At 39.7% G+C, this 144,179-nt stretch overlaps 2 protein-coding genes and 1 long non-coding RNA gene across 8 annotated transcripts; 2 read left to right on the top strand and 1 right to left on the bottom strand.

Moving 5' to 3' along the window:
* Window positions 1-36,745: 36,745 nt before the first annotated feature.
* LOC308609973 (uncharacterized protein) lies at window positions 36,746-70,249 on the top strand (the record flags this gene model as incomplete). The annotated part of the gene is made up of 3 exons (XM_081259242.1): window positions 36,746-36,796; window positions 36,851-37,382; window positions 70,164-70,249. 2 exons carry the CDS (start codon window positions 36,746-36,748, stop codon window positions 37,202-37,204), a joined length of 405 nt encoding a protein of 134 aa, XP_081115368.1. The 3' UTR covers window positions 37,205-37,382; window positions 70,164-70,249.
* A 16,448-nt stretch (window positions 70,250-86,697) lies between these two features.
* LOC308609975 (spermatogenesis-associated protein 31A6-like) lies at window positions 86,698-109,877 on the top strand. 6 transcript variants are annotated; one of them, XM_081259245.1, is made up of 8 exons: window positions 86,698-86,848; window positions 88,361-88,449; window positions 92,057-92,329; window positions 97,981-98,176; window positions 105,822-106,110; window positions 107,053-107,110; window positions 107,453-107,513; window positions 107,742-109,877. In XM_081259245.1, the coding sequence occupies exons 5-8, from the start codon at window positions 105,928-105,930 to the stop codon at window positions 109,759-109,761; spliced, it is 2,322 nt and encodes a 773-aa protein (XP_081115371.1). In that variant the 5' UTR covers window positions 86,698-86,848; window positions 88,361-88,449; window positions 92,057-92,329; window positions 97,981-98,176; window positions 105,822-105,927; the 3' UTR covers window positions 109,762-109,877. The 6 variants fall into 6 exon arrangements, with proteins under 6 accessions (XP_081115371.1, XP_081115372.1, XP_081115376.1 ...); XM_081259246.1 differs by lacking the exon at window positions 97,981-98,176; XM_081259250.1 differs by lacking the exons at window positions 97,981-98,176; window positions 105,822-106,110 and having other exon boundaries at window positions 107,377-107,513.
* Window positions 99,762-130,946, bottom strand: LOC308609976. Its single transcript, XR_014014382.1, has 3 exons — window positions 130,848-130,946; window positions 117,489-117,572; window positions 99,762-102,105 (listed from the first exon to the last, which is right to left on the bottom strand). It is a non-coding gene; the product is annotated as an uncharacterized lncRNA (long non-coding RNA).
* Window positions 130,947-144,179: the final 13,233 nt, after the last annotated feature.

The following is a 144,179-nucleotide window of genomic DNA, read 5'->3' as shown; positions in this document are numbered from 1 at the left end:
AAGATGAACCCAGTGGCTTAAATTCTTACAATATTTCTGAAGGTACAAACAAATTATGTTATTTCAAGTTAAAGCAGTAGAGTCATTTCCAAGTTCTCCCTCATAATGAGTTTATTTCAGAGAGAGAGCACAAAGAAATAAGAAAACAGAAGCATTTTTCAGGAATTACAGATGCAGGCTTTACCAACAACTTCAGTTCAGGTATCAAATTGGGGCTCCTGTCCTGGTGACACCCCCATCTTACCAACCCAGCTCTCTCCTCCGTCTGTCTCTCTCCCCTCCTCCTAGGCTCAGTACCGATTCTACTGCCTTGCTTCTGGGCTTTCTCTCTGGGTATTATATTTGAAACTCCCAATCAGAGAGGATGTGGTTAAACTGTTTTGTCACTATCAAATTGAGATCATCCCTATCGGGTAAGTGTGTGTTTGGGCTCGACATTATCACACTAATATATATATATATATATATATATATATATATATATATATATATAATAGATAACTAATAAGGAGCTACTGTATAGCACAGAACTCAGTTCTCATCATTTCTGTCTCCTCGATGCCTAGTATGTGCTTCACATATAGTTGACACAATAAATGTTTGTCAGAGAAGTTAGTTTCAATATAATTATTATGAGGTTCAAAGTAGACTAGAAATCTGTATAAACAAATACAGACATAACTGAATACAACAATTGTGTTAGACCAGAGAATGGGCAGAAAGAAGACTTTAATAAAACATTTTAAAATCGAGATATAATTGACATATAACATTATAGATTTGTGTCAAGTGTACAACATAATGGTTAGATCTTTGTATATATTGTAAAATGGTCACCACAATGAGTCTAGTTGACGTCCATCTTCATACATAGTTACAATTTCTTTCCTTATGATGAGAACATTTAGAATCTACTCTCTTAGCAGCTTTCAAATATTCAGTAGCGTATTATTAACTATAGTCACCATGTTGTATGTTGCATCCCCTCGACTTATTCATTTTATAACTGGAAGTTTGTGCCTCTTGACCCCCTTCACCCATTTCACCCCCTGTCAACCTGCCTCTGGCGACCACCAATCTGTTCTCTGCATCTATGAGCTCAGTTTTTTTTTGTGTGTGGGGGAGTATTTTATTTTATTTTTATAGACTTCACATATAAGTGAGATTATGGAGTATTTGTCTTTTTCTGTCTGACTTACTTCACTTGACCTAATGCCCTCAAAGTCCATCCATGCTGTTGCAAATGGCAAGATATCCTTTTCTTATGGCTGAATTATAGTCCATTGTATGTATGTATATATATATATATATATATATATATATATATATATATATATATGCCAACACAGTTTTCTAGTGAAGGAAAACATTTTCATTAACAGAAGAAGTTCATTGCAGTCAATAATTATTATAACATCAGTAAGAAAATGTTGATTTGACAAGTAACATACATTTTTGTATTTGTAAAAATTTTAACAAATTAATTTTTACTTTTATGTAAGTGCAAATTGATAATGCCTATGGTACAGTGGGTCTCTTTCTAAACCAGACCCTTATACAGTAGATGCCATTTTGACAGGCTGGTGTACTGTGACTTAACCGTCCCTGGACTTACGTGCCTTTGAAATCTGAAGGAGTCCTTGAGCATTTTTTATAAGACCAAGATCTTCCCTGGTTCCCTTCTAAGATGGTGGGGTGGCAGTGCAGTTTTCCCAGTTCTTATGGGGCCTTTCCAATATTGCACAGAAACAGATCTCACTAAGAGAATGTTAAGGAAACCCATGCTTTAAAATGTCTCGGCACAATACAATAATTTTTAATCAAATAATATGTCAGGGCTTCCCTGGTGGCGCAGTGGTTGAGAGTCCACCTGCCGATGCAGGGGACACGGGTTCGTGCCGCGGTCCGGGAAGATCCCACGTGCCGCAGAGCGGCTGGGCCCGTGAGCCATGGCCGCTGAGCCTGTGCGTCCGGAGCCTGTGCTCCGCAACGTGAGAGGCCACAACAGTGAGAGGCCCGCGTACCACAAAAAAAAAAAAAAAAGAAAATAATAAAATAATAAAATAAAATGCCTTAAAATATGATAAAATAATGTATCCTAATATACTAATCAATATAAATTTCCTTATAGTATATATCCTATTACTAACAATGAATTTAAGTCTTAATGATTATGTATTTCTTCCAGCAATTTGTTCTAAATTGTATTCTGAATAAAAATCCAGCTTCAAAGAACAGTGGTTAGTTAACTAACTTCTGAAATTCTTAAAGATCTCAATTAGCATTTTCCCTTATTCCAAAGTAAATACATAGAGATAGGCATTTAAAACCTAATGTAGAAAAAAATAATTTTTTGACATATATAAAATCAGTGAATGAATCCAAAGCAGTCCATTTCATTCTGCTACAAATTGATGAAAAGCAAACTGGCATAAACGGTAATTACATTTCAGGCAATGTTCTGCAAGGCATGTTCAGCTTCTGAAGAATAGAGCAGCTGCTTGTAAAATGTGACAATCTCTTCCACTTAAGAGAGGAGCAGAAAAGTCTCATAAAAGCAGAAAGTCACATGAATGGAATAAGTGTTTATTCTTTTAAATCTATGGATGGATAATAAACTTTAACTTGAATAAGCAGGAAAAAATGTAATACTGGTTTCTACATGAATATTATAGAATGTTAGTATTTTCATTATTTCTTCTTATAAATTTTCAGATATAGCACAAATCATTCAGATATTTTAGAAACTGTAAACTCTATGTTTTATGCTATCTGTCACAAAATGTAATCTCAGAGTAGACGGTATTCAACATAAAATCTGAAACCATTCCTGATACAGCTCCATAGGTAATGCTCACAAGTCGTTAAACTGATTTTCAGATTAAATCTGCTACAACAGTTTCAAAATTAAGTACCATATCTGAAATCTTAGCACATCTTTTATTTGAACTCAAACTACTTCAAACTGAGTCAATTTTCTCTGATTAAAGCCTTGGCAACCACCAATGAGAGCTTGCTTTTAACATGTCAGTTCACAGACTTCAAGAATTCTACTTTTTCTAAAGTTCACTCAGGAGTTAGCAAATAATTTTCAGATTTCAATTCAGGGGAGAAATGGTACCCAGAGGACCTATTTAAGGATGACAACTTTTCCCCCTATTCACTACTCCCTGTTGAAAAACTTGTAAATATAAAAATTACAAACAAGTATGATTCAGAGGAGTTTATCAAACTGGATTTGACTAACCCATCTAGTCTTCTGATGCCAAGATAAGGTAAGGATGCCACCACCAAAATAAAGTAGCCTAGCATAAGTTTCTCATAATTTCTGGTATTTCCCCTTTTTGCAGAAAAAAACAGTAATTTCCTACACCATTTTTAAGTGCAACTAACAGAGTGAGGAAACTTGCTTAAAATTCAGCATCGGAATCTAAACACTTGACTCTAAGGAGGATTCCCCATGATGGTTATTCAGAATTTATTTACTTTTTTACTTATAAAACATGAATAACAGCTTTCTTGTAAGGCAGAAAACACAAAAAACAAATTTAAATAGGATGTTTTGTAAAAATCAGAGATAACTACAAGGATGGAAATGGGCAAGTACAGTTTTTCAGTATAACACCATCAGGTCAAAATGATAGCCTCAATTATCAAAAGGGTGCCGCTTCTACATTTTATTTAAGAAAGCAAGGAGGCACACACTAAATGATTTAGAAATATTTCAAAAATTGCTAATTTTTAGACTGTTATCAGTGGGAAATGGGCAGAAGTATTTACAACAGCAACAAACAAGAACGTTACTTCATCCTTACGGTTGCTTTTTAAATGAGCAGTGATTCCCTGTGGGAGATACCTTATTGGAAAAGTTTGTGTTCTTAAGTAACCTATGGGATATTTAGGTCGTAAAGAGCATTGCTTTAGTGCATTTGAACCAGACTAATAATAAGAAATAATATCAATAACATATTACTCCCTTAGATCATTAATTTAGTCACTAGTCAACTGTAAATTGGGTTGATTTCTCCCACTTTGTAGAAGTACTTGAACCAAGAGATGAATAATTTCCTGGAATGGATTAAGTTAATTAAAATATCTCTTTTTGGTAATTTGGCACTTAAACTATAAAGCAGTGAAATTCAAACAAGTAGAGCTCAAATTGTGAGTAAGATACCCAATATATTTTCCAGTTTAAATCGATTTAGTCATAGTAGAAAGAGAAAAAAATGTCCTTTTTCCTACTTCCTTTCTCTACCTGCCATTACAACTGCTGGTCTCCAGTTTGGCTCCAAAAGAAGCTTCCAGTTCACAGTGGCAAGTTAATCAAGGCAATTTGATGAATATATAAACACAGAGCACAAGTGTACCTTTGTACCACTAGCCAGGGCTTTAACTTTTAAGCACATTGTGGGTAAATTTAAGAACGCCTGATTTTCAAAACTTAGAACCCAGGAAGGCAGAATCAGTGACTCAACACTTTAGCAACATTCATCACCCCATATAGTTACAAAAATTTTTTTCTTGTGATGAGAACTTATTTATTTATAAAATTATGATCTCCTGATATCTCAAAACAGAGGAGTCATAATATCAAGATTAATAACTGTCTCAGGGTATATTCTCTGTTCATCAAAAGAAGAATATTTGTAGCTACATGTTCTTCTTTTGGAAGCAAATGTTCCAAGTAAGATTCTTTTTTTAAATTAATTTTTACTGGCGTATAGTTGATTTACAATGTTGTGTTAGTTTCTACTGTGCAGCAAAGTGAATCCGTTATACATATACATATATCCACTCTTTTAGTCTATTCCCATATAGGTCATTACAGAGTATTGAATAGAGTGGGATTCATGCTTTGTACATATTGAAGAAAAGAAGATTCTGCATTGCTTTAAAAATTCAGTGAAACCTAAGTAACAATAACTTTAAGAATTACACATTTTAAAGTGAAAATAGTTTTTGACCTTCTACAACGTTGTCAGATTTTCTGTATCAGGAAGAGATCATTCTTCTCATCAGGGTACCAAATAATTTTTTAGAAAACAATTTTGTCAAATTATGTGCTTAGCCCTCAAATTAGCCCTTTGAGATGGAAAAAACTTTGGCTTATGAGTTAACCCTTCGTTCACTTGGATTCTAAATCAAAAGTGAATGTGGAAAAGAGTGAGAATAATAGAACTTCATAAAATTCTGAGAAGCCAAATGAATTTCTTCAGTGTGGAAAGTATCTTGAAAAGAACAAAGCACGACAAAATAGCTTCACTTTGTGACGATGATCACTAATAATGATTAAAAAAAAGTGTTTTCTTCATGATTTTTACTATTGCAAGACATGGCCAATTTTCAGAACTTTAACAGTTACAAGACTATCTGAAAATATCAAGATGTTTAAAAGGAACAATTCACTTCACTACAGCCAACACGTAATGATCAGGCTCCCAAGAATCGGCATCGTGAGTTAAATCATATTTAACACAAAATAAAGGTAGCAAGAGATACATCAAGTAAGATAAAACAACTTTCAAGTTTTTTTTCATATTGCAGTAACATAAGCAATTAAAAATTTTAGGAACTATATATAAATTTACATATGCAATAACAAAATGATTCATTGCAATGTTGTATTTAAACTCTGATGGTATTAAGAACATAATATCCCAATTTACCTAGACTTCTAGAGGCCTTTAAGAAAACATGTTTGCCTTCATCCATGATGTCACAGAATTCATGCTCTCTTTGACCTAGTAGACATTCTTATATTTTATTAAGTGTATATTATTTGAGCAGTCATCAGTTTTCTTTGGAATGTGTTTAATTTAATGTACATATTTATGTGGCAGGCAGCCTCTAAGTTGATCCCTGATGATCCCAGGCACCTGGTATGGTATGGGTTCGTTGTACTGACCAGAACAGAAAAGAGTAGAATATGGTGCAAGTGATGGGGTGTCACTTCTGAGATTATGTTACAAAAAGACTGTAGCTTCTGCCTTGGGTGTTCTCTCTTACTCTCTTGCTTGCTCTGAAGGAAGTCAGCTGCCGTGCTGTGAGTTGCCCTGCTGAGTAGCGGCCCCGGCTGAGTACAAGGGTTGGAGTGCTGATCAAGGAAAAGACAGTCAAACACTTGACTAGTATGCTCCCAAAGGTACTTCATCAAGGTCATGGAGAGCAAGAAAAGACTTAAAAATCATCATCGAGGAGCCTGAGAAGACATGGTGACTAAATGCCATGTGATATCCTGGATTTGATACTAGAATAGAAAAAGGGCTTTAGCGGAAAAACTGCTGAAATCCAAAGAAAGTGTACAGTGTAGTTTAGAGTAATAGGCCAATGTTCCCACTTGAGTTTTGACAAAGGTACCATGGTTATGGAAAAAAATAGCATTTGGGGAAATTTGATAAAGTGTAAATAGGAACACTGTACATATTGTCTTTGCTACTTCCCTGTAAATCTGAGTATACATTATGTGTTATACCTATAATACATACTGCATATAACATAAAATTAGAAAGAGAGAACACTTGGACAATTAAGGTTTATTAAATGTCAGCTACTTATCAATTTTAAGAGAATGCTATAACTGTCCTTAATAAAATGTACTTTATGTCTCTTAAAGATCAATTCGTGAAATATTCTTCCATGGGGATTTCTCCATTTTAATTTGAACTATGATAACTGATTTTAGTCCTGGGATAAATCTGCTTCAACTCTATGTGCTTTTAAATAGTTTTTATATGTAGAAGCTCATTTTATCTTAAAAGTACCTTGTTATATCAGCAGCAGATGTTTTAGTAAGTCCATTTTAAATATAATAAAACTGAGGCCAAGAGATTTATAGGAAATAAAGACCTTTATGTGCATCCTCCTATTTCAGTATTCTCTCCTCTATGGCAGTGACTTAGGAGTTCTCTTCTTTAAAGCCTAGGGCTATACATGGGGTACAGAGACACTGATAAGCATGTTTTGTGTCTCTGATTACCCCTGATTATAATGTAGATGTATCATGAAACTTTGCTTTTAGATGATTGATGCATTTCAAGATGACTAGGATTAAAAGAGTTTGTTTAGTATTTTACTGAAATTTAAAATAAATACATGCTTAATTAGCTTCTGTCAGCTACAGGATTGGAACTGTAAGTATATTTTGTGTAAGTATTCATAAAGATTTTTGACAGAGAACCATCCCTTTGAGTCCTACCTAACTTTCAGCACAGACTTAAATGATGATATTGTTTATTCATGTTCCATTCATTCTTTATACTTCACTGCCTTTAAATATGCAGGGAATCACGGAGTTGAATTGTCTTGATAGACTTATACTAATTGCCCTATTGCAGATTTGTTGAGTATGGATACATATACAAATAGGATGCTGTTGGGGAGTTTAACTATAATTAACAGTGGGTTATTATACTATATGGCATATAAATAGAGAAAATATGCTAAATATTATATTATAATATATTAAATAATCCTTATATGCGTATATATATATATATCTGAAATGCAAATATATCCATATAGATTATATATAGTATATATGAAATTGATAATTGATACTGATAAATATCAATTGTATAGCTTGCTATAGATTTGTATAGTAAAATACAAATTTCCATAAAATGTGTGCTCTTATACTCATTACTTTGGAATAAATTTCACATTTTCTTTTATGCTCAGAAGTAAAGGAAAAATATTGATACAAAAATCTAAAGTTACTCATTTCATTTTGTTTGAAATCATATTATCTTATTCAAGAAAATGTCATAGATAAAGGATATGCAATTTTTCATGGTCCTTAGTATTCTAACAAAAAGAAAGGTAAGTGAGGCTCCTTGATACTCAATAGTGAATAGGTTCAGAAGAATGAAAATACTGAACAGGTCATGAGGCGTGACTTGGGATCTAACCTATACATAGTACTGACTCCTAACTACAGTATCCATGAAACACTTTGTACATGTCATGATCAAGTTCAGACAGAGACCCCTTTGTCACTCATAATTCAAGGATTATTTAGAATTGTGTTGGGAGATCCCTGGGACAGAAGATTTTTGATATGCATGGTGGTTAAAGTAGTTTTGAAAAAAGTGTGTGGGAAAGGAGATAACAAAAAGTTAAAGAATATTTTTTATAAAATATTTTAAGCATACCATTTCATTTCAGATTTCAGAATTAGAGAATATTATTAGAATAAAACTGAAATCCCAAACAACTAAAAGCAGTATAAAAAGGTCAAAAAAAGAATGTTTTGATCAATAAATCAAAAGTTTTTAGTGTATATTAGAGAATAACTTTGAAGCATAATTGGTCAAATTGCAATAGGCAAGTTTTTTGGTCTGTTTTCAAGCTCAGATACAAAGTTCTGAGTAATTCCAAATGAATTAACCAGTTAGTTAGGAACTATGAGGATCAGCATGAATGCTTCACATGTTTCCTGTACAAATACAGTTCAGAAGCTTGGATAAGAGAGATTCAGAGAGAAATAAAATAATTACCTTTCTTTATGATACTACTGACAAGGATATAAAGCTTTATATACTTATAAATAATTTGCCCAAAGCTCAAAACATAATAATTGCTAAAGTCACTTCAAGAAAAATAAGGAACTCTAAATCATTTAACTTTCAAAAAATATAGGTCATCTAAGTAAGCGTAAAAGACAGTGTGATGGAATAAAACAAATGTGAGAGAGTCGGGGGTGGGGGTGGGGAGGTGTGTGAATTTCAGACTGAAATTTGATTTTTAGAGTTTGATTTTTAGTTTCTCTACTTATTTATGTGGCACTAGGAAAAGTATTTACTTTCTTTGGGACACAGGTTTTTCCTCTCTAAAATAGTATTGAGAATACTACTTTGTAATATTGTTGTAGGCATTCATGTTAGATGTAAAGTCCCTTGCTCAGTGCTTTCTCACATAGAAAGACTTGATAAATGCTATCAATTATTTTGAACATAGAAAATTACTGGAAAAAAAACTAAATAGTAAACTTAGGAGATTTTCAATTCTTAAACACTCAATTATGTAATCATTTGCATTTAGGAAAATCTTGCTTATGATTGATTTATCTCCTCAATGACCAGGGAGATAATTTAGAAAGCCATAAATAATATTCTTTTGTCAAATATTTTCTGAATGTTTCATACCCATAGGAAATATAAATACTAAGGCAAGATAAAGTACAAGACGTGTCACATGGCAAAACTGCATATGGTTACTATCTACACTTAGGTACTCATAAGTTCCATAGTAATTTAGAATTTTTAAAGATGGTTTCACTATATGTGTAGAATGATCACATAGTACAGTTCTGATATGCTTCTATTCTTCCTTTTGCTTCCCTCACCCACATATACGCTATTCCAGTCTTATAAATAATATTTCACTCTGAACACCCCAAGTTATTTCACAACTTGTGCCTTTAATTATGCTCTTCCCTTGGCCAGGGATTCCTATCTTTACTATAGACTGTAAGCTACAAATGCGCCAGAATTGTCCTCTCCTTTGTAGGGCTCTACGTTCGCTATATGTCTAATAGTTGTATCATAAAATGAATGTCCCTCCAGAGAATCCCTCCTTATTTCTCAAGACTCGTCTCAAGACAAGGTTAAACGTCTTCACTGCCAAATCCTTCTCTCCTACATTTTTACAGCTCACTGTAGAATTATATACCTTATCCTTTGAGCTTTGAAAACATCCCATGTTTGCAACTAGTATAAAACTTAAGATCAACAGAATCCATTCAGAAGTGAGGATAGAAAGGGAGAAACATCATTAACCTCTTAGAACTCTCTCTAAAATAATTTTTAGTGATACACACAGCAGTTCTCAGATTCATAATTCTGTAGCCCTGAAGATGTAGTACTGTGTTGTTGACCTGTCTTTAATAAATCATGATCCTCCTTGAATTAAAGTCCATGTAAGGTAAATTATAAAAATATACCAGAATGTTTCTGCATAGCTTTTGATGAAACCACACTTTTATAATAAATTGTAATAATTTAAATAGACCAGTTACTGTAGAATCCAAACAATAAAAACAGAATTATTACCCATGGAGTTTGAGCACTGCCATCTCCAAGTATCACAGATTTTCATGATTTTTTTTTTTTTTTTTTTTTTTTTGCGGTAGGCGGGCCTCTCACTGTTGTGGCCTCTCCCCTTGCGGAGCACAGGCTCCGGACGCACAGGCTCAGCGGCCATGGCTCACGGGCCTAGCCGCTCCGCGGCATGTGGGATCTTCCCAGACCGGGGCACGAACCCGTGTCCCCTGCATCGGCAGGCGGACTCTCAACCACTGCGCCACCAGGGAAGCCCCATGATTTTTTTAAAAAAGAAAATACCACCTAGTGTCCATCAACAGATGAATGGATAAAGATGTGGCACATATATACAATGGAATATTACTCAGCTGTAAGAAGAAATGAAATTGAGTTATTTGCAATGAGGTGGATGGACCTAGAGTCTGTCATACAGAGTGAAGTAAGTCAGAAAGAGAAAAACAAATATCGTATGCTAACACATATATATAGAATCTAAAAAACAAACAAACAAAAAAACTGGTCATGAAGAACCTAGGGGCAAGACGGGAATAAAGACACAGACCTACTAGAGAATGGACTTGAGGACACGGGGAGGGGGAAGGGTAAGCTGGGACAACATGAGAGAGCGGCATGGACATATATACACTACCAAATGTAAAATAGATAGCTAGTAGGAAGCAGCTGCATAGCACAGGGAGATCAGCTTGGTGCTTTGTGACCACCTAGAGGGGTGGGATAGGGAGGGTGGGAGGGAGGGAGACGCCAGAGGGAAGGGATATGGGGATATGAGTATATGTATAACTGATTCACTTTGTTATAAAGCAGAAACTAACTCACCATTGTAAAGCAATTATACTCCAATAAAGATGGTAAAAATAAAAAAGAAAAAGAAAAAAGAAAATACATAGCCAGTTAATGATTGCAAGTTGAGTTATTAGTAGGAAAAAGAAAATCCAGAGATTATAGAAATTCATCTAGTGAAAGGAAAATAGCAAAATAACGAAATTAACTAACTTACAATGTAATAGCAAACTGCTTAAAGTTTATTTTAAGCAGAATTTAAAACAGAACAACAAATCTCGATGTTTTCTGTTTTTCTAGAAGTGTCATTAAAAAAAACATAACTTAATGCTTTTCTAGGTATTGAAAATGGGTCAAAAGTAGTTCTTTTGAAATTTATGGGCATCACACATTTTGCAAATAGACCTGCTATTCCCCACTTGAGAGTAGAAAATGGAAGTAAAAATTCCTGGCTCTTGAAATCCTCTCATTCATTCTCTTTGGTTTTGTTCTTGACTGCATTAGCAACACGTCCCAGTTTATTATCGTCAGCTTCTATTTTTAAGATCATGTTGGTCAGAGTTTGTCACCGTTGGTCTCGGGGTTTTCTAAAGTGATTTACATCATATTTTCTTCCCTCCTCTGACTTTTATGGTTGTCTCACTCTCTCACTGTGACTTTTCCAGCCTGTGTAGGAAACAGCCTCAAAATAGTTTGAGAAGTTGTACTTCTAGAGGATTAGTGGGTCATCATAGCCATGTTTTCCTTCTTTGCCTGAAATTATATTTTTGACTGTAAACCTGTGGACATGGTGATAGGGATGACAGGAGAGAAGAGCCAATATTTATCAAAAACTGTCTGTGATACACACGACTTTTCCTTGGAGCCTCTCTTGATTTTCCATGTGAAAACAGCTTTTCTTTTATGGAAGTGAATATTATAGTTTGAAAACTGTAGCAAATCCCAGATCTGTTCAATTCAATAAGGTCCTAAGCTTGGCTGTTCCTGAATAATTTTTTATTTAGTCCACTAGTGCACAAACTTTACACCATTACAGCAATTTCCCTTACTGTTTAAAACACTAAACTTTAACTATCAGCTAGTGTCCTATACCTTATATATTTTCTATAATTGATGCTATATGCTGTAAGTATTAAAATATAGAGTCAGCTAATTGGATAACAGTGTTACATTAGTTTAGTATTTCTTTTTTTACTTCAGTTTTGATTTTTTTTTGTTTTTGCTTTTTCTTTCCATCTCAAATTTTCTATTTGTTTTTGTTTTGTTTTGTTTTGTTTGTGATGGGTATTATGGCTTTGATGCTAATAGATAAAACTGGAATGGACTTGATATTGATAACTACAAATGATTTTATGCTTGCCATGAGCTGAATTTAGCCAAGCTGATTGATCATGGATATCAACTAGTTACGAGAAGACAATAATTGGTAAACGCAAATAACTTTTAAATCAAGTCCTAAATTATTATACCACTGTAATCGTTAGCAAAAGACTATGTTCCCCAAGTCAATCATTCATTCATTTATTCATTCATTTTTTCATTGAATAAACATGCTTTGAGCGATTTGACCAGTCACTGTGTCTTTGAGTAATGGCCTGAAAAGAATTTTATTTCACTCATTTATCTCTACCCTAAATATAGTATTTTAATATGTGCAAACTTTAGAATAGCAATTTCTTATTTTTATATGAAATGCCTAAATATTTAGGGTTGCATTAAGTAAGGGTTTACTACAATACACGATAGGCACTCCTAGTTTACATCACTTTTTTTTTTTTTTTACAAAAGATGTTGGGCGTAGGAGTTTATTAATTAATTAATTTATTTTCGCTGTGTTGGGTCTCCGTTTCTGTGTGAGGGCTTTCTCTAGTTGTGGCAAACGGGGGCCACTCTTCATCGCGGTGCATGGGCCTCTCTCTATCTCAGCCTCTCTTGTTGCGGAGCACAGGTTCCAGATGCGCAGGCTCAGTAGTTGTGGCTCACGGGCCTAGTTGCTCCGCGGCATGTGGGATCCTCCCAGACCAGGGCTCGAACCCGTGTCCCCTGCATTAGCAGGCAGATTCTCAACCACTGCGCCACCAGGGAAGCCCGTTTGCATCACTTTTGTGTTGCCATAGTATTAACCTAATAATCTAGACGTTTTTAAACTCATTAGACTTAAATTAAGTCCCCCAAACTAATCAGCTATTTCTTATTTGTACTCATAGCTTATATTCAGGCAGTCTTACTCACGTTATATCCATTAATCTAAATTTTCTTTAATGATACTTTTATTCTTGATTTTTAACTCTGAAATTTTCTTATAAATATAGAAGTTTTGACAGGAAACCAGGAGAAAATTTAAATATCTGCAATCTCATGTACTAGACGTAAAACACATCTGTATAGATGCCCAGCATATGTTAGTATTTTGCTTACTCATAAAAATTTATTCTGCCAGGCAAAACAGTGAACATTTAGATGCATCCCTTTATGAGAATTTCACTACCCATAAATAAGCATATATATATAAAATTAAAAATTGGCATCCTCTTACATGTAGATAATCTGATGTCTACGTCTTAGTATTAACATTATAATAATATAATTAATATATAATGTTATTATAATATATAGTATATATGATATAATAATATAATGATTGTGAGCACTTTCCAATTCACTAAACATTCTTTGAAAAGATTTCATTATCACCATAATACTAGTGTCCTGTACTCTAAGTGCATCTGTCCAAATTTTATTACAATTTTTATATAAAAACCTTTGCACCTATCTTTGTCCACAGTTCTGATTATTTCCTAGTTTTGTCTACGATAATATATTGGGTTAAAAGTGTAACTTTAAAAGCTTTGGTAGGTATTGTAAGAATAATTTCAAGTTATTCCTATTGTTTGTGCCACACTGAACACTGTTTCCTTTCTCACATTTCATGATACAACAGTAAAATGCTTATAAGTTTCCCATATATCTTGCTATGTTTTTTCTTTGGATTTTTCCCTCCTTAAGTTTTATTCAATAATCAAAATTTAATTCAAGAGTTACTCCAGAAAACTTTACTTAACATCCCCAGGCTGGGCGAGATGGTCTTTATTGACTCTCATAATAGTCTGTGCATATCCCAAAGTAAGACTTGTGTATCTGTGCGTATTTGTGTCTCACTTAAGAATGATGATCATATCTCTCTTTGTAGCGCCTGGGACCAGCACAATGCCTGGCCCATGGTTGACATCAAATAATTTTTTTAATTAAATAATCATCTGACTGATATACTATTCAATCAATAAATTTGATTCTCACAACAAACTTTTCATGTGGGCAAGTACTATTTTCCACTTCATATTGAGCAAAGAAATATAAAATGGATTACTTTCCTGGAGTCAGACAACTAGAAAATGTATGCAGTGTGTTTCTGGAGCCAGAAACAGACTTTATGAATCCTATTATACTATTATATTAATTTTCTCAAATGTGACACAGGAAATCTATGATGGAAATAGCCAAAAGAACTGGAAAATCAGCTTGACAGTTAGGAAGTGTTAGGTTACAATAAATATCATTATTTTTGCCCATATGATATTAATAGTGGATTTATATTACCTTTTCCATCGTTTTTTATTTCCACATTTTAAATGTCTTTGTAATAAAAAAATAACATGAACTGACTGTCATTAAATAATGTATGACATGACAAATCATTCTTAGTAATTTTTCCTATAGGAATCTATTTAAAGACAGAGGATATGAGACTTACAGTGTGATTTATAAACGTGCATCATTAAAATATTTGAAATATGTTTTTTCAAAAACATCTGGTAAGCATTTTATGTAAAATTGTCCTTTTTCTTTTAACTTGGCCTCAGCTAGAGGAGTATATCTAGGAAGTCCATTTTTTCCCACCACAATAACCTACATTGCTTTAAAACAGCATTCTTTATCGGTAAAGTGGCAGAGTAGAAATAGCATGAGCTTTGGAATCAAACATACCATATGTTTGAGCCCCAGGTCACCCCACTTCAGGATGTATGATGTTAGGAAACTTATTTCACTTTCTGATCCTCATTGTAAAATGGAAATAGAAATAAATGTCCTGATAATAAACATCAGAGCCATATATTGTGAATATTCAGTATATGTAAGTTTCACTTTGTTTCCATCTCTCTAGGAGGAAAGATGGTGTTGCTGGACAAAAGGCTGGGGAAATAAATGTTGGGTCTTTTATACCCCATATAATGAGTTTTCCTTCAGATGGTTATCAGATTTACAATAGAAGATTCTAGGGCCTTAATTTTGCTATGAATATGTAAGGTTGGTTTGACCTTTGAATAAGTGTGATTGATTGGTTGTGGTATAAAGCAGTGAATTAGCTTGGCCTGTTTAGAGGCAGCTGATAAAATCCACAGCTTTACCGAGTTTGCCTCACAAAGTTGCTTGTCTTCCAAACTGACTACTGGCCGAAAAGTTCTCTCCCTTCTGACTAGGGAAAGAGTAGTTCTTGGCAACTGAAGTGAGCTGCAGGCTGCTAAAATGAGTTCCAATTATTCTATAGTTTGTTGAGATTTCATGGGGCCAAAAAATAATATCATATAGGCTTACCGAAGCCCAAACACACTGAGATAAACACAGTAGTAAACTAAATATCAGTGTTATTACTCAAAAACAGGATTGGAGGATGTGGTGAAGATAAGGAGTCCCAACGGGCTTCCGCATCATTCTCTCAGAATTAGACTTGCTCACGGAGTCACTGGCAGTCCTGGGAAATCACCGACCACTTCTCACAACGGCAAACAGCCGACTTCAAGGCCATGAGCAGACCAGAATGTTCCCAGTCTGCAGGCTGGCAGAGCCACAGGACTGAGAGCAGAGAACGGCTTTAGAAAGGTCAATTCCTTCTACCAGTTTCTGCAACCAGGTAAGTTATTTTTCTTTCCTTAGGAAGGAGTTTCCGAGAGGTGTGAACTGAGGCAAAGAGTATTATAGTAAAGCAATAGTTCTCGAAATGTGGTCCCCAGATAAGCAGCATCAACATCACTGGGAACTTAATGGAAAGGGAATTTCTCAGGTCCTGCCTCAAACCTATGGAATTAGAGACTCAGGATACAGAACCCAGCAATCTGTTTTTTGTTGGTTTGTTTGTTTGTTTTTTTGCGGTACGCGGGTCTCACACTGCTGTGGCCTCTCCTGTTGCGGAGCACAGGCTCCGGACGCGCAGGCTCAGCAGCCATGGCTCACAGGCCCAGCCGCTCAGCGGCATGTGGGATCCTCCCAGACCGGGGCACGAACCCGTCTCCCCTGCATCGGCAGACGTACTCTCAACCACTGCGCCACCAGGGAAGCCCCAGCAATCTGTATTTTAACAAGTTAGACAGGTGATTCTGAGATGTTAAAGTTTGAGAACCATTGAATAGAGGAAGTCTCCTGTGCTAATTTCCTATTTATTTCTCTATAACAAATTACCACCAATTTAACAGCTTATAACAACACCTATTCAATATCTGATGCTCCACAGGTCAGAAGTCTAGGTGGACTTAACTGTTTTCTTTTCTATGGGATTCAAAAGGCCACAATGAAGGTGTGAACCAGGCCAGCATCTTATGTGGAGGATCTGTGGGTTGGGGGCAGGTATCTGATTCCAAATTCAGTTGGGTTTTTAACAAAATCCAATTCCTTGCTGTTCGTTTCCTACAGCCTGAGGTCCTCATTCTGCTGCAGGCTGTTGGCTGAGGGTTCCTCTCTGCTCATAGGACCAGCGCTCAGGTCCTTCCCATCTTACCTCTTGCATCTGAAAAGCTGACAATGGAATATCCTCTCATGCCAAAATTTTCTCACACTTCCAATCTCTTTGATTTCTCCTTCTGTTACCAGCCAAAGGAAACTCCTTGCTTTTAAAGAGCCCATGTGATTAGATTACATCAACCTGAATATCTGGTAGCTTTTATTTCTGCATTTTAAAATAATTTTCTGCATTTCTCAAACTTTCTATAATCAACATATTTATCTTCTAATAAAAAAAAAAACACAAATTCTTGTTTTGGAACAGAGTTTGGTCTTACTTTGTATAATTTTTAATTGGGCATTTAAATGAACAAAACCTTATTATTCCTGTGTAGCAAGAGAAAACTGATAATTTTGTAGACGCCCATCACAGGAACTACTACTTAGATGCATGAAAATGTCCCACTATCCAGGGCTTGTTGAGAGACAAATATTTCAGATACTTAATTTCTTAGCACCCACCTGGAGGTAGACAGTTGCACCGAACTTAGGCTCACGTTATCAGATGCCCTGCCCTAGATATTATATCCAAATATCTAACATTTTTAAAGCTAATTATGGAGAGAGAGAATAGATATTTCACTCTGGCAACACAGTATTAACAGCAACATCTAGTCTCCAAATAATCAGATGTAACAGCAACTCCCCAATTTTCTCCCCAAAGTGTGACAGTTTTAGAAAAGTAATATCAAAGAATTTCTGTAGAACCAGTTCAATGAACAGGGATTTTACTACCATTATGACTATGTGAAAATCATTTCTCCAAATATAACACCTAAAAACTCTTCACAAGATTTTTATAAATTGCCTGAAAATACTTTTCAGTAACCATAGCCATTCTGGTGAAGAGTGGAAATTCTGGAAAACAGAAAGGACAAGATGGTGAAACCCAAAATATATCAAACTCTGATGATACTAACATCCATATTAGCAAATCAGTCCCTATAGAGTAATTTCAGATGCTTATCAAAGAATGGAGTTATTTAATATCACAAATTTTATTTAAAATAGGATATTAAATATTAGAATTGTTCAAATGAGCCTGTAATTATTGAATTAAAGTCTAACTTCAAAAGTCACAAGCAATCAGAGTATTTCTATAGCTAGTTCTCACATTTTTTTCTTTTTTCCCTGTTAATGGTAACTTTTACATTTTATTTTTCACTGAACTCTCTGTCTCCCCTGTTGGAAGCCACTGACTCTGTCCTATCTCTTCTCCTGCAAGTACAATTTGGTCTAAAAATGCCTCGAGTATTTGTTGATGTAAAGTCAACCTTACTGAAATTTCTTCTTAATATGAAGTAAATGAAATTTGGAAAAAAATACCCTGGATTTAGGTTTTCTTTGTCTTCACACTGAGCTGTGTAATATTAATTGGGATGCCTTACCTGTCAAATTTTACTCCGTCATAAAATGGGAATTAAAACAGCCATTCCACAAGCTCACTGTAATATTAAATATATATGTCAAATGTTTTTGTACGATAAAACAATTTTTGCCTACAACAGACTCCTATTTGCCATTGTGTTATTTGATTTTAAATGACTTTGACTAACCGAGTGGACAGTAATTGCTTATTTAAACCTGAGTAATAATCCTAAGCCTTAAATATTGTGCTTTCCTATTTAGGAGTGTATGATGAAGAACCACACTAGTTTATCAGGATTCAATTCACAGGGTTCATTTACCTTACAGTTTTAAAATTGCAGTCTTTTCGCCATACTGAACACCAAATAGGAAATGTTCTTAAATAAATTATTTAGATGTCTAAAGAAGTTTCATGTCAATTCTTAGAATATTTGTAAAAGAAAAGAACCGACTATCTGAACTGAATTGTTCACCTCCTGATATGTCTTTATGAATAGGTTAAATCTTCATTTTTAACCTTCTTAGAGATATCTTTACCTCCGTTTAATATTAAATAGATGTAAGATGTATTATTCCTACAATTTTAGCATGGTTACAGTTTTTAAAACAAAACTATAATTCTCTGGTCTGGAAACATGAATAAATTGTGAAAACACTTCTTTACCATAACCATAGTTACATTCAAGAAGTTAGCTTTATATATATATTTTTTAAATTTTTGCTTCATTCATCATAATTGTTTTAATAAGTAATATTATTGACAAATATATATTTCCTATAAGGTGACTACAGGTTGCAGTATTAGCTGACCTAATAGCATTTTGAACTCAGAGAGTTATCCCATATTATTCTAGATCAAGTGAAATCATATTTCTAAGTATCCACACACCACTCCTAGATGAAAAGCACATTATCACAGTTCTATCTACGAGTGAACAGGATTCTGTTCCTACTGTTTGGAATAGGCCTCCTGCAGTTAATGATTCTACACAGGCATTAATCACATCCTCTATCAAGTAGCCTAATGATGCTGAGGAGGTGGAATCATTCTGATGCTAAATTATATTTTGCCTGACAGGGAATGAAAATTCTCTTTTAGTAATTATTAAAGAGATTGGTAATAAGAACAAGAAAATGACATGTCAGAAGTATTATTTTAATTTTTCTTTAGAGAAAAAGAAATTATTTACAAAAAGCGAGCTGTCCTTTTCATCACTTTTCCCTTATTTCTTGTCAAGTTATTACATTGTCTATGTTACCAAAGTTACCTGTCCTGTTTGGAATATGTTGGAGTATTATACTTTTCTTACACTAAGCATCACTTGTAAAACTTAACTGGGTCATATCCTCGTAACAAAGGAATATTTTACTGTTTTATATATGTGAAAGGCTTTCAGAGCTACAAAGCCCTGTATAACTCGTCTGGAACTCACTGCCAATTTTAAATTTTACCTCACAAGTAACTGAAGCCTGGTTATAAAAAAAATAACAACCAAGAGAAATAAATTAACTAAAATAGTCTTCAGAAGAATGTTATTCAGAAGAGGATGAATACTGCAGATTAAGAGTTCTGGGAGATAATTATAAGTGGGAATTAGCAATAGGTTGTCTTTGCTTTAAAGTGAAAGAATGGTAAAGCTTCTATTTTAAAATCCAATTAATTATGGGAGGATGGTAGAGTTTTATGTCTTCCTTTTTTTCCCCTACATCCAATATACAATCATTTACCAACCCTTGTTAATCTTACTGCTTTTCATCCTTCAAACCATCCACATAGTCCTCTCCACCAAAACAAGAACAACCCAGTTTATCTCTATCATCTCTGATCTTTATTCATTCATCCTCCTCCTAGTGACATGTCCACCTTCATCCGTGCTCTCTTTCCGATGTCCTTCCATTCTCCAAAGATATCTTCTGAAACACAGGACTCATCTTGCCACTCTCCTGATTAGAAATTCAACATGACAGTTAATTGTATATGTCAGCCTTCTAGGATATAGTGCTCAACTGTTTAGTCAAACAATAATCTAGATCTTGCTGTGAATGTCTACTTAAAGATGTGTTTAACATCTAAATCAGGAGACTTTGAGTAAAGCAGTTTATCCTCCATAGCCTGGGTGGGATTCATCCCATCAGTTGAAGGCAAAGACAGATTTCCTGAAGAAAAGCAATTCTCAAGACTTTAATATAGAAAACTTGCCTGCAATCATAGGATTAAAAAGAACAACTTCTCTTTGAAAAAGAACTTTTCCAATTTCTTAAATCTATGTTTTAAATGGCAAAAGAACCACATGTTCATTGTAATAAGTCTGAAAATATAGACTATATATATATATATATATATATGTAAAATACAAATAGCATCCCCATCTCTTACAACAAAGTTATACACGTTAGTAATGTGTTCTGCAGGGTTCCATACCTTTCCTCTAGTATATTTTCAATGTTGCACTCTGTAATTAGATTTGTGATTGTCCAGATTGTGACTGGTAGATCATTTCCAGATCATTTGCTACATTTTTACAGCAATCAATACTCGCAGAATTAGTACTTGTACAGTAGTATTCATGATAGTCGAAATATTTCTAAGGTGATAATTTTCTAAGAGGATGGTGTTGATAAGTAGTAGCAATAATCACAGGTCCATAGGTCCTAGTGAGCAGAAATTTCCTGATGCCAACAGCAATCATCCAAGACTGTGGCTAAGTATGTCATGTGGTGCCTTTTTGCAACTAGAAACTGAACCGGCAGGTGATCCAGAAGAATACTTGGAATCTTTTCTATATAATAAATGATAATTTCTTGAAAAGCCCTGTCATTCTCTTCTGAAGTGGAGTAATACAATTTTTGAAAATTATTAACTCAAGAAAATACTTTGGACACTCAATAAATTATCCATTTAGCCAAGTGATTTTTGAAACTCTATCACAAATGAGAAGGTTTGGACTACTAGAGAAATCAAAGATGAGATTTAGAATAAAATATATATTAGATGCTCAATAAATGAATTTTGATGTCATGAATAAATGTATATGGACCAGAATAATGAGTAAAGATTTTAGCTATCATGTCATCAAAATCATAACTTTTATTTTGAAGGTATAAGCAAGAAACAAATACTTGCTAGCTTAAAAAAAATCAGAGATGGAGGCAAAATGGGAAACGCATTAGTTAGGGTTTAGTTTCGTGATATATATCAAAATAAAAATGACTGTTGGGTTGAATTTTTACCAAGTATATTAATTTCTAAGGTGGCTGTAAAAAAATGCCACAAATGACAGAAATTGTATTCCCTCATGGTCTGGAGCCTAGAAGTCCGAAATCAAGGTGTCAGCAGAGCCATGCTTCTTCCGAAGGCTCTAGGGACAATCTGTTCTACGCCTCTCTCCCAGCTTCTGGTTGTTGCTGACAATTCTTGGCATTTCTATCTGTATCACTCCAGTCACTGCCTCTGACATCACACGGCCTATTTACCTCTGTTTGTGTCTGTATCTCTGTGTTCAAATTTCCCTCTTCTTATAAAGACACCAGCCATTAGACTTAGGGCCCATGCTAATTCAGTATGACCTCATCTTAACTAATCACATCTGCAAAGACCCTTGCAAACAAGGTCACATTCACAGATCCTGCACGGACATGAAGTTTGGGGGCACACTGTTCAGTGCAGCACCCCAAGTCTACCTTGTAAATAGACAGTGGTTTTCAACTGGACTCTATTACCAAAGTTCCTTTTAGGAGCATTTTGTTGTCAATAGCGTTTCTTTACAACATAAACTAGGTATATTTTAAAACTGTTGAAACTCTTTTTCTGTTTCTTATGTTTAAATGCTTTCCTCTGTTAATTCAAGTGAGGTTTATTCATCACAAGTAAATCGAAGACATATTATTTGTTAATTTTAAGTTACTAGTTATATAAGGATTATGTGTGTGTGTGTGTGTGTGTGTGTGTATTTCTTTTCTTTTTAGTGTCTTTATGGTAACTCTTAGACAATAACTCATGTCCTCCTTTCTTTGTAAGTAGATAATTTTGTTCAAATTGCAGCCTCATTTTCCCCCAAAGCTTTTTAATACTACATCATCTTCAGATGATTTGAGTATTTTTCTTCTTTTATATTGATCCATCTTTAAAATAATGTGCTTTTCAGAGTGCTGGAAACCATGACTTCTACCGCAGCCCTACATTTTCTATGACTGATAATGGATGTGCAGTTGGGAATAACTTTTTAAAAAGATTTGAAGCTACTGTCTCTTATTATTATTGCTTTTTTTCTCATTCTATTTCTAGAGAGAGGAAGCTGGAATGTGTTAACGCAAACTTATTTTTACTGATTTTAGTAAGATGATAGAAGTAATACTTAGAGAGTCTCATAGTCTTGTCTGTGGCATTTTTAACAAAATGTTCAATAGGAATACATTAATTTCTTTTGGAAAATGTAAAGGCTTTTAAATGTATAACTGATCTTAAACTAAAATTCTTACTTCATTATTACTGTATGAAAATAAAAGACCCTTTTTCATTTTAGGTATTTTTCTGTATACCCAGTAGTTATTTTAATTTTTTTAAATGTCTTAAAATGCATGTCTTTTTATGGCTTGATAGCTTATTTCCCTTTAGTGCTGAACAATATTCCATTGTTTAGATATACCACAGTTTATTTATCTAGTCACCTACTGAAGGACATCTTGGCTGCTTTCAAATTTTAGCTATTATGAATAAAGTTACTATAAACATCTGTGTGCAGGTTTTTGTGTGGACATACATTTTCATCTCTTTTGGATAAATACCAAGCAGTGCAATTGCAGGATTTAATGGTAAGAATATGTTTAGTGTTGTCAGAAACAACAATTTTGCAAAAAATTTAATTTTAATGAAGTCCATGGATTGTGCCTTTGGTGCTGTATCTAAAAAGCCATCGCCATAACCAAGGTCATCTTGGTTTTCTCCTATTCGTATTCTAGAAGTTTAATGGTTTTGCATTTCATATTTAGGTCTATGATCTACTTTGGGTTGTTTCGTTAAGGGTGTAAGTTTTGTGTCTATATTCATTTTCTTGCATGAGAATGTCCAGTTGCTGCAATATCATTAGTTGAATAGATACACTACTGTTTTAAGTGGAGAGAAATTATTTTAGTTATAAATATAATTGTAAGCATTCACTGTTTATTTGTGATTTGGTAAAAATATTTCTCTTAACTAGTTGGGAAACACAGAGTCTAACTATGCCACTCATGGTGAAACCTTTCTACTTACCCTATTTTCCAGCTTCCGTGTTTATAATGAATTACATAATCTCCAATCTCCTAAGAATTTTTGTCTCTAAAATTCTTTGAACATGAAGTATCAGATTTGAATTGATTCATACAAGTACTTGGGAAGACTCAATTATTGGAAACTTAAAATATCTTTTAGCATAGTGTAGACACAACCTTAGAATCAGTGGGACATATTTTAGGGAAAAGTGAAGAAGCCCTCAGTGAAAAGGTGGTTCATTTAGTTCTACTTCTGCCTTTTTCTTGCATTTTCCTATTGTATTTCGGTTTATTCCCCTCTGTCAATATTCTAATTTGAAAATTATCTTAGCAATGGTGAAATACAAATCACCACTGTTTTTATTACTTACAAGGACTATTTGAGACATCTATGTAAAATATTCAGGTAATTAACATAGAATTTTGAGGCTCATAAAAAATCACTACACTCAACAGAACTTCCTGACATCACATAATAGATTGATTTTTAATGTAGTGTAATGTTTAGTCTCAGTGAGTGAGATTTCTGACTATAATTAGCTTTGATGGCTCAGAAAAAAATATTATCTATGGTGATTGATGATACTCTAGCTATGTATGTGAGAGTCAATAATTAAATTACATTCAGAACATAGAGGTATTTATGTCATTTTATTCGTGCTTCATGAATTTACTGTCCTTATCTCAGAATTCTTCAGTAATGTTTTGGCCACTCCAATTTTATTTCCATGGATTTATATAAAATTTTTTTTTTTTTTTTTTTTTTGCTGTATGCGGGCCTCTCACTGTTGTGGCCTCTCCCGTTGCGGAGCACAGGCTCCGGACGCGCAGGCCCAACGGCCATGGCTCACGGGCCCAACCGCTCCGCGGCATGTGGGATCTTCCCAGACCGGGGCACGAACCCGTGTCCCCTGCATCGGCAGGCGGACTCTCAACCACTGCGCCACCAGGGAAGCCCTAAAATTTTTACTTGCTATTAATTATTTGGAAAATTTCAAGTCTGAGGTGCAGTGCTGCTTTACATATACGTTTTTGCTAGAATATTTCCAAATGACTATTCTGATTAAGGGCTATTTTACAAAACGTTTTCTATTGCAAACAATCTTGTTATATTTTTTCCTCTGAGACTGTGATAATGTCAGTGCTAATTTAATAAACTAGTAACTTGATCCTTCTAATTTCCTTGATTCATGCTGTAGAAGCCTCTGCCTAATAGAGAAATCATACAATTTGTTATCTTGGTTGACTCTACATTCCAGATGCTGAAATAATGAGCTCAGGATATTTCAAATTTATCTGAAAACAGTTTATATAATCTCCCTTAGTTAAAGAAGCTACGAGCAGGATAGAATGATTAAATTATGATATTCCAAAATATAGATATGCTCCTGTCTTCTCCTTCCCAGATTTCTTTTCCTATGTCTCCTTTTCAATTCTAAGAAAAGGACACCACACAAATTTTGCATGACACGTAGAGTCCTCACTGAGCTGACCTCACAGGTGTTTCCATCGAATCCTAGAATATGTGTCAAGCTCATCTCACACTAGATCAACAACCTCCAACAGTCTATGTACTTTCACATTCTAATGCCCTTACTTATGCTTTGCTTTGTAGTCATAACAGGGTAATATGTGTTCTAGTTCCCCTTCTTCTCCAAGAAAATGGTAACACTGTACTTTTCTGCTCCATTTGAAGAGTGATGTGGAAATATGATATAGCTTGACCAGTTAAACATGAGCAGAAGTCAATTGCAGGAAGGAGATGTAAGACCTAGTGAATTAATATTTATACCCTCTCCCTGTGCCATAAGGATCTTAGATGCATGTGTGTGAAGATGAGTCTCCACCAGCGTAAATCCTAAGTGTCTACAACGGGCAGAGCTTCTGCATCAGTCAGGCTTCTGGCAGGAAAGAAAATTCAACTCACTTGGTTCAAAGAAGATAATGTAATGAAGGTACGACTTGGAGAAGCGGGGCCAGGGTTAAGGGGAATCACCATAAATGTCAAGGCCCCCAGAGGTAAGGGGGGGGGGAAAGAACATTCCAAGTAGAGGAGGTAGCAGGTACAAATGAAAGGGAGAGGGGGCACTGAGCATGGGTTTTCAGCACTAAAGCAAATTAAAAAACTACAGAGATTGAGTGTGAGATAATCATGAAATGAGAAAGAAAAGTAATACTAATACTATGGTAAATTCATGTCTAATTGAGTGAAAGCCACTGCTCAAAGTACTTGATCTGTGTTAGCTTATTCGAGTTTTTAAATGATTATATGAAGTAGGTACAAGTAATAACTTCTCTGAGAACTGAGGCTCAGAGAGGGAAACATCTTGTATAGTTCAGCCGGTTAAAGTGTGAAGGTGTTTAGGTTTGAACCCAGGCAGTGTAGCTCCACAACTCTTGTCTATAACAACTACACTACACCCGCTCACACAGCTGGGTGAAAGATCGTGCAAGACTTGTGTGGCAAATGAAGGATTTCTTTTTCCCTTCCTCCTAAGAGAAATAGGAATCCACTGTAGGGTTTTAAAGGATAACCTGAACATATGTGATTTCTAAAATGGCTATTCTTTTTGTAGTGTGGAGAACTGGGTGGAGAGCAAAAGGTACACGTTAGTGAAACTATTTAGATAGAATCAGTATTAGTCTAAGCAAGAAATGGTGGTTTTTGGCTTAGAGTGAAAGTGGTACTGATGTTGAAAAATATGAATGCCTTTGAGACAGATTTAGAGAGTAAACTTGAAAGATCCCAATGTGAATTATATACAGAAGAGAGGATTAAGGACAAGCATTAAGGACAATGCCTATGTTACTGTCTTATTCAACTGGATTTACTATGGGGTTGTTCATTAAAATGAAAATAGTGAAGAAAAAAAACAGCAAAAGAGAGAGATGAGTTTGGTTTAGGACTGGCTGACTTCGAGTTGGCTTTTATTTATCCATATGTAGATACTGATTAAGCAACTTTTGGTGATGTCTGGTTCTCACTAGAGCTACTAATTTGGAGCCTATTTTTCTAGAGATGACATTTACAGCAGTAAACGTGGATTAGATTACCAGGACAGAGAATGCAGAGTGAAAAAAAAATGGGGTCTCAGACCAGGTCTTAATTGCTCCGACATGTAACAGCTCAGGAGAAGAGGTAGGATTTTAGCGAAGAAGAGGTAGATCCCCAGCAAAGAAGAATATGAGAAAACACTATAAATAGTGCTGAGAAGAGTACAAAGATGAACATAACCAGATACTTAGGATAGAAAGCAGGATGAAGAGCTGTCAGTGAAACCAAGAAGAGATTGTTTGAAAAGAAAGGCCACAGTGTTGAAAGTTGCTAACAGTTCAAGCAGTTAGAAAAATAAACGAATGGCTCTTGGTGTCAGATATGACCTTAAAAACCAGTTATTCCAAATTTATTGTTGTTAGTGAGATCCAAAGAAATTGAGGAATATGAAATATGTATTTTATACCATGTTATACATAGTGGCCATCATTATTTTCTCATTTAATTATCTAAAACAGTTAAAGTGCTTACATAATCACATCAGGAGGCATATATTGTCCTTTATTAGGAAAAATTATCCACAATTTGCAAATAAGACAAAGGGAATGTGGTATGTCCTTTCAATGTCATGCAGGGGCATTGCTTAAAAGAATCACCCAAAGATTATGTAATTCTCCAGGAAAATGTACTTGAGTTAGATTTAGCTCTTTACTATTTGATTAGTGCCCAGACACCACTGTAAAGCCACGTCTTAGTTTACAGGTTTCTCACCAGCAAAAAAGAAAAGAAAAAAAAACAACATAAACCCAAATTTATGATTTTATTGCCCCAGAGAATTTTAATTAGTGTCATGTCTTTCATGGTATTATTTTTATTATTTCTTATTCCACTATTTATAAATGCCTTAAAATGTTCTTTGAACCAGCTCTACTATCTCTCTGCCCCCCCCAACAATGAAATAATTTTTAGTTACATTTATATTTGTATAAGTAAGATAATTTTTAAGTTATACTTTTGCATAATCAATTGGTTTACTAGATTAAATCACTGTTTTACTGTAGCAAATAGCCCAGTGGTAGCCTGAAAATTATTGGTTCACTACAGATTATGTGATGAAATATCAAAAAAAGCTTACCTGAGGGCTTCCCTGGTGGCGCAGTGGTTGGGAGTCCACCTGCCGATGCAGGGGACACGGGTTCGTGCCCCAGTCCGGGAAGATCCCACATGCCGCAGAGCGGCTGGTCCCGTGAGCCATGGCCGCTGAGCCTGCGCGTCTGGAGCCTGTGCTCCGCAACGGGAGAGGCCACAGCAGTGAGAGGCCCACGTACCGCAAAAAAATAAAAAAATAAAAAATAAAAAAACTTACCTGAAAATATTTTTCTAGAAGTTACATTTTATTATGCATAGTAGGATAACAAAATCGAACTATTTCCTTCTCAGACTGAGACTGTAGCACAATAAATGCCAGTTGTTCCCACATCCCAAGTTGAATTGTGATTCGACTATTTGAAATGGAGTAAAGAGCAAACTTTTTTTTTTTTTAAAATCTAAAGCTTCTCAACTACATAGAGACAACAAGTGTCAGGATTTAGAGATTAAGAGAAGATTTTAAGGGAGAGTTCTTGAAGTGCTGTGAGTCCCAATCGCAGTCCTCAAGGAAACAAAGTGGAAGGTACTTCCCTCTTCATATAATGTGAAAAAATAACAAGTTTAAGAAGACCACTCAGATAGCTTACCATGGCCCCCCCTTGAGCTTGAGGCGCACAGTGTATTCTTGTCTGACTCATATCCTCCTAAGGAACAAAAGACTGGATAGCTAGGTGGTATTAGGTCAGATCAAGGACAGAGGTGTCTGAGTTGAAATCAGCCTTCTGACAGTTTCTTCACGCTGCCACTCTGGAGGCTAGAGGCTTCCAATGATTAGAGCAACATGAGCGCTGTACTTATCCTCTCTCAAAATCGCACAACCAGGTGAGATGTTACAGTGAAAGCAAGGCTTAGACCAAATTCTATCACTCATAGAAAAATGAATTGGCAAATAGACCCCAGACAGTCCTGAGCTGTACTGTTGCAGCCATATTCAGTCCTATATCCCATAAGTTCATCGGTATTCAGTTCTACATTTAGTACCTTTTCCTCTAGTACGATGACAGATTCCTTCATATCATGGTGGCACCGAAGGAATAAACACCTGGGCTAAAACCCCCACTTGGGAAAATGTTACACCTTGAGTTCTCTAGAACTTGTCCAAAGGCCAAGTATCTGTACAAATTTGCTAGTCAATAAACATATCTCAACCACTACCCGTTTAGCAAATACGTACATATTTGTAAATTCCCTTAGGCTGTTTAACAAGTCCTCTGTTGCAGATTGAGGCAATGATAGTTCAATCGTTTTTAGTTGAAATCTACCTCTTTATGATTTTTCCAGGGGTTCCTTATTTCTCTCAGTAGAAATCGAAAGTTCCTAATTTTCAAATGCTGACTCACTACCCTTAGGGTGAATATTCCTGATTAAAGTATTTCAAGTGTCAACCAAATACCTAGAGGGTATAATACAAATATGTATTCCATAAATGTCACACATGTGATGATGAGTTATTTTTAAATAAATTACTGACATTATAAGACCTAAATTTCTATAGGGTTTCCTGGCAATGGATTGGGTAGGCTGTTTGCATAGGACAAGATATAGGCAATGGCTAAAACTAACCATCCAGAATAGAGTTGCTCTTGGTAACCCTAAAGGGAACCACGTGTGAGAAATTCCCAGTGATGGGGCAGTGGGCTCGGAAGAACCCACGCACCATAAGAGAAAGTGTCAGCTTTAAGCATCTACCAGGCACACACAACATTATTAATCTAGTAAGAGCTTTCATGCCACACTCCAACAACTGGTGTGGATTGAAAACTTCTCCCTTGATGGGGGATGGGTGGAATTTCAACTTTAAATGAAATTCATAATGTTGAAATTAATACAGTGGATTGAACAAAATAATTATTGAACTGAGACTGTGTGTGGAACTGGAAGTTACTGGTGGATTCTTGTTATCTGAAAGTGACCATGGCAGGTATGGGATGTGCACTGCTTTTCACCCAAGGAAGCAAAGGCAAAACAAGTCTCACAGCACAGGGGGAATGGACAGTGGAGGATAAAAATAAGGCTCCTTTATATATGCTCTCAGTGAGTCCCATTCTTCAGTATAATGATTCCTGTCATTCAGATGATTCAGAGTGAGGCACCTTTGAAATAAACTTATTTTTTTATCACTCAGTCTTTTATAGCATAACCATAATGAGTTAAAGGGAGATTCTCTTCCTGTAAGAGTGAGAAAAGGAAAGAAAGTTAAAGTAAGTGAGGGAAACTGAAGACACCATCCTGCCTCGTATGTTTTAGGACATTTTATCTGCAGTTGTTCAAAATTTCAGATTTAAGATGATGTATCAACTTGTTGGCTGAATAATGTCATTCAATAAGCCTGCCCCTAGCTACCTATTGCATGTAGGTTTTCTCTGGGCTATAATTCCTCTCTCATAATCTCTAAAATGACCATTCTAAGTGCTTTTGGCTTAAAAGACTATATTCCAGAAAAAATATAATTGGAGGAAGGATTGCAGATTGGGTAGGAATTTGAATAATGTTATAATTTCTATATATTTAATTACCTTTTCTTTTTGCATCAGCTCCAATCTTCCACTATTTAACATCATTATGTTCACTTATCATGTACATTTCTGTGCAAATTATCAAATGTGCCAATCAAATTATGGGGAAAAAATTGTCAACTAATTTTAGAGTAAAATAAATGATTTATAAAATATTATACTTAACGTATGATCCTTGATAAATTAAAATTAGTTTTTACTATCCTCAGTGATTCTTTTGTTCACATAACATAGAACTACCTAGAGTGACCTGATTCTGCCATGGAACTAAGAGAATCATTAGATTTTCGAGGAAGAATGATGGCTGTAGGGAGACACAGTTGACTGGCTAAGCTGCTCAGATGTTCACACTACCTCCCAATAGGTGAAAAATTGTGCCCTGGAGTTATCACGTCAGAGCTGCCTAATGCCATCCTGACGTTGTCATAAACCAGTGTCATCAATGATCAAGTTTCCCTCAGTTAAGTATAAAACCCCCAGCTCCCCTCCATAAGCTTACTGAGTCTCACTGTACTCTCTCGCTTTGATATCTGTGATGAATTTAACACCTTATAATCAGTAGAAAAGTGTGGTTTTGGTTGGGTGAAACAAGTTATAACTAGAGCTGAGTATAAATGCTGTTATACTCAGGATAGCTATCAGTAATACATGAACTATAAATGCACACATGTTTCCTTTGAGATCAACTCAAGGAAGAAAGGAAAAATGTAAATAACCAGATGATGTAATCTCCAAACAGTGCATCCTCAATTAAAATGAATATAGTACATAGCTTACCTTCCGTATAAAAGGATAATCAAGTTCCCTTAAGGAAGACTGCATGTCAACAAAAGCAAAAATTAAAATTGCAAACAGAACGAGCTTTCTCATGAATTTGTAAGATATAAAGGGAATGTGTGTGTGAGTGTGTGGTTGAGAAATATTAAAGGAAAAAGAAGAATCTGTGACCTTCTTGTTTTCCTTTCTAAAAAGAATATATTCAGAACGTTCTGAAGGTTCTGCCCTTAAAAAATAGATTGATAGAAAGAACTAGTAATACTCCCAGTTATAGGAAATGTAATTTTTAGGAACTTCCCAGCAGGAACATAATAAGTAGGCGAAAACTTGCAAAAAATACAGAGAGTCAGTCTTGAGGATTAGTAATCATGTGATTTTTCCATGAAGACTTTGAGCTGCTGAAATGAGAAGGTTTGTATTTGTTGTAAATAAAACAAGTACGTACTTATATTAAAACTTGAGAGAAAAATCACTTTTTCTTACAGCCTAGTAAGTTGCAATCAATAGTCTGCTTGCCTAATTGAAATATTTTTACCAATTTATCTGCAATTACCAAAGAAATATCATGTAGAGGTAATTACGTGCTGTTCTCACTTTTTGAAAAATATGTTTTATCAAATAGTGCTTGTATGTATCAATCGACCCTGCACAAATTCAAAGGGAATCTGGAGAAACTACTGAGGGAAATGCATTGTACTTTGCAGCTCCATTTCAAAGTTATAGAGAGTTAAGGATCCAGCTGCTAGTTATAAAACAGTTATGTGCATCTATTTGTCTGACATTTATTATTTTAGCAATATTTCTGTGTAGAAGCAATATCTCTATATTTAAAAGATACATTATTTTACTTTTATTAACTAAGGTCTTTACTCCTTCTTTTTGGTTAATTATAAGCCTTGTCCTTTAGATCCATATAGTTTCATAGTTTATTGGCAAGCACAGAAGACAATATTATTATGGGTAATATCTATTGAGCATTTGCCAGGTGCTATGTGAAGGACTTTACATGAACTAGCTTATTTAATCTACAAAACAAATCTTGGAAGTAGATATTTTGTTATCATCTTAGTTTTTCCAATGAAAAGAAATAAGGCACAGAGAGGTTAAGGCATGCTGTTGGTTGCAGAGCAGGCTGGGAGCAGAGCTAGACTTTGAAGTTAGTAGTTTTCTCTGAAGCCTGATGCCTGACCACATTGTCATGTTTCCTCTGTTACAAAATACTCAGCCAAATAAAAGGAGAAGAATGTTTCTTATCAACAGTCAGCCTTTCAGGCAAAATCACCAGCGGCTTACAAAAGATGATATTATTTAACATAAATAAGTAAAAATTACTACAAAGCAAAATGTTTCAAGTACCTTAGGAAAAAAAAAAAGGACAGGAGTATAAATAAAAAATTTCTGTAGATGTACCATATACTGAGATAATGCCAAAAGCTCACCAATGGTGTGCTCATAAAGCATTGTTTTAAAACACAATGCATGGAGAACTTAACACATTAGGAGGTTATTGTTCCTTTGACATGATGGCTGAGGGTAGGGCGGGAGGGTGACTTTATCCACAGGCAAACCATTGTTTTCCAAAGACTACAGAATTATTTGTTTCCATGTTATGGCATATAATTATTTTTAAACAAAAATACTCTATTTTTAATCCTGTGTTTGAAAAATGTTGGCACATTTTAGGACTTGAATGCTTTGCAAATATTGGAGAAGTAAGTGTGAGAGCACCTCTCTGTGGTGGGAAGTTATTACCGTTTTAAAAAGAGAAAAACGTTTTTAAAAAAGACTTTTTCAGGAGCTGACAATTATTTTGTGTCTTTTCCAAGCCGTTTGTCTTTCTCCTGACTGCAAAGTTATCCCTCTTTTTCTCTGTTAAGTATTGCTAGCAAATAAGTAACATTTAGGGTGTTATGCTACTTCTGACTTTCAAAGAAAAAGGCACAGCATAATTCTGGATCTTTAGGAAAGTTAAGGATAAGTTAATGACATCATATTTCTTTCTTCTATATTTCTAAGAAAGAATGTCTTAATATTCGTTTCCAGAATACAAAGGGAATATTTCAGTATAGGTCCCCCAGAAGAAGCAGAACTACTAAGAAATGAGGCCCATCTGTCTGTCTTCTCTCCCTGACTTCATGTCCTGTGGACTCCAAGCTCCAGTATCAGACACAGGCAACAGTCTGACCTAGACAATTGTGTAAGGCTGAATTCTTAGGACTGTGTCTGATCCTGGAGCTTGGGGGTCACAAAGTAGGCCACGAGGGAGAGAATATGGATGTAAAGTAAAGTAGCAACAATCCGGAACCCATACACCAAAAAAAAAAAAAAAAGCTAGAGGCCACGAAAACAGAATGAAACCTATGTGAGCCCTTATTGCCTCTGACCTTGACTGTGTAGTTTTCCTGCAGAAGTCAAGCCCCTTCCTCATGGAACTAAATACCCACACTGGTCCCAGAGTAGAAGAAGCTGAAGGAAGGCCCAGTGGAAGGTGGGCAATGGCAGGCCTGGCCACTGTCTCTCACCAATGAGATGAGCCAGCAGACCAGTGAGGACATAAAATGACTGCTGCTTCACTTCCCCTCCAGTCCCCTGTAAGAAACTCTGCTATATCCCACCCTACCCAGAGACATACAGAAAAGGAATGCTGGAAAGTGTGGTAAGGCCTAGCCAAGTGGCCACATCAAAAGGCCACCATAGCTCACCCCTTGTCAACCCATGCAAATCTCCTTAAACTGTATTCATCTCCAAATACTGAAAACAGCCAAGTCGTGCTTCCACCTAACATGGTACAAATATCCCAGGTCCAACTGAAAACAGATGAATCCCTTCCTCAGAAGAGATACAAAGTCCCTTGTTTGTCTTTGCATGATAGTCATTTTCTATTAATTCGTTCATACTCTCTCATTGATATCCTGCAGCTTAAATACAGAGATATAGTTATGTGGCAATGGGTCCATTCTCATGGAATTAATTAGTCTAACCATGGTTTTCCTTACAGAGCCACAGATGTAATGGTGGAATGGTCTAAGGGAGACTCAGTTATGGTGCCAGCTAGATGGCAATACCTTTCAGGGCTGAGGTGATATCTCCAGAGTGTTCTGTATGATCACCATTCCTTCACATATAGTGCTATATCTCCCACAGTCAGAGTTCCTGGGTCAGGGAATCAAGGGAGGAAAATGGGAGAGGCTCCTCCACTATCACTGCAAGTGATCCACTAGCAAAATATTTGCTTCTCATCTCCATGATGTTAAGTCCAGTGAGATCTTAGTACCAAGGAAAATAATGCTTCTGCCAGGGAACCTGACAATACTTTCATTGAAATAGAAGTTGAGAGTTTGACCTAGCCAGATGGGACTTCTGAATTAACAGGCAAAGACTGGGGTTTCTGCACTAGTTGGAGAGATCCTTCTATCAAGATGAAATTGGGTTGCTACCAAATAATGTGGGTAAAGGAGGGTCTGTATGGAATGCAAAAGATCCTCCAGGGTGCCTTTTAATACTTTCATTTCCTATGATTAAAGTCAGTGGAAAACTATCATAATTCAGGTTGGGCTGCTATGGTCCAGTTCCTTCAGGAATAAAGGTTTGGGTAAGTTTAGCAGGCAAGAATCTATGACCAACAGGAGTGCTTGCTGAGGGTATAGGGTGTACAGGATGGTAGTGGAAGAAGCTTGTTATACATACCAGCTATGATCATGTGATCAGCTGGAGAAACGCAGGCTGTAATAGTTATGAGTACTTCTTCCTTATTTTGATATGAATATGTTTGTGTGTATGTGTGTGTGATAAATCTCCCCCCTCCCACATACACACATCACATCACACATTTTTTTTCTTTTTGTTCTCCTCTTTCTCATACTCTAATCATGTAAAATAAGATATGTTAATAATATCTAACTCTGTATAACACAAAGAGCTATAAATGAGAATCCATAAAAAGTAGTATTTTATTGGCAAATATAAATGATGAAGAAAATTGAATGTTGACGATTTAGCCTATAAAAGAGAAAGCTAAAGGAACTATGTTTTAAGAAGATGTAAAATTTCTTCTAAAGTGAATCTAAAAGAAAAAAAAGGAAATAGAAAGGAAGTATGGAAAGGAGGAAGGAAACTCGGTCCAAGCTGGGGAGGGGAGGACAAGGGGCGAGGGGGACGCCACCCAAGTGGTCTGGGGTTCGAACCCAGATAGGCGAAACGCGCCGGGAATCGGCTGGGGAAACTCGGGCAAACCTTTTTGGGGAATCACCGCTCCGACACCCCACCGCCCAGGCGCTGCAACGGAGGGTGAGCGGAGGCTGAGCGGAGGCTGAGCGGAGGCTGGGGGAGCTCAAACTTGCGACAGCTGGAGGAGGCGGCGGCGGGCGGGCGGCTGGCTGTCGCCCGAGCGCTGCGCCTGCGGGGGGAGGGGAGGCAGCTGCTGGGAGGGAGGGAGGCCGGGCGGGCGGGCGAGAGGGCGGAGGGAGGGGGAGGAGGAAGAGGAGGGAACCAGGGAGGGGGGACGCGTTGGGATCGCGGCGTGCGGCGGCAGACGGAGCCTGGGCTCCCAGCGGCGAGGGGAGGCAGAGCTACGCTCCTTGCTGAACGCGGACCGAGCTCGGCGGCAGCGGGGAAGACGCGCCGGAGCCCAGACCGCGACCGAGAGCGGGAGCGAGGCGGCAGCGGCGGCGGAGGGGGAGCCCGCGAGCTGCCGGGCGGTGAGCCCAAGCCGCGCTGTCGCCGCGCAGGGAAGACTTGGCCAACACACTCACACACACATACACACCCAGCCCGAGCGGGCGCTCGCGGCTAATCGTCAGCATGGCGCTGGGGCTCCTGCCCGAGCGCGGGCGGCAGCAGCGGCGACGCGAGAGCTGCTGAGCCCGGCCCAGCCGCCGGAGCCCGGAGGATCGCGCGGGGCTGTCGCCACCTGCCCGGAGGCTTTGAGCCCGCCCCCGCCCCCACCCGGCCCAGAGCCCACCCCTCGGCGTGGCCGACCCCGAGGGCAGCCGGCTGGCAGCAGACGGCGAGGGAGGCGAGCGAGCGCGGCGCCGCGAGCGGGTTGCGGGCAGCGGGGGACGGCAAACTTTGCTGTTCGCCGCGCTTCCCCGGCCCGGCCCCTTCTCCCATCGCCAACGTCGCCACCCCACTTTCCTCCAACCCCGCACACCTCTCCCCACCCACCCCACCTCCCGTCGCTCCTCCTCGCCGCCTCGACTCTGCTCCGGGGAAAACTTCAAAGCGCCGGATCGCAGGCTCCCTGCTTACTCCCCGGCTGGGGATTTCAGGTCAGTGCCCGGAACACCTTTCCCCGCGGAGGCCGCGCGGGCTGGCGTGCGTGCGTGCGGCGGGCTGCAGTCGGCCCCCTCCCTCGGGGCCCAGACTAGCGGCGGGTGGCTCCTCTGACTCTCTGGCGTACCCCTCGAAGCTTGTGCCTCGCGCTTCACTTTGGCTGCTTTGCTCGCTTTCGTTTTTATTTCCTAGCTGTAAGTTATTAAAAATGCAGCCAACCTAAGCGGCCCGGCGTGGGCTTCGGGGAGGGAGGGGCGCGGCGGGGGTGGGGGGGCTGCCGCCCCGCTGGGGGCTGAGAGGAGAGCAGGGAGTTCGCGGATTGGAAGTTTGCAGGCAGTGTGTGTCTGTGTGCGCGGGAGCGCGGTCGTCGCTGAGTGCCGCGAGTCGGGCGGGGGGGGTGAGCTGGGCTGGAAGCTGGGAAGCTCGGCTCGGCGTTAGCTCGCTAGCAGGAAGGGGAGGGCGGCGGGTTCCCGTCTGCTTTCTTTTTCGACTCGGGAAAGAACTGTAAAAACCTCCAGCCGCCGCTGCCTCGTCTCACCTCTCCGGGGGCAGCTCGTTCTTGCTCGTGGAACGACGGCGTGTGCGTGCGCGAGGGTGTGTGTGGCGGGCGGCCCGGGCCGAGCCGAGCTCGACCTACCGCCAGTGCCGCGCGACTCGGGAGGGGAATCCCGGTTTTTTGTTTTTGGATTGCTCCAAAGCGTGAATCACATGGATTTAAAAAAATACTAGGAAATCGAGCAGAGCGAGGGGTTCCGACTCGGCCCGCCCGCCCGCCAGCCAGTCAGGTCAGACGCTTTGTTTTGTAAATGTTCTTTAAAAATTTTAATCTGCCACCCTGGTCCACCCGCACCTTCCCCGCGACGTCGTGGGGTTGGTTTTAAGTTTAAGATCTACCCCAGGGGTTGGGGTAGATCGTGCGGGGGCGGGGGCGGCGGCGGGCGCGGGGGCGAGACCTGGGTCCTCCTCTGGGTAGCGTGGAGTCTGGTGGAAAGCCCTGTAGGGCGTGTGCGAGTCTGCGGCCGGAGGAAGTTGGTCCCACTCGGAGGGCGTGCGGCGCAGAGGCTGAGGGCGAAGAGGAACTTGCGCACCCGGGCGCGATCCTCGGCCGAGGCGGAGAGAGCGAGGCGCCGCTGCGCCGCGGGGCCCGCGCTCGGAACAGGTGGGCGGCTGCGCTGCAGAGCCTCCGCCAACTAGGGGGCTCGGGGCGGCGGCGACGTGCTCCTGCTGTTGACCAAGCAAGCCCCGGGGCGCCGTGTGCGGAGTAGGGCGGCTCGAGGCACGCGTGGTCCCGACGGGCTTCCCGCCGCCTGCACTCTCGAGTGGGCACGTCCCCGGGTCCCTGAGACGGCTGAGCCTGGCCGCGTGTAGGCCGAAGCCGGGGCGAGGCTTAATTTGCAGTTAATGAATCTTTTCCAGAAAGTCCGCGATCTCCAGCCAGAGGCTGTGAGTGCCCGCGCGCACGAGGGCGCGCGCCGCCGGCGTCTAAAGGGTTGGGGGGTTGCGGGGATGGAAGAGCGAAGGAGGGGGGAGGGTTATGTGTATTTAAAAACAAACCTTAAAAAAAGAAACCAGCGCGCTTCAAATAGGTATTCGTACAGCCTCTTGTGTCTAGAGTAGACAGCTCAGGGTTTTAGCTGGGTTTTTTTGTTTGTTTGTTTCTTTTTTGAGAGAAGGCCAGAGGAGGGGTAGTGGTATTTGATTCTAGGGGTAGTCTCTGGAGAAAAATCCTTAAAATGACTTGGGAATAAAAACGAGGAGGAAATGGCCCACCCCAGAAGGTGGTGGGTGGTGAACGCAGACAGACTTGGGTATTTGTAGCCATCTGACACTTCCTGTGGCACTGGAAACGGACACCGCGGGCCGAAATCAATCCTTACGAGGTGTTGGATTCGGTTTGGCCAACAGAATTGCTTGTGTGGAGGTCATTTTAATTGTCGGCCTCCGAGACTCCTGTACGTGGACACTTGGAAAATACATTTGCTTCTCGACCCTTCCCACTCCACCCCCGACCTGTTATCTGGTCTGGGCTTTGCAGTGTTGGTTCCCGTGTTTATTTTGGGCATGATTTCACCGCGAGGAGGAAGGGGGGAGATGGCGGTGATTAATATGCCGTCCAGGTTTAACCCGAGGCTGGCCTTTAGTGTGCGGGTTTACGCCGCCACTCACCGGGATTGCCTGGGGTAGTGGGGGGGGGCGCGCGCGCGGGGTTCGGGCGCCAGGCGCTCCGCGGGCAGGTCGGGGTTGGGGCTCGGACGGCCCCAGCGCTGTCCTTTGAGGCGCTGTCACCAGTAGGTGACTGAGAGTTAATTAGGAAGTTTTCTCCGGATCAATGGGCCGCACAGCTCATTAGCGATTCTCTCCAGCCCTTTGCAGGGCCGGCCGGGCCTGTGCCTCCCACAGAGGCCGGGGCCCCGCGGCCCGGGCTGCGGAGAGCGCCTCTGGGAAGTGGGGAGGGATGGGCGGCGAGGGGCGACCGGGAGGCGAGTGTAACTTGGCCGGGCGGCGCGTTGCGTGCGGCGCCTCGAGGCCCGCACAGCCCGCTCTTTCTTCCTGCTCTCGGTCGCCTCGACTGTGTCTTTAACTCGCTCCCGCTCGCGTCGCTGCCTGGCTGCTCCTCCCCGCCTCCCTCGCCTATCTCTTGTTCTCTAAGCACGACGCCTGTGCTCCCCGCCCAGTTTGGGATTAGACAAGATAAAAATAGGACTGCCCAGCGCACAGAGCTGTGACTGTGCCCCGGCAGCCGGGCTGGCGGGAGCGCTGTGGGCCGGGGCCGGGGCAGACCCGCTGTGCGCTCGGGGCAGCCCGAGCCCGTAGAGTCCCACCCCGACCCTGCAGGCGCGGTCACGCTCCAGCGTTCTGTCCGCCGGGAACCGTGCGGGCAGGGGGTCCTGGGTAGGGTCTCCGCGCTCTCGCGGGTGTTGTTGGTGTGCCTGTGATAGATGGGTCTAGACAGGCATGCAGGCTCCCTCCCGGCTGAAGGACGGGAAGCGGGGGGCGGGCCGCGGAGGCGGCGGCAGACTCCCGTGAGCGAGCGAGCCTTCGGGCCCAGCGACCAGGGTGGAGGGAAGGCTGCGAGGGTTTCTCTTAACCCTTTAAAGACGATAGGGAGAGTGGGGGTGGGGAGTGTAGTAGAAATTCCTGGAGGCAAAGTAGCCCCCTGGGGAGAGGAGGCGGGAGTCTGGGCTTAGGGTTTTCCTTTCTCTTCTGTGTATGCAGTCTCACATCCTGGTACATTGGGCTCGATTCTTCGACGAACCAAACGCAGCTGCTAGGTGATCTAATTTGACCCGATACTTCTCAATGGGGAAGGTGTGAACACACACGGTGGGCACCCTCACTTAAGGAACTGAGTTGGGGAGATGCAGAGGTTAGACCTTACCGTTCCCAGCGGCCCAGTATGTGAAGGTCTGCTCAGAGCTTTAGTCAGTGGGGCCTCTGACCGAGAGTGTTGCCTACCAAAGACCCAAGCCTGAAATGCCTGGCCAGTGCATACAGGTATGCGTCGGAGAGAGCAAAGGGGTCCTTGAGTTGTCTATGTAAATAAAAACACTTTTAACCATGAACTTGTGGAGAGTTCAAATAAGATATGTGCAGGGAGGCAGCCTCCAAACAGGAGTTGGACAGTGATGTGTACAAGATCGATCATTTGTATACACATCCATGGGGTCAACATTGAATGGGTCTAAAAATTTAATACAACTCCGCAGGCATTGGTCTCGTTCTTTCCCTGAGGTAGAAATTGGTGGGTGGGTTACCCTATAGAGAAATGAATCATTAGTCACACTCCTCTCTCCTTCCCCCTCCTCTTCCTTTTAGGGTTTGGAGTCTTAGGGGATCCTCTAGTTACATTAAACTGCAAACCCATATTGGTCTGGGAACGAGCCCCATTATAGGCAAAGCAAGAATGTAAGTCGTGGGGAGGTGTACGTATTAGACAGGAATGCACAGATTAAGATGTGCGCCTGAATGACATGTGCTGAGACAAATCAAGACACTTGGGCTCTGGTGCCCACATGGAACAAGAGATACAGAAGAGAGAAAGAACTGGCCGCGAGGAATGTAAACATGGGTATGCAAATACTGAGACCTAGAGCGAGATTCTAGGAGAAAATCCCAGAGTTTGTTGAGCTGGAAACTGGAGCAGAATTTCTGTAAGTTCGTTCGAGAGACAAAAGCCCATTTAAAGGTGTGAAGAGGGTCACTTGGAAACACAAAAAGCATTCACATGCATACATCCATGCTTAGATACACAGGCTGAATGACAAAAACTCCTCAATGCCTGATGAAGATTTTCCTGCCCGGTGAGACAGAGCAGGGCACGGAAGTGTGGGCCACACGACCACATTCGCACACTCATTCACTGGGAAATACTGTGTCTTCGGCTAGAGGGAAACTGAGGGCGACGGTGCCTAGCTAAGGGTGGATGGCCCTTGGTTACTAAGATTGCTTCTGGTTATAGTTTCTTCGCATCTAGAGTGGGGAAGAGAGTATGTCTTGAGCAGGTAGGAGGATTTCTGAAAGATTTTTGAGTTCTGGACCCTGAGAGGATGGATGGTGGAGGAAAAAGAGGAGTAGCTTTGCATTCTGGGTCGGAAGCAAGGGATGTTGCGCTCCTATAAGCCCTGTTTGCTAAGGTGGCGCAGGGCCTAGTGAACTGAGAGAGACTGAACCGAAAGAAGTGCGAAGCTCGGCCTCTGGGCGGAATCAAGGGGGGAGGTATGCTTTCTTTCCCTTTTTTTTCCCCCCTTGAGGAGACCGTGCGGGGACGGCCAGCGTAGGGAGGATTAGCAGGCGCCTCTGTGACCCCAGACGCGCGCGTAAACTCGGCTTGGGTTTGATTTGCCCGCGGCGTCGATTTGCCACGGTCCCTCTTTGTCTGAGCCCAGCCGGGAATTCCAGCTTTTATTGGGAAGACCGCACTCGGGTGGAGCCCGCGCTGGGTCGGGCATGACAGCCGGGCCCGCGGGGCTGGGCAGGAGGCTCGCCGGCCTCCGAGCCGCCCGAACCCCAGGACGGTCCTCGGGAGTGCCCAGCAGCCCCGGCAATGCCACCTCGGTGGTTTCCTCGAGGGCGGCGGGCCCGGCAGACCCAGCCCGGCGGGGCGGGGGGCCTCACTTGGGCCGCCGTACCGCCCCTCTCCCCGCTGGCCCCACCGCTCCCCCGCCCGCCCGAGGAGCTCTGAAGGCCCTTTGTTAAGCTCCAGGGTCACACCCGTGCCCCGGGGGCCGCGCGGGGGCGGGAGGACCTTCTCCTGGCTGGAGGAGCCCGGCCCGACCGGGCTGCCTCGCCCGAGTGTACGGCCGGCAGGATTCCGTCTGTTTGCAAGGCTGGCTGCGCTGCCGGGGCCTAGATGGTGGCGCTGGCTTGAGAAGCAGCCGGGGCAGGAGTGGAAGGTCTTCTCAGGCCACCCCCGTGGCAGCCAAGCCGCCTGTGCCCCGAGCACTTGGCCGTGGACGTCTCCCAACCTCCAGCCCGGCCCGACGGCTTTCGCTGGTTGCCCCCCATGTGTTCCTCCGGAAGGGATAGCTGACTTTCTGTTGGATGGGAATTAACCAACGAACTTTCCCCCCCCGCAACGTTTCTGTAGAAGGCCCCCTTTCCCAGCGCAGGCTCATTTCCGCCGGCCCCTAGTCGAGGGTGTTGGAAATGGGGGGGGGCGCGTCCCCGCACTTTGTTATTTCTTAGAACCATGTCTCCCCGGCCAGCCATCGCCCCTCAGCACCCATGGGCTCTGGCGCCCCGTGATTAGACTAGCGGGGAAGTCCGCTAGGAGAAGATCCTGACAGCATAAAATAGAATTTGATCTAAAAGACAGTTTCCAGTATAATCTCATTATGCATCACAGACTCCCGGTGTTATTTTGTGGAAGGCGGACAATGATCAATTTACATTGACCCGGGGCTGGGCGAGCTTTTAGATGGTAATTGCCATATTGATTTGCATGCAAAAAGGAGACCTGCTAAAATTAAAGACCGGAAGCTAAATGAAACTAAATTTCTTGTCTAGGTGCAAACCAGAGGAACTACTGGGGGGAAGAGGGTGAGTCAGGTCAGGGTGCCAGGGGCAAGAGCAGGTGAGAGGCCCAAGAGCTCCGGGAGGTCACAGATTTGGGAGCGATCTTTGCCCTGGTGATTTCAAAACGTGAGGAGGGGGCTTGTATAGGGTATGGGGACCCAGCAGGGAAAAGTTATAAACAGGCACTATTGCATTGAAGGCACTGGGATCTTTTAATGCTAATAGTAACTGCGAGGGGGGAGGAGAGGTTTATAGGGTTATAGGGGTCTTCCTGCACCATTTCCGGCACCCCCCATTTCTATTGTTCTACCCGAGCGCTCATAACCGTGCCAAGAGCACCCAAATTCTTGCATCTGAAGAGTTAAATTTTTTTTTAAAGACAGGCCTTAAACTTCCCCCGCCCCCCCTCCCCCCGCGTCTGGTCTTTCGAAGAGAGCGAGAGTAGGGGGCGGTTCTGCATGCCGCTGCGGGCAGGCCTGGACCTTTGGAGGCTGCGGGAGTTCCTCCCCGGACGCAGCAGCAGCCCCAGACTCGGCCGCACGCCGATCGCTTTGGGAAGCGGCTCGCTCCAGGTGGCCCAAGTGGCGGGGGCGGGGGAGGGTCTGCCGGGGCCAGGGACTCACGGTGCCCGGGGGCGGGGGTCACCTCCCTGGAGGTTGGAAGGGCCTGCACGGAGGGTGTGGAGGAGGGAAGGCGGGGGCTGGAAATCCTGTCCCAATCAGCGGTGATGGCCAAGGCCGGAAAGTTTAAAAAAGAGAGAAAGCCACTGGCTGCGAGCCAGGGGCTGCCGGGCCGCCGGGGCGTGTTTGGCTGACTAGAGGGGTGAGGACCCGGCTCCGCCATCGCCTCGGTCCCTCCCGCTGCGGAGGCCCTGGCCTGCCCCAGGCGCTCCTGGAGCCATTTCACACATCCGGAGCCTCGGCCACTGGAGGAGCCACCCGCCCGGGGCCGGGAAGCCGCAGGGGCGGCTGAGTGTCCGGCGCTCCTGCCCGTTCCCCTTCCCACCGAGCTGAGCTGGAGACGGCCCTCGGTCGTGGAGCCTGTGGCGTCTGTGGCATCGGGTGTGGATGGTTCCCGGAGCTTCTGAAAGCCCGGGGCAGACCAGGAAATTGAAGATGGGGTGGGGAGGGGATGTTGAGCGCTGACCCTGCGCTGCTGGGATGAGAAGTTGGGGAGAGGAGAGATAACCCCAACCTCCGGCTTGTCTCGGGACTTGGCTTTTTGGGGGGACCCCCAGGAGTCCAGGAGGGTCCAGCATCTTGCAAGCCGCTTCCCCCTCAGTTGCCTCCCCAGCCCACTTTGGTCCCTGAGTTTTTCATTCAAGTCCTAGGAAAGGTAGATGTAGGCAGTCTTTCCAAAGGGCTTTTGCTCTGTCTAGATAATTTGATTTATTGCTTTATGTGGCAAGCCTTCTTCTAGTTCCAGGTGTCAGCACTTTTTATAGAGACCTAAGAGTAGCACCCACCTCCCACTGCCTGTTCTGGGCTCCTGGAGGAGGGGAAAGTGGAGCCTTGTTGGGAACCCCTGGCCTCACACCAGGGTGTTCCAGTGTAGGGAGATGGGTAGGATGTTGGCAGAAATTTCGAAAGACTTCACATGGACCAAGAGATTTCTGGGTGTAGGAGAAACTAGGGTGCGGGCTCCTTGTGGACCGAATTTCATAGGTGTTAAGTGCTATCCTTTTACTCTGTATTGGAGTACAAGGGCCAAGGAAGGCTTCCGAACTTCTTGTGGATTCTGGATGGCACAATTTGACCAATAATTGGCTCCTCTCCTCAACTCCAGGACTGAGTTTGACCGTGGCCCATTTTTACTAGCTGTGTGACCTTGGGGGCAGGTTATTTATGGCCTCTGAGCCTCAGTAAGTTTCTTCATTTGTAAGACTGGGAATAATTTTCCACCTTTAGGATCAAAGAATACTTGGCACATAGTAGGCCCGGAGGATTAGTAATTGCTTTGAATGACTGGTCAGATTCCTATAGGTTGCTTCTCCATCCCCTGCTGCCCCTGAGATGCCCGAGCCCCCCCCCCCCCGCCGCAAGACCTGCGTAGGCCAGTGTCTGGGGGCCAACCTGCAGGTTAAGCTCCCCTCCAAGGGTATTCCTGAGGCTATTCCTCCAGGTCTGCCTCCGTGGGTTCCTCTTTCCCTTTGTTACAGTTCTTTGCATTCTGGGCTTTAAAGGAATCCATATGAAAAGGCTGGGATTTTTTTTTTCTCCCCCTAAGTGGGATCATTTATATGGTTAGGAATTGATTCCAGAACCGGTATCTAGGTGCTCTTTGGCAAGTCCTCCCGTCATTCTTTCGGGGAGAGGGAACAGCAGCGGCTGGAGGGGAGAGACCTGGTGGGAAGAGGTGAAAGGGTCTGGCCCACTGCAGGGGCCAGAGGTGCTGTGGTTTGTCTGATAGGGATTAAGTCTGGATGTTATGAGGTCTCAGTGTGGTTTTCAATAAAAGTCTGTCAGGGATTGCTTCTTTTCTATCGATATGTATTTAAAAAAATTACTAGCATGAGAAGAAAACCAGACCTGTATGGATCCAGGCCGGTAGTGAGCTACTGTGATCAGGTTTCCTACTAGACTCCCAGAGGGGAAGTCAGCGTTTGATTGAAGCTACACTTGGTTCTTGACTCTCTGGGGATGCCTGCTCTGAAACAGGAGCGCTCCCTTTCTCTCCTCCCCCACCCCATCCCCCTTTTCCCTTCTTCCCCTAAAAGCCTTTGTGCTGAAAGAGCTTCAGTAGGCATGAGTCCCTGGTACCTCTCTAAAGAATGCCTTTCAGCCTTTGCTGACATTGTTTTGTGAACAGTGGGTTTTACCAGGCCAGCAGTTTTCCCCCCATCTTAGCTCACTATTTTAGAGGTTCGAGTATGCGCAGGATGCGCCCAACTGCAGTGCTTTCCAGTGTGTGTAGCCAGGGCCTTGCCTGTAATCTGAAGACACCTTAACCTTTGCCCTAGGTGCCCCCCCCGGGGGTGGGGGTGGTGAAGGTGGGGAGAGCAAGGACAGGGGATCGTTGTTGAGTGTCTGTTTGTTTTCTCCAGCCACAGAGGCAGAGGGGTGGAGTGGGGCGAGGCCGAGAGTACGTTCCAGCCTTGGGTCTGATTTAAAACTTGGTTTAATTGGAGAAACTCTTAGGCATTTAACAGTTCTGTACAAATGCAAACTTGAAATAGCTCTAGGCCTACGTCAACTAGGAAAGAATAAATGAAGTACAGAGATGTCCAAACTATGTAAATCCTAGAGTTGTCTGCCCTCCCATAAACACATGACAAGTGCCAAGGCATTTCCAGTCAAAACACCCATGGAACCAGCAGCCTCCATCCTTTGTATTTATTATTTTATTAACAGCATTTTACACAGCATTTAACAAGCACAGCCTGCCTGCTTTCCACCACGGCTCTCAGCAGACTGAGGGGTGGAAAACAGATGGGGGTGGCGAGGAGTGGTCTCTAGAAGAGACTTCTAAGCTGGAGAGATCTCTTCAGATGGGCAAGGAAAAGGAACATTTGGGGTTCCTTTCTCCTGGCCCCAAAGAGAAGACAAAAGTAATGCTTTGGAGGAAGAAATCCCCTCTCCCTTTTCCGGAGGAAAGTTGTGCAGATGTGGTCTGTCTAGTCTCCACTTGGATTCCAGAAGGTGTGAAGCAGGGTCTTCTTTCCCAACACTCTGCCCATCAGTTATTGGTGCTTTTCAAAGAATAAGTATTTGTCTGCTATCATTATTCTATATCCTGGTGGAAAGTTTATAACGAAAACTGATGCCTTTCTTAAGTCATAAAATGAGCCTTGTATGATTATTTAATTAAAATCTATTTAAGGACCGATCAGGCATGTAATTTGCGCTAATAATGACGATTATGGAAATGTTCGACTTAACCAAAAATCATAAAAGGAGACATTTTGGTCAGTGGGGCGACCAGGAAGGATTCAGGGAGTTGGACGGTTTTCCGAAACGCACGAGGCTTTGGGCTGCAGAAAGTGCCGGGCTGCCTAGCCTCTGGGACCACGGTAGAGAGGGCTGCAGGACCCCAGGCCTGGCCGGGGCAGGCCGACCCACACTTTGCTGAGCAGAGAAACCGACCCTGGGAGTCTGAACAACCTTTATTCCCAGCTGAGGAAATGGGGGAGGGGGCCTGGGAGGAGGAAACTCTGGGAGAGCTGATGAACCGCACAGAACTCTGCGCGAAATGGCTGTGTTCTCTTGCTTTAACAATCAGCAGCGACACACGCATTGCTGCCTCGGCTAGCCTTGGCTGGAGCCTGGAGGGGTGGGGGGAGGGGGGTCTCTTGTTCCGGAGAAACCTGCCAGCTGCTGGGCTTGGTGCGAAGGCAGACACAATGCTGCTGTTGTTGGTTTGATCTCTAACTGGATTGTTAGTCTGGCTTTAACTGTGTGGTAAGGGGGGAATGTGAAGGCTGTTTACAGCGAGTGCAAATAATGTGACAGCTGTTGGTGCACGAGCAGAGCTGTGCCTCCTCGGCGCTCACACAAAGCGCGCACTATGCAGGCCCGCGGAGAGCTGCAGAGGTGGCCGCCCCTTGCTGGCCCGGGAGCCCTCGGATGCGCTGCGAGAGAGCCCTGGGCGGCGGCACCCGCCCCCCCCGCACCCCGCGACATGCATCTTTCTGGCTCCTGGGATCGTGGTGGACGTGCGCGCTGGTTGGTGTGTTGTGGTTTAGGGAACTTGTTAGGCAGAGGTGGCAGGAGAGGGCCTGCGGGGTCATGAGTGTCAACTGTCTGGAGGGGTTTGGCCGGGATCTGTTGACCTGGGGCCTCAGTGGCTTGTGACCGGGTTGTTAAGATTTGGGAAAATAACTTTCCGCCCTAAAGCAAGCCTGTTGGAAAGAATGTATTATTAACTGAAGGCTTTCTGGAAATTGCAGAGGCTCTGAAGGCCGTTGTTCTTCCTCTGAAATGGCCCTGTTATTCAGACAAGTTCAAGAGACGGGCGGCCGCTGTGTTCTATGCCCTCGGCCCTGTTTCCTGGATTGGAAACACAAGTGTGTAGGTTCAGGACCCGAAGGGGGGTGAATGGGGGTGGGGAGGGGTGCAAGTCGGCTTTTGATCACCCGCCTCCCTTTGCCTTCCCGGTTTTTAAGAGCGCGCTTGCCTTTCAGCTGCAGGACCAACGGTGCTGTCTTGAGCTCTGCCCACAGCGCCACCCACTCTGTGACTTAATCAACTAAATGCCCAGAGCCCGGCCTTCTCTGAGTTCCTGGTCCTCTGCCAGGCACTGCGGGGAGGCGCCAGGGTGGGAGGGAGAACAGTTGGTGGGTGGCAGCAATAGCCCGCTGGGCCGGTCCAAGCTGGCGGGGCTCAGGATGGTCCAGAAGATGGGCCTGCCCCTGGGCTGTCCTGGGGCAAGCTGGGTGTAAACACCACTCCCCCCAACCTCAAGGTTGAAGGCTTCCGCAGCCCTGGCCCCCGGGCTTTGGAGGATCATTTAGAGCTGACTTAACTCTATATCCTGCCCTTCTGTGTGACTTCGGCCCCTGAGTGTACAGCTTGCAGGATATCTGCAAATTATGGGTCCACCTCCGCCCCACCCTGCCCCCAGATCTACTCTCTGGGTTATAATGTGGACTTCTACATCTAGTTGGGTTCCCTAGTGGGGAGCTGGGAGATGCTTCTGGAATGATACATGAACTTCGGTGCCAGTTCTGTAAACTGGTCTCTTTTTATGACGTGTGCCATTTTCTGTAGGAATGTTGCTTGCAAAACGAGTTTCGCCTTGGAGGAAAAGGGGAAAGATAAACAAGCCTGCAACGCCAAAGCGTTGGCAGTCTTTCCCTCCTTCCAGCTCTCTTAATGCAGCCGGGCTGCATTTCCAGGATAAGACTCGTGCTTGTGAAGAGGGACTCTGGTTGGCTTTTTTTTCCCCCGAAGCAAACGCAAATCAGAGAAAAGTAATTTTCTTTCAACGATATGCAACGTATTAGTCTCTTGTTATCGTGCTCCGAGGCAGGCCTCATTTGCGCGTCTGCCAGCTCGCTCACATCTGCTCGGCGCTGTTTGGGGCATTTTAACCTTGGTGGTGTCGTGTCTGGTCCCACGGATCAAGGAGGAGTAATTAAGCTCTGAACAGCTAGAAAAATTCACGGGCCCCCACGTCTACCGCAGTTTTCCCACAGCTTTGTTTGGGGGTGTTCCGGGTTCCAAGATGAACAGACGTGGGGTTCCTATTGTTCCTCGTAAAGAAAGTGGGCGCCCCCGTCCTCCTCTGACCCTCACCCCCAGCCTTCCCAGGACTCCCAGGCTGCACACAATCAGCAGGGAAGCCGGGTGCAGATCACAGGACCCTGTGTTTTATGCATCTTTCATTCGTAAAAAGTTCCTTTGTGCTTCCTGTGTGTACTAATGATAGCTGTCGTTAATAGCTTTCTGGTATAGCGTTCCTTGTGGGGGGAGGAGTTTGCAGTGAGTTCACTTTATTTCTACAAAGCCCTGATGGAGGCTGCAGTGCAGTGACACCCCCTCTAGAGTCGTGGTCTATGGATCGTTTATTCTGGATTTGTTTCCAGGTTGTGTAGACTCCAAGTGGGATCCCAGCCTGTAGGGACCAGACCCGGGGGGGTGTGGAGGGTGGGTGGGCGGGGAGGAGTGGAGTAAGGTCGATTAATTGCATTCAACCGAGGTTTCCTGTCCTGGGCTGCTGCCTCCTGTTGAGGGACACCAGCTTCCAAATGGGGCCCCCTCTTGCATACACGCGTGGTTGTGTGTGGCACAACCGTGAAAGAAAGTGAAAGGAACAAAAAGCCGAGGCCTGGCGTGGGGGGGGGGGCGGGTTGGAAGGGGGAAGGGGAAGTGTCTGAGGTTGGTCCAAGAACTGACGGGGGGCCACGGCTCTGTTTTGGGGGAAGGGGGTGTGTGGCGGGCAGCCCCGGTTTGGCAGCGGCTCTCCCGGTCGATCCTTGCTGGTGCCCCCCTCCCCAAGCCCCCGAGCCCCCTTTTACAGTTGGCTACACCTGGCTTGCATCTTTGAATCGGGGAAGGTGGGGGAGGCGTCCACGGAGAGAACACTCCAGACTGGCCGAAGGGAGCGCAGGACGATGGGCTGGAGCGGTCTCCAGTCAGTGCCCACTCCCCTGGGGCGCGCCGCCGCACATCCTGGGTTCTCCGTGCGCCCACCCAAAGTTGCTTTTTGTCAGAGATTCAGCGGCAGGCGCCTGGGAAGGGGGAGCCCAGAGGAGCGCGCGGGCGGGGTGAGCTGGGGTCGGGCTAGCCGAGAGATCCGGGGGTCCTGGAAGGTCGGGCGGGGGGTGCGTGTGGGGGGTCGGCCCCGCGCGGGGACCTGGCGGAGGAGGGGCGAGGAGCCTGCGGCAGCGCGGGTGTGTGTGGTGGGAGAGAAAATCCCTTTGTTGCCGACCAATCCGTGCTCAGGGCTGAGGCGGGGGAGGGGGCGCCCTTCCCCCACTCGCCGCCGCCGCTGCCGGCCAAGTTCACTCCCGACTGACCCGAGTGGCTCGCGGCGCTATCCTGGCGCCCTGGGAGGAGGCAGGGAAGGTTCTGGTTGCTCAAAAGGTCAGGGCCAGCCACGTGAGTTTCCCGTCCCCCACCCCGTCACACCCGCACTCCTGCTCCGCAGCTCTGTTACTAATGCAAAACTTGGGTCGTGAGTGGGGACGCCTCTGGAGGCGGCGACAGCCATGACTTGGAGTGTGCCAAGAGACAGCGCCTGGACAGGCTGGATCACTCCTCCCACCCCCCACTCCCCCCCAGCACCCATGCCCGGCTGCAGGACCCAGTCGGGCGACCTCCTTCAGCCACACCCCAGGAAGCCTGCGACCCTCCCCCCGACCTGGGGGCATCCTTGGGGTTCCCCTCTCCCCACTGCTACACATACTGGGGAAAACATCCCAGGAGGACTTGCCCCAACGCTGCACACCCTGGACCGCTTTTTCTCATCTCCCACCTCCTCGCGGCCCCCAATGCTAAAATAGGAACTTCTTCATCCCTCCCTTCCTTGACGCCAGTAGAGAAGTGCCTGTCTGTGACTCAGTCTGCGCTTGGAGCAGTCCCAGGAAGGGCTCCCGTGCCATCAGTTTTGGGCTTCCATGAAAGCCACACACTCTGCAGAAGATCACCCCTCCCTGGCCCCCTCTGTGTCCCTGCCTCAGCCTTCCCTCTGCCGCAAGGAAACTATATAGCCATTCTGGGGTTTGTTTGTTACGTAGAATGTTTAGTGGAGTCAGATGCTGTTTAATGGGTTAGATGTGGCCTGCACCAGCTATTGCCAGGCAGAACTCAAGTCCATAGTGCAGTTTAATCCTCTGGAAAACACGGTGCCAAAGATTTACAGATGAGGGGGCCAAAGTTGAAGAGGTCCGGCCACCTGCCCAGAGACACGCCATGGATGAGAGTGGGAGCTGGGAGGCTGTGGTGACTGCGCACGCGCGCGCGCGTGTCCTCCACAGAGAACCAGCCATGCCCGTGCAGTGAGAGACACCCCTTCCCCGAAGAGGTCCCCAGCCTACGGAGGGCCGTGGCACATGGCATGCTGGCTGGGAGCCCTGCCGTCTGCCCGGCCTTCTGAGCCAGAAGCTCCCCAAAACCCGTCCAGGTGTTCTTGGTCACTAACTGGATAAGTGCCTGATGCGGCATGGGGTGCCTAGAGAGTGAGGCCCTAGGAAGGGGCACCGTTAGTATTGGAGTGGAGTTGGGATGGTTTGGTGGCGCTGCTTCCCATTCCGACGCTGTCACTTGACAAGCGTGCTGTGCAGACTTGAACCAATCCATCAGCGCCTCAAGGGCGGAGGCAGTGGAAAGTGGCCCGGTGCCAGGAGGAGCTGGGGTGGAGAGAAAGGAGAGGTGGCAGGAGTGGCCTGGTGCTGCCTTCCTCCCTGCGCTCACGCCAGCCTCTCACGGCCACTGCTCCTTCCTTTGCAATCTGTTTGTTGCCTGGCAAGGGAAGTCGCCTTTAAAGAAAAAAAACAAAACAAACGTTCTCTCCTTCTCCTCATTCCATAATGGTGTCTTCATAGCAGGAATCGGCAGAACGGTGGTGGGTACAGCTGGGGACCCGTGTGCCCCCTCGTGTCTTTTCACAGAGGGCCAAGGTGCCCTCACTCAGGGATGCCGAGGTTGGGGGGACAGCTCCTAATCTTGGTCCCTCTGACCTCTTTCTGCCAATCAGGCTCTTCTCCCCAGCGTCCAGGCCAAGCTCGGATGCTAATCATAACTCTTGGCTCCCGGACCAGATGACTGCCCAAGTCTGTCGAGGGAGACTCAAGCTCTCCTGTGCTTGCCCCTAGGGCCAGACCGAAAGCCGGAGACCACGCGGCGAGTCTGCGTTTTGCAAGCCGGGTCTCTCCCAGAACTGGGTGTTCAGCGGGCAGCCACCACAATTCCTGGTCTGTTCTTCAGAAACCAGACCCTCCTCCGTCTCCCCGGCTGACCCCTTCTCTTGGCCACCTTCCCTCTTCATCCCTATCCCACATCCTTGCCCCCTTCTCTCCACTGCTGGAAAAAAGGGTTAAAACCCAGAGCCAAGGTGTAGCTTAGCAGCTCCCACTGGAAACAGGTTGGTGCTTGTAAAGTGCTTTTCATGGACTTCACACATCTTGGCACTTCCAGAAGCATCACCCACCTGTGGAAGAAAAGGGGGGGGGGTCGTTGAGAAATAAGGGCAGATGAGCCTCTTATATACAGCAGCAAAGCGCCTGCTCTGTCTGTCATCTAAATCACGTCATTTGCCCCCTGCAGCATGACCCACAGCCAAGGGTGAGGGAAGTCACTTTTGAAGAACTTTTCCTTGGAGGTTAAAAAAAGAAGAAGAAGAAAGTAAGAAAGACCCCCAACTATTTCAATAGCCGCTTCTAGAAGAGGAATGGGGTGAGCGTGGCGGTGTCTCTGACCCTATCTGTGTGTCCCTTGTGCCCAAGATCCCCTTAGTTAGTTCTACATCCCAGAGAGATGGGGGGTGGGCCCGTTTCTCAGTGATGGTGGGGTGTACGCAGTACGGCCTTTGCCCAGGATGAGGGTGTTCCTGCCCAGGATTTGGGCTGTCATTCTGGAGAAGGGCCTCACACCAGGCAGGGCCCCCGGCTCCTTGGCCCTTTCCGCTCAGGTCCATCTTTGGCCTGGAACCTGAAGAGTTAAGAGTCTTTAGCTCGTTGCAATGAAATTATGGCTGGCAGTGGCGCCGCTGTTTGTTCAACAGACCTCCAGTTTTAAACAGTTCACAAAAAGTTCATGGGGCAGCTAAAGATTATAAGTGTGTGTGTGGGTGTGTGTGGGTGTGTGTAGTCAGCAGGATCCAGTACTGAGCCTTGCCCCTCCTCCTCTTGTTTCTTCACGGCCAGCCCCCCGCCCCGCCCCCACTCCCGTGACACTGGACCACGCTCGGGGCCTCAACCCTCCATCTGACCCTGTGCACGTAAGAACACTTCATCCTGACACTGGGTGTTATTTATCTGTGCGGCGTTAATATTGAAAACCCCACCAGACAAGACCTGGAAGGGCGGGGAGAGGCTTTGAAAGCACCCCGTGGTCCCAGGTGTCTCTAAACTGCATTCCCCTCTCATGCTAAGTCCAGGCCGCCCTTTCTAAAGAAAAGCCCTTTCAAGGGAAGGGGGCTGCTGGCCCTTTTTGAGGGGAGGGGAGAGGGCTCAGTAGGATGATTGTGGCAGCGGCCTTTCTGTTTCCTCAGTCAGGTGCTCAGAGGTCCTTGTCCCAAGGTGACAACTAAAGGAGACATGTAAGAGGCAGCTTGTGTAAGTTTTGAAGACTGGAGCACCAGAAGATTGGGGCTTCGAGGGCACACATGCTTCGTCCCTCATCCTTTTCTTAAGGGTTTGGTGGAGTGACCCTTTGGCTTCTGGTATAATGTCCAAATTTCATCATGACACCCAGCCAGGGGGTGGCATGGTGTGGTCCTCCCACTGCAGCCACGGCCAGGACACTTGCACCGAGGAATGTTGCTCCTCCACCTTTTAGATGAGGCTTCCCTGGACATCTTCCTTTTGGTCTTCCTTTTGTTAGAAGGGGCTGCAGGGGTTAGGGAGGGGAAACTTTGTTGAACGTGCCTTCTGGTCGGCCCTGCACTAGTGGTGGCCTGCCCCCAACTTGATTTGTATGTTCGAAACACGGAAGAACAGCCCGTGAGCCCCGCACAGAACCTTCCTTGATGCCCAAGTCCATCTGAGTCCACCTTTTCGGGGCACTGTGGCCAGCCACTGGAAATGCCCCAGTCTGTCTGAAGAAAGGGACGCTTCCTAAAGAAATAGCTTCTCTAAAATCCCACCAGGCCGGACACAACTGGGAGATCCCTGCCTCTCCTCCAGCTTCATCGTTGAGCTCTAACTCCGCGCCGTGTGTCTGCGGCGTGGGGCTCTTGATGAACAGACGGTGTTCTCTTCTGTATAGGGGCCGACGGGGATGCTGGTGGACAAAAGCCTGTGTTAGGACAAAGAAATGCAGAGGGATAGCCTGGCTGGCTTTGGGATTCATAACATATCTTTGGGATCATAACATATCTAACAAGATATAGCAATCTTTTTTGATTTTTTTGAAGTTTAAACAAATAGTGTACTCTGCATGAATTTTGTCTTTCAACTGAATCATTCTAATGTGGAATTTATGATGCTATAGTACTAGTTTACAAAGAAAGTGGAGTAGGCTTCACATATCTCCATATCTTATATTGATGGCACTTAAATTCTAATACCAAACTGTTATTGTTTCATAAACTAGGAGAAAATTGAGCTGATAACGAGCAGGAGAAGCTGGCAGAAACAATAGATTTTCTACTCTTTCTTTCTATTGTGTGTAAGCCTAGTTACCCTAGTTGACCAGTTAATGACAACACATAATGAAATTTTCCTGGCTGCTAATTAATTAGCTCTAATTTCACTAGTTTTGTTACTGGTAAGGCTTCCACTAATTCTATGTGTGAATGTCTTCTTACCCTACTCATCCTATTTTCCTCTTTGAGCTTCCTCAAATGTAGAGAACCCATTTGATTGACTTAAGAGTCAGAAGAGACTTACAATCAGAGAAAAAGCAAAAAAGAATGACTATAATGCCAACTAGTATAACTATTAATTAGAACTTATGTTTTGAGGATTTTCAGACAGAAGAGGGGTAGAAATGATAATAGTTTAGTTTTAGGAAAGCTGTAGTACACAAATAGAACCCCAAATCACACCACAGATAATTTTCCAGGAATTTAATATATCTGATATACACTCAATTTGTGCCCATGAATGGTGAGCAACTGGAAGTAAAGGAGAATCACATAGTTACATTTCTGGACAAATCAGGTTATCAGAATGATGCAATAATGACAGTTTACCTCAGTCACTTCTTAGGCTTTCTTATTTACTATGCTAAATGTTAAATGAGATTCCTGAGTAAAAGCATTACAATGACTTCAGCATTGTGGGACATGAAACACAGTGAGAACTCAGAGCAGGGAAGGAAATAAGTCAGGTAAGCAGGAAAAAGAATTGAAAGAGCTGAAAGATGTATTACTTGGCTGTCAGGTGTTAGGAGAGTTTATTTGTGCTGCTTCTTAATCTTCATAACGCTCTTGTCAGAATGGTAGTAACATACCCATTTTTTTAGATGAGCGACCTTTAACTGTAGGTTGCACTTGATTGTCTGCCAGGTTTTCAAGTCTGTGATGGGGACAGTAATGTCAGAAATTTCAATCCCAGTCAAATCAAGAGCTGGTAGAAACACCATTAAGGAAGTGCATAGTTTTGACCCAAATTTAACCACATTAAAATGTTGTCCTTTCTTCTCCAGGATGATAGTCTGTATTTCAAGAAGAATTCTAATTCTTGCCCCATAACAATTTCTCTGAGTTCTTTGTGCCAACTAAAGCCTTTGATTGATTTTCGTATTAGCAAAGCCCTGGAATTCTATGCAAAATGCTATGAATAGTTATCTACCTATCTAATTATTTTTAGCAAAAGGATGCAGAGCCGTTATCAGATTCTCAAAACTCAATCAGATTATCTAACAGTGTACATTAAATGAGGTAATGAATGCCCTTTCTGGATCCAAACATTATAATATTTTTAATCCTTACCGTGGTGCCTGAAATGTCTATTATCTCTAATTATCAGTAAGGGAACTGAGGCGTCGTAAAGTCTAAGTAAGTGAGAGGTCTGGAATTCAAATCCAGGTCAGTTTCAGTCTTGAACACCCCTAATTCTGTAGCCTACACTGCATTCTATACTCTTACTGTAGATAATCAATAAATGTTCATTTATTTCCTTTACCCCAGTTGGGGACAAAGAACATGGGTGTGTGAAAGAAAGTACAGATCAGTTTTAATGTAAATGATATAATAATAATGCTTGTCAGCAGTTATGGAATATTCATATTGTGCTAGGAGTTGACCATTAAGTACTTTACAGGCATTCTTTTATTTAAAATCTCATATATATAATACCTACCTTAGGAAGTAGGTAATATAAATGTTGCCAAGGTGATTGAAATAACGTGGTCACGTACAGGCAATGAAACTGGGAAAGAGTTTTCTGGGCTGATGGTTGAATTTTGGCCAAGACATTAAGGGGAGAAGGGATGAGCACTGGTGGGGAGACTGAAAACTTATTCATCGTAGGGAGAAAGCACTGGTGGAAGCATTGTACTGCTTGCTTAAGAACTGTTACCCTCATAACCCCAAAACTGAGGTTTTGCTGAAAGCTGAAGGCAGATTTCTTGCAGTGTGAAAAAGAATTTACTGATATCTCTTCATCTCTTCACGTTTGAACACGACTGTTTTGCAGATTGGTTGAAATGACTCAAGTTCTCTTTCAGATCTGGACTAAATGTCTGTATCACAGCATCAGGGCCTATGAAGCAGCATTTGCAAGCCCATACTCACCTCCCCCCTTTTTAGTGTTTTGCACTCTGGAAAAGCAAACAACAGCAACAACAATATCTTACTTCCTTTTATCTATAGTTATTATTAATCTTGTCAAGAAACCCAATTTGATATATTTATGCTAAAATATAAATGAGATTTTTCCAGTTTTATTGAGATTGAATTGATATATAATATTCTATCTGTCCAAGGTGTACAATGTGATGATTGATATATATATATATATATATATATATATATATAGTGTGAAATGACAACCACAGTAAGTTTAGTTAACCTTAATTCACATAATTACAAATTTTATTTTTGTGATGAGAACTTTCAAGATCTACTCTCTTAGAAACATTCAAACGTAAAATACGGTATTGTTAACTGTAGTGACCAAGCTGTACATGACATCACCATTACTCACTTATCTTATAACTAGAAGTTTTTATCTTTTGATCATCTTCACTCATTTTCCTCACCTCCAACCCCCAGCTCTGGCAACCATCATTCCATCCTTTCTATCATGAGTTCAGTATTTTAGATTTCACATATGAGATCCTAAAGTATTTATCTTTCTCTGTCTGACATTTCATTTAGCATAATGCCTCCTAAATCCACCCATGTGGTGACAAATAGCCAGATTTCCTTCTTTATCATGGCTGAATAATAGTAGGTTGTATGCACCCCATTGTCTTCATCCATTCATCCACAAAAAAACACTGAGGATGTTTCCATGTCTTGGCTACTGTATTGGGTTGGCCAGAAAGTTCATACAGTTAATGAATACACTGTTCAATAAAACTAGGTAAAAATGAAAATTGTGTCTTTTATTTTTACTTCAAATAAATCTTTGACAAAGCCAGCTAGGCATCCCTTTGAGTAATGACTTATATCATGTTGAAATATTTTAAACATATGAACAGTAATAGCTTAAATGACAAATGTTACTAATATTGACACAATTGATCAAGGAGAATATGTTAGAATATGTTAAAATGCAGATGGACAGTGAAAGAACAAATATAACTTTTTTTTTTTTTTTTTTGCGATATGCGGACCTCTCACTGTTGTGGCCTCTCCCGTTGCGGAGCACAGGCTCTGGACACGCAGGCCCAGCAGCCATGGCTCACGGGCCCAGCTGCTCCGCGGCATGTGGGATCTTCCTGGACCGGGGCACGAACGCGTGTCCCCTGCATCGGCAGGCGGACTCTCAACCACTGCGCCACCAGGGAAGCCCCCAAATATAACTTTTAACTAAATATTGTCTTGATATTTAGACCATTGGTTAAGAACATGATAACAGGTTTCATCCATTTCAAGAAAGCAGAATATTTGCAGATCACTTAACATTTACTAGGTATGTTAGTCTGGAAGGATATATTTCATTTACATGTGTCATTTAATTTAACCCCATCCCTCTGTAATAGATAGTGTTATCCCTATTTGCAGATAGGAAACAGGCTCAGAAAGATTAAGAATGTTACCTAATTCTAGTAAGTAGCCAAACCTAAACTGATCTAATTCCGGGGCAAAGCTCCTTCTGACACATCAGTGTGGGTCTTTATCTCTTTGAGAATTGTTGAACATTAAAAACCTTCTTCCAGGTAAATGCATAAAGAAACAACATGAGCAATGATATAACAATACAAGTCTCACTAAATAATTAGTGTGTTTGGCCTTGCTTTTGCTGATAGATCTTTTGCAAAATTGCTTTTCTCTGAGATAGTGGACTTCAAATTTCTTTGAAGACTTTCCTAAATTATACCTATCAGAAAGCTACTTTGCTTTAAGGCTAAAGAAAAATGAAAGCTTACTTAACTACACTTAGGTGCCAGAGTCATACTATGAACTCTACACCTGCCAGGATTCACGCTAAGATAGGGTGGCTCCACAAACTGTCCATAGTACTGTGATTTCTTTCTGATATTTTGAAGTAGAAATAATTTAATAACTATTCACAAAAGAGAGAAACACTGTTTCTTGGTCCTCAGTATCATACTGCTGTAGGCTAATTCTCTCTTGTTACCCCTTAGTATAGAGAGTGTGTTTTGGGGACCCTCCTTCACGATCTTCTCCATTGCAAGAGCATCTTACATAAATCCAGGACTTCTCAAGCAGCCAGTTTTGCCAGATGGTCTTAGGGTTGGTTGTACCCATATATGGATAATCCTGAACTTCTCGAGTAAGGTCCTTATAGAGCATAATGGCTAAGAGAATTGGTGCTGATACCAGACCTGAGTCCAAATACTGCCTATGCCCCTAACTAGCTGTGTAACCTTGGAGAAGTAACTTAAGCCCCTTAAACGGATTAGATTTCTCACCCGGAAAATGGTATAATAAATGCATCTACCCTATATGGTCAGTGTGTAAATTAATCTAACTTGAGATGGTGCATGTTAAGCATTAGCACAGTGCCTGTCTCTTATTAGGAATACCTGCTTTTATTATTAATTATTCTCTATATTCCCAGGTTCAGCAAGGTGCCTAACATATAATAGTTGTTCAGCAAATATTTACTGGATTGAACGAGCTCTGAAATTTAAGCATTGGGTCAACAGCAAAGTAGTCACCCCACCATCATTTCTCCCACAGAAAGGGAGAATAGATGGAAGCCAGCCATCATACTTTCTTTTCTTATTCTAAACTTCCCATCCAGGCCCAGCAATAAAATAATCTTCCTGAACCCCAACAATTTCGAGAATTTTCCAAATCACTATTTGAAAATAGTTGGGTTTCCCTAATCTAATATGCCCCAGGACCCCAAGGTCACCAAGCTTATATTAATGAAGTCTAGTTAAGAGAAATGATTACAGTTAGTAAACCAACTACTTATGAGCTCATTGGGCTTTTTAAAATTTACTATCTGCACTTGATAGAGACACAAGTAGTTTGCTTTTGTAGGACACTCAACAGTCAAAGTAGTCTTTTAAAAAGCACAAATCAGATGCTATTATTGCACTGCTTCTAACCTCTAAAGGCTGTCTATTGTAAAGAGATTAAAATTTCAACTACTTAGCCAGGCTCACAGGGACCATGTGGTCTGGTCACTTACTACATCTTTCCCTGACCTTCATGGGGTTCGAGGCACAGTTATCTTTTTCAGTCCCTCAGATGCAACAAGCTCTACTTCTTGCTCTCCCAGCTTTAGATTGGCTAATCCTTCTACCCAGACCAATTTCCCTCTGATCACTAAGGCCTCGGTTCAAACGCCACCACTACTATCTTGACCAAAGAGACCTGCCTCCTCACTGCCTCTCCGTCCCATTGTCCAGTCGTATTTCTGTCGCTGTACAAAATTTATTTACATGTTGACTCTGTCTTCCTCCACCACTGGACATTTGCTTAAGAGCAAGGACTTTGTAATTTTTTGCTCACCACTGAATCTTCCAAGGCTTGCAGCAGACACTGGCACATAGAAGGTGTGTAGGAAATGTGTGTCTAATAAATGAATAAATATGTGAATGGAAGAAAACTGTAAAACACTAACACAAGAATATTCTTCTTTCAAAAGAATAATGAAAAATAATTTCATTCAATAAGAATTATTCTTAGTTACTGATACATGACTTAGTAGTTCCCATTCAATTTAAAATGTTCCATTTTTTTCTGATACTTCACAAGTCATTAATTAAATGTTGCTCACATTTAAGGCCAATCTGTGAGACATTATTTAACTTGTCCAGCATTAACCCAGCATTAACTTAGGTGGGGCTCCACCAAGTACTGATCATGTGACCTTGGCCTTTCATTGCCTCAGTTTTCTCATTTGTAACATGGGTATAATAATAGGCTTATTTCATAGGCCTATGAGGAGGAAAACCTCATATATATATATATATATGTGTGTGTATATATATATATGTATTTAAACAGTGTCTTAGAATAGTGTCTGGCACATGATAAGCTTTATAGAGTATTGACTGCTGCTACTAGTACTGTTATTATGAGAACTAACTGTTGAGAATAATCCTTCATATAGTGGTTTATTCCACTGAAGATAAAGGAAACTAATAGAATATTAGAAATCTGATTAAATACAGAAAGCCAGTAAAATATACCAAGACAGAAGATGATGAGAGTGTAAAAGCATAGAAGAAAAAAAAACGGTTTTTGTTTTTCTTTTTCTTTTGTAAAGAAGGAAAAAGCCTAGAAATAGGACAAAAACTATTCATTGGCTATACTGACATGGAGATCGCTGGTGACCTTCATAAGTAAAATTTCAGGACAGTGGGCAAAGAGCTTACGGTGAGAGAAGTCAGATGGATGTAAATTCTAGAGTAAATGGGACGTGAGGACATGGAAACAGTATATGAAGATAACAATTTTGAAAAGTTCAGACAGGAATTGGCTAAAGAAGATATGCAGGGATTAGGGGAGGAGGGAGGCTTTCATGTTACACGTATAGTTTTTAACATTTTAAGTTGGAGTTACTAGTCTAGAATGAGGTTGAATTTTGGCAAGAATCATTCCTAAGGAGTAGATGCGTTGTAGAAAATGCAGTGCTGTGAAGTACTTGAGAAGATGAGAGAAAATGAAATGCTATCTGTAGCGCACATGGCCTTTTAACTTTCACTCGTGTAGTAAAAGGGAATACAAAGATCAACGCAAATGCTAATGAATTAATGGATTTGGCAGTGGACTATTTACTGACTTCTGAGTTCTTAATGAGCTGTGAAGCACCTCACCAGCTCAGAATGAAGGAAGTAGAGAGGATGGAGGGACATTTGAGGAGGGCAGGTAAAGCTTCTCAAAAAATAGTCCTTAAGGAGAATTAGAAAGAACGTACTGTAAGTCAGAGCAGTATTTCCAGTCTTGAAAATCCATTTGAAGTTGGTGATTATTAATTCATTGGAATACCAATTTGCCCTGCCACATGATTTTTCTCCAGCTACCTGGATATAAGTTACACAGAGGCAGAAAAGAGTGAGAGATAACAATCGAGGGAAAATACAATTAGTATTTTTTTTACCTTTTTCCACTTCCCCGCTCCAACTCTGGGGAGCCTTCCCGGACATGGCTGCCCTCCCAGCCTCCAGCGGCACTCTGTTATCAAAGAATTCAAAGAAATGGAACATAGGTTTCCAACTTATTAATTTAGCAAAATCGAAAATTATATATAATGTCTTCTGTTGGCAAAGTTTCTTGCAATATAATTTGGTTCCATCTTTTGGCAAGTAATTTGGCAATGTCTAGCAAGATAAAAATGTTAATAGCTTTTTACACATTAATTCTAATTCTGGAAGCTTATGCCAATAAATAATTTATAATCCAGAAAATTATTATATAAAGATGCTCATTGTTATGTCATTTGTAATAACAAAAAATTGGAAACACCTTTACTTGTTAACAGTAGGAAAACAGTTTAGGAAATTATATCCACTTAGTAGAAAATTACACAGTTACTATATTATAATTACAAGATGATGGAGCAAAATAGAATAATGCTTAATAAAGAAAGAATGAAGAAAGCTGACCTAAATTTGTGTCTTCCTTATGACAGTAATTATGTAAACATATTTATTAAAACTTAAAACCAAAGTAAAGTTTTAAAAGCTCTGTACCAGTAATGGGGATTTTATGTTTGTTTCAAAATATTTTTTAACATAACTCTTATAATTATATTTTTTCTACTCCTTTTCTTAAGAATTTCTGATTATTACCTCATTTTTCATTTCATAGTTTCAAATAAAGTCAGCAATTTTATCATCAGAGAAGATTAGACTTATTTGACAGTTCATAATTCCAAGTTTTTTGGTATAAAAAGACCATATACACTTGTAGGTACTTTCAAAAAATAAGATTTTGAGAATTTTTTTTTTTTTTTGCTTAGTCTTTCCTAGTATGGAGATTAAGCAAACTACCTAAAATTGCCAGCCATTCTTTTTTCGTTTTTCTCATTTTATTTACAGAAATGATAACAAATGAGTCTGCAGTTGCCTCTGCCAATTTCTTAAATCCTCTATTATCCACATTATGAAATCATACTAATATGAATGCTTCCAGTATTTTCAGAGCTCTTTAGTTATTATACTTTAGCATTCTGTATGAAGTATCTTATGTAAGTGTAAAATTTAGACTCAACTTCTGGAAGCTTTTGATTTCTTGGTTCAAAAGTGAGAGATCCTTAGTTCAGCCATATGATTAACAATTACTTGTATAGTAGGAATCTCCTAAATTATTGTTTTATGGATACCTGGCAGTTTTCTTGCCATTTCTCAGAAGTTCTCTATTAAACACATTCTCTCTCTCTCTCTCTCTCTCTCTCTCTCTCTCTCATACACACACACACACACATTGTGATTAAAAGCACAGACTTTGGCATTATGAAGTCTAAGGTTCAATTTCTAGTTCTGTAGTTTCTGGGCCACCTCACTTTAGGCAAGTAACCTAATATCTCTTAACCTTGTTATTTTCATCTGTAAAATGGAGATTACAATTATATCCGACAATGCTCAAAACATCCGTAATGATTTTAGAGTTTCAGAGTCAGGTACAAGCAGGCACTCAGTAAATGGCTAGTGCTTTTATTACTTTATTATTATTTAGGTCTTGATTTTCCTTGAGTCTGTGAGTCCCCATAATGAAATGTAATTTCCAGTAGATTGAGTAACACCTGTGTTCACCAAAAATTGTAACTGAGTTCATTACTTTCTGTGCAACCCAGATTAGTTTTCTGCCTTTTTTTCTGTGCTGTATGTAGGTGTTCAATCGATTTATTTAATAAATGTGTGAATGCATGCGTGCGTAGATGAATTTTTAAATGTTTCTTTTTGAGAAGGTAGAACAGATGTGACACAGTTGAACAGATAAGAAAATAGTCCATGGAAAAAATGGCAAAGTCACGTATGTGCCCAGGGCCAGCCTAAGGAGAATTACTTTTTTTTTTTTTTAAGGGGAAATGTGTTGAATAGCTTATTTTAATTATTTTTAAAAGTTAAGTACAGGGACTTCCCTGGCGGTCCAGTGGTTAAGACTTCGCCTTCCAATGCAGTGAGTGTGGGTTCAATCTCTAGTCGGGGAGCTATGGTCCCACATGCCTCACAGCCAAAAATCCAAAACATAAAACAGAAGCAGTATTGTAACAAATTCAATAAAGACTTTAAAAAGTGGTCCACATCAAAAAAAAAAGTTAAGTACAAAAATTTGCTGATGATTAACATATTTAGCACCAATAAAATAATGTGAGATTAGCTGTACTAAAACAGAATGTTGAGCTACATTCACATTAAGTGACATTATATAGTCTAAATTTGTGGAAAACTTCTGAAATGGCTGATAAAAAGGAAGATGGTGAGTGATCTTTGAGCAGAAAAAGACAGAAAGAGAAATGGCCTTTTCTACATCCTATTGTGCCTCTAAGTAAAATGCTTGGTAATCTAGCTACAAAGCTATATGTCATTTGGCTTTAGGCACCTACTGTGATTTACCTTGTGAAGATCAGATTTTGCCATGGATAGGATCTGTAAAAGTATCACACATTCCAGTACCATTGGCAACCACAGCTACCAAAAACTCCAATTTAAATTGATGAACCTAATATCAGATGATAGTATCATTTCCTTGTGGGTGTTTTGGGAAAAGGTGGGTAGGAAATGTATAAAAGTGAATACTTTATCAACTGAAAAAACAATTCATCATTTTGAAAACATAAAATACATTAAAGTTGTTATAGCATCAGGCATTAATATTTCACTGTACTTTAGACATTGCCTACAATCAACATTTTCTGCTCTTTGAAACAAAATCATGCTTGTGGTATGCATTAATCATATAAAAGATTAAACACTGAAAAGAAATTCAGCCTTTAAAGACAATTTGCTTTGATTTATTCAGTGGGTTCTTCCAAAACGTTTATACCAAGAATTATTGCTTGTTGCATTGGAGTTACAAATTCTTTCAGAGTTACTTAGTATTTTCTGTAATATCAGTATCAAGGAAGGTTAATCAAATTTACGTATTTATTAGGAAATACAGGCACATAATCATAAAACAAGAAAACACAGCCGTTTTTATAGACTTTATTTTTTAGAAGTGTTTTAATTGTACAGAAAAATTGAGAAGATAGTATAAAGTGTTTCCATATACACTATACCCATTTCCCTCTATGATGATCCACTTACATTAGTATGTTACATTGTTACAATCAATTAACAAATATTGATACATTATCATTTACTATAGCCCATCCATTAGTCCAGTTCCTTAGTTTTTACCTAATGTCCTTTTTCTATTCCAGGATTTCATCCAAAACATCACATTACATTTAGTTGCCGTGTTTCCTTAGGCTCCTCTTGGGTTTGATAGCTTCTCAGATTTTCCTTGGATGACCTTGACAATTTTGAGTCGTTAGGTTTTTGTAGGATGCCTACTACTAGCATTTGTTTGATGCATTTTTCATGATAATATTGGGATTATGTGTTTTGGGGAGGAAGACCACAGAGTAGAAGGGTTATTTTGTCAGATCACATCAAGTGTACAAAGTATCAATATGCATTATGAATGCTGAGGTGGACCTTGATCACCAGGCTGAGGTAGTGTTTTTCAGGTTTCTCCATCGTAAGATTACTGTTTTCCCTTTTTCATACTGTACTTGTTTGGAAGGAAGTCAATATGCTCAGCCCACAACTAAGGAATAGGGAGTTATGCTTCAGATGGAGTACTACATAAACTATTTGGAATTCCTTTGCACTGGAGATTTATCTATTCTCCTGCGTTTATGTATCCAATTATTTATTTATATCAGAAGAACTCATGGATTTTTATTTTATACTTTGGGTTATAATCGAATTCTACTTTAGTTACTTTGTTCCTCAAATTGCTCTAGTCCTGACCCTTGTGAACTCTTTTCAGTTGGCTCTTGTGCCACTCTGAGGTATCCCCATCCTATATTTTTTTTGGAACTTCCTTACTTTCTGACACTATAAGATGGTCTTGCATATAAATCTTGTATATTTACTGCCCCAGTCCTAGAATCAGCTATTTCTTCAAGGATAACTAGGTCTTTTTAGTGGAGAACGGTATTAGACAGCAGGATCTGGGTGTGGGGTGTGCTAATTGCTGCTAGGATGTCATTGCTTCTAGATCTTCTCAGCTGACAGAGCAAAGAGATAATATGTGTGCACATTACCCATGTATATGCACATATCTGTAAGTATCTCTCTACATGACCATGTGTATTAAGGTAATATGAAGCAATATTAAGCTAAACATGAATGTATATTGATGTTTCCAACTTTAATCTGTTACCACATAGATCATCTTAGCCTCATCTCTTGCTTATCTTTAAATTTCAACTCCAGCAAAACACTTGGCTTTTAGAAGTATGAAAATCAAATTGTAGCAACTTTGGGAAGCCACATCATCTAGCAAAATAATTCTTAAAGGGCAAGGTGTATATCATCAAATTTTAATTTACAGTCAGCAGTACTTTTTAACATCAAAAGGCCTCCAGACCTCTGCTTCCAAGAAGATGAAGTAGCCCATTTCTCCCAGGTTCTCCCACTTAAAACTAAAACCCTGAACATAACAACAAACAAACATAGGAAGACTCTGAAAGGTGGAAATGAGAAGGCAGACTTAACTAAGGACTTTGGGACTTGAGGAATGACATGGTGATGAGTCCCCTGTGTTTCCTGTTGCTTCCCATACATCCTGGAGAGGGTATTACAGGACCCCCAATCAATAACCACCAACAGAACAACAGACAAAAAAGCTTCAAAAAAACCCCTACAAAACCCTGTTCCCCCTAGCCAAAGTATGAGGAAAGGGGTTGCTAAAGACAGAAGACCATTTGGGCAATAATATACACACCACTCGAGCCAAGTGCCAGTGGAATATACACACTACTCGAGCCAAGTGCCAGTGGAATATTGCACCCATCCCCTACGTCCTGTTGTTTCAGTTGGGCCAAGGTAGGATTTGATCTTCCACACCACCCCACTCCTGCCTTCCAGAAGAGCCAGCGCTCTGATTCCCCACCAGGGTTGTTTCAGTGTGGTCCAGTGGTGAGCTGAGCTTCCAACCCTTTCCATGAGCAAACAGACTTTAAAAGGTGGTGCCTGACAGGCTAGTTAACACTGGGCTGCCCTCACACAGTCGTGGGGTCCACTGGTGGGACTTAGCATTCATCTCTCCCTGACATCAATAAGAATAGGGTGTTACAGATTGGAGGGAGTAGGCACCCCACTAACCCCCAACACATGATGTCAGTGAGACCCACTGGGGTGCTGAATCCCCATAACCGTCCTGAGGCAGTAAGACAGAATGAGGTGGCACAAGCAGGGCTAGTTGGCACTTCTCTTCCTCTTACCCTGGTGTCAGTGGGGCCAGCAGGTAGCTGACCATCTACCCACACCCGGCATCAACAAGAAGGAATGAAGCGGGAGGAAGGACAGCAAACAGTTCACTTCTCCCCTCCCCTGGTGTCAAGAAAACTACTGGGGAGATGAACTTCCACTCCTACTAAAAGGCAACACAATGATATTAATGTTCCCACTTTTGGGGGGAAGGTGTCAGAAGGGCCATAGGCTAGCTGAACTTCTACTTGATCTGTCTGCAGTGAGACAATGTAAGTGCCCACTTTTGCTGGGGTATTGTCAGTAGGGCCCAATGGAAATCTGTACGTCACCCCCCAGTCCTCATACTACGCCTCAAATAGGATGACTTCCATCTAAAAAGTAATAATAAAATTAAATGGGATACAGAGTCATATAATAACTCCCAATGTTTAGAATACAATGGAAAAATACTCATGACACCAAGAACCAGGAAATCACAGAATAAATGAGAAAAGACAATAAACATACACCAACACTGAGATAAAACGTCTATTGATATGATCAGACAAGGATTTTAAATAAGCTGTCACTTAAATGCTTCAATTAGCAATTATGCGTTCCTTGACAGAAATGGGAAAAATAGAAAATGTAAACAAAAGACGAAGTTATAACAATAAAAACAAATGAGAACAGTAGAACTGAAAAATACAACAATGAAAAAACTTTGCTCAAGAGTAGAGTGGAGATTACAAAGCATAGAATCATGAACTTAGAAGAGATCAGTACAGTGTACCATATGTACAGAGAAAAATAGACTGAGGGGTAGAGATGGGAGAAAGAACAGGATCTCAAGAACGTGTAAATAGTAACAAAAGCACTAACGTTCATATCATCAAAGTTCCAGAATGGAAAAAGAGAGCAAGTAGGACTGACAAAGTATTCAAAGAAATCATGACTAAAAAGTTCCCAGTTTTTTAGAAGACATAAACACAAATTCAAGAATCCGAACAAACCCAAAGAGGAAAAACGCAAAGATATCCTTGCCAAGACGCATCATAATTAAACTTCTGAAAAGTGGAGACAAAAAAAATCTCGCAAGTGGACAGGCAGAAACAATGCATCACTTATTGAGAAACACCAATTCCAATGACAGCATATTTCTTGTCTAAAACTCTGGAGTCAGAAGCATTGACATAACATTTTTCAAGTGCTCACAGAAAAGAACGCTCAGCCACAAATTCACACTTTTATCTCCACTTTCCTGTTTGACTTACATTAATGGACTACTAACTCATCTTTCTATATCCGGGACTGCCGTCACCCTTCTCCAAAAATCTAGTCACAGTATTTCCAGAGTGATCGTTCTGAAAATGAAACAAATGTTTCTTATAAAAATACCTGATTGTGTTATGAAACTTGTCTCTCTTCTAAGTTACCAGTTAAAATCCTTCAGTGGATTCCCATCTTTCTGGGAGTAAAATCTCACATCCAAACTCTCTTTGTCCTTTTGGGCTGCTGTAAGATTATACTGCAGGTTGGGTGGCTCATAAACAACAGGCATTTTTTTCTCACAGTTCTGGAGGCTGCAAGTGCAAGAATAGGGTGGCAGTACGGTCAGATGAGGGCCCTCTTGAGTTCCAGACTTCTCACTGCAACCTCACACGGCAGAAGAGCTTCAGGAGCTCTGTGGGGTCTCCTGTGTAAGAGCACTAATACCGTAATCATTTCCCAAAGGCCCCACCTGCTAATACTATCACCTCCGGAAATTAAGATTGCAACGTATACATTTGGAGGGGAACACAAAGACTAGACCGTAGCACTTAGTGTACATGCAGGGACCATTCATGGTCTGGCTTCTACCACCCTCTCCATTGTCTTCTTTTCTTACACTCCAGTGAGCATTTCTTTTTTTTTTTTTTTTGCGGTACGCGGGCCTCTCACTGTTGGGGCCTCTCCCGTTGCGGAGCACAGGCTCCGGACACGCAGGCTCAGCGGCCGTGGCTCACGGGCCCAGCCGCTCTGTGGCATGTGGGATCTTCCCAGACCGGGGCACAAACCCGTGTCCCCTGCATCGGCAGGCGGACTCAACCACTGCGCCACCAGGGAAGCCCCAGTGAGCATTTCTTATACTGATTATGAATGGAACTCCTTTCTGGACTGATCCTTAACCATTCATTTTCTGGCAAACATGAATTTATCTTCTCTTTTCCTCAAAAATTCACCCTTCTTTCGTGTTACATATCCATTTCAATTGCCTTCTACAGGAAGCCCTACTGATATCCCCCATATACTACTCTCCACAGCATGCATTAAGGTCTTACCGTGTCCTCCTATAGCACTCTATAATAATTTTTACGGTAACTATGGATTTTCTTATTTGAGTGTCACAATACATTGACTTCTAGGTGGCACGATAATGATTTTAGTAACAGTAACACTGGTGCCTAGTTTAACCCATGGCATACTTTAGGTGTTCAATAAATGTTGGTTGAATTAGTGAATGAATGAATGAATGAATGGTCAGTTTGAAATCTTAATCATGTTACTTTTCAAAAATCTGTTAAAAAGATACCCACATTTTTCCAGACGATTAGGGACTTAGGATCTTCAACTTGATTTAATAGAGGAAATTTTTACTCATACATCATGCTTAAATACCTCAAAGTAAAACCATTAACCCAGGAATTTAAGGTTATCCAGTTGGACTTGCAAGCCAGTAATTAATATCTCCTGCCCCGACTGTATTAGATGGTTTCACTGTTCCACTCATATCTCCCCAGCACTCATCATTCCACTATATGCTGATAGACTCATGCTACCACCTGCAATTATCCACCTTAAGGCAGGCCAGAAATGTACAGGAGTTAATGTATCTGGGTGTAGCTTTCAACCAAGGACAGAGGGGACTGGAAGATAAGTACTTCAAGTTTCTCACCGATTCTTGGGATAACTCTGAGACATGTTCTGTAGAGTTTCACAGAACTCCCCTGAAGTACTGGCAGCAGTTCCCTGCAGGAGTAATTTATTCAGCAATGCACCTCTGTTGTCTTCCTTCCATGCCTCCATTCTCAATTCCCGCTCCACTTCTGAGTTTTCTGGAAGCACCTCCCAGATGAACAGTTTACATTCAAATTATTGCCTCAGGTTCTGCTTCTAGGGGAATTCAATTTATAGCCTCCTACCAATCCAGTGCTCCTTACAGAGCCATCACTGGTACAAGTACCAAGGCATGGCACATTTGTATCACTCCTCCTAAATCCTAATATTTTTAAACAGATAGAAAAGAGCGTGACCTTGAAGAGAAAAATAATTTATATGAGAATAGCCAATGGATAAAGGGAAGGAGAGACAGTGCCATTTGTTTTCCATTAATGATAGTGTGAAATTTATGGGCAGATGGTCTAACAGGTGTGACTATAATTTGAGGAGCCTGCTCCCTTGGTTACAGAAGACTGCTATTGTTATTATTATGGAGGCACAACCTCATGACTTTATTGCTTCGCTTGATGTAGCCTTTTCCTTTACCCTTAAATCTTTCTACATCACTGAATTGCAGCCAATAGCTTTATTTTCTCCCTATGGCTCCATCACAAAAAAGACACACATGTGCACACACACACACACACACACACAGAGTTTTGTGTATGCCAGTGCTTGAAAAGACAAGCTCATGGTGCATGTATGCAATGGATATTGTACATTACAGGTCTCTGTGAAATAGTCTTCTGCAGGTTCCTATGTTTATTTTATGAATAATTAACTTTAGTAAAGTTAATTTCCTGAAGATCTTGATGAAGACTGAAGAAAGGAAGTAAATTTTAAAGAAAAAGACTTAGAAACTTGCCCTTTTTGCCCTCTCTTTGTATCTTAATGAACAAAGGATAACTGGGCCTTTTTTGAAGTCTTTGCTTGAGTTGAAGACACAAAATGCAACCTGTACTCTTATAATATGTTCAGTTCATGAGTACACAAACTTAGAAACCGTGAATTTCCCTAAAGTTATTATACCATTTAGAAGATGTTTGCTTGGACGTTTACTTAAAACCAAACAATTGAGGTCTATATGTCCAAATAATTTCCTTCTCTCTTGCTGTTTCCATTTCAGTTTCCTGAGTTTCTGGGAAGGCCTTGTTTCCCCAAAGGAACGATTTCTGGTAGAAGTCTGAAGGTCTGACCCAAGAAAAATAATCCAGTATAGCCAATGAATTGAGGACAAGAAAGTTTCCAATCAGGTAGGAACATTTAATCTCATACATTACAATCACCTTAAGTAAAGTGTGCTGATAGCTGGATATGATTTAACTTCTTGGAAAAAGATGCATATATAACCTACCTCACAAGGAAGCTGGTCTCAATTCCCTTAGAGGTTGTGGTGTTTATCAGAGAGTGCCTTGGGGGAAGACGAATACAATAACAGTATGATGCTTTGTTTTTTCATTTTTAGCTCATTGTTGCCACGTACACTTGGTGATCTTGGTGCCTGTGGTTTAATCCCAGGAGGTTAGACATGTGGAACAGCACATTAACCCTTTTTAGTATTTTCTCCCAAGACAAATCATTTTTATAGGTTGTCTCCATGGTCTTCTAGTTCCTTATCAAAATTAAGCATCAAGTCTTCTAAGTGAGCAAAGCCCCAGTCAGTGTGAGGAAATCAGCTTAGTTCTTATTGGGGCACATCTTCTTGGTCTTGGCACAAAGTGAGTTCACATAGGGAGTTAGAAGGAGGAGAATGGGGCATGCGAAAGGGGAGTTCTCTGTTCTCATTTACCTATGCATGTTGAAACTCCACTAACAGTTTTATTTTCATTAGCAATTTGTGATAAAAACTTAGGGTAAAGGGAATAATGAAGCTGTCCCATTATATGGCAGGACAAAAGATAGTAGTGACATCAAAATCAGGGCCTATCCATCTCATTTGCAGCTATATACTCAGTGTTTAGCATGGCATTTGACCCCTCATCAGTATTCAATAAGAAGATGCGTGTTGAATGACTTAAGGATGAATTAATGAATGAAGAAAGTTAATATGGTAGAAAATGTGTTTTATCCTTGTATTTTCGTGTGTTGACTTCTATATTCCAAGACCCAGAACTGTACGTGACACATAGCATATAATCAATAAAATTTTGTTGAAAGAATGAATGAGTCCCCACAATTCTAAGAATAATTTTAAGACCAACACAGACCCCATATCTGCCAAGGTCTATGACAGAAGTATCCAGAGATGAAAGCCTGGATCTCAGCTAGTGGTAGAGCTGACAGAATTTATCTAGTTTTAATAATTTACAGCTCATCCCATTACATCTAGGCATAGTACCTACGTGAGCCATACAATTAAATGTTGACTGAAAAAAAATGCACAACCTGAAAGTTGAGAATTATGTTTTATTTGGAGGACATACTGAGGACTTAAATCAGGAGACAGCCTCTCAGATAGCTCTGAGGGACCCTTCTGAAAAGGTAAGGGAGGGCACAGGATATTTAGGGGTTGTTGCAAAAAAAAACCCAGGTAGTTGGAACATCAAAAGATTACTGTTAATTAAAGAAACTGGGCTTCCCTGGTGGCGCAGTGGTTGAGAGTCCGCCTGCCGATGCAGGGGACGCGGGTTCGTGCCCCGGTCTGGGAGGATCCCACATGCCGCGGAGCGGTTGGGCCCGTGAGCCATGGCCGTTGGGCCTGCGCGTCCGGAGCCTGTGCTCCGCAACGGGAGAGGCCACAACAGTGAGAGGCCCGCATACAGCAAAAAAAAAAAAAAAAAAAAAAAAAAAAAAGAAACTAAGTTAAGTTAATAAATTTAGCACTTTCCTATATATGGTGAGATGCAGGAATCTGGTCTCATGGAAATCTTTCCCTTGATATGCACTTTAATTATCTAGGGCCAGTATCCTGTTTTCTCCATCCTGAATCCCCTCAGGGTGCTGATGGCTTGATGGCTGTAACATCCTTTGTTTCTGATACCGCAGGCTACATTCTTTGTCCACGTAAATGACTTGAATATGGATAGTAAATCTGTGGATTTGCAAAACGTAATTCTTGGAGCATTTTTAGAAGGGCAAAGTTAAGGGCAATTTCAGAATCACTAGCAGCTAAAATTGCTGTTTATACTTTTCCACCGGTAGGTAGTAATCTGCTGTTGCTATCTTCAGTATTCCCAAGGGATAACAAAAGCCATTTAATTCAAGAAAGAAATGTAAAATTTAGCACAATGCAACTTCCACAAAACCAAACACACAAACACACACCCAACTCTCGCAGATATGAAGTAATAATCTAAAATAGAATCCTGGAACTAATTGCAAAAAAAGAGCAAATGTACTCATATTGGATAATTTTATTCTTTTATTAATGTTAGATATATATACATATATGTATTTATTAATAAAATTCAGAGTTGCTATATGGAGAAATAGCTCTGTACCAATATTGTCTTTGTATGTGTTTATCAATAATGTATGAGATTGCCTCCTATGCTCCTTTTCCTTTATTCTCTTGCAGGCAGTAGATGTAGTTATCAGTTGTTTTTAAAATTTCTAGGCAGCCAAAGGACTAGTATCACTTAAATAAAGAAGGCAAATTGTCCCAAAGTAGGAACAATTTTCCTTCATTATGGAACATAAAGTCCTCATATGAAGGGGGAAGAATTTCATAGCTAAAAGCTTTCAACTACAGAAGATTTATGAGTAACTATGTATGTTGTTTCAAAGTGGACTCGCTATAATTAATGTCTAAGGGTTATCTTTGGTATACAATGGATTTTGATTTTTTAAATATTATTAGATAATATACAAAAGAATATATTTAATTGTATGTAAGTTATGATAAATAATAAAAACTCCTGCAAACACACCACCGAAACTAAGAACTACAATCAAAACTGCTGAGTCTTCTCTCTGTTCTCTACCCTGATCCCACCTTCCTGCTTTCACCCAAGAAATCACTCTGATCTTGGCTTTATGTTCAACATCCACATAATTTTTATCTGATTTTGCTTATTATTGAGATTTATAAAATTGATATCATACTTTAGTCTTCTGTGCTTGCTTTTTTTACTCAACCTTATATTTCTAAGGTTCACCCACTTTACTTTAACTAGTGTTCATTCATTTGTACTACTGTATAATATTTTATTGTATAAATACAAGAAAATGTCTTTATTATTCTATTAATGATATTTGGGTTGTTTTGGGCCTATTACGGACAGTACTTCCATGAACATTTATTTTAATGTTTCCTGGTAGACATGTGCAAGATTTAACATAAGTAAAAGAGTAGACATACTAAGAGTAGAATTGCTGAGTTGTAGGGAATTCAAATATTCAACTTTAAAAAATAACGTCAAAATGTTTTCCAAAGATATGGAATCAATTTTCAGCCCTTTTGCTCTATAGCTTCACCAGTTAGAATGGCCATTCTAGTCTTTTGTTCCTTGTATTAGTCTGCTCAGGTTGTCCTAGCAAAATACCTCAGATTCAGTGGGTTAAAAAACGAGATTTATCTTCTCACAGTTCTGGAGGCTGGAAGTCCAGGATCAAGATGTTGGCAGTTTTGGGTCCTCCTGAGGCCTCTTTCCTTGACTTGCAGGTGACCACTGCTTTCTTGCTATGTCCTCACATGGCCTTTTCTCTGTGTGTATACATCCCTCGTATCTCTTCCTCTTCTTACAAGGACACCAGTCATATCAGTTAGGGCCCCACCATTATGACCTCATTTAACCATAATTATGTTTTTAAAGTCCCTGTCTCCAAACAGCCACATTGGGAGATGGGGCATCAACATACGAATTTTAGGGAACACAATTCAGTCCATAACAATTTGTATTTGTATTTCCCTAATTACCGATAGGTTGAGAATCCTTTCATTTGTTTAATAGTTGCCTATGTTTCCTATTCTATGAAAGTCCAGAGAATATCTTTTGTCCATTTTTCTACTGTTTATCTTTTTCTTACTTATTTCTATTGTTTTTTAAATACAAGCAAATAATCCTTGGTCAGCTATATATGACACAAATAAGTTACTTCATGCCTTCTCACTTTTTCAATGTTGTCTTGTGATAAATAGCGGCTCTCAATTTTAATGAAATCAAATTTATCTTTTAGCTTAGTGTCTTTTTGTTCTACTTAAAATGTCCTTCCCTAGTTTAATGCTACCCAGATATAGTATATTTTCTTCTGAAAGTTCTAGTGTATCTTTGTTTTATATTCAAGCCATTAATTCACTTACAATCGACTTGTCTGTATTATCCAATTTCTTTGTTTTCTTATGAATAATTAAGTTTTCCAGGACCATTTTGGAATGAATGGATTTTTTAGGTGTGTCTGAGCTGTTCTTAAGCATTCACATAAATTTCAGAATTGGAAATCCTGTAAAACCTCTATTAAGTATTTTTATTGTAATTGTATTGACTATATAAATTAAGTTGGGGAAAATTTTACATCATTATGATGAGTCTTTTCTCTCCATAAACAAGATGTACCTCTCCATTTATTTAAGACTTCTTTAATATCTTTCAATAAGGTTTTATTTTCTCCATAAATGTCTTGCACATTTTTATTTAGATTTATTCCTAGATAGTTTTTTTTCCATTTTAAATAATTTTTAAGCTCTCTCTTTGTTCCTGGATTATAGAAATCCAATAGACTTTTGCATCTTGAGCTTATATCTAGCCATCTTGCTAATATTGTTTTTTAGTAAGAGAGAGGATTTTCTTAGCAAAGAGGAATAAATGTAAAATTAAATAAAAATGTTATGGGTCAGCTCTGGTCAATAGAACTTTCCATGATAATGGAAATGTTCTTAGTGCTGTCAAAAACTATAGCCATTAGTCACATATGTTTTTAAATTTTTAAATGTAAGTTCAATAAAATTAAAATTTAAGTTCCTAAGTCAAACTTGCCCACATTTCAAGTATTTAATAGCCACTTGTGACTAATGGACACTATACTGGACATTGTATCTCTAGACTATTAGACTGTGAAGCCATGGCGTCCCGGGATTTTATCTTTGTCAATGGCATAGTGAGATCTTTCATGTGACAGTTATTCTGTTATTAAAAAGAGAAGTTACTTAACCTAGTCATCCCTAACTTTTTGAAATAATCCAACATAGCTTTCACCATCCATGAATTTCTTGAATCATATTTATGTTTCTAAGCTATTTCTTGTGTCAAGTGTTCACTTTGTAGCAAGTTCATTGTCCTAAAATGGCACAAGAGGTTCCCTTATTCCTGATAAGCTGTGATTGGATGAAGAAGACCTTGTTACCCTGCCTATCTGGTTTTTATTATAATCAGATGTTAATCTGTATCAGTCTCCATATTCAAAATTCACCATCAAAATTATATGTTATTCACATGATGGTTGTCTTTATTTCATTTAGCTAGTATCATGACCTTATAAATGCAGTTTGGGTCATTTTCTCCTAAAATATCATATTTATCCATGTGGAAATACATCTCCTACTTCTTTGCCCCCTTTAAACTCTTCCTGTAATTTAACCCTCATGAGCTTTATTTCCCCTAATTTTAATTACTTAATATTTTGTAAACCATTTAAGAGATCACTGGTATGCTCTTTTTTTCAATCATCTATACATTTAAACAGTGTGTTGCAATAAGAAATAGTACTGGTAATCAGAAGACTAGAGTCCTAGTTTTACCCATAAAAATGAACTATATGTGCATTTAAATAAGGCTTGTATAAGTTTTATTCTGATTCTAAAATTGTTATGATTATTTAGAAAATTATGTTTGAAATATGACATTATTCAAAACCAATAGAGGTTTGAAATCTATTAAAAATCTACAAAGAATTCAACTATTTCACCTTTTTCCCTGATTTGATATTCAACTGTAATCCTTCATCTTTCACTTACAGCATGCTGTAGCTGCTGTTGACACAAAGACAAAATATAATGTTTAAATATTGTGTACTTGTTTTTTAAATGAAGACTTTTGTTTAAAGTTGTCTTTTACATAAATTCTTGATTCCCTTTTCACAACTTTTCCATTCCCCATGCTACTGCAATCAATCACTCATGATAGAAAATTATTCTCTTTTCTGTTTGCTAAAGCTCTTTTTAAAATACCAAGTTTCAAATGATCATCAATTCAAGAAACTTTGGAAAATGAACTTCATAATTTCCAGAATGAATATTTTGTTTCACTGGCTACCAGGACACCATCCTCTCCTAGATTTCTCCCCTCCTCACTCACCATTCCTTGGAAGTCTCCCTTGGTGATGCCTCCCATCCCTCAAAGTCTGTTAGAATGCCCTAAGGCTCATTCCTGGCCCCCTTCACTCTCCATCTACCTTAACTACTCATGAGTTTTAATCTAGTCCCATTACTTTAATGGGAAGATGACTTATGACTCCCCAATTCATACTTCTAGCCCTAACCACTCACCTAACCTCCAGACTCCTAATTCCAATTTCCCACTAAACATCTCCAATCTATGCATAATAGACATTTCAAACTTAGCAAATAAAACTAAATATTTTGCTTTGATCCATCCATTGCACTCCAGTTTTTCCTGGCTCCATAACTCATCCAGTTGCTCAGGCCAAAAATGTTAGATTCATCCTTAAACTCTCACTTTCCCACAATTCCTATGTCCAGTCCATCAGAAATTCTTGCCAGTCTAACTTGAAAATACATCCTGAATCCACCTACCTCTCACCTTACTCTTGCCATCTTTACTTACTCCAAGCCATCATTGCTTGCCTCATCTAATGCAATAGGTAGCCTCTTCCACAACCTCCTTGCTTCTTCCCCTCTTGCCCCAATCCTTATAGTCTATAAGCAATACAATAGCCAGAATAATAAAAAAACCCATAAATCATATCACATTATTTTGCAAAACCCGTTCCCATCACTTTAGAATAAAAATTAAACTTCTTACGTGTCCTACATGCTTTATTCAGTATTTCTTCTGCCCTACTCTCCAAGCTCGTTTACTACTACTATTCTCTCACACACATATCCAGATTTTCTTTCTGCAGTGGCTTTCCCAACATCAGCGCCTTTGCACTTGCTATTCCCTACAACCTGGAAGATTTTAAAAATCTGTAAGATTCCTCCAAGCAAGATCTTAGAAGGTATTTACATTTCATTTTGTAGAGATATTTGGTAGAAGACATTTTTGCAGAAGATAGATAAATTTTACTTTGGCGGCTATCACACATCTAGCGATTTCCAAGTTGGTTAAATAACAAATGTGAATTGATGAAGCTAAAATAAAAGAACTGTAGTTGGTGAGACCTATGTGTTTTAAACCGTGAACTTTGAGGAATTGTAGACATGCAAACTACACCATGGTTTCAGTGTTAATGTGTGAGAATTAGCTAAGGTATTTTCCAAATACTCATTACTCTCTAAAGAGCTTCTGAGCAGGAAATCAGAACAGGGCCTGTGGACCTGAATTTTATCTAGTACCACAGTTGATTCTGTTGCAGATGGTTTTCAGTCAGCCCTTTGAGAGACACCAAGCTGGGGTATTTGCCCAGATATGATTAGCAAAGGTCATGCAAGTCACCAATGAGATACAATCGAGAATCAACAAATGACCGAAAAGAGTGACAAAAGAAGAAGAGGATCCAGTAGGACCAGTAGAGACGCTATCCCAAGCACTCTTGGCTAGGAGTTTTACAAATCCATTCATATAAATGGACTGATAGTTAACAGCCAAATGGCACTGCATATTTTTTTAAGTTGCTGAGTATTAAAGTGTATGGCTAAGCATCATAAGTTTCGTTAAATTATATTTTGGTTGCTATAAAATTAGGTGTACATTGTGTGTCATAGATGTAGGGATATAGATGTGTAAATATATGTCGTTGTTTCAGTTCTTCAGCTGATACTTCATAATGTCTTTGTAACTTCTAAATGAAGGACCTCTTCAAATATTGTTTAGAAAAAAAAGATACCTGTCCATCCCTGTCCACCTCCCTTCATCCCCTTCCTTGTCCCTTCCCTTCTTTTTTTTATATCTTTATTGGAGTATAATTGCTTTATAGTGTTGTGATCCCTTCCCTTCTTGAACAAATTAGTCCATTAAGTGAGGTAAAATAACCTTTGTCAACATGGGGTAGGTGGGCATTCAAGGAACCACATGACTTGGCATTGGGTCTCAGAGTCTGAGAAAGGGGAGAGGATGTCTGCATAAGGGAGCCTGGAGTTGACTGCTGAAGTCTGATTCGTGTGAAAGGGCATCCACGTGAGGAAGTGGCCTTGGCAACCACTCTGTACAGATAGTCATAACCCGTGCCAGGTGGAGAAAATGTGTGGATGGGAAAGTGGCAGCTACAAGAATTTACTTAAATACAGGAAGATTGATCAAATAAGTAAGGATATTAAGGATATGGTAATCAGTGTTATTTTAATATCTGTGGAGGGAGTTAAAATATGAAAAGGGCAAAAACTAGAATGAAAGGGTGTTGAAAGGGAATGGAGGATGTTAATGTGAACACATGATTTTCAATACAGAGACATTATAGAAATAAACATAGACAATATGTTTGCATATGTTTATGAATGTGTTTGTGAATATGTGTAAGTGGTTATGAATATGTGTTTTCATATGTGTGTATGTATATATGTACCTAAATCCCCTAGCTCTGCCTATTGAGAGTACCTGGGACCACTACTTCCCAAGAGCAATGAATACACCTAGTGTCCAGATCTTGGTTTCTAAATACAGCTCTCCAACTGAAGGAACAAAAGCTCTTTGGAGAAATGGCTGATTCTAGAACCACTACAGGGAAAATATAAGATGACCCTAGAACATATTATTGTTTCAAGAAGTAAGGGATCAGCCATAAAAAGAAACGAAATTGAGTTATTTGTAGTGAGGTGGATGGACCTAGAGTCTGTCATACAGAGTGAAGTAAGTCAGAAAGAGAAAGACAAATACCGTATGCTAACACATATATATGGAATCTAAAAACAAAAAATTGTCATGAAGAACCTAAGGGTAAGACAAGAATAAAGACACAGACCTACTAGAGAATGGACTTGAGGATATGGGCAGGGGGAAGGGTAAGCTGTGACAAAGTGAGAAAGTGGCATGGACATATATACACTACCAAACGTAAAATAGATAGCTAGTGGGAAGAAGCCACATAGCACAGGGAGATCAGTTCGGTGCTTTGTGACCTAGAGGGGTGGGATTGGGAGGGTGGGAAGGAGAGCGATGCAAGAGGGAAGAGGTATGAGGATACATGTATAACTGCTTCACTTTGTTATAAAGCAGAAACTAACACACCATTGTAAAGCAATTATACTCCAATAAAGATGTTAAAAAAAAAAAGAAGGGAGATATCACAGAATAATTGGGAAACATCAAAGGATATAGAAGCCAAACTGAAGGGGTTTCCACTGGACAAATCTTGAACAATCTAAGCCTCAAAATAAATAATGGTAGAAACGTATTATAGTCAATTGAATAAAATAGGAGTCTATGAGTTCATACTGATTTAAATAATTAAATTGAATAAATTATGTTTGATGAGGAACAGGATATTTACATAATTACAAAGTGCCTTACCACAAAAATTATTAATAATGAAGGAGAAAAAAATAACTTTACAATGGAGAAGACTGGGTGATACACCTTAATCAAAAGAGTAACATAATATTCCAGTAAGGTTACAAGTTAAAAGTTTGCCGAAATTGTTTGATAGGAAGCAGTGAGAAGAGCAGAGCTTCACCACTGTGTTATTCCTGCCAACGACACATATCCTGAATAATCATGAGACAAATACAAACAGCTAAGTCCTACAAAATAACTGATCCATATTCTTTAAAATTTTCTAGTTCATGAAATTCAAGGGAAGCCTGAGAAAATTTTCCAGATTAAAAAACTAAAGAGACAGGACAGCTAAATGCAACATGTGACACTGGGCTGATCCTTTTATTATGAAGGACATGATGGGGATAATTGACAAAACTTGAAAGGGGTCTGAGGATTAGTAGCTCTGTGGTCATGTGTCAGTGTTAATTTCCTGATTTTCATGATTATATTTGGATATATGTTTGTAGGAAATACTAGAGGATTTGGAGGAGACATTGCATTGTGTTGGCAACTACTCTCAAATGGTTTGGGAAATAAATTATTTTTATTGTCATTTCAATCTTTCTTTAATTTTCGAGATCGTTAAAAGAAGGCAAAGAAAGAGGAGAAGACCCCTGAGTCAGGTAACCCTCCTTTTCCTGGCGACTCCCATAGTTAAAAGCTCAGTTTACAATGGTGGTCAGTTTTTCAGTCTATTTGTGCTAATTTCTGTTACTAACAACATAGCATCTTATTTTCTCTTTGAGGTTTTTGGATTTTTCCTAATTATGCTTTTGCTTTTTATTCTATCAAATGTCTATGAATTTGATAAAGTCCTCGGTATTAACACAAAATCAGAAAGATTCATAAAAATAAAAATAAGTTCTTGGAGAAATTTATAAATTTCTACCTGCATTCAAATTGGAGTAAGTTGGCAAGAAATTTATAAGGGGAAAATACTATAAGGAGCACTCCCATTCAGAAACTCAAAATGGTTGCACATGTTTATCTTGTAAGAGGTCTGTGATGAAACAGCAGGATGAAGGCTATATGTCCAAACTTAAATGCAATCTTTTAAATCACCTTTCATGTCAGGCCATGTAAGAACTGGGCAATTCAAGAAGTAAATTAGAACAATTCTTACTTTCAATAATTTCTTAGGTCAACACTTAGAACAATGAAAAACTTATCTTTAACTCCAAGAAATCTGGACAGTTATTAAAGCAAATGTGTTGTCCTACTGGCCTACACCTGGTTATAAACAGCAGTACGACTTCAGAAAACCTTGGACACTGAGTGAACCTTCTAAATATAGCTTTTTCTTTCTATAAAGGTGTTTTACAAGAATGCTATTTTTTGTGAAAATGTGGCCTTTATAAAGGGTACACTAAGGTCTGTGACTTTTAGACCTGGAAAAGATTTGAAATATTTTCTTAACCTGGGAATCCACATTTTAGAGGCATAGAAAGAGAAACCCAATGAAATTAAATATTTTGCCCACCATCAAATGGCAAACAAGTAATAACGACAGCACTCAAGCCTCTGTCTTCTAAATCCATCAAATGCAGCATAAATAGATTGCAATAACTGCTTATTTTCATTGTCCTCAACACTACATTTCTTCTGTGCCTTATCCCTCTTCTTTTAAGAGGGATGACAACATTATCTGCAAACTTTATAACTATTTTTTTTTAATTTTGCTGTTTTGTAACTCATTTTTGAAAAATTCTGTTTCTATGTTGAAAATGTGTAAGGACATTTACCTTCTTTCTTGAAACACCTTTGCCTGCATTTATCACATTTTATTGTTGAACTATTGTGTAGCAATAAGTACAAAAGGGCGTCTAGTAGAGGAGATAATGTCGGAGGCAACAAGGTGTATGTATGGGGGGGTCGGGGTTAGAGTTGACATACCTTAAGGGAGATGAGGAGAGAGGGAAGAGAATAGAAATTTTATTTATTTGAAAAAATATGATGGCAAGTTAGACAATGTTTGGCTAAACTTAATACAATATAGCTTTCCTTAACTTAAATTCCGGGTTAACTTCCACTGTTTACATTGCCACAGACTAGGGAATAAACAAAGCCAAAAGATTTTTGGTACCACCATTTTGTGTTAATTTCATAAAGATTTCTACAAGACTTTTTAAAAATAAATTGAAAAACGAAAGTCTTGTCTTTAGCTTATTTTCCCTGCATGCTTGCACTTTAATAAGTTGATAAATGACATTTAAACTCAATAGTTATGATTAATTCTGTCCCACAATTTTTAAAAGCACTGGGGATTGTGTGCGCGTGCATGCACGCACCTTTACAACCAGTAAAATAAAGTTCTTGATCAAAAAATTATTATCACTTAGACTATTGAATAAAATCAGATATGATAGAGGGGCCAGCTGTTGGTAGGTTTAAAAGTCACCCTAGGTGATTAATTCATGCAGCAGTGTTGCACGTCTCTCTTTAGATGAAGCACTTAGAAGTATAACCAAGCATGGCTCTAATTTCATATCTGAGACCTGTTTTATTTAGAGTTCTTTGGCAAGTGCTTGCTCGATGTGTTTTTATAGTCTTTGGTTGTGCTATAAAAATGTCAAAATTATGAATTAACAGATATGCAAAAGTGAAATCCTAGAAGATAGGATAAACATGAAGTCCTCTAATTATCACTCAAATAAGTTTGGTTGACACAGAACTGGGAATCAGATAAAGACATTAATAATTCATAATGCTGAAGTTAAAATCTTCTTGTTACAGTACAAAAGAAATCCTAATTTGTACCACAAGGTAACGAATTCAGTACTTTTCATTTGTTAAATATTTGCTTATTACCCTGCACCATGCATATAACACTATTTCCAAATTTGGAGGGCAAACAGGAAAAACAAACACTCTCTACCCTCAAGTTGTTTATACTGCAGTCAGTGAAATTTCTCTACTTTGAGGTCTTTTAATTCCTCAGTTCATTGTAACATCTTCTTCAGATGAATTGTTTTTTGTTAAAACCAATGTTTAGCACTTTAGTTTCTTCAATGTTCCTGATAGTGAAATAGTCATTATGCTAATTTCCAATATTAATTATAGAGTTGATAGGAGAAATGCTCAAGATTGATAGTAAAGTGATTTCGATAATCTACAAAATGTCTTGAGGTTTCCCAGATAACAACTTGTCTCCCAGACAAAAATGCACTTATTATTTATATTCCAAGCTTATAAAAATTTTTGTACTTTAATCATATAGAGATTTTACAACATCTTTTCATTCTCATTTTAAGATATTTTGTTCAATAGATTATCTCATTTTGAAACTATTGATTTATATATACATACTATGTAAATATTATATATTTCTCAATGACTAGATTAGTGCTTTCTTAACTACTTAATTTTGTTTAATTCATATTGTTCTTCAGCATTTCTTTTACTCAGTGGAGCCTATCCTACTGACTTCAAAAAGCCTGAAAAATCTGAAAATCCCATTTGAAGTAACTGTATGGAAAATCGTTAAAATAACATATAATAATGGTAGAGAAGAAGAGTATTTAACATTGTGCTGAGATCATTCCATTCATAAAGAGATTAATCAATAATTCTAACATTCAGACATATAATAAAAATGAAAAATAATCATAATACTGAGCAATGACATTTTCAATAAAGGGAGATATTAAATATTGTATAGGAAACGAGTATGTGCAAAGCAGATAAGTTGGCAATGATTATACATATATTTAAAATATGTTGAAGCAGTCATAGACAGTTTTTCTTTTTGGCTGAAAAGAGGCATATTGCAGTGTTTAAGCACTACTTCAACTGGAATAGATATTTAGACACTATACAGAAAACACATGATTGCAGAAGAGCAGATATTAGCAGGTGTGTGAACGTGTATGTCTTTAATTAATGCATTTTCATTCATTCAAAAAGAAGAATGCCAAATTTACTTTAAAGGTGGCATTGTGATATGTTAAAGTTCCATTCTTAGACTTTTGCTGCTGTTGCTGTTCCTTTAGTATTCACCAACGAGTACCGTCCTGTCATTTATCCAAGTTAGAAATCTAGGAGCAATCCTAGGATTCTCATTATAGGGTCCACTACCTTCATGTTCCCCACTCAATAAGTAACAAATTCTTGGCTCTCCTATATAGGAAAGCTCTCTCCAATGTACGCCTGCTCTGTAACTCTCTGGGTCCAGCATCTCTGCCTCAGCCTCCCATTCAAGTCACTTCTAGTTCATTCTGTGCAGGGCCATTTTTAAACCTTCCTCAGTCCTAGGCAATTGCCCTTTTAGAAGCTTTACCCTAAATGTTATCAAATGCATTAATATGTGCCCAAGTCACATATCCAATATAATTTATAGATAACTATATGAAAGCTGAGTAACACTGCTGTTGTAGTAATATTAGTTGAAAATATTAATTACACAAGTTTTGATCTCAATTTTGCAGATTTTTTTTCATATTCTGGAGCCATTTTTTTCAGGTGTCAAACAATTTTCTAAGTCCTTCTCAAACTCCTAGTCCCTAGTGAGTGTGCTTTTACTGTCACAGGGTTGAACAGCTCAGACAGCAAGATGTCTGAAGATGAAGACCATCACATGGTTGAGTAAATAAGATACGTGGAAGATGGAATGCAAAGTGTTTGTAGAAAAAATATACAAATCAAGGAAGAAATTGCAGTGTCAATTAATATGATGTATATCAGATGATAGTATTAAAAAGCCAGGTTAAAATAAAATAACTTAATAATGTACATATTTGTCAGATTGTTCACTAGTGATATACTGCTCAGTGTAGGGTGAGAACCACAGATATTATCTTCTGGAAAAAAACCCTTTAAGCCCTAACAGATTCAGTTTATAAATTTCCTCTCTAATAAATGAGGAATAAAATAATTTACAATAAATTAGTTATTTCCTCTTCTGAAGGTACTAATAACACAAATTCAGTCAGAAGATGGATCAAGTTTTTCATACATTTCTCTCATTTCACATTTTTTAAATAAATGAGACTATATTTTGTCTAATGACTACCAGAACAACTATCTGGAAACTGTGCCTTCATTATATGTGAGACAGTATTTTAGGAGATATAGATGTATATTTAGATGGAGATATAAATACATAGCACATATACACAATATTTAATAAGACACAGGAAATGTGGGATAGCTCCAGACTGCTACACCCTATGTTCTGAGCTGCTCCGAAATGCAGTTCCTTTTTTTTTTTTTTCTTAACATCTTTATTGGAGTATAATTGCTTTACAATAGTGTGTTAGTTTCTGCTTTATAACAAAGTGAATCAGTTATACATATACACATGTTCCCATATCACTTCCCTCTTGCGTCTCCCTCCCTCCCACCCTCCCTATCCCACCCCTCTAGGTGGTCACAAAGCACCCAGCTGATCTCCCTGTGCTATGTGGCTGCTTCCCACTAGCTATCTGTTCTAATGGGAGTTCTCTGGGCACAAAGAGCAGTATTTTCTGTAATGAGATTAGAAGAAAGGATTTGCTAATAATTGCTTCTATAGCAACTAAAAATCTTGGAATCCCACCTTTCAGCATTTTGAAAATCTTAAAGGGGATGTTGTCAGTAACAGAAAAATTGAAGACTGATAATGTATTTAAATTAATCATTCTTTAAATTCATCTGCCCATTCGCCTTTTAAATTGATTCATGCTTCTCAGAAAATAAAATATGCTAATCCGTATATCATTTTTCCACTGCGTAGAGCAACTATATCTAAAAACAAAAATACTATTTTACTTTCCTTTACTATATTCCTCCACAACTTGTGGTGTACTTTCATATCTTCTTTTCATTCTGCTAGTGAGATATATATACATATATGTATATATACACATAATATTTAGATTTTAGATATTTGCATTATGCAGGGCAATCCATAAGATGGATAGATGCTTAATAGTAATACCATTGAATACAATTTTCATAATTTTATACTTTAATTATTTTTGAAAGGGTAAAGCAAGGGTAAAGCAAATTCGAAATGAAAAAAGGTGACCAAGCTGGCATTTTTCATTTCAGACTTTATATTTGGACTACTCAGTGGGACAGATTATAATAACAAAATTTTGCTTTTGCAGGGAGGTCAATCTTTGCTTCTGCATTGCCTCATCTCTTTTAATCCCATCCAGTTTATTTTTCATCTCAGAAACTATATTTTTCATCTCTAGGAACTCAATTTGGGTTATTTTTATATCCTCTATATGTCTATTTAACCTTTTTGAACCTATGAAAATTAGTTATAATAACTGTTTGAATGTCTTTGTTTACTGATTGTACCATTTTTCAGTGTCTTTTCATTAATTAATTTTTCTCCTTGTTATGGGTTATATTTTCCTTTGTCTTTGCATCCCTGGTAATTCTAGATTGCATGTCAGATATTGTGAATTTTACTTTACTGGTTGCAGGGCGTTTTTGTATTTTTTAAAATATTTGTAACTTTGCTCAAAGAGGTAGTTAAGAAATAGTTTGATCATTTTGAGGCTTCCTTGTAAGCCTTATTAGATTGCAACTGAAACAATTTAGTCTAGGGCTAATTTGGTCCCACTACTAAGGCTATACCCATTGAATACTCTGTGTATTGAATACTCTAGTTGACGCTGCATGTATTAAATTATATCAAAACATATTTGTATAATCTTAAAGCAATAAATGCAACACATACAAATATTAAAAAAAAATTTTAATTAACTTTTATTAAATAAAACAAAAATGTTTTCTTCTAGTAACTGTAGTATTTTAACATATTTAAATACTGTATCCCTATGAAATTCATTTTGTTAATAAATATGAAAAGAGAATCCACCTTTATTTTTTACAGGTGACCAGGGACTTGTTCAAACACCAACATTTAACTGTATTACACAAAACATTATGCCACTGGTTTTTATGGGTTATCATTATAATTAACAGCTTTATACAACCGTTGTCTTGTGCTGTTTGTTGTTCAATGTCTAAAATTATTGTTTAATATATATATATATTTTACTTTTAGCAGTTTAAGCCAGGAGAGTAAATCCAGTTCCTATTACTCCATCCTGTCCAGAAGCACAGGTCTTAAGTGAAATTAAATACCAAAGAAACAGTTCCAAATTTTACAACGGATCTATCACTGGTTGTTAGCATATCTTCCCACACCCAAGACACCAAGATAACTTCTACTCACTGTTAAAGCTTTATGATGAGCAAAACTTCCACCACTGTGCTTCCTTAACATGTGAGTATATTTTTAATTTACTGGTTATATATATTCTCTAATTATCCATTATTTTGTCCTTCTTTTTGATTAGATATTGATATCCACATGTTCTTTTCTAATAGCTCACAGAAATTTCTCTCATTAACAACACCAATAGAAATCACAATAAAAATCGCCTTGGGGGACCAAATTTATATCACATTACCAAGTTTTTAATTTGCTCCCATAAAACTTCTGCAAAATACAACCACTATCATCAGTATCATTAGAACAAAAACAAGGCATTCTAATCTCAAAAGCAAAATATTTTATTTAACTTAATAAATTTCACATTATAAAAATTTTCTCATAGCAGCATCCTTAATTCCTCAGTATTCACTAATATTGGGGGATTTTTCTTTCAGTTATTTGAGACTAAGGATGATTTTATTCATCTCTACAGCCTGGTACATATATGTACAATGTTTGTCAAAAGGTGGATATTCAAAAAAATTCTTGACTAAATTATGGTAATTCATGTGATCAGTTCTGCAGTTCTTAAAACTTTAAATTACTTGTTAATTCTAAGAGAAAGTCAGATAATTTTTAGAAGGATTTCCAAACCATGCTAAAGTGTCAGCCTTCATTTCCTTGTCTGAGAGAAACAGGATAGAAATAGATGGTTTTAAAGTTCTCCAAGCTTCTGTGTCCTTTATACATCCACAATTTTAATCCTTATCATTTTCAAGATTTGCTAAATTATTTGAGGTGATCCATTCTCTTATTAAAGTTACATATTTTATGGCACATACTGAGCATATTAACAAATAACTTACTGATAAATGACAATGCCCATAACACCAGGTTAATCTGATTTCCATGAAATGAGCTGTAACTTCAAGAATATTAATTCATCTAATAAGGGTGATGATTTACATAATGTTGCCTAAAATATTTCTCTTGATTATTTAAGAGAGTTTTCCTAGGGGTAAATAGCTGGGAAGTCAATAGAAAAAAAATACAACCATGATTAATTTAATTCCAGTCTAAAGGACTCCATATATAATGTATTTGAGAAAACCAAGTCACTATTATAGATTCAGATAAATGGCTGTATATATGAGATATTTTTAATGTAACCCAAATTATAAGAAATAGTTTTTTGGTATAGAAGCAACCACTCTTTTACCTAAAGGAAAATATAAAATCTGAGTTCATTGTAAATTTGCCTCATTGCCCTCTGTTAGTTTGTGCCTGCCCCATCCTTAGGGGCCCAGTTAAGGACTATTGTATCATCCATACATCAGAAGAGAATGTCTGTGTTCTATGTTGATAGTCAGTCTAAACAAATATTTATACAGTTGAGATCAGAGATATAAAATGTCAGTTCCAAATCCACCCATGATGGCACATATACCAGACAGATGACAAAGGTTATAAAGGCCTGTGAAATACTTGAATCATATTTTGCAACCCTTGAAAGAATTCAAGTCGGAGATTAGCAGAAACCAGGCTCAGTTCTGTCCATAATCCCCTTTATCTGTCTTCTAGCCAACAAAATGAAAACCTGAAGCCAAGCTGACAAATAGAGTGTGAAGGGCCTTCTACTGCATTTAAGAAAAAACTGACACTTGCTATAGGTAAAAATTATCTTTTCTATTACTATTATTGTTGATGTTGTTGTTATTCATAGAAATAATGAAAAAAAACCTAAATAACATTATTCTGCTGGATTCTTTACTATATGTAACACAATAAATTAACTCGCTTCATATTACACTGGGCATATAACATGAAAACATGTGCAGAGAACAGAAATCAGTATCTGTAAAGACAAATTCCCCTGTGATAGAGAAATCTATTATTTTAAGTCCAGACAATTAGATCTATTAAGGTGTAAGAGTGTTTCAGTACAGTCCTGCTAAAAGTAAAGCTTAGAAGTAAATCGAAAAAAAAACCGGAAAACTGATGCCAGTTAGATACAAAATATAAGATTATGCTATGTATATGGGACAGGATAGAACTCTGAATGAGGTCACATGTAGGGAAAGCAATATTAGTGACAAATCAACTAATGTCCTTATTGAGCATAGACATTCCAAGAAGGGTGAAGAGTACTGTATATTAGATGTAACACTCATAATATTCAAGTTAGTTGTAAAAGAAACAAGGTAAATGCTTTCAGTCAATACGATAGGCTGAACTGATATTGAGAATCCTTTCTTCCAATCTGAACACACAGTTTGTTATACTTGTGTTTTCTTTTATATGTTGCTTTTACATGTAGGAACACATAAAAAGCAAATGAACAAGCTTACAAAAAAGGGGGAGGATCCCCAGTCTCAGGATTTAAGGGGAAAAAACAAATTCAACATTAGAATAGTGAGGAGGAGTTGAAACCAAGAAATTCAAGGGGGCCCTGGAAATAATAAGCCTTGTTTTTGAGGGCTGGCTTTAAATATTCGTTGTCTTATCAGAAAACAGGTAGATGCCGTTGTCTTATCAGAAAACAGGTAGATGCTGGAAAACAATAGAATAATATCTTCAAAGTACTGAAGACATATAGCTGTCCAAATTAAAATTCTACACCTCTACACCTCATTTTAAAAAACTACTCAAGAACAAGAAGTAAAGAAATTTTCATTCATAGACAAAGAGGAATTACCACCCACAAACTGTAACAACAACAACAAAAAATGATTAAAGCAGTAGCAGCAGCTATTGGAATTGTCTGAAGGCATTAAAAAATATTCTGATGCCTAAAGCCAATACTTTGAGATTTTTTTTTTTTAACCAAAGTGATCTAGGCGGTGTTTCAATAATGGGAGCTTTAAAAAGTTCTCACATAATTCTCATGTGTTTTAGGCAAGATTGGAGACCATTGTACAAAGAATGTCCTTCAGTAAGAAAGAAAATAAGCATAAAAAGAAGTAGGAAGGTGCACTGAACAGTGACCAGCAAAGAAATTTGTAATGTTGGAATGAATCTGAATAACGGTTGAGTGTAAAAAATAATAGCCAATGGGGGTATATACAAAGTCAAACTAAAACACTAGATAATATACTGAAATACTGGAGATCAGATTTAAAATTTGAGGGGTCCATGAACCGCTTAGGAGGAAGATGAGATAATTAGTTTTAGACTTTTTAAAGTTAGAAATATATGTCAAATTTTTCAGAAAACACTAAAAATGAATACTTCATATATGATTCATAAAAAGGTAGACCATAAAAAGAGAATGAAAAATGTGTTTAAACGAAGTTAGTACCGGGAGGGATAAAACATGGAAAAATAAAGGAGAAATAGATCAATAATCACAATACATTTGATCACAGAGACAATAAAAATAAATTCAAAAATTCCAGTTTTTGCTGCTTACAAAAGACATATATAAACTATTTTTAAGATGCAATGCAATACTTCACTCGAAATAATTAATTATATACATGATAAATGATTTTCAAGATTACATGTTTGGCATGATGACATGTATACAAATTTTTAAAACTCAAAGCAATCATGTATTTTTCATGGATTCATTTGCATATAGTAAAAACTTCAAGCATGGATTCAAAGTATTTATATTAAATTCATGATACCAGTTACCTAAGAAAAGGAAAAATGGGACTGAAATGAGAATAGAGAGGAGAGAAAAGAAATGTGTGTGTATCTGTGTGTTTGTGTGTGTGCGTGTGTGTGAACACATGTACAACAGTCAAATATGTGCTTCTTTCACAGCATGATTCACTGTATTCCATCACAATATTAATAAGATTTCATACGATATGGGCATCTCTGCAGAAATTAAAATTGTCACATGCTTATGTGTATTGGGCAATGAGCTCACCTTACTATTTCCATCCATTCTTCAATTAAAATCTAGAAATGTGAATGGGCTGTTAGAATTTAGTTAGTGAGCCAATTATCTTTACGGAACATGCTAGTTATGCATAGCTTTTCCTTGGCTTAATTATGTTTTAAAATAGCAGGCATTCATTTTACATCTTTAATTGATGGCTATCACACACAATTAGTTTGAAATTTCTTATCAATATGCTTGAAATATATTTGGTTGAATCATTGGAGTAATCTTTCTTGAACTTACCCAAAAGTATGTGTTTAGCCTTCCTAAACACAGTGGCACATTTCCAAATACAAAGTAGTTGCATTAGAATTATTCCTAATATGAAGACATTCAATATTTGTGGAAACAAATTTTCTCTTGAAAACTTAGCTTCCAGATGGAAGAAAAATAGGGGTAGAAATGTATTTAAAGGCAAATTTGAAGATGAGAAATCAACATTCACATTCCATAGTGAAAGAAAAAGGGTTAGTAATTACAGAGAGAAAGGCAAATACAGTGCAAAAATTATTGGAACATATTTTGCTCAATTACAAACAAACTTACATGGTAAGTTGTAGCTTCCATTATTGCACCAATTTGTAGCATATTTTAATATTTTCATTTTGAAATGAAAATTTTAAAAAGTCATCTATTGTTTTTTTAGAAAATCTCTAGAGTGGTTGAAGTGAAATAACTTTCAGAAAATGTGTTAAAATGGGGCTACAAAAGACTTAGGAGGACATAAGCTTGGTTCTTATTATTGACAGTTTGCAAATCAGCCATGGGGATACACATTATTTGCAATTTAAAATGAATGACGATTCTATATACATATAGATGCATCTTATCATATTGATTATAAACCAAGTAAAATCTCATGAAATCTAAGTATGTTTGAAAAACTTAAACCTATTTTTATGTTTTTCCAAACACTAGAAAATGAAAGCAATTTCTGTTGTTTATCATTTTCTTTTGGACTCTCTTGGCTTCCTGAAAATGATTATGTCAAGTTATTGGAGAAATATTCATAGGAAGCAACAGAGGCCATGAGAATAGAGACCTACACTGCTTCCTCATTAGAAAAAATAAAATAAAAATTCCTGTCTATCCATTTCAAATTACACTCAGGGATGCTTATAATATAGAATTTGAAAGTTGAATACATGCTAGTTGTCAAGTAGTCAGCCCCGTTGATTACTCATGCATTCCCTCCTAAGTATGTTGTTCTTAGAATTCAGAGGGGTCCTTTAATCACACCCCCCATCTTGACCACTCACATCTCCAGATTTTCCTACTTCACGGCATATTGGTGTTTAACTTATTAAACAAATATTTGTTGAACAATTACTATGCATGCTAAGCAATGGGGATCAAAGATGAATGAATATTCATTTGTCTTTAAGGAGACACAGTCTACTGGAGAGAGGCAGAACTGTGAACAGATGACTGCATAAAGAGGCAAAGTCAAGTCTTATTTATTCAGAGGAAGAAGTCCCCGTGATCAAGCAACAAGTAAAATCATTTCATTGTGCAAGACATGGATTTGTGATTGAAAATGCACAAGCATATTTATCTTATTATCCATCATAGATGATCACCTATTATAATCAGTGAGATTTCTTAATGGCACAGCATCTAGAGGAGGACGTCATGCATGAACCTGTCATATTCAGAAAGTAAGGAAGTGGCACAGTGGGAACAATTGAGGAAAGTAAATAAACATGACAGTAGATTTAAAATCTACTTTAACTGTTCTTACTATTATTAATCTATTTGGGCAAGTAGTAGTTTTCATTGATGTTAGCATTTTTTCATCCACGACTTGAAATCAGACATTAAATATTAATATTATAAAAAATGTTACTAATTGAATTCATTCACAAATTTATAAAAAGAGATCAGCACCAGAGACCTATTTATTGGAAACAAAGTAGGTAGAACAATTAAACTCACTTATAGTTCCTTCTCAACCAAAGTGGACAGAAGTTTTATATGTAGAGGTCAATCCTGGGCCAGAGGCTATTTAGTATTTTCATCAAGTCTAGGATGATAGAAACGCATGTGGATTTAGTAATTTACAGTTCTCTTTAGTTGATAAGACTGATGAATACTTTGTCAAGATCAAAATTCAACATGACCATAATATGACCTTGACAAATTGGAGAAGTGGTTTAAAACAATGCAATTTAATAAGTCTAAGGGTCAGATATGGGCTTTAAAGGGATTGGGAAGGAAATGGAATTTATAATAATGTAGGTGATACCATGCCAGTGAGAATGCATTTGTGTGTGTAATATAATATGTAACAAATAATATTGAGTATGACTTGAGTCAAGAATATAGCAATAGCTTTTTTTTTTCTCTCTCTCACCATGGCATAGTGCTTACTCACTCACAAATATTTCTAACACATTTCATCAAAATTTCATCATTTAATCCTGTATCCCTGCTGATAAAATTAAAAGTAATTCTAAGATATATAAATGAAGAGAAGGGTATAAAGGTACAAATAAGTGGGTGAATATTATGAAATTACTTTGTATTGTGCTTTACAAATACGATTTATGCATTTATCTTGTTACACATTCGTTCATTCATTCATTCATCAATCATTACATATTTATAGAACTTCTACTATGTCCCAGGCACTGCATTAGGTGCTGGTAATACAAGGTGTGGAAAAGCAAGCATTGTCCATATTTCTTAGAGCCTGCAGTCTAAAGAATAGTTACTAATTGTAGTAAATATAGACAGGGTACTATGAGCCATGGAACAGGGAGCCTTTCTCACCTGGAAGGATGAGGAAAGGCATCCCTTGTGAAATGTCTTCTTAACTGATGTATGACGTAGGTAGCCTAAGGGGACAAGGGAGTAAAGGAGTAAGTATTTCTTGCAAAGGGGAAAGCAAGTATTAAGAATTTGAGCTTCAAAAAAGGAATGCTTCACGTTGATATTACAGTCTCAACAAATACAATTAAATTTCTGGTTGTTAATACATTGCATAAAAGTGGAGGAGTGGATTTCTGCCAAAATTAGGGCATATAGTTAGGATTAGAAATGTGCTCTGTGATATCAGTGACTTTAACATTGCAGTGAGACTGGGAGAAAAAAACGTACAAAGAGGCTATCCTCTGGACCCAATGGCACTGATGTACATCAAGGCTTTTGCTGAAGTAGAAAACCTGCTATTGATATTGAGATGCTCTTGAATGAAACAATGACTTCAAATAAGAGCTCCAAACTGAAACTCAGAAAGACCACCAATCTGACATGACTTAAATTTGAACTGCTTCTCAGATAGGCGATTTATACTTTGGGGTAAATGGAAACTGGGCTTGGTTTCACTAATGATATCAATGACATTTTGCTATTAAATTTGGTTTAATATTTTCATTTTACAAATCCCTAACTTCAAAAACTCTCTAAGGGAAAGTAAGGGGAAAAGGATAGGACTAACTTGTTTAGTTACATTACCTTGAATTTTAAATTTAAATTGAGCTGCGCTATCTCCACCAATGCTTGACTAGAAGCCTGCACAGTGAGTAGTTGTAATGGAGGAGATTGGCTCATTTTAATCTGATGGATCTCAAAGAAATTCAGGTAAAACAACTCTCTGCATAGTTCATAGTCAATTATTTATACTTACAGAAAAATGCCAAAGCCTAGAAAACTTTAAATGGTGGATAATCAGCAACATTCACATTTTTCCTTGAGGTTTTCAGGCTTGTACAAACACATTTAGGCTTTGAAAGACACGTTTTGGAACTTTACTGGAGGTATTCTAAGAAATATCTTCATGTTAAAACAATCTCCAAATATTTTAGGAATAACTAGTATCTCTCCGTAAATAATTCATGCCTTAATTAATTATTATCATTGTTAGAAATTAATACTGAAGTATTTCAGAAAAAGATGACATATTAAGAATGTGACACTGCTTCCATGTCGTATAAGAGCATGAGGATATCTCTTATGAAACTTACTGCATTTTGCTACAACATTTTTGTCTATCTTCTCTTCCAGATTACAAGCTTCTTAAAAACTAGACTGTGCACAGATCTAACTTTCTGGCCTACATTTGCAGCACTGGAGACTACTATGGAAATATTAATTCAAAGGATATTTTAGAAAACATTATAGACAGAACTCTACCATAAAAGAGCATATATAAATATAGCATATTTTCTGATGTTATTGAATCATCTTAAGTATTGGTTAATGCAAATTTCAATCTCTAAGGCACTTCTACAACATACCTGAAAAATGATCGTCATCTTGTACTTGAGTGTCCTCACTGAGAAAGAAATTGCAACTCAAAATAAGTTTATTTCATTTTTAGGAAGCTCTAATTGTTAGAAAACTCACTCTTAAAATAAGTTAAAATCTCTATTCCTCAACTTCTATGCATTTTCTTGGTTTTTAAATTAGGGGCAACTTGATCTATTTTTGATTTTACAGCTCTAACATAGCTAAAGCTGGCGTTCAGGTCCTTTGCCCACTTACCTACTCTTCATAATTATTTTTATTAAAAGAAATATATTGTGGTATAATATAAAAATATACTAACTTGAATGTACACTTTAATGAATTTTGACAAATGTAAATATTTTGTAACTCTGTTTCCATCAAGGTAGACAATTTTCCTATTACCCCCCTTTGCAGTTTTCCCTTTCCTCTTTGCAGTCACTCTCTACTCCATCTTTGATACAGGCAACTGCTGATATGTTTTCTGTCACCATAGATTCATTTTTCCTTTTCTAGAAAGTCATATAAACAGAAACATAAAGTACATACTCTTGTGTGTCTAGCTTTTTTCTCAGCATAGCGTTTCTGAGATTCATCCTTGTTGCATTCCTCATAATTCTATCCTTCTACTGCTGTATGATATGACATTGTATGGATATACCACAACTGGTTCACCCATATAAATCTTGTTGGAGATTTTCTGATGATGGCCATTCTGACCGGTGTGAGGTGATACCTCAATGTAGTTTTGATTTGCATTTCTCTAATGATTAGTGATGTTGAGCATCCTTTCATGTGTTTGTTGGCAGTCTGTATATCTTCTTTGGAGAAATGTCTATTTAGGTCTTTTGTCCATTTTTAGATTGGGTTGTTTGTTTCTTTGATATTGAGCTGCATGAGCTGCTTCTAAATTTGGGAGATAAACCCTTTGTCAGTTGCTTCATTTGCAAATATTTTCTCCCATTCTGAGGGTTGTCTTTTCGTCTTGTTTATGGTTTCCTTTGCTGTGCAAAAGCTTTTAAGTTTCATTAGATCCCATTTGTTTATTTTTGTTTTCATTTCCATTTCTCTAGGAGGTGGGTCCAAAAGGATCTTTCTGTGATTTATGTCATAGAGTGTTCTGCCTATGTTTTCCTCTAGGAGTTTGATAGTGTCTGGCTTTACATTTAGGACTTTAATCCATTTAGAGTTTATTTTTGTGTATGGTGTCAGGGAGTGTTCTAATTTCATACTTTTACATGTACCTGTCCAGTTTTCCCAGCACCACTTATTGAAGAGGCTGTCTTTTCTCCACTGTATATTCTTGCCTCCTTTATCAAAGATAAGGTGACCATATGTGTGTGGGGTTATCTCTGGGCTTTCTATCCTGTTCCATTGATCTATATTTCTGTTTTTGTGCCAGTACCATATAAATGCTGGAGAGGGTGTGGAGAAAAGGGAACCCTATTGCACTGTTGGTGGGAATGTAAATTGATACAGCCACCATGGAGAACTGTATGGAGGTTCCTTGAAAAACTAAAAATAGAACTACCATACGACCCCACAATCCCAGTACTGGGCCTATACCCTGAGAAAACCATAATTCAAAAAGAGTCATGTACCAAAATGTTCACTGCAGCTCTATTTACAATAGCCAGGACATGGAAGCAACATAAGTGTCCATCATCGGATGAATGGATAAAGAAGATTTGGCACATATATACAATGGAATATTACTCAGCCATAAAGAGAAACGAAATTGATGTATTTGTAGTGAGGTGGATGGACCTAGAGTCTGTCATACAGAGTGAAGTAAGTCAGAAAGAGAAAAACAAATACCATATGCTAACACATATATATGGAATCTAAGAAGAAAAAAAAAAGGTCATGAAGAACCTAGGGGTAAGACGGGAATAAAGACACAGACCTACTAGAGAATGGACTTGAGGATATGGGGAGGGGGAAGGGTAAGCTGCGACAAACTGAGAGAGTGGCATGGACATATATACACTACCAAACGTAAAATAGATAGCTAGTGGGAAGCAGCCGCATAGCACAGGGAAATCAGCTCGGTGCTTTGTGACCACCTAGAGGGGTGGGATAGGGAGGGTGGGAGGGAGGGAGATGCAAGAGGGAAGAGATATGGGAAGATATGTATATGTATAACTGATTCACTTTGTTATAAAGCAGAAACTAACACACCACTGTAAAGCAATTATACTCCAATAAAGATGTTTAAAAAAAAATCTTGGATATTTTGGTCATATCCAGTTTTACCTATTATGAATAATGGTGTTACACATTTTTGTGAACAAATTTGTGTGACATAAGACTTCATATCTCTTGGATAAGTATGAACTATTAGGTAATTGCTTGGTCATATGTAAATGTATATTTAACTTTAAAGCTTTCATGCTACAAGCCCATTAACAATGTATTCATGTTTCTCTAGGTCCACACCAAAACTTGACATTAACAGTTTTTTTAATTTTAGACATTATAGTGGTATGTAGTGGTATCTCATTATAATTATAATTTATACGTCTTTGATGGAGCAATCTCTAAATATATATAAATTATATATACTTAATATATATGTTGTATACAATATATGTAAATATTTTAATTAATTTTTATTGGAGTATAGTTGATTTACAATGTTGTGTTAGTTTCTGCTGTACAGCAAAGTGAGTCTGTTATACATATACATATATCCACTCTTTTTTAGTTTCTGTTCCCATATAGGTCATTACAGAGTACTGAATAGAGTTCCCTGTGCTATACAGTAGGTTCTTATTAGTTATCTATTTTATATGTAATAGTGTGTATACATATAAAAAATATAATTAGGCACTTAAAAATAAAAGGAAGACATGCAAATAGCCAATAGGCATATATTCATAGATACATATACTTTACATTTATATATATAACATATCCATAAATATATTTTTGCCATTTTCTCCCATTGGATTGTCTTTTTATTTTTGAAGTGTAAAAATTCTTTAATCTGTATATAAGTTCTTTGCCAGATATTGATATTGCAAACATTTTCCAAGTTTGATCTTTCCTGTTGATTTTCTTAATTTTGATTTTTATTCAGCAGAAATTTCCCTTTCCTCTGTGGTTGTCACTGCCTTGTCAGGGTTGGGTTCTGACCCCTAGTCGTTGGAGTAGAGGCCGTCAGATCTGTTTCTTAGCTGTGTTTCTGATCTGCGGTGTGAGGTCGGGAGGACTGGAGCACTCCCACTGGGATAGAAGCCATTGAGTATTCCTCCTCTGGAGGTGTTCACCTGTGGGTGTGCTCTGTTTTGTCTCCTTTCGCCCATTGTGTGGGCTTACAAAGTACACGGCTGTTGGTACTGCTCTCAGTCCCACCTTAACCATGGTTATGCCGGCAACTGGCCCTGGTGACTCAGGCATCATTTTCACCAGGCCACTGGCCCAGATCCACTGAGGTCAGGTCCCAGGACTGCAGTAATTATGTACCTGGACCCACTATGTGAGATATGGAGGCAGCTCAGACTCTGGCCTGGCCAAACCCCAGCATGTATGTGCCCACAAAACCCACAGCTGCTAAAGCCAGACCTGTCTCAGCTGCAGGAGCACTTGTCCATTGGGATGTTCCCAAGTGCTGAATTTAGGAAGCCATCAGAGGAAGTGTAATGCCATGATTTGCACAGCCATGAGGAGAGATTTCAGCTCTTCTTCCTTAGTTGCATGTTCCCTGGAACTCAGCTGTGGTTTCAGCCCCATCTCTGCATGTGGGCCACCCACTGGCGTCTGCTCCCAAGGCTGCTGGAGCACACGAGCTTGTCAGGCAGGAGGATGTAGAAGCAGCAATCAGGGCAGGCAGGCTGCCCAGGTGAGAGTGTGCTGGGTGGCTATGGGATGTACGAGCCTGTCAGGCAGGAGGGAGTCAAGGTGGCAAGCTGGGCAAATGGGCCACCCAAGCAGGAGAGTGCTGAGGTGATGATGGCTGGGGGCATGTGAGCCACTCTGGCAGGAGCCCTTCCTAGTGCCTGTGGAGGCAGGGGCCGGTGTGTGAGGAGAGAGGCTGCAATGGGGGCCCCGCCCTTTGTGCATCACTCAGCAGTGGCACTTTGCTTCTATGCTGGTCTGGGCTTCCTCCAGGAGCATTCCTTGTTGTGGAGCTCCTCACTCCTATCCCCTTGAGCTGTCTCCTCACAGCCAACATCATTCCCCTTCCTGGGTCTGCTCTTCAAACCCCACATTCCAACACTCAGCCCCCGTGTGCACCAGTGGTCACCAGTGGCTGGGGCATGCAGAGCTGTGGCCAGACCATCTGTGTAGGCCTCACTCTCTCCTGCCTGCCACAGACTGGCTGCTGCACTGTTCTCTGAGCCACCAAATTTCTCCTTCTGCCCCAGCTTCTCTCCCCGCTGCTTCCCCAGATGCGGGAACCTCTTCTCACCTTCAGCTCCGCTCCCCCGCCCAGGGTCACAGGTCACGTCCCACTTCATCTGCTCTTCCTTTTCCCTTCTTCTTTCTTTCGTCCTACCTGGTTACGTGGGGATCTTTCTTGTCCTTTCAGGTGCCTGAGGTCCTCTGCTAGTGTTTATCAGGCGCTCTGGGAGAACTGTTCCATTGTAGATGTTTTCTTGATGCATTTGTGGGGAGATATGAACTCCACATCTTCCTACTCCTCCGTCTTCTTGACTGACTAATCAGCAGTTTGAGTTTTAAAAGGCCACTTTTCCCCCTTCTTTAACCTTGGTTTCAGGTTCTACCTAATTTAGCTAATTAGGCTCAGTCTCAGGTCATTGTGGTCTGTATTTACATTTCTGATTTGTACCGATTTGCAAGACAAAGACAGTTGCTTTTAATTCCCCAAAGAACTGGCCTGTCACCTAAATAATATTGAAAGACTGATTTGCCCAACTACGTTTTCTTTAATTTGCTTTTCTGTATCAGTGAGAAGATTTCCAACTAGACTGAAATTTCAGAATTCTATAGTCTAGAACTTTATGGTTTAATTTATCATACCTTCAAAACTTGCATAAGGCATTCAACAAAGACCCTCTTTCTGAGTGCACAGATTAGACCCAGAGTAAAGTCTCCATTCTTTATTTTTATTATCCCTTAAATATCAGCTGTCAGTTTTTACTTTATATTGTATAGGCTCAGGTAATCCCACTGGTTTCCTTTAGTATGTTTAATTAATATTTCCTTCATATGCCGTCTTATAATATCAAGCAGGGGAAGAATTCGCCAGTGAAACATGTCTATCCCACACAATATAATTAGGCAAAAGAGAGGTAATTATCTTATACAATGCCCATTTAAACATACCAATTTTTATAAAGACTCTGGGGTCCCCAGAGAGTGGTTGAGCCAAGGGACTCAGGCACTTTTGTCAATCTTTTAACTTGATTAATTGGTCTAACTTTTGCCCCAAGTAATTGTTGGTCAGGTATCTCAGTGTAATTTTACGTGTATAAAATTTATATGTAATAAAATATACGTATTTTAAACTGGGGTAAATAGGGCAGACTTGTTTGGGTCTGGCCCTTTAATGTTGATGACAAGTAGGAGATCCCTTTGGCCCATCCAATCTTAGGTAGTATTGTATCCAATCTTTGATTTATCTCATTAATGTCTGTTTTATTTATCCCACTTTAAAATAACCATCTAAAGATTTCTTATTCATTTAGAAGTCCCTTTAAAATTTTCACCTTGTTGGGAAAAAGTTTTTAGACTTTTCCTTCAGTTTTTTTCCCTGTTACTTAACCTAATTAACAATAATTATTCTAATGTTTTTATTAGCATCTGTAAGACCCATTTAGGGGAAGCAGAGACCACAAATAAGGTTTCCCAAACCAATTTTTTGGGTTTGTTTGAAACTAAAGGAGTTTTTAGGTTAACCATTATATGTCTAATTTCCCACATTTCCCCCCCATAGGAGCCAATGAAACAGCTGTTTATAATGAGAGCTCTCTAAAAATTTACCAATTTAGAAGTTTCTCCAATTTGAAGGATCCATGATCTGCCCATAAATGAGGTATACCTTAATAGTGACTCAAACCAATAAGACGCAAGAGGCTTCCCCACAAAAGAGTGTAAAGGATGCTGTCTAAATAAGATCCAGAAAGTTTACTCCCAAAAGTAGTTTAAGAAAGTAATGGTCTTTGTTGTACAGGCTGACACAATGAAGGTTAAGATGGCAAAAAGCCCCTGAGAGTCGTACAGTCAGACAAAAGACTGCTCAGAATCCCAGTCTATTTGACTGGCTGCCAAATGTACACCATATAAGTACTTTTGGATGGTAGTGACCAAGTTCTCAAAACACACACACACACACACACACTCTGAAGAATATCAGAACACTTACATTTCAAAGACACAGGAAGAGAAATGCAAGTTTCCCCTAGAAAGCCTTTTGTTTTTTTGAAGTCAGAATTCTGAAAAGATGTTTTTATCAAGCCAGCTTTTTCTAACTTAACTGCATATGCAATAAAAGAGTCCTATCTTAGTCATTTTTAGGGCAAGATTTTCTTTAAGTCCCAAGTAAGTAAGCACTTGTAAATGTAAATTTTGTATGTACATAAACCTGGCCAGGATATCCGTTGGAGGCTGGAAATCTGTTGTTCCTTTTTCTTTTGTATTGAAAGCTAAGTTCCCCATTCTGAGTTCAATTTGTGAAGATCACTTTTATTTTGACAAACTCTATTAAAGTAGCCAATTCAAGGAAGACAGGTTAGTCTTCCACCTAATTACCCAGTCCAACTTTTACTCAGTGTCTTTCACCTGAGCAAAGTCTCCCCAGTCTTTCAACTGAGGATAAACCACACAGTGTCTAAACTGAGCAAGATCTTCCCAGTGTCTTTTAAGTGAGGCTAACCCACTTGAGCAAAAGTCTTCCCAGTGTTTTTCTACTGAGGATAAGCTCTCAGTGTTTAAACTGAGTAAAAATCTTCCCAGTGTCTTTCACTGAGGGTGACCCAGGTACTTCTTCTTGAAACCAAGTTTCAAGGATAACCTACTACTCAAGAGAAGAGTTTAACACCACTGAATAAAACTTAGGATCATCAACCAAAACTGGAGATCCAAGAACCAGGAGATACTCACCCAAATTTGTCTGGACACTCTGAGAAAGCGGACAGGCCCAAGAAGCCTCTGCTGGCGCCAGGACTCTGGATCCTCATAGAGTTCAGGCAAAGAAGAAAAGTCTGCTCTGGGCCCCTTCATTGGTTGCCAAGACTGCTGACTGAAAAATATGCACAACCCAAAAGGAGAATTATGTTTTATTTGGCAGATTTTCTGAGGACTTAAGCCCAGAACACAGCCTGTCAGATCACTCTGAGGAACTGCTCAGAAGACCTAAGGGAGGAGTCAACCAAAACCAGGTAGTCAGAACATCAAAAGATTACTATTAATTAAAGAAAACTAGACATCTCAAGTTAAGGACTGTAGCACTTTTCTATGTATGAGAAGATGAAAGAATCTGGGCTCCGTGAAATCATTCCTTTGAGATGCACCTTAACTCTAGAATCAGTACCCTGTTTTTCTCCATCCCGAATCCCCTCAAGGTGCTCAGTTGAGGGTTCCTGCTTTGACGTCTGACTTGATGACTGCAACATCCTTTGTCTACGGATATGGCAGGGAATATTTTTCATCCACGGGTAAGAAATTGAGGAGAAAATTAACATAATTCAAGATATAAAACCATTACAATATTAAAAATTCCCAAATGTCAAACAAACATAAGTACCCTTGACCTGTAAAATGGAAGATGCCAAAGAAGGGGAAAAAAGAAACACTAAAGAAAATGTAGAAAATAAAGCATAAAATAAGATGGCAGAAATCAATAACAGTAGAACAATAATTAAATAAATCAAGGTAAATGTTATCGTAAGATTTTTAAATTTCAAAAAAAACCCCCATCAAACAAAACATATTGAAAATACAGTCATAGAGAAAATTTAGAGAGCAAATATGAATGCAAAGAAGACCTGTTAGGTAGTTAGTGAGACGTTAGCAGCAAGGAGGTGACAGTGGTGAGAAAGACAAGAAGAAATTGAGTCACACGCAGCCACCTGGGGACCCTCCCTTGACTCCACCCAGAACGGGAGAAACTATGGTCGGGTGGTGGGCAGCTTATCCTGATAAAGAGAGGCACAGTAACACCAGGGGACTTCTCCAGGCTGTGCATGCCCAGACCAGACAGGCGCATAACCTATAGTAAATCCAAACTCATTATACCATAATTACAATAAATTACATGTGGTTTTGCCCCTCACCCCACCCAGTAGGAATCTCTTGGAGATTCAAGGATGAGAGCATGTGCAGCAGAAAGCTTGTTACATAGCTCAGGACTGTCAATCAAATAATGATCCTTGTCACTCACCCCCACCTCTCTGCAAAATGCTCCTTAAAAGCACTCGTAAGCCTTTCTAGGAATGCTGCTTTCAATTTGCAGAAACAGTACACCCATCCCCCCCCCCACACCCTGAGAGTGTACCTTTGCTTCGATATACTTTGCTTTGGGCCTGCTTCACTTCGCTGAAATAGCCTGTTCTCAGAAACAGCCTGCTCTTTCTCTCTCCTCTCTCTCCCTCTCTGAGAGTGTACCTATGCTTAAATAAACTTTGCTTTGTGCTTAAGCTTAACATGGTAGTTTGCGATCCTTTGCTTACTATCATGGAACCAAGATAGCTGGTCCAGGCCTTCCACTGACCTCCTCGGTTGAAGCTATTTTGTTACAAAGCATGTCCACATGGTGACAGACCTAAGTCTAAATTTTGATAAAAGGTTGAATTAAGGTGAGAATATCATATGGGAGGAAAAGACTGTAGGAAAAATAGTAGATGTAGGAGATATGTTTGTGAAAGTGCACATTCATGGCAATATAGCCAAATAAACTCACATGCTCACGTTCCCACTAAAACTGTATAAAATTATGACCAAGAAGCAGAGAATACACATTATTGTAAAGCCCTCATGGGGCATTAAGACATATTTACCATGTGAATCCTTCAGTGAATCTTGTGTTACTGCTAAGGGATAGAAAGTGGTGTCATAAGGGAATTTTGTGTAAGACTCAAAGCTCCCTTTCTATATGGTTCAGGCTGGACTTGAAGCTTCAGGGGCCTGGGAGGATGGGGCAGGAAAGGCAAGGCACACTCAGAAAAGAGAATACATACATAACACACTAGGAATATCTGAAGAGGCTGCTCAAGACCTGGCTCAGCCCCAAGGGTTTGACTCCTAGTCCTACTCTTCACCCTACAGCCCGTTAGGGTCAGGACCTTGGCTCCCCTAACCCATTCCTAGCTTCCGGGTATAGAATGAGTGCACGTCTGAATGTTAATGTTCTCTCAAAATTTACATGTTGAAATCCTACCTCTTAAAGATAGGAGGCGGGGCCATGCAAAAGTGCTTATGAGCTTTCATGAATGGGATTAGTGCCTTATAAAAGAGACTCCAGAGATATCTCTAGCCTCCTCCCATCATATGAGGATACAGAGAGAAGGCTCCAGCTGTGAACCAGGAAGAGAGCTCTCACTACGAGGTGGCCATACTGGTGACTTGATCTTGGGCTTCCCAGCCTCCAGAACTGTAATAATAAATGTCTGTTGTTTTTAATCTACCCAGTCTATGGTATATTGTTATAGCAGCCTTAATGGATTAAGACCACATATTTCAAAATTTATCTGGAGAGTGGGGACTGTCTTATCGTTGCAAACTAAGAAGTTGGGTTGAGACAACATATGAAAGATTTTTTTTTAAGTAGAAAATTATGGATTATTGGATTTGAAAGTACTAGATTGGTTAAGGAAAATGAGTACGTGTGTGTGTGCGTGTTTGCAGTGTGTCCCAAAAGTTTTTGTGCAGTTTAAAGATTTACTAACTCCAGAATTATAAACACTATAAACTTACAAAAACATCATTTGAAGGTTTAACTGTTACCAGATGCAAGTCTGTGTGCCTGATGCACAGTGAGGCTAAATACTGAAACATCAGAATTTGGAGCAGAGAAAGGTTTACACAGTGCCATGCAAGAAGACACGTGGCTCATGCCCAGGAAAAACCCCAAACTTCCTGAAGGCTTTCAGCAAAGCCTTTTTAAAGGCAAGGTGAGGGAGGGGCATGGCTAATTGTTGCAAATATCTTGGTGTTGGATCCTTTGTTCTAGCAGCTGGCCAGATGGGTCAGATCCTGGTCAGGTCACGTGTTCCTGTAAACCTCCAACAAAACAATTATTATTCTCTGTTCTGCAACTTTTTATCTCCATGAATGGGCTCTTAAAAGTCAGAGCCTTAGCAATAGGCTATCCTGTATATTTCAGGCTATAGGCAACATTGTTTTCCAAAAAGTGCAGAGCCAGCCTGGGTCACAGGGATGGACAGAGTTAGCTCCGGCAACAAAGCATAAAGATTAAAGTAAAAAAGATCTAATGTGGAGTCAGATTTGTTCTTCCCTATTACATAACTATTTATCATTCTTTCATACTTATGAATTTTGAAAAATAAATTATTTTAATTTTTGTGTGTAGTTCCCTCTGATAGAAAATGAGGCAAAACATACACTATTCAAAATTCACAAAACTAAATAAGTGTAAAAGAAATTCAAGTTCTATCCCTGGGTTTACACAAGACACAAACATGATGTGGGAAAGTTGGAGCTGAGGACAAAGGAAATCCTGAGTAAAAATGTCTGTGAAACAGCCAGTCTTCCAGGGTCAGCTTAAGATGTTCAAGAGTTATCAAATTGGTGGGCCTCAAGTAAAGGTCTCTAATGGATGAAGGAACCAGGTTCCAGATGCAATGAACAGAAAATTGGCTAAGGTCTCTCTGACAGGATGAGAGTAGTTGGAAGGAGGGATCTGGAAGCCCCAGGAGGGTGCAGGTGTCTGTGGGTCTGGATGGGAAGGCGGGGCAGTGATTCAGCCTGTTTCTCTTATTGCCCCTCCCCCACACTCAGGAGCCCTTTGTGACAAGGCCACAGCTCTGTGATGCAGGCCTGGGGTTCTGCCATCAAGTGAACTCCCAGTGCTCTGTTGCCTGAGGGCAGCAATGCAATTCAGAAGATGGAGAATCTCTTTTCTTCGAAAAACATTGTTGCTATCTGGCTGAGATGCAGCCCAACTTCCTGGGTGATTAATATCATCCTTGGGTTCCTGTGTGGACTGGTGCTCTTCCTAATGTTACTCCCCTGCTTCCAGAGTAATCCATTCTTAGCACCACCTAGGAAACATAGAAACATCAGGAAGGTAAGAAACCTTTGGCTTAATCCCAGCAGAGATTATCTCTTTTTTTCTTATTCTTGTTTCCACTTTTCTAAACCACCTAGAGAGACTCCTGAGATGGGAACTCTCAGAAAAGTATAGAACATCATCCTTCTAGGGAAAAGCCAGGCCAGAGAGGGGTTAGAGTGGGCATGAGGATTTCTAGCCTAAGATCGTAGACCAGGAGTTCAGGTATGGTAGAGGGCTCCAGGGCAAGTCCCAAATGCAGTGACTAATAATGGTCAAGGACTGGATTACTAAGAGTTCAATCTCTGCAGGAAGGCTGACCCCTGAGCCCTGGTTCACCAGCCACCTACCCACAGCGGGTGTCACAAGTGAGACCTTCCTCTGTGTTGGGGCTGAGCCCCTGAGAGCCTGAGAGAAGAGGCTGGAGTGGAGGTCTGGCCTTGGGAAGCAGAATCCTATCTGACAAAGCTCACGTGGACATTTAGGTCTGAGAATGTGTGTGTTTCTTGATCAGAGGAACAGTGACAGAAGAAATCTATGGTGATTAAAACTTAAAAAATCCTTCTTGGGCTTCCCTGGTGGTGCAGTGGTTGAGAGTCCCCCTGCCAATGCAGGGGACGCGGGTTCGTGCCCCGGTCCGGGAAGATTCCACGTGCCACGGAGCGGCTGGGTCTGTGAGCCATGGCCGTTGGGCCTATGCGTCCGGAGCCTGTGCTCCGCAACGGGAGAGGCCACAGCAGTGAGAGGCCCGCGTACCGCAAAAAAAAAACAAAACCTTTGCACGCTTCAAAGAAGAAAAACTGAAAATATTGTTATCCACTTTAAAAATAAGTAAAAGGGGAAGAAAACCCACAGAGTTTTAGTTAAATGTAGAAAGTCATGTTGTTCATGAACACAGCTTGCCTAGATAGAGGACAGTGAGAGTTGGGTGTTCGCCCCTCATTTTTTCTTCTCTCTCAGCATCAAGTAGAGCTGAAGGGGAGGAGCAGGAGTAGGAAGAAAAGTGGATCTTTGAAAGGTAAGCCTTTGCCATTCAGCCCTGCGCGCCCCCGAGAGTTAGCTTCCATCTCTCCTAACCCTGAGGGCCCAGCTTCACGGTCTCTGAGGATGCCAGTGGCAGAGCTTATTCCTCAGGAAACAGAGCCTGAGCCTAATTAACGTGGAAGCACTTTGCAAAGGACAAACCCTTTTCAAGTGAGACTTACCATCACTGTCAGGGACATGTGGCCTTGGACACTGATACTTGGGCTCCAGAGTCTAATCCTCCAAAGATTTCCCTTAAAGGGCCATTGCACTCAGCCTCCTGAAAGACTCTTAGGCCTCTGCCTTCACCACCATGACCCAGTCTCCTGATTTCCAGCTTGCAGAGATTGCCTGGAAGAACTGGAGGGGACTCACAACCTGGTTTCACTTCTGCAAAGGTAAAGAATCTTTCCCCTTCTCTCCTGGGTCGTCCTTCCTCCCAGAGCCTATAATGTGACCCCAGCCCTGGGAGGGGGAGCCATGGGAGGGCGTGGCTAAGGCCCTAGAGTGAGGGAGAGCAGGAGCTTTATGAAGTCAGTGTGGGGGCAGAGGAGGGTTCTTGGGCTGCAGGTGCCCACCCCTGCCTGTCCTGTCCAGCCATCCTGGCCCCATCTGCTCTCCTACAGCTGCCTGGGGAGGCTTCCTGGCAAGGACAACTTTCATCAGCTCTCATGTCAAGACCCTCCTGGTGAGGCGTGCAAAGCAGTGCCTGCTGGAGCCTGTGGAAGACACTGCTTGAAGGGTCGGGAACCCTGCATGAACACCTCCTGTAGGGTTTCCTTCCTTGATCCAGACACTCGAGAGGTGCTGGAAGCACATATTATACGGTTTGGGGTAAAGCACAGGTGGACCCTACCCCTCAAGGTCCTCAAGGCCATAAATGTCTTTAAGTTGAAAAAGTTCCAACCCTCCACCGTTCTGCAGTTTGCCTCTTCCCCTGCAGCTACCTGTGTGTCTGGGTCCCACTCAACAGTCCAGTTTGCTGAGTTCCTGGAGAAACCTCCTCAGGCTCATTCAGGAGAGAAGGTGAGAACAGAAGAGTCAGTTCCTACCCTGAAGAGGCCTCTCCTTGTCCCCTCAACTGTGTGTAAGGAAATCCAGAGTGCCCTGGGAGCGATTCCATCTGGTGACTGCCATGGGCCCTCAAAGGCTTCTCTGACTGGACAGGAGGGCAGGCCACCTTCTCAGTCCCTCACACTCAGCCTTGTGGGCAGAACCTGGAAGAGTGAGACTGTGGAATGGGTCAAGAGGGACAGCCTAGAGCCAGGTCCAAGTTCAGCAATGGTCAGGAATGAGCCAAGAGAGGAGAGTGGTGGTCAGGCCTCAGGAGACCCCTGCCATAGGGTAACAGTGATGGAGGTGAACTTAGGATCCCAGTCTTTGAGAGGTGAAGAGGCCAGGGAGGCTGTGGAGGCCAAGGAGTCTCCTGCTCTTCAACCACAGTCTCGTGTTATCTTGGAAACCAAAGTGTTGACAAAATCCCAAACCACAAATGTACATATGAGGAGTTTAGAGGTGCCAGGGGCCAGTAAAAGTTTCCTACTACCTAGAATGTCTGTTTTCCAACATCCAGGTGAGCCATGCCTTAACATGGAGGTTGCTAGTGAGTTTAACTCCAAAGTAAAGGTACAGTCAGACAACCAGCTTCAGGACTTTCCCAAACACAGGTTCCCTGCTGCAGACAACTTGGCTTCTCAGGTGCCTCAGTGCCATCCCCAGAGAGTCCCCACCAGAGACAGGTTAGCTTCCCAGGAGCCAAGTGGCCTTATGGAAGCCCAAAGGAGCAACCTAGGGCAGCAGGAGCCCAAAACTTCAAAACTCCAAGACTCACGGAAGAGCCAGAGCAAGATGATTGCCCCTACTTACAAAAGAGAGGACTGTAGGGGGCATAAACCAGGAGAGCATGAAGAAAGGTTTAAAGAATTAGGGACCTCTCAAGCTGGAAGTATGCGCCACCCTGCCCAGGTCAGGGGAATAACGGACTCTATTGGGAGCAGATGTCTCCAGCGCATGCCAGAGAAGAAACATAGCCCTCCAGAAAGCCTCTTCAGAAAAAGGATGAGGCTATTTTTAAAGTGGATTTTCCCCAAGAAAAAAGTCAATGGTCGAGATGCTCTGCAAAAAAAAAAGCCCATATCAGCCACTGCCCGGAGTCACGGATCAGTCAAAAGCAGATCAATCTTGAAGAGTGAGACTGCTGAGGGTCAGGCACGCATGGCAGCTGTTGGACAGATCCTAGAAGAAAAAAGAGCAATTCACCATGGACTTCATGCCACAAAGTTAAATGAACACAAACTGGAATTCCAAGTCCCAGTATGTGGGTGTTTCTGCTACCATAGGCTTACCTCCTACCCAGAGCAAGGGAGAATGATGGGTTATACAGCCTGTAGTCATAAAGCCACCTCCAAGGGCCAGAGTTGTTCTATGAGGGAAAGGAAAGTCAGACACCAACATAGTTTGAAAAGTGTAAGGTTCGAAGATGAGCAGCTGGGCCTAAGGTGCCTCCCATCCTTGCCCCCCAAGAAGGGTTTGTTTCCAGTTAGTACCTGCCAGTATGGGCCAAGGATTCCAGGTGCCCCAGCCCGCCATCAACACTGTCCAAGGCATTGTCATCTTTGGGGAGGTGTCTTGCCTGGTCAACAGTAAAATCCTTCTTTAGTCTTCCCTTTAGTAGGAAAACATGTCTCCAAGTAAAAATTCAGTCCATGTAGAGAAAATGATTTTCTCATTAGCACATCCAAGATATTTAGTGTTCCCCAATACATGTATATATATATATTTTTTTTTTTTCCTAATAAAAGCATAGTGTAATGGCTGCTGTCTGTGCTGTGCACTTTGTCTTCTAGAAGGGATGGGCATGGAGGGAGGTGGACAGTAGCATCACAAGCTTGCTCCTTGTCTCGTGTCCCTTCATTGCACCTTATAATACTGTCATTACACAAACCAAAATTACTCTAACAATGAGACGGGAAAAACCTATGAAACCCACACCCAAGGATCTGGTTCAACCAATCTTTCTCCTTCTTCTATGCTACTTTGAACTTTATGCAACTGTAGTGGATAGGTTTACACGATAGGGCTGGAGATTCCAATTCAGTCTCCAGGAAGTGTCAGAGCCAAGTGGATGGAAGTTTGGGGGGAATAGAGTATGGGCTCTGAGTTCAGAAACAGGAGAAAGCTTGCCCCTGGATCTCTTGGTAGGGAATATACAACATCTGCTCTTAAGAGTTCCTTCTCTCTCTGATGAAGGCTGGGATTGAGATATGCCCTATGAACCCCTTTTAGCTTAGCCATAATAAAATGTACAGCATCACCCTCCCCCACCTCTGTTTTTCCTATACTTTAGAGCAGCAGCAAGGATGGCATTTCCAGCTCTGTGTGTGTAGGTGAGGGGAGTATCAGGGAGGCTGCTGAGGGCTGTGTTGAGTCCAGTCCCATATAAATGAATGGCTATGTTCATGGGTCACCTACCTTCCACTCTATGTTAACCCCAGAGAAGGAGTTTTGGATGAATGGAATAGGGGTGTGACTGTGGGTAGTAACTACCTGATGGTCAAACACTGTGAATTTAGGGTGGGATGTAGGTGTAGAAAAATCACTGGATCCAAGGAAGGAGGCAAAGTGGTACCAGATTCCCATAAATGTGCAGTTCTGAAAGAGCAGCCCCCTGACATACAACCACCATCTAAAGGCCTAAAGGGGAGGAAAAGTTAAGGGTCCAGTAGCTCATCATGGCCCCACCCCAGGGTCTCTACCCTATTCCAACTCTAAGATCACAGACCTAGAGAAACCACCTTTAGGTCAAAACAGAAAGTCAAACTTATAGAAGTAAAGCAAATCAGGGAAGGTTAATCTCTTAATACTATATTTAATAAGCTTACACATCATCTCCTCTTGACTTTTAGAAAGGATAACTTAACAATAGGTGTAAAAGCCAGGACTAGGGAACTTGGGATGTGACTCCTAGTCTGGTGACCTTCACATAAACACATGGCCCAAGGACTGCTCCAGGGGAGAGGTGGGGACTGGCTTGTGATTGTGTAGTAAGCCTTGCCTGTCTCCCAGTCCTTGATCACCCCAGAGCCTGGCAGGTGAAGAAGCAATCAGACAGGATTTGTGGTGGTGTGGAGGTGACCTGTGCAAAGTGGATGGGGCCGGGTGCAATCCAGGAGTGTTCCACTGATCTGCTTCTGGCACAGCTTTTCTTGTCTCCTGACCCCCATCCATATGGAAAAGCAGGGAGATGAGGAAGAATTTCTCTAGAGTGATTTGGTGCTTTCTGCCATGTGCAGGGCGCATGGTGGACACAGCTCCAGGTGGTGTCTTTCTCAGTGTGGAGATTTCTGTTCCAGCTGATGCCCCTGATCCAGATGACAACAGAAATGGACCCCATCCCCCATCCCTGTCAGGCCCCTCAACACGTGGAAATGCTGTGACCTGGGGTGGAGGGGGCAGAGTGAGCACAGGACTGCTCACACCCCTGGTTTCTCCCTGGAGCCAGGCCCTACCTCTGGGCCCCAATTCCCAAGGCAGCCTCCAGAATGGGCACAGCAGTGAGAGTGGAGCCAGGACTTGTGGGAGAGGTCGGTACCCAGAGGAAAGAGTTGACAGGGCTGGGACCTGAGCCTGGCTGCTGCTGGGTCCTCTCAGGGGCACCCAGAAGTGAGTTCTGGGAATATGGGGAAGCTGGACTTGGACCTCTCGGCTCCTGCTGGGAGAGTGCCACAGACAGGTGATGCTGATGGAACAGCAAGAAAACAGAAAGAAGCAAGTCCCTTTGCCCTTCTCTTGCTGCTCCATCTTCCATAAGGTACAGTAAGACAAGAAATTGAGAGACCAAAAGAAAAAAAGAAATGGAGAGACCCAGAGACAATACACAAAGACTTCACAGACACACCTCTCAAGAGAGACTTCTCACGCAAACACCTTTCTCAGAGATCACATACTGAGACCTCACACAGGGACCTCATGTTGCTTCACAGACCCTCAGACAGAAACCTAGCACAGATTTAACAGATTTCCCAGAGATACCTTCCAAAGGGACCTCATACAGAGACTTCACACAGAGATCTCACCCAGAGACAACACACAGAGACTTGGCACAAAGACCTCACAGAGACCTCACGTCTATTCTGCAGTATTCATTGACAAGTTTTTCTTAGTGAATATGAAACCACTTAGCAAACTGGCAGCATGATAAATATATCATCAGTTGTGCCCCTCTGAGATCCACCAGACACTCACCGTCAGCATTACTCTAAATGGGGAAATGTTTGAGAAGTTTTGTTCTTTTGTAATGTCACTGCCTCTGAACAAAAGAATTATACATTCCAAATGTAGATTTGCAAATTTCATTGTTAGGTGTTCATTAGCTTGAAAATCACAAATTACTTTTTTAAATTTCTATTTATTTTAGAAGAATGAAGAAAATAATGTTTATTTCTTAGAAATGCATGTAGTACTCTATTTTTTTATTTTTAAAAATTTTTATTGGAGTATAGTTGATTTACAAATTTGTGTTAGTTTCAGGTGTACAGCAAAGTGAGCCAGTTATACATATACATATGTCCACTTTTTTTAAAGATTCTTTTCCCATATAGGCCATTACAGAGTATTGAGTAGAGTTCCCTGTGCTATACAGTAGGTTATTATTATCTATTTTATATATAGTAGTGTGTATATGTCAATCCCAATCTCCCAATTTATCCTTCCCCCCTTATCTCCTGGTAACCATAAGTTTTCATTTGTACCCTTTTTTTTAGGAGAATCACAAATTTTAAGCACAACTAAAACACTGTCAGTCTCCAGTGAGGGAAAATATTTGTCCAGTTTTAGTTATCATCCAGTCAAATGGTATCTGGCACGTTTTTTAATTTATTGAGGACAAAACTTAAACTTGAGATGGCTTACTTGTTTCCTTTGGAAACATAAGAAAAACCTGCAACAAAGGTACTCTAGGAATGAAATAAACCAAGAAAGAAGCATCCGGACTCACATTCACTTCCCAGAGGGCTGTGTAACTAGCACATTATTTTGCACATAATAGCTTGCATCAGGTTTGTGGGGTTTGCTTTATTTTTTAACAGGCCAATAATCATGTGAGGATTTTTCACAAGTCAAATTTCTGGTTTTAAATTTTACATTCTGGCAAAATTATGCTTCTGAATATTATTTTATTTCTTAAAATGTGGTAATGCCCTAAAATGATATTACACAATCATAACGTTCAGCTAACATACTTAAAAAGATGGGCTATTAAGGCTTCATTCTTAAATAATTCTATGAAATGCACATTTTCTAAGACATGCAGTTAGGATCCATTTTATATTCATTATAGGGTTAACACATTGCTTTAAAAATTTTTGAAGGATTATAAAATATATGACTTAGCCTATGCTTGACATTATACATGTTACCTCATAAAATTACTGAGGGAAGGATACCTGAATATCTGAATTGAAGGTAGTCTACATTTAATCTACATTTGGCTTATAACAATGAATAATGAAAGACTTTCATTTATTATATATCTCACACTTTCCAAAGGGTACACTTCTAAAAGACTACTGATTTCTCACTGCTAATAAGCAACCTATTGTCCTTGCCTTGGTAAAATCTATTTTAATGACAGCTGGTTGTCTCCCAGATTATCCATTGGTATTACAGCGTCACGGTCTTTTAAGAGGAGCAGGGCTGACACGAGGACTCTGGGCTTATTTCTACAAGAAATTTAGTTTTTCTATTCTCCTAATTAACAAATGTATAAGTATTAATTTTTCACTTTACTCCCTTTCATCGTTGAATCAGAAAACAATGGACTGTGGTCACGTATGTCATCTAATACTCTATCAGATCACTTTGTTTTAATAGTGCAGCTTACTCAGGTAACTTTACTGATCCGAACAAAATGGAATCAATTAGGAAAAAGTTCATACAGGAAAATATCCTTTTCAAAGTTGACTATTTTAACACAGTTAAATAAGCGATTATTTTTTAATCCTTTGAGTTAAAATTGTTCAGGGTGGCCAAGAAAGTCTGGAAACATGAAAAATGTCCATAAAAGCACTTTATTACTATAATACGTTGAATGTGTTGCTCCTCATTATTAATTCACAGTTCATTAAGCTGGGCAAAATCACAATGAGCAACGTGCATTAAAGCAAAATTCCCATCAATCATTTTCCATCTGCCATACATTGTGTCAGATGATTTGTGTGTCTAATTTTCATGGAAAAACTTGTACTTTTACTCCAGAATAAGAAATCAAGGGGGATCAATCTATTAAAAAGATATTAATATTCCCAGACTCTGTGGCCTTCAGTATTTTCTTTTTAAGAAGATTCACCTACTGCAAATCTTATAAATATTTTTACCATTTAATATGCCCAGACAAAATGGATACAAAAATTAGATAAAAGAGAAAACAACAAAAACAGATCCCCTTTGTTTTCAAAACATTTGATGTTTACATCAAAATATTTTGTTGAAAATGAAGTGATTTTTAATCTATAGTTAAAAGACACTCTAATGATATTTAGAACATATTACAGATCTGGATTTTTACAAATAGATTTTTATTTAAAACAGGTAACACACTGATATCAATAAACCAGGCACTCTAGAACAAAATGTGGAGATGGCAATTATGCGATGACTTTTTAATACTCCAAGGGAAAAAGAGTTTTTCCAAAGTAGTCCATCTACAATATTAACCCTTAAGATCTACTCCCCTTGATAGGTTTCAATATTATTTTCTGTTTTATACACATTTACTTTATAATTAACTCCTACAGGAGGACATTTCTGGAAATGTTCCCAGATATCTACAGCCACACTTTCTGTCATGATCACACCATGGAAAAAGTAGGGAACATCCAGATCCTGATGATCCAGGGGTTTCATAATTACCCCTTTGAGGTCAGTCAGAATCACAATCATTCCCAGAACAGGGTCGGTCTTTACATTTGTGCCCCTAGACATGCAGATTGTAACACTACCCACCCAAAGGCAAGTTGTCTTCCTTACTCAGGTTTGCAGGGGCACCACTCACTGTGGTAGCTAGAAGAGTCCGTTGCCCCCACCCCGGACCTGCATTCTGTACTCTCCACAGACACATCGTACTACAAATATACAAGTGGTGCTGATGAAACTTCCAGAAAGCTATAAAATAATGCATGCCAGGCATGGTAGATGAGGATTTAGAAAATGCTAACATCTTCTCTAGGAAATAAAGGTGACATACCTATGTGGCTTTAAGCATTTTTGTGCATTAGCTGGCCCCCTGGATCTGGGAAACAGCATCTGATTTTGAAGTTTCTCAGCCTCATTCTCTGCAGTGAAATCTGAAGCTCTTCCTTCCTTCTCTGAGTCCAGAAGCTGGAATTGATACAGTCTGCTCTCTGTGATTTCTCTCTACCATTTGTTTCCAATGACCACTTCAACTCAGATATCTCTCAAATCAGGGATCACTCCTAAACTTCAGGAGGAAGGTCACTGCCCTTTTTATTCCCACCACAATTTTATGCTAGTAACCCTTTACAGTGTCAATAAACTTATTTTGTAGAATGTGCCCCCTGGACTCCACCTGCTAAATCTGTTTTTTGGGCAAATCATTTGTTACTTACCTAAACAAATTTTATAAAATCATATTTCATAAAATTGTATTTTATAAAATGTTATTTTCTTATTTTATAAAATTGGTAAATCTAGGGATTTAGGCTTAATTATTATTTTTAAAAATGTTGGTACTCATTTTGCCAATTTTTCTCTTTTTACATATATCAGAAAATATGTTAAGAACTCAACTGTGAAGATACCACTATTTTTATTTTTTTTCACTTTTCGTACTTAACTTTTATAACAAACCTTTATTATTGCACAGGAAACATGAAAGTTTGTTCCTTGGAAAACATCAGTCTTAAGAACGTACTAAGTTAAAGCTTAGCATGTTAGATCTGCGAGTAGCCTTGCCTTTTTTTTTTTTTTTTGCGGTACGTGGGCCTCTCACAGTTGTGGCCTCTCCCGTTGCGGAGCACAGGCTCCGGACGCGCAGGCTCAGCGGCCATGGATCACTGGCCCAGCCGCTCCGCGGCATGTGGGATATTCCCAGACCGGGGCACAAACCCGTGTCCCCTGCATCGGCAGGCGGACTCTCAACCACTGTCCCACCAGGGAAGCCCAACCTTGTCTTTTTTTTAATGTTTTTTCTGAATTGTTAAAAAAAAAAAAGCCTTAAGAGCTTAGGAACAGAAGCAAATTGAGAATTAAAATCCAACTCATTCAAATGAAGTTTGTCAGAACAGTTTGTGTGTGGAGAGGACAGCTTCTAGGCACTTCAGAGAAACCAGTAGGACAGAATTGAGAATATCCAGCACCTTACAGGGCTTCTCACAGAAATGCTTTAATGCAAAGAGGTGACTAGATTTCACAGGGAGACCAGGGAGAGGATGCAGAGATAATTAAATCACATTCAAGCACCTGTTTACCTGGGAGGTAAGTTCCTTCATATTGTGGTCAGATGTTGTTTAGGGGGACACTGGTGCAGGGCAGGTGTTGGGAGGATGAACTCTTTTCTGAGTGATTTTGCAAGTGTGAAAATTCATCCAACAGAGATGCTAGAAAATTTTGCTCCTAGTAGCGAGCGTCCAACATGATATTTTGGGACAAAAATATGTATTTGGAAGAATTTTTCACAAAAGAGCAGTGATGGGAGGAAAAGATACATATGGGCCTGGCTAGTAATATTCTTCCTTCACAATTTTCTTGTGGGTTCCTGAGGCCTGTTGTGACTGCTTGGAGACCTGGTCCCCAAGCAATGGCCCTCTTTGTCATACTCAGGGTAACCCAGGAAGTTGCTTGTCTGAAGCAGAAAAGGTTCTCCCTTCCACTCATGTCCTCTTGCTGATCAGATGAACACATGGCATCATCTACAGCTGAGAGGTGTTTGTTAACTAGCTTTGTTTCATAGGACACAACTCATATATACTCTACAGTAATGTTTATCCCTGTCTTTTATAATCTCAAGGTAAGAAGTAATCAGTGTTAAAATCATTCTACTGGAAAAACAAAGCACATGATTTTTTTCCCCTAATAGTGATTGTATTTGTTTGCTAGGGCTGCCATAACAAAATACCACACTGGCTACTAGGTGGCTTAAACAACAAAAGTATATTTTCTCATAGTTCTAGAGGCTAGAAGTCCAAGATCAAAGTATCAAGTTTAGTTTCCTTGAGGTCTCTCTCCTTTGATGGCTACCTTCTCGCTGTGTCCTCACATGGTTGCCCCTCAGTCTGTGCATGTCTGTGTTCTAAAATTCCCCCCTTATAAAGATACAAGTCATATTGGATTAGAGTCCATCCATATGATCATTTTACCTTAATTTTCTCTTCCAAAGCAGTATTTCCAAGTAGAAGTTAAGCTTACTGTACAAGCAATCAGGTATTTAATAAGAGGCATTGCTATGGAGACAAAAAAACAATGGTTAATAATTGAGGCAAATTTCGGATCAGTTTTTGAGTTCTGAGGGTAGACAGTTGAGAAGATCTCTAAATGTCAGGGTTAAAGCATCTTTTGTAGTTTGAATGTCCATCAGATGTTCAGGTAAACTTTCTGAGTGGTCCATATAGCAACAGGAACGAAGAAGATTGTCTAAACATGAGCTGCTGTGGAGATTTCTCTGAAGTTTATATTAAGGTATCTACCTTCAGTATGCAGGACTTCAGAAAAAAAGGCAGTTTTAGTTGCAATGATTCCAAGTCAAAAGGGTGGGAGAAAATTTGGAAACACTAGTTTGGAGAGTTGTAGTCAGGTAGTGGAGGAAACTAGAAAAATTCAGGATACAGTCCAGTTTTCAGGTAATTAAGAAAACTTCAAGGAAAATTAATAGCACTAGAATCTAATATCCACAATACGTATTTTGGTTTCTATTGAAAGATAATTTTTCCCTCTAAAATCACCCTCATTTCTATCAAAGATAGCCAAATTAAGACAAATTTGTTTGCAAAATAAGTCTAGATTCAATAAACTTGGTCTTATTTATATAAGTATAGCAAGGATTGTGACTGACCATATAGGCTTGCTTTTTATTTTTATTTTTTGCTTTTATTAAGAGAATTTATTGCCTCTCTCTCCTCCCAATAGCTCAAACGTGAAGAAGCAACATCAGAGGAAGACAGACAGACAAATGGCTCTTTGAGTTTGTCCTTCTTGGCACTGGTGAAGGAAGAGGCAGCTTTCTCGAAGTTTTTATCTGCTTAATTGGATGTAGTGGAGAAAGGCAAGGAAAGTCAGAGGATAAGTGAACAGGCTCTGCACCTACCAAGGATGTGTTATCCTCCTAATCGTCCCAGTAGGAATATTCCATTCATGTTCTTTGATCTGATCCTTGCATTGGAAGACACTTCTTTGTTTAATCTCTTTTTTAAATTTAATTTTTATTTTATATTGAAGTATAGTTGATTTACAATGTTGAATTAGTTTCAGGTGTACAGCAAAATGATTCAGTTATACATATACATATATCCATTCTTTTTCAGATTCTTTTGCCATATAGGTTATTACAGAATATTGAGTAGAGTTCCCTTTGCTATACAGTAGGGTCTTGTGGATTATCTATTTTATATATAGTAGTGTGTATATGTGAATCCAAACTCCTAATTTATCCCTCCCCATACCTTTTCCCTTTAGTAACCATAAGTTTGTTTTTTAAGTCTGTGAGTCTGTTTCTCTTTTGTAATTAAGTTCATTTGTATCATTTGTTTAGATTCCACAGATAAGTGATATCATATGATATTTGTCTTTCTCTGAATTACTTCACTTAGTATGATAATCTCTACATCAATTCATGTTACTGCAAATGGCATGATTTCATTCATTTTTATGGCTGAGTAATATTCCATTGTATATATGTTCCACATCTTCTTTATCCATTCATCTGTCAATGGACATTTAAATTGCTTTCATATCCTGGTTATTGTGAATAGTGCTGCACTGAACACTGGGGTGCATGTATCTTTTGGAAGTATAATTTTCTCCAGATACATGCCTAAGAGTAGGATTGCTGGATCATATGGTAGTTCTATTTTTAGTTTTTTAAGGAATCCCATAATATTCTCCAGAGTGGTTGAATCAATTTACATTCCCACCAACAGTGTAGGAGGACTCCTTTTCTCCACACCCTCTCCAACATTTTTGTAGTCTACAGTTTGTAGACTTTTTGATGATGGTTACTCTGACTGGTGTGAGGTGATACCTCATTGTAGTTTTGATTTGCATTTCTCTAATAATTAGCGATGTTGAGCAGATTTTCATGTGCTTTTTGCCCATCAGTATGTCTTCTTTGGAGAAATGTCTGTTTAGATCTTCTGTCCATTTTTTGATTGGGTTGTTTGCTTTTTTGATATTGAGCTGCATAAGCTATTTGTATACTTTGGAGATTATTCCATTGTCAGTCCCATCATTTGCAAATATTTTCTCCCATTCTGTAGGTTGTCTTTTTGTTTTGTTTATGGTTTCCTTTGCTGGGCAAAAGCTTTTAAGTTTTATTAGGTCCCATTTGTTTATTTTAGTTTTTGTTTTCTTTCCTCTAGGAGGTGGATCCAAAAAGATATTGCTGCTGTGAAAGAGTGTTCTGCTTGGATTTTCCTCTAAGAGTTTTATAATATCCCATCTTACATTTAGGTCTTTAATGCATTTTGAGTTTATTTTTGTCTGTGGTGTTAGAAAATTGTTCTAATTTCATTTTTTTTTACATGTAGCTGTCCAGTTTTCCCAGCACCACTTATTGAAGAGACTGTCTTTTCTACATTGTATATTCTTGCCTCCTTTGTCATAGATTAATTGACCATAGTTGTGTGGGTTTATTTCTGGGCTTTCTATTCTGTTCCATTGATCTATATTTCTGTTTTTGTGCAAGTACCATACTGATTACTGTAGCTTTGTAATATAGTCTGAAGACAGTGAGCCTGATTCCTCCAGCTCCATTTTGCTTTCATAGTATGCTTTGGCTATTTGGGGGTTTGTGTTTCTAAACAAATTTTAAATTTTTCTGTTCTAGTTCTGTGAAAAATGCCATTGGTGGGGGCTTCCCTGGCGGTCCGGTGTTTGGGACTTCACCTTCCAATGAGGAGGATGCAGCTTCGATCCCTGGTCAGGGAGTTGGGATCCCACATGCCATGCAACCAAAAAAAAACAAAAAAAAACAAAAAACAAAAAACAAAAATCAAAGCATAAAACAGAAGCAATATTGTAACAAATTCAATAAAGACTTTAAAAATGGTCCACATGAAAAAAGTCTAAAAAAAAAAATTCCACTGGTAATTTAACAGGGATTGCATTGAATCTGTAGATTGCCTTAAGTAGTATAGTCATTTTGACAGTATTGATTCTTCCAATCCAAGCACATGGTATATCTCTCCATCTGTTTGTGTCACTTTCGATTTCTTTCATCAGCATCTTAGAGTTTTCAGAGTACAGGTCTTTTGTCTCCTTAGGTAGATTTATTCATAGGTATTTTTTTCTTTTTGATGTGATGGTAAATGGGATTCCTTCCATAATTTCTCTTTCTGATCTTTTGTTTTTAGTGTATAGGAATGAAAGAGATTTCTGTGTATTAATTTTGTATTCTGTGACTTTACTGAATTCATTGATGTGGTGTATCACACTGATTGATATGTGGATATTGAAAAATCCTTGCATCCTTGGGATGAATCCCACTTGATCATGGTGTCTGATCCTTTTAATGTGTTGTTGGATTCACTTTGCTAGTATTTTGTAAATAATTTTTGAGTCTATGTTCATCAGTGATATTGACTTCTTTTTCTTTTTTTACAGTACCTTTGTTTGGTTTTGGTATCAGGGTGATTATGGCCTCATAGGATGAGTTTGGGAATGTTTCTTCTTCTGAAATTTTATGGAATAGTTTCAGAAGAACAGGTGTTTAGTGTTCTCTAAATGCTTGAGAGAATTCACCTGGGAAGCCATCTGATCTTGGACTTCTGTTTGTTGGGAGTTTCTTTTTTTTAAATAAATTTTTAAAAATAAATTTATTTATTTATTTTATTTTTGGCTGCATTGGGTGTTTGTTGCTGTATGTAGGCTTTCTTTTTTTAGTTGTGGCAAGAGGGGGCTACTCTTCATTGCGGTGCATGGGCTTCTCATTGCGGTGGCTTCTCTTGTTGCAGAGCATGGGATCTAGGCATGTGAGCTTCAGTAGTTGTGGCATGCAGGCTCAGCAGCTGTGGTTTGTGGGCTCTAGAGAGCAGGCTTAGTAGTTGTGACCCATGGGCTTAGTTGCTCTGTGACATGTGGGATCTTCCTGGACCAGGGTTCAAACCCATGTCCCCTGCCTTGGCAGGTGGTTTCTTAACAACTGCGCCACCAGGGATGCCCTGTTGGAGTTTCTTAATCACAGTTTCAATTTCAGTACTTGTGATTTGTCTGTTCGTATTTTCTATTTCTTCCTGCTTCAGTCTTCGAAGGTTGTACCTTTCTAAGAATTTGTCCATTTCTTCTAGGTTGTGCATTTTACAGGCATATAGTTTCTTGTAGTAGTCTCTTATGAGCTTTTGTATTTCTGTGGTGTCCATTGTAACTTCTTTTTTATTTCTAATTTTATTGATTTGAGCTCTCCCCATTTTTTTCTTGATGATGCTGGCTAATGGTTTATCAATTTTATCTTTTCAAAGAACCAGCTACTAGTTTCATTGATCTTTCCTACTGTTTTCTTTGTCTCTCATTTATTTCTGCTCTGATCTATATGATTTCTTTCCTTCTACTAAATTTGGGTTTTGTTTGTTCTCCTTTCTCTAGTTGCTTTACTTATAAGGTTAGGTTGTTTATTTGAGATTTTTCTTGTTTCCTGAGGTAAGATTTTATCACTATAAACTTCCCTTTTAGAAATGCTTCTGCTGCATCCCATAGGTTTTGGATCTTCGTGTTTTTGTTTTCATTTGTAGGTATATTTTTCATTTTTCTTTGATTTCTTCAGTGATACATTGGTTGCTTATAGCATATTGTTTAGCCTCCATGTATTTGTGTTTTTTACAGTTTTTTTCTTGTAGTTGATTTCTAATCTCATAGCATTGTGTTTGGAATAGGTGCTTCATATGATTTCAATTTTCTTAAATTTACCAAGGCTCACTTTGTGGCCCAGTGTGTGATCTATCCTGGAGAATGTTTCGTGTGCACTTGAGAAGAATGTGTATTCTGCTGCTTTCAGATGGAATGCTCTATAAATATCAATTAAGTCCTTCTGGTCTAATGTGTCATTCAAGGCCTGTGTTTTCATATTGATTTTCTGTCTGGATGATCCGTCCATTGATGAAAGTGGGGTGTTAACATCCCCCAATACTATTGTGTTACTGTCAATTTCTCCTTTTATGGCTATTAGCATTAGCCTTATATATTGAGGCGTTCCTGTGTTGGGTGAATATATATTTACAATTGTTGTATCTTCTTCTTGGATTGATTCCTTGATCATTATGCAGTGTCCTTCTTGGTCCTTGTTACAGTCTTTATTTTAGAGTCTATTTTGTCTGATATGACTATTGCTACTCTGGCTTTCCTTTGATTTCCATTTGTATGGAATACCTTTCTTTTACCCTCCCACTTTCAGTCTGTGTGGGTGTCTAGATCTAAAGTGAGTTTCTAGTAGGCAGCATATATATGGTTCTTGCTTTTGTATCTATTCAGCCAGTCTATGTCTTTTGGTTGGAGCATTTAGTCTATTTACTTTTAATGTAATTATCAATATGTATGTTCTTATTGTCATTTTGTTCATTGTTTTGGGTTTGTTTTTGTAGCTCTTTTTTCTTCCCTTCCTCTTTTGTTCTCTTCCCTTGTGGTTTGATGACCATCTTTAGTGTTGCATTTGGGTTGCTTTTTCTTTGTGTATCTATTGTAGATATCTGGTTTGCATTTCCCATGAGGTTTTGATATAGCAGAGTATATATATATATATATATATATATATATATATATATATACACACACGAAAAGTTGTTTTAAGCTGCTGGTCTCTTAATTTCAAATGCATTTCCAATATCCTGCATTTGTACTCTCCTCTTCTCATGGTTGCTTGTTTTGATATCATATTTGTGAGTAGATGATTTCCTACCTTTACTGTATGTTTGCCTTTAATGGTGAGCTTTCCCATTCATAATTTTTTTTCTAGTTGTGGCATTTTCTTTTTCATCTAGAGAAGTTCCTTTAGCATTTGTTGTAAAGCTGGTTTGATGGTGCTGAATTCTCTTAGCTTTTGTTTGTCTATAAAGCTTTTGATTTCTCTGTCAGGTCTGAATAAGAGCCTTGCTGGGTAGAGTATTTTTGGTCGTAGGTTTTTGCCTTTCATCACTGTAAATATAGTGGGCCACTCCCTTCTGGCCTGCAGAGTTTCTGCTGAAAAAATCAGCTGATAACCTTACTGGGGTTTCCTTGTATGTTATTTGTTGTTTCTCTCTTGTTGCTTTTAATGTTTTCTTTGTCTTTAATTTTTGTCAATTTGATTCATGTGTGTTGGCATGTTCCTCTTTGGGTTTGTCCTGTATTTGACTCTCGGTGCTTCCTGGACTTGAGTGACTGTTCCTTTTCCATGTTAGGGAAGTTTATGGCTATTATCTCTTCAAATATTTTTTCAGCCCCTCTGTCTCTCTCTTCTCCTTCTGGGACCCCTATAATGTGAATGTTGGCACATTTAATGTTGTCCCAGAGGTCTCTTAGACTGTCCTCATTTGTTTTCATTTTTTTTCTTTATTCAGTTCCAAAGCAGTGATTTTCACCAATCTGTCTACCAGCTCACTTATTTATTCTTCTGCCTCATTTATTCTGCTGTTGATTACTTGTAGGCTATTTTTCATTTCAGTTATTGTTTATCTCTGTTTTTTAAAACTTCTAGCTCTTTGTTAAAAATTTCATCTATGTTCTTGGTCTGTGCCTCCATTCTTTTTCCAGTTACTTGTATCATCTTTACTATCATTACTCTGAATTCTTTTTCTGGAAGATTGCCTATCTCCACTCCACTTAGTTGTTCTTCTGGAGTTTGATGATGTTCCTTCATCTGGAACACATTTCTCTGCCTTCCGTGTTTGTAGCCTCCTTTCCTCAGGCTGCAGGATCATGGCTCCTCTCACTTCTGGTGCCTGCCCCCTGATGGGTGAGGTTGGTTCAGGAGCTTGTGAAGTCTTCCTGGTGGTAGGGACTGGTGCCTGCCCACTGGTGGGTGGAGCTGGGTCTTCTCCCTCTTGTGGGCAGGGCTGTGTCAAGTGGTGTTTAGGGGCGGCTGTGGGATCAGAATAACTTTAGGCAGCCTGTCTGCTCATGGGAGGGTCTGTGTTCCCACCCTGTTGGTTGTTTGCCCTGAGGCATCCCAGAACTGGAGACTGCAGGCTATTGGGTGGGGCCGGGTCTCAGTGCCCAAATGGTGACCTCCAGGAGAGCTCACAACAAAAAATATTCCCTGGGTCCTCTGCCACCAGTGTCCTTGCCCCCACAGTGAGCCACAGCCAACTTCTTCCTCCCCAGGAGACCCTCCAAGACCCTCAGGTAGGTCTGACCCAGGCTTTTACAGAGTTACTGCTTTGCCCTGGGTCCCAGTACACATGAAACCTTGTGTGCACCCTCCGAAAGTGGAGTCTCTGTTTCCCCCAATCCTGTGGAGCTCCTGCCCTCAAGTCCCACTGGCCTTCAAGATCAAATGCTCTGGGATCTCCTCCTCTCATTGCCATGTCCCCAGGCTGAGGAGCCTCACGTGGGTCTCAGAACTCTCACTCCTGTGGGAGAACCTCTGTGATATGATGATTATTTTCCACTTTCTGGGTCGCCCACCCAGTAGGTATGAGATTTGATTATATCACGAAAGCACCCCTCCTACCATCTAGTTGTAGCTTCTTCTTTGTCTTTGGATGTAGAATGTCTTTTTTGTATGTTCAAGTCTTTTTTGTTGACGGTTGTTCAGCAGTTAGTTGTGATTTGGGTGGTTTCATGAGAGCAGGTGAGCTCACGTCCTTCTACTCTGCCATCTTTGTCTCTACCCTCTCTCCTGAATGTCACTGTGAGGAGTTCTGGCTTCTTAAAGTCCAATTTTGATTGAAATTCATGAAGGACTTTAGGCTTTACCTCTGGTCAACCACTATCTATGCAGAATATCTCCAGGGTTAGAGGGAAATCTCCCATATAGGCTCTTTTAAATCTGCTTTGCTGGAACTTTTTATAAGGAATCTCCAGATTAAACTTTTAATAGTCCCTTGAGGCTAAGAAGCCAAGCCAATCATTTGACGTCCATAGATTTGGGGGAATTTTTCTCCTCAATGTCCCCCAAATATTCTGAGGTTCTTGCATTTGCCAGGAAGTGACCTTCCTTACTCAGCTAGTAAGGCTGCTGGGAACTCTGTAAGCAAGGTACCACACTATTTTCCCAAGGGGCTTTATTGGCTCCATGAAGTCAACCTTAGTTTCTTAAAGCTGTTTGGTCAAATCTAAGTTTATGTATATCTCTCTCAAATATGACATTCTAGGCAAAACTTTAGTAATATAATCAATGTTTGCAATTATGTGCTATTATAAGGAGAACAGATTCTTATTGAAATTATGCAAATAACTATATTGCCAAGAAAATAAGAATGTTCACTGAAAGCCTCTGAATTCTGGAGGAATCGGGTAGGGAGAAAAAGACAAATGATTCAATTTTGCTTACAAGGGTATAATTTACCAAATTGCTCTAAGCTTACGAGAGAAAAACAGGGCTTCCCTTGTGGCGCACTGGTGGAGAGTCCACCTGCTGATGAAGGGGACACGGGTTCGTGCTCCGGTCCGGGAAGATCCCACATGCCGCGGAGCGGCTAGGCCCGTGAGCCATGGCTGCTGAGCCTGCGTGTCCGGAGCCTGTGCTCCGCAACAGGAGAGGCCACAACAGTGAGAGGCCCACATACCGCAAAAAAAAAAAAGAGAAAAACAAATTTTCCTAAATTTGGAGAAACAAAACTTAAAAAAAAGAAGCAGCAATGTTTCAAATTTAAAAATCATAGGGCTTCCCTGGTGGTGCAGTGGTTGAGAGTCTGCCTGCTGGTGCAGGGGACACTGGTTCGTGCCCTGGTCCGGGAAGATCCCACATGCCGCTGAGTGGCTGGGCCCGTGAGCCATGGCCGCTGAGCCTGCTCGTGCAGAGCCTATGCTCCGCAACAGGAGAGGCCACAACAGTGAGAGGCCCGTGTACTACGAAAAAGAAATCATAAAATGGGGCTTTCCTGGTGGCACAGTGGTTAAGAATCTGCCTGCCAGTGCAGGGGACATGGGTTCGAGCCATGGTCCAGGAATATCCCACAAGCCCCAGAGCAACTAAGCCCACACGCCACAACTACTGAGCCTGTGTTCTAGAGCCCATGAGCCACAACTACTGAAGTCCACGAGCCACAACTACTGAAGCCCATGCACGTAGAGCCCACGCTCCACAACATGAGAAGGCCACGCACCACAACGAAGAGTAGCTGCCGTTCGCCGCAACTAGAGAAAGCCCACACACAGCAACAAAGACCCAACGCAACCAAAGATAAATAAAATAAATAAATTTATTTTTAAAATCATAAAACATTATAACCATCTTCTTCAGTTTACTTAGTCCCATGTAATTAATTCTTGTTTTGTTTGATCTTTTGTTAGAAGTTTTATGAAACCATCAATTTCTCCGTTAGGGTTTTGTAAATTCTTACTCAGTTCAGTGTAATGATTTGAAATTCATCAGAAACTTGTGCTCTAGAATACTTGTTAGATCCTTTTCCAAGAATTTCTCTGAACATGAAACACATTTTCAGGAAGCTTTTGTAAAAGCATCTGAGTGAAACCATTGTCTAAGTAATAAAAGACAAATATCCATTACTAAAAATTTGATTCATTCTAATGGAATTGACAAGAAAATTTATCTGTGACACAAAACATTTAAGATAATAACTAGAATTATGACTGATAACATTATACTAGGACATATCCAATTTTAGGAATTTCATATACTTTCTAGAACATTTATATTAATAACATTCACCCTTATGATATAACCTAGAGTTTATGATCATTTATTTAGCAATGCTTCCCATGTAAGTAACATACCAAATAAGCCTAATGAGTTTCATAGCTCTCTTTTCTAATAAGATAAAACAAATCTTTTTTTTTTTTTTTTTTTTGCTGTACGCGGGCCTCTCACTGCTGTGGCCTCTCCCGTTGCGGAGCACAGGCTCCAGACACACAGGCTCCGCGGCCATGGCTCGCGGGCCCAGCCGCTGCGCGGCATGTGGGATCCTCCGGGACAGGGGCACGAACCCGTGTCCCCTGCATCGGCAGGCGGACTCTCAACCACTGCGCCACCAGGGAAGCCCAAAACAAATCTTTTAAGGTGTTCCAGGGGGCCTCTGGAAAACCTGAACGTTATTTCCAGGTCAATAAGATTTCATTTAGAATTTGGTTTGGGGGAAAATCTACTTTTTCAAAAATAAAAATGTTTTAAAACACTTTGTCAAATACGATCATATGTCACTGTGAATTAATATTTAGTTATCAATTTAATCAAAGTGACAAAGATTCACATGTAAATACAGATAGTTAAATAGTTGTACAAAGACTTAGCTCTTTTAATATTGAAAGCACTCAGTTTTTCTTCAAAATTATCAAAGACTCATAAAGACAAAATGAACAATATTTGTTTTGCTAGACAGATTACATTAAATGTAAAAAAAAGTCTTTGTTTACAATTTCTCATTAAGAGCAGACTAATAATTAAGAAAATTTTGCAAAAAGAGAGAAAAAACAAATTTTAATTTTCTACCAGCTTACATTGGATATTAAAACTCAGTCAATCACTTTATTAAATTCATTCCAATCTTAGACCTGACTACACATAAAATTCCTTTCTAAAGATTCCTTTTTAAGAAACCTCTTACAACTTTCTATGTCCATTTTGGTTTGTCCCTTGTTCTCTTTCCCATTTAGAAGTAACCGGCTTTAGGACAAAAATCACTTAACAAAGTTTTTACATTAACAAAAACATCTCCATACCTTACACTTTTTCTTACCCCAAAACACATTCTAATTTCCTTATAATTCCTAGCAGCTTGAACCACATATATTATTTACAATTCTTAATCCTTTGAAGCTTTAATTTTTTTGTAAAGATAAAGTTAAAATTATTAACTGTGTAAGTATTTTGTGGCTTGGCAAACTTATAAATACATTTCATAATTTCTAGAAACATATTCTACTTCATAGTACAAGCTTTTAATGAAGCACAAGACATGTTTACTAATAGAACCAAACATATTTAGTGTGTAATAAGAGGTCAAAAGTAGGTAAACTTAGACTCGTTCAGCAATTAATATTTCAGTATTTTGTCTTAGTTGGAAATGATCTAGACATTCAATTCATTTAATTTAACTTAGCAAAACTCTAAGGGTACAATTTATCAAAGACATTTAGAAAACTATTTAAGTTGACATAGCAAAAACAATTATTGCTAAAAAAAGTTTACCTAAAAGAATTCTTATCTTATGTCTATTTAATTAATTTGTTCTTAACAATCACTCAGATTACTCATGACAATTTCATAAGATGTTAAAGTAGTGTTAGCCATCATCTTAAATTATTATTATTATTACTTTTTTCTGAGAAATTTTGTAAAAGAGATAACATGAGCTTATTTGACTTTTAGTAAAACTACATAGAATAAAGCTATTATACTTAATGCTGATAACTCTTAAGATATGTCTGTATTAATTAAACCTAAACCTGAACTAGATTTTACTTACCAAAAATTATCCTAGATCATGTGAATTTGAAAAATATTTGTATTTGTTTTTGTTATATTTTTGAGAATTTTTATATTGCTTGTTGGAATAAATTAAGTTTACTCACTCAGATAGCTACAGTCTTTTATTATTTATGGAGAAGACTTTTAAGTCTTCTTGCCCTTTAAGTGTACTTGCCCTTGATAAACAATTTTAAGGAGACTGTCATTTAGAGTTTGAGCAAGAGAGGGTTTTTGTTTAAAAAAAAAACCTCTTTCTTTTTTTCTTTAAATTTTAGTTTCAGGTTCTAACAATTGAGCTAATCTGGGCTCAGTCTCAGGCAATGTGGCTGTGTTTACATTTCAAAGACATGGTAAGATTTATAACTTTAAGGGACAGAGGAAAAAAAATGTAAATTTTCTTCTATGAGTTTTGGAGTGTATTTTTCTATTATCATAAGTCTCAGGGTAATTATTATTTAAAAAACTTTTTCTTCTTAAGTACAGGACAATTTTGTTCCAATTATCCTCAACTTTTATAATATCTACAAGAATTTGAGAGGAATAGGTTTCAGGGTTGGTGAAGATAAATGGGCCTTGACTCGTTCCTAAGTTGCATTTCTGGTTTTGTAGAGATTTGGAAGACAAAGATAATTGTTTCTATTAGCTCTTGAATATTGGCTTCCAACTGATCTTTTCCTAATTATTTGTAGGAGGGCCTAAGGAATTGCTGAGGAGATGGGGCAATTTTTAAAATTTTTCTTAAAAAGAGGAATTCATGTTGGATCTTTAAGTCTAATTTCTGTTATTTCATCTTAATAACGATTCCCTAAGGCTAGCTGTTATACATTATTTTTCCTTTCAATTTGATCCTTCCATAAATATCAATATGACAGCTGTTTATGATGAGAGCTCTCAAAAAGGCAATCTTTTAAATACAGCAAATTTAAAGGATCCATCATCTGGCCATTGAGGAGTAAGACCTTACATTAATTTCAAATAGTGACTCAAATCAGTAAGCCTTTTTATGGAACGACCCAGAGGTAACTTTTCAGGCTTAGAATAAATCCTTACCATGGATAAAATAAGCAGACTTTCAGATGGAGAGGGCACAGATGATATAGCCCCTATAATGTGAAAATTCATTTCCAAGGATAATCTAAGAAAGCAAAGGCCTTCATTGCACAGGCAGTAAGGGTGGTATAATGCAAACTGTGTCCCTGGTCTCTCCTGGGAATTTGAGGCACCTCTGATCCCAAACCTACTAATCTGTGACATCAGGCATATGCTACTGGAATGGGACTTTTCCAACACTAACAAGGCAATGAAGGTTGAAACAACAAAGGCCCCTTATGGACTGGGTCCCCTTAGGACAAACTCCTCTGACAGCTGGCACAACAAGACTAGAGTGTGCTGTTTATGACTTTGTGTCTCAGAACCCCAGTCAATTCAACGGGTTACCAGATGCACCCCAGTAAATACACCATCCAGATGGTGGAGACCAGAGATAATATTCTCACTGGACAAAAAGCCAAACTCTCAGGACATAGAAAAATACAGAAGGAAAAATCTCATCCAGTTTTTATACAGAGGACTGACAGCAAAGTTTGTCTTAATAGGCACTGGACTGGAGAGAACTGTTAACTCACCAGTCTGTGAGGCTGTCTCAAACAGCAGGCTTATAGGGCCTATGCCTGTCTTCTGCCCTATGGTTCTTTCTTCTTATGAAACATGACTCAGGAGACAGAGACAAAGAAAAACAGTGACTGTCTCTGGGAGGAAAGGATTAAGAAAAACTGAGATGAGATTACTCATTTCCAAATACCAGATTTTCTATGTCACAAGGATCTTGCTCCATAAGTATTTTCTTCTGCTAATCTAAATTTAGAGATAGAGAAAAGGAGACTCTTAAGCACTTTCCCTCCCACCAGACCTTAAAGGCCTGGGAAGTTGAGGAGATAAGAAATTTTACCTTCTGCTGGCCTTTGTCATGTGTCCTAGGATCTCTCAGCTGCAGCAGTCTTGTGGTGGGAAGCAGGGTTTAGCCAGCCTTCTGGTTGTCTTGTCAGCTGTTGATGAGGAAGAAATGTCCCTGCCAACCTTCTTGAGTTAAAGAAGTAACAAGGTTTATACAGTCTTCTTGACCCTGCATTCCCTATCTCTGGTGCTAATGATGTCTTTCTACCTCCTGGTACAGGGAGGGCACCATTCACATGAGATATTAATTTCCTGCTTTCATGGAGACAGATAGGAAGGTCAGTGTGTCTCTCTTGCATCAGTCATTTCTTCAGTAACTTTAATTCAAAGTAATATTCCACTGAGGCATACTTTGGAGCATCCTGCCCTGGGCACCAACAAAGTCAAATGGTTTAGAGAGAAAGCAAGTCCCTATGTCAGCAGTGACCTGTGCTCATGGTGATTGTTATTCCATCTCCACAATACCATTGGGCTGGGTGCTCAAGAAACAGAGCTGTGAAAACATAGCTCCTGTCTCTTATAATTTATAGTACCAACTTCCTTTGTGTTAGACAATAATGCTGGTATATTTTCAGGATATACAAATAATAGAAAGAGACATCTATGGTACTTGAATTGTAGTGAGACATTAAAAATTTCCCCCAAAAAAATCTTTTTCTTTATACTTACAAGAAAAAAAAATGTAGATTCATTTTGGATAAGATAAAGAAAATTTATGAAGTGATAAATCTAACCTGAGAAAGTAGAAAAGAACACAGTACACAGGCTCTGAGCATTCTACTCACAGAAAATATTGTCCTGTTCTTTTGCAATATGGACTTGTTCCCCTGTCCCTATGTCTGTCTCTTCCCCTCTCTGTTTCTGCCCCTCTTCTCTCTCTCCCTCACACATACACACATTCACTCCCCTACAAAAAAACCCATTGACTAAATGCTAATTGGCAGGCACTGTGCTCAAACTGAGGCTACAGTGGTGAGTTAAAAAAAGAGATAATTTTTCCATCCTCATCAAACTTATATTCCAAGATGGAGAAAGTGAATACTAACCAAAGAGTCACACAACCATAATATTGCAACCACAACTAACAACCATAACCACTGAGTTAAGCTAAGCAAGCCACTATTGTCAGCTTTCTCTCAACCCTCAGTAGAGTGTTCCACTTAAAGGCCTTGAGTAAGTCAATATTCTGTTGAGAAAATCCAGGAAATTTCTCAGTCTTCCACATCTGAAATTATACAGTTTGGAATGTCAGGAACAAGAGTGAGGGGAAAGGTCATTCAGAACTGCAACTAACCAGTTTCTCTCTTTCTGACTGCTGCAATAACCTCCTAGTCTATCCTGTGTTTACTCCCATTCCTCTGGCCTGTTCACAGAGCTGCCAAAGTGGTCCCTTAAAATTTAAGCCTGATTGTGCCACTCTATACTCAAAATCATCCAGTGAATTCAATTTAATTACAATAAATCCAAAGTTCGCACCAAGGCCTCAAAGTCCTTTTTGATCTGTTCTCCCCTTCTCCCATGTCTCTCTTGGCCTCATTCCTACCACTCTCCCCCTTGTTTTCTGTAATCCAGCCAAACTTGCTTCTTCTCCAGCTTTCACTACAACACTACTTAGTAGACAAACAATTCAATTTAAATTGGGCAAAAAATTTAATAAGACACTTAACCAAAGAAGATACATGAATGGTAAATAAGCAACTTTTTAAAATGTTCAGCATTATTAGTCATCAAAGAAAAATTAAAACCACAATGCAAATAACTTCACATCTACTAGAATGACTAAAATTAAAAAGATTGATAGCATCAAATGTTAGTAAGGATGGAGAACAACCAGAAGTCCCATACGTTCCTGAAGAAAACGTGAAATAATGTACTATTTTCGAAAACAGTTTAGCATTAATACAACCCCCTAATTTCAACCCCTAGGAATTTAAATGAGAAAAATACGTCCACACAAAATTTGTACATGAACGTTCATAGAAACAACTTTATTCATGATTGTGAAACTGAGTAGAATCCTGTGGGGCCTTCCCAGTGACAGACTCCCAGTGTTCCCTGCTTCTTGTTTGTAGAAAAAAGCTTTAGTCTCCTAGGCCTCCCTTGATTTCCAAAGAGCAGTTAATGATTATAGAACTGACAAAACTCAGAAACAAAGGAAAAGCAGTCAAGCAAGAAAAGTAACAATAGATTGAAAAACAGTGTTATCTATATCCCTTTCTCCTCAAGGGATATAGATAACAGTCTGACACATATCCTTGATGTGGTGCTCCAAGGACAATGGTGCTTCAAGGACAAAGGACAACCCTCTCTGAAAAAGTGTCAGCGTTACACCCCTTATCAGACCCTTAATTGCCCTCCCCACCATGTTGTGATGGTTATGAAATTCCTGAGCCCAGCTGGGCCATGAGACCTGTCCCAAATAAGAAAAGGCATCTTCCCTGTCCCACTGCCACCCTACAGAAGGAAAGTATATGTGCCTCCACCAATTAGTAAACGAAATTTTCCCCTTGGACCATTCCTTTGTTTTCTGGCTATAAAAACTGATCAATAGCACATGTTTGGGGTCGACTCCCCCAGACTACTAGGAAGTCAGCCTGCTGTTCTGGCAGAGACACTTTCCTCTAATAAATTCTATCTTCTTTACATTCTGCCTTGTGTCTGGAAATTCTTTTCCAACCCACGTTTGGACCACGACACTTGAGCGTTTTTTGTAGACACTAAGGCTCTCCACCTGATGGAGGATTTGACTACATGCTGATCACAAGCATGTAGGTCCCAGACTGGTTGGAACAAGAAGGCTGATGGTTAAGGTTCCCAAAACATCACCCTGTCACCTCTCCACCAACTAATCAAAAGAATGTCCATGAACTGATAATTCACCCTGAGACCCTCACTCCTAATGTTGCCTTTAGAAACACTTGCCCAAAAGTCTTCAGGGAGTTTGGGTCTTTTGAGCATTAGCTGCTTGTTATCCTTGCTTGGCATCCTGCAAATAAAACCCTTCACCACAACTGGCATCAGTAGATTGGCTTTGCTCTGTATTGGGTGAGTGAATCTGTGTTTGGTTTGGCAATAATTTTGGCAACCATGAAGGGGCCACCATCCCTAGTGGGCATCTCAACCATAGCACACTGGCCCCTGACCAGTGGCAGCTCATGGATACTACTCAGCAGCTGCTTGAGCACCTTTGTCTCAGAGATGGCCCTGAACACTTGCCACTGACCAGGCATCATTGGCCCATGGCACTTTTCATTTCTGTGGTAAAGGGAAAAAGACACATGCTTTGCTGGTTGAGATTTCTCTAGTAAGTAGTGGAACTTGTGTGTGATAATACCAGGGTATTCATTCTCTTAGCCATTTGGGTCTGTCAGTGGCTAAACATTTTTGGGATTTTCCCTTTTGGGCTGAGGAGTTTGCAACACTGAGAGACTACATTTGTTTGTTTGTTTGAGATTTTAAGATTACCAGCCATAAACAACTGAGAATGGGTAATCAGAGCTCTGTTTCATCTTATATTCCCTACAGTGTATTTTGCAGAATTGGGAAATTCTTAGCTCTTCGTTTCATGGGCTCATACCCATGAAAAGGAGAAGGTGATATTTTTCTAAAATCATGTGGTCACAGTATTCTTTAGGCTCTGGAGAATAATGACCCAGATGGGGCACTTTTTGACATTCTAAAACTTGTTTTTGCATATGAAAAAGCTGGCTTGTTAAAAGTATCTCTTCACTATTCTGACCAGAAGGAAACGAATCTTACTAGGAGGAACTTACATTTTTCTCCCTGTGCCTTTGAAATGTAAATGTTCTACCCTGGGCTCTAATGTACTCTCACTCACTCTTGTCTATACCATCGCCAATTCCTGAGACTGAGGGGGGAAAAAAGGGGAGAAGAGTCCTTTTTAAACTCAGGCAGGAAAACTGTGAGATCTCTGTTTGTCTGGATGTATGTATGTCCATGTGTACATTACAAATATGTCTCTTTTCCTTTGGATGGTATTATCAAAGTTAGTTTGTAAATGAGCTCTATTTAATTGACTTAAAGGAAATTAAGCACTTATAGAAATTCTCAGAAATATAAAAGAAACTAACTTGAATGAATTTCAGATTCATGTGATCTGAAAAATATTCAATATTAAATGTGGGATAATGGCTGACTTGGTCTAATGTCTCATAAAGTTTTCTTGGGTAATCTAAACATAATTTTTGAGAACAAGTGAATAAAACAGAGGTAAATGAGACAAGAGTTTTTAGGTGAACTCTGGGAATAATTATGTTTTAGGAATGTCTACTTAAAAATAGCTTTTCTGGAAGTTTTAGTAACTTGAAATTTTAGAGTTTAACTAAATTAAGCTAAATGACGAGAATTCATTGAATATCGAGGTCATTTCCAAATAAAATAATATACTGAAATATTAATTACTAAACATTGGCTTCCTTTTACAGAGGAAGTAAAGATATTTAAGACTATTAATAAATATGTTTGCTGTCACACTGAGACATTTTCCATAAGAAAGCACATATTTTTAGAAATTATAAATAGCATTTATTTATAAATTTGCCCATCTACAGAATGCTAATGTAAAGAACAGCTCATAATTGCTTACTTCTTAATTTTCACTAGGAATTTAGGTTTTTAAGACTTGAGAATTCTAATTAAATATGTAATTAAAGCTACTAGAAATAAAGAGAACATTTTAGTATACAGGGTATTAGGATGTGTGTTTTCATTAAAAGAAGGTATGAAGAATAGAAATTTATTTTGTTAAAGAAAAAGGAAGTAATTTTGTCTTAATGCTGGTTATTTCTAAATAGGAAATAAAATAAAGGGCAAGTTAATATGAATATAGAAAGTTGTAGATTTCTGGGGAAAAAGTAATCTTTAGAAAGAAATTCTATGTGTTGTCAGGACTCACTAAGATTAGAATGAATTTAATTGAGTAAATGAATTTTAAGATTAAAAGTAAAGTGGTACAAAAACTTGAAATTTTTTTCTCTCTCTGTTAAGAGAAAAAAGTTTTCTTGGAGTACTGATTTGCTTTTGATTACAGATTGTAAATTTTCTTTACCTTTTAAATAATCTGTTATAACTTTCTGTATTTGCTTTTAACATCTTTCATTGTCACTTTGGTTAAATGGATAAGCATTGTTTCACAGTGATCTGTAATCCTATTTGACCAAGTGTTTTGAAACTTTTTATCATTTTGGATAAACTTCTCAAGGATAGAATCCTAATTAAAGTTAGTTTGACCTCTAGATAGCTTTGGGATGTTTCAGAGGACCCCTAAGTCATCTCAAAGAGAGATATTAAACTAATTAGGATTATTTGGTATGTTATAGGAGGCACTGTCAATTGATTAGAGATAAATGTATCTCCAACCTTCTTAGGTTATACACTTAGATTATACTAAATATCATTAATATAGATATTCTTATAAGTTATATGAAATTAAATAAAATTTCTAAAATTTGAATATGTCAAATTTGTATGTTACAGCAGTAAACAAATTTTTTTTTCTCAATTGCATTTTAACCAGATCTTTAACTGTGTCTTTTTAAATCTTTTTATCATTCATAGATGCTTTTGCAAAAATGCTTCATCTTCAGGAAGATTCATACTAAAGACTTTCTGACAAGTGCAGGTTTCTGATAACTTTCAAATCATACTGTTGAATTGGGTAAGAAATTAAAGAATTCTAATGGAAATCCCAGTGGTTTCATAAAGGTTAAGGCTGCAAACTGTAAACAGCTCAAATGTTCATCATCAAGTGAATGAGTAATTCACATCCGCAGTAAAGGGCAATGAAATATTAATATACATAACATGGATGAATCTCAAAACATGCTGAGTGAAAGAAAACAGGAACCAAATACATACTGTTAGATTCTATTTATGTAAATTTGAGAATGGGAAAACTACAGTCACTGGAAGCAAATCATCATATCACTTTTGTAGGAAGGTGAGGATTGACCACAAAGGAGCCTAAGGAAACTTTCTGGGTAATGGAAATTTTCTGTAGCATGACTGTGGTAGTGATTACACAACTGTATATATTTGTCAAAATTCATCTAACTGTGCTATACACTTAACATGAGTACTATTAGTTGTATGTAAATTGTACCCCAATAGGGGTGATTAAAAAGAAATATATATTATGTATGACATATAAATAAATGTTTACATATATTACATATATATCATGACAATAGAATAAAATACGTTCTTAGTGATTAAATTGCCATTTAGCCAACATCCAGAATGCCAAACATCCTTATTTTTTTCTTGTTTTTCCTTTCCCTAACCTTTCAAAAAGCATCATTTTTAATAGTCACATCAACATTGCTGATTAGGTTTGCAGTAATTTGAAAACACAGAAGACATTCCTTTTAAAAATATACACAAAAGCTTCTTTCATCTGCTCTCTAGATCTTTTTATTCTTATGCCACATTCTTTACACCAGTTGATCAATTGAGTTAGGCACTCATTTACTTTTCCACAAATCTTTGTTGTGCTTCTGCTAGTTCTACATTAGGGACTATTAAGGAGGAAAACCACTGACACAAAATGGTTTCATTTGTGCTAAAGCCCACGACACCACGCATATATTTAATACTTAACCTACTTGCAATTTCGACCTTCACCAGAAATGTTATCTTAATTCTGAAATCTGGAATTTTCTGGTCAGCACCAATGTGGTAATCTGTCACAGGGGCCCTCTCCATCTCCCCCAACCCAAGAAGAAGAGGCAATCTGCATGATAAAACTCAAGGCTTCCCTTCCCTCCAAAGAGAAGATAGTACTGGTCCCAAATAACCTTTTTTCTTTTGCTAATGACTTTCTTGCCCACCCTCCTTTCTATAAAAACCTTCCATTCTGTATAACTTCTCAAAGTGCCCTTCTATTTACTAGATGGGATGCTGCCCAATTCATAAAGCATCAAATAAGGCCAATCAGATTTTCAAATTGACTCAGTTGAATTTTGTTTTTTAACAAGACATGACCTTAAACAAGATAAACATTGCCCCTGTTTTCATCTCAGGTGGCCTCAGCCTGCAGCTGCTTGAAGCAGGATTTTGGTTCCTGACCAGAGATTGAAGTCAGGCCGGGGCAGTGAAAGCACTAAATCCTAGCCACTAGACCACTAGGAACTAGTGGCCAGTGACAAGGTCCTGGCCTGTCTGCTGTGTAGAAATGAATTTCCACAGAGATGGAAAGTAGTGAAACAAGTAAAGTGTTTATTAGGAGGACAAAGAATACATGTGGATAGACACATGGGCGGGCTCAGAGAGAGAGTTGCGCTCGCATGGTAGTTTGAATCACTTTTATGGGGCATTTCTTCCAGGTTTCCTTTGACCAATCATCTTGCTTTGCCTGGTTCTGAGTTCATATTTGGTACACCTCAGGGTCCTCCCGTGTTCATGTGCATCTCTTAGCCAAGATGGATTCTAGCGAAGAGGCCTATGGGTAGTTGACATCACTTACTATGGGGTGGTGCCCTCTCCCTTTTTGACCTCCAAGGAACCCTTCTGCACATGTGTAGCTGGGAAGGTCTCCTTGACTTGAGAATGAGGAATATCTAGTCTTTTATCTCTTATCTGGGCAGGGCACAGCCTCCTTTCTCGATTGTCCTGTTATTGATATTTTGGAGTTTCTGTCCAGAGGGAATGAACTCCTGCTGCTTACCCTGGGGCCCATCTATCTCCTGCCTCACTTTCACAAAACTCACAATCTGCTGGGAGAGACAGTCAGAATATGAGCACACACACACAAATATTTTAAAGCCCGATAGACTTGAAGTCAATAGAAAAGACATTGAAAAAGAAATGGGCCTCCTTTTGATAAGGAAGTCAGAGGTTTCTCTGTAACTTCTTTTGAGAACAATAAGCCATGTCTTTTCCTTCTTCTACATTTTCTCTCCCCACTGCTGACCCCAACAAAATGCTGAAGACAGAATTTGCACTCAACAGATTACTTTTTAAATTGATGTAAAAGTATAAAGTATATTTATGTGCATTAAAGTATGGAAGGGCATACATTTGGAGCATAAAAGCTCAGGACCTGCTGGAAATATCACATAATTGATGAATATAACACTAATTATATAATAGGGAAATTAAAAAGAAATTTCAGGCTGTGTAGAGACTAAATTAAGAGAACAATAACAGATATAATAGCTGAATATTTTGACATTTGAAATTGGAATTTAAAAAATAGATAAGAGAGGAAGAAATAGGAGTCTTAATTAATAACTGAAGGACAGAGGGGGGATAGGTAGCTTATTTAGCTTATTTCTGCCTTTTTAGTTGCAGAAAATATCAATTTTGAAACCAGATATGGTTGCAATGTATTAGTTCTGCACAAAGTGCTAGGATGAGTTTCCCCACACCCACAGTTTGGGGATAGTGCTTTACTCATAACTCATCTTTCATGCATTTGCCTAAATTCTTGTGGAATACAGTTGGACTTGCAGCTCATAAATATGACCTTTGGATGTGTTTTAAACACTACTGAACTCCATTTTAATTCTACATATTAAAGCCTCTGGGCTCTATTTACTCTTTCATTATATAACATTCATTTATCTTATGAAAAACGCTGTGATTCACTGTTGGTCTAGCATTTTTTTTCCCACTTATTTGGATGATTTTTAGAATCCAAACTGTATTGTTATTTATCTTGGAAAACAGAAACACTTTCGGGAGTCAATTCTCTGAGTCCCAAACCCCTCACCTGACAGCCTCTTGTGGTGCTGGGCCCTGGAGGGAGGAGACAGCAGGATCTGCAGGTGGAGAGGCCTAGAGAGCTGAGGGTATTATGTGTCTGGTTTATCGCCAAGATTAGTCAAGCCCCAAATTATACTGTTGAGGGAGAAATTTTTCACGTAGTGAGGTATGGGGAAGTCATTTAGGCTTATACATGGTTCAGTCTAAACTTTGTGTGAACTGAAAGAGCCTGTCAAACACACACAGCACATCTGCTTTAACCATTAAGGAAAAGAAATGTGTGATTCAAAAATAAGGAGAAATGACTCCCTTCTTACGATGTCCATGTTAACACCCTCTCGAAGACGAGCTTCCTTTCCCAGGTACCAGGATCCTACTGTCTCACTAGATATGTCCTCAATCTGTCTCTTTTGAAATCTTTAAGGAATAGACCCCTGTCATGTTTGATGTATGTTCTTTGTTCTGATAAAGTATAAGACTACCATGCTTCAGCGGAGAAGTTCCTTAGAGCCTTTTGAGGGGCTGCCTCCTAGATTATAGCCCTCAGCTTGGCTCAAATGAAACTGTTTTCTGTTCCTATTATAAATTCTTTATTATTTCCCTCCACAGTGTGTTACTCCTTATGAAGTCCAGCTGTTCTAGGCTGACACCAAGCCACCCTGAAGCAACCATCGTGTCTTCATTGCCTCTTTCTTACATCTGGGTCCTTGAAGGTTGCTGAGATCATACTTGCTTGTCTGTGTCCATGGAACCCAGGGCAGAGCCCAGGTCCTCCCACCAGGGCCCTGGATTCTGGTACCAAACCCAGGAGAAGGTGTGCTCTAGTTATATCAGCCTCACCTGGCACCAAGGCCAACATCGTCATGTGTTTTTTCCCAGACTTCTTCTGTGGGAAAGGGTTTTGTGATGTCTTGTTTTCCCTAGTTCACCCTAGAGAGATGCAAGGAGGAAGTCTGACGCAGACTTTCCAGCTTACAAACATCTGAGGGCTGTGTCTCAGGTCAGGATCAAAGTTCCCTTTTCCATGGGCATTCAAGTCAGTGAGGCAGCCTGACTTGAGGGCTAGGACTCTGCCTCTGTAGTCCTGGAGTTGATGGCTGAAGGCTGGGGACAGGGGCGCTGCAGTTCTGCCCAAGGGGAATTAAAGGCCAGAACGCCCTGGTTTCTGCAGGAGTCTGATAATCTCCTGGAATGTATGCCAGTTAACATATAATTTCTTTATCCTATTTATTCATTATTGTTATTTCTCATTGTACTTTGGGACTCAATTTTTTATTGTTATAGAAATCCAATGTTTTCAAAGATTCTCCCTCAAGGATTCTACTGTTAACATTTTTCATTAAGAGAAATGCCTGTCTATTCCAATCTTTTTTTCCCTCCATTATTTACTGTGTCTTTTCTAGGTCTTGTCCTTGTCTCCTGGGCCACAGTCAGCAATGTCTCCACTTATGTATTCTGAGTGTGTGATCATTTGGTCCAAGGGATTCTGCTGAATGAAGTATAAATTCTGATATCTTTCTCTTGCAAACTTTCAAAAACTACAAATAAAATGAAGATATGGGCAATATAAAATGAAAATATGATTTTCCATTCTTATTAATATCTATCTCTATATTTCAATAGAATTCAATTATCGGCCCCTGATGACTATATTTTTCAAAAGAATTCCCTAAATAATTATCAGTAATTCACTACTCCAATGTAATGTAGAAGATATTCTTAGTGTATTCTTCAAATTCCTGTTGATGGAATGCTCAAGTTCCCTATAACAAATTGAGCTCCTATATTCCCTCTGAATAATAAAACTAAGATATGTTTGCTAAAGATTGTTGAAAAACAACATTTTAGCTTGACATGGACAGTACAAGTATAGTATCACTAAGCGTGAAAATTTAGTATATGTCCTGTGGACTACCAATTTCATGTTCCACAATCACAATCTAACCATTTAAATACAGAATTATTTCCTAATTCTCTGTTATATAAATCTCATTATAAATAACAAGCATTTTGAAAGCTTTAAATTTTTAACTATAGCTAATTAATTTGTACCTTTTCTTTCCTATCAACAAAAATTGACTTTCATGGTTAACTCAGTTAGAAAATAAAACAGCACAATAGGAAAGAAGTAAAATATCTCCATTGCCTACAATATATAATAATATATATATAAATATGCTGATGAAGAAAACGTGGGTCTGCTCTCCCATGTGCAGTAAAGCAAATCTACTGACACCAGGTTATGGCAAAGGAAAGTGCAGCATTTACTGCAGGTGCCAGGCAGGGAGTTCAGGTCAGCTAGTGCTCAAAACCCCTGAACTCCCTTTCCTGATGGGTTTCATGAAAGCATTTTTAAATACCAGGTGAGAGAGGGGAATCACAGGGTATGTGATCAGCTCCTGCACCATTCTTTGATTGGTTGATGTGAGGTAACAGAGCAGTGTCACAGTGGTTAACATTATCAAACCGCAGGCTCCAGTAAAAGATCTCCTACTTAAAACAGTTTTAAAACTTAATAAAAATAAACATTAACTGAGTAGAGGGAAGGTATCCTCAATTTCAGAACAGTGTAAAGTCAGCAAATATCATAACTGGTGCACCCCTTGAAGATACTGATCTTGACTGGTTGCAATTTTTAAGAAAACACATTTGGGTAAAATTAACTCTGCACTTAAAAAAATTGAGTCACAGGTTTTAGGTTTTCTAAATGCTCTAAAAGGACTTATTTTTCCTTTCCAAGAAGGGACTTTCAACCTCCCCCAAAGTAAAAGGGCAGTGCCTATTGTATTGCTTTCTCTCACTGAACACACCGAAGAAAAATTGCATCATGTTGGTGTCTATCTGAATAATGTGCTCAGGGCTCTCCCTGAGTCATTGCATGGTTCTCATTTGCACGTGGGAGCCAATGGGTCTAAGTGCAGGCCACCACAAGATGTGTCACTATGGCATGTGGATTATTTTGAGCTGAAAACAATCAAGGCCCAAAAGACACAGGAAGAGCCTTTGAACTTCCCCCTTATTCCCTAAAATAATTTAAGACAGGAGGCCTGTCCCAGGAAGAAGCTATCACTAGAGATAAATGTAGTATAATACTAGGTGTGGTAGAACAGGAGGAACATTGAAAAGCCCATTTGATCAAAATCCTCTCTGTGGGGCTTCCCTGGTGGCGCAGTGGTTGAGAGTCCGCCTGCCGATGCAGGGGACACGGGTTCGTGCCCCGGTCTGGGAAGATCCCACATGCCGTGGAGCAGCTGGGCCCGTGAGCCATGGCCGCTGGGCCTGCGCGTCCGGAGCCTGTGCTCCGCAATGGGAGGGGCCACAACAGTGAGAGGCCTGCATACCGCAAAAAAAAAAAAAAAAAAAAATTCTTCTGAAAATATCTAACTATCTGAAGGCCTGTTCTGCCGGGTTTTCCCAGAGCATAGACTGCCTCATTCCTGATCTCTGTCCTGAATTCCATTCAGGGTGTGTTGAAGGTTGTGAAACAAAATTTATATTTTATGGCAAGACAAGAGAAATTTAAACATAAATTGCTCAACCATAAAGAGCAACATTCTCCTAACATCAACAAGACAACTCCCTCCTTAAGAGATAACATTTCTTCTTGACCTTGTAAGGGGTTACATGACCAGCAGGATGGCACTCAGATCTGAATTATGTAAACGTTCAATAAAATGTCATTTGATGTACAGCCCTCTGTCTCAAAAAAAAAACTTATACACCTCCCTGGATTTCTAATGGGCAGAACAGTTTTCAGTTTTCAGAGTTTTCTGAGATGCTCTTCCCAGGTTATAATCCTCAAATTTGGCTCAAAGAAAAATTTCCAGTTCTCTTTTAGATCAAGTGATTACTTTTTGTCAAGGTCAGAGACTACAGTGGCTAGTGACTTCATTCTTATAGAACCAGATGGTAAGGGACAATTTTATTTCACAAGATCATTAATTACTGAGACCTGTTCAAGAGCAAGCATCATGACCAGGCTGAGATCACAAATGATTTAGGCTTAAAATGGCTTCTCTTATGTCAAAAAGTTATATTTGATTCTTTTTCTTTGGGGACCCCCTACTCCCTTTGCCTACAGAAGGGCAGAGGAAAAGTTCTTCCTCTCTGACAGTCTTCATGACTGCCTTGAGAAACAATGATGGACCCAGGAGTTCTGCTCAGCCTCGATGTGCACAGAAATCTTTATGCCTATGGTAAAGGGGCATGGAAAGGAGAGGGTTCTCAATGTGTATAAGTTCAGATGCTTTCAAAGGCAGGCAATGTGCCCTGCACTATAATGCCTGTTGGGCAGGAAGAAAGTTTCCTGTACCCTTCTAGGTTTTTCTGGTTAGTCTAGGAATTAAATTGATATGAGACCGATTAAGATTAACAGGAGAAAATCAAACAAAATTTAATAATATGTATACATGGAAGAGACCCAGGAGAACTCAGTAAATCTCCCAAATGGCTGAAATCCTCACCTTAAATACCACTTTCAACTAAAGACAAAGATGTTGGGTGTAGTGGTTTGGGACTTCAAAGGGGAGGAAGGCAATTCTTCCTCGGACCTCATACATGAAGTCACCATACCTCAAGGGGAAATTCAGCTTGCACTGCAACT

This window comes from Mesoplodon bidens (assembly GCF_964165515.1).
Source record: "Mesoplodon bidens genome assembly, contig: HAP1_SCAFFOLD_555, whole genome shotgun sequence".
Classification (NCBI taxonomy): domain Eukaryota; kingdom Metazoa; phylum Chordata; class Mammalia; order Artiodactyla; family Ziphiidae; genus Mesoplodon; species Mesoplodon bidens.
Note: the sequence above shows the minus strand (reverse complement) of the source record. Positions and strands in the feature narration are given on the sequence as shown.

Excerpts from the sequence above, each read along its gene's own strand:
- LOC308609975 (XM_081259246.1), top strand. The coding sequence starts at position 105,928 with ATGGAGAATCTCTTTTCTTCGAAAAACATTGTTGCTATCTGGCTGAGA. Across the intron at positions 106,111-107,052 it reads AACATAGAAACATCAGGAAG|CATCAAGTAGAGCTGAAGGG; the intron begins GTAAGAAACCTT and ends CTTCTCTCTCAG. Across the intron at positions 107,111-107,452 it reads GAAAAGTGGATCTTTGAAAG|CTTGCAGAGATTGCCTGGAA; the intron begins GTAAGCCTTTGC and ends CCTGATTTCCAG.